Source organism: Malania oleifera, chromosome 10 (genome assembly GCF_029873635.1).
Source record: "Malania oleifera isolate guangnan ecotype guangnan chromosome 10, ASM2987363v1, whole genome shotgun sequence".
NCBI classification, from domain to species: Eukaryota; Viridiplantae; Streptophyta; class Magnoliopsida; order Santalales; family Ximeniaceae; genus Malania; species Malania oleifera.
In genome coordinates, this window is record NC_080426.1 from 86,142,611 (window position 1) to 86,286,789 (window position 144,179).

Genomic DNA, 144,179 nt, shown 5'->3' on the forward strand with positions numbered 1-144,179 from the left:
GTCATTTTCAAAAGATACTTTATATCTTATGTCACACAACTGACTTATGCTAAGTAGATTATGCTTCAGCCCATCAACCAACAAAACATTATCAATAGTAAGAGATGAATCCTTACCAACTTTACCTACCCCAATGATGTGATGTTTTGCATTGTCGCCAAATGTTACATTGCCTCCATCCTTGGGAACAATGGAAGTGAATTTTCCCTTGTCTTCGGTCATGTGCTGTGAGCATCCACTATCTAAGTACCACCGGTCCTTGGAGGAGGACGATCTTAGGCATACCTCATCCTCGTGTGCCATCAAGCACAAATTAGCGACCTCTGAGTCGCTGTGGTCTCATTATGAGTCACTACTGCTAAGTTTGTCCCATGATGTTCCAGCCTTCATGGCTTTCTTCTTTTTCTTAGTCTCCTTTTTTAGCAGTGGGCAGTGTGGTTTGATGTGCCCAACCTTGTTGCAGTTATAGCATGTAGGAGCATTTGATTTTTATTTTCTTTTACTGGACTCTCCCTTTTAAGTTGTAGACTCCCTATATTTTTTTATATTGCTTCTTGTTCTTCCTAAAAAATTTGCTAAATTTTTTGGTTAGCATAGCCATATCCTCATCAGTGTCAGAATCACTGCATTCACTAGATGTGTTCATGGAGATTTTTAATGTAGTCACTTTCTTTGCCCTATTATGCTTACTAGGTCTCTTATTAATGGCTAATTCATAAGTGATCAAGGAACCTATTAATTCATCTAGAGTCATGGCCTTAAGGTCTCTACCCTCAGCAATGGCCGTAGCCTTGGCTTCCCAAATAGGAGGTAAGCCTCTAAGGATCTTCCTAATCATCTCATATGTGGGATAGGTCTTTCATAATGCATGCAGTGAGTTTATGATGTGTGCGAATCTAGTGTGCATGCTCTAAATGGACTCACCTACATTCATCCTAAATGTCTTATACTCACTGGTTAACATATCTATTCTACTGTCCTTCACATCTCTAGTACCCTCATATGTGACCTCTAACTTATCCCATATTTATTTTGCAGTAGAACATGCCATAATTCTGTTAAATTCATTTACATCAAGACTACAGTATAAAATATTCATGGCAGTGGCATTAAGACTAACAACTTTCATATCATTATCATCATATTCATCCTCAGTCTTAGGAACCCTAGCTGCACCCTCAGTTTTCATAGGGACATAGTTTCCTTTAGAGATAATCCTCCACACCTTCCAATCAGTATTATGAAGGTAGATGCGCATCCTCTGTTTCCAGAAGGTGTAATTAACACCATTGAAAACAAGAGGTTATGTGGAAGACGGTCCCTCAGGGAAAGGGGTCACGGAGCTATGAGCCATACGTGATCTTTTGCAAAATAACAACTAGTCTATGCTATGTGGCTCCGATACCAATTGTTAACTTTACCATGATCCCAAGAGGGGGGGGGTGAATTGGTATTTTTAAAATTTAAGTCGTAGGTCAATCTCCTAACATCAGTATATTCACAACCCTATGGTCAATCTAGTACAAGTAATGTAAATGTTTACCAGAAAGTAAATAAAGCAATTTAATCAAACACACATGCACCAGAAAGCAGTAAAGTAAGGGTGACACACAAAAAAGTTATCGAGGTTCGGCCAATTGCTTACGTCCCTGCCTTGGCTAACAAGCATAAGGATTACCACTATAACTTGTTCACTTAAACGGGTGGAGCGGCACCTAAACAAACCAGGTCAATTAGCATAGGGCTGACCTCAACCTTTACAACAATCCTTACCAGGCTGGATTACCGCCCCCTCAGGCCATGCCTAGAAACACTTAGATTTTACAATCAAATACTATCTGTATAGTTATTGTGCTTTTGTGTAAAGAAAATATGTACCCAAATGCGATCAGTCATATACACCACAAATGATTTAATATGTAAGCTCAGTGTGGTCAAATATTTCAACCCTCAAATATATTTTCTATCAATGTAATGAGTGCGTGAGAGATCAACAAGCAATCTTTGTATCTCAAGATATTCAATCAATAGATTCACACAAGGATGTCAAGCAAGTTTCAAATGTATTAATCAGTAGAATATTTCAAGCACGTGAATATAAGATGACATATATGCTTGGTTTGCAAAAGATATATAATCTTTGTATTCATAAAATGATATGTAAATAAATATTGCAACAAAGATCAATATCACAAACACAAACACAAACATCTTCTCAAAAGTATATCGAAATAAATCACCCAAGATATTTGAGAATGTTTTTGAAAATGTTTTTGCAACCCAAAACAAATACAAACTTCCTAAGTTATTGCAACGAAAATGCAACACTCAGAAGTTCAATACAAGTCTTCTTAGGAGAGACTTGTTAGAAATTCCCCCTAAGAATACTAAGGTTTAGCTCTCGTTAAAAATCAACCCAATCACCCTATTCAAGTGCCTAACACATATAAGTACAATGGTGAGTGTCTTAGGTCTTTTCTAGGTCCAATTTTAGTTATGATTCAATTTGAGTCTGAGCTTACCTATTAGACCATGCATGTGATGTGTGTGATGATTATTACAAGTAAAGTCCTAATTACTATTATAGACCAATTACACAACTGAAATATATATTACAATTATAAGGTGATTTGGTTTTCAATCTTCACTTTGTCTATGTGCATCTTGATCTTGACAATTTAGGTTCCTACGCATAATCTCAAAAACTCATTAGATATAATGAGTATTTGTCATAATCAAAACCAGGCATGACATATAAGGTCAACAGTATGGGCCGTGACTGATAAAATACGAAATGCCGGCGTAAGGGCCGATGATTTTCATGTTATATATGAAATGTGATATGATGATATTGAATTGACAATTAATATTATGGAATAGCAATGTATCACAATTTGAAATATATTATATGTTATCATAACCTAGTTGGCTTGGTTTAGGCTTACACGAGCATGGTATCATAGCTTTGTGATCACGATCATTGTGATATTGTGTTATCGTTGTCATACGGGGCAGCGTGAGGATGGATAGTTGATGTGGTTTACTGAAGTGTTGGCGCCCCTAGTGTACAGACTAGGTTTGACAAACCCATCGTACTTACAGACATTTACTTTGACTTGGCAGTGGTAGGCCAGCCATTGTTAGGTCCCGCCTTCGGGCCACACAACCCAGTCATATGGGGGTAAGACATGACACCAGACTGCTAACCTTCCAGGGTTGTTTTTGGTATTATTATTTTATGAGATGAATTATGCTTATGGAAATCCAGTATGTTCTGTCATGCTATGATTATACATGTTTTTCCCAAATATGATACAGACAATTTTACTAAATATGTTTACGTATGATTTTATGTATAACATGGAAATACTCATGTTGCCATACACTGGTATTAGTTTATTTCCCTTACTGAGAGGTGTCTCATCCCAAATTATATGAACATTTCAAGAGCCCTTGATAGGAGAGCGGATAAAACTCCACAGCGCTAGAGTTCGTTAGTCCTACCCTATCTGAAGGGTAAGTCTTTTGCTAAGATTAGATGGATTTTTGGGTGATGACCCAAGGACTGGTTTTGATTGTTTTGGGATGTATATGATGGTCATAGTAAACTTTGGTATTGTGTTGAATGGTAATATGAAATGTATATGATTTTATGTTTCTTACTGCTTAGGTTTCCATGTATATCTAATGTATCCCTGGTACCCACGGGTTCAGGTTGATTATAATCTGTTAGGTTTATTATATCGGTCTTTATTATCATAAAAGGAAAAAAAATGGTAAAATAAGCAGGTCGTTACATGGATTATGATTTACTAGGTTGATTATGATTTGTTAGGGTTATTATATAAAATATTATTATGGAAAAGAAAAAAAATTGTAAAATAAACAGGTCGTTAAATCGGGTGTTTTTCAGGAAATAGATAAGGGGATTTGTTTACATCGGTATTTTTGAAATCTAAACTGGTAGAACTATAGTTTATGATATTATGTACGATATGACTACTTATTTGGAAAATTTCACCGGGTGGAGTTACCGACTTTTCGGTGTTATGATTTTTGGAAAATCTACAGTTTTGGGAAAATCTAGGGTTTTGGGGTATGATCTTCGTTTTTTCTTAAAACTCATTTATATGTACTAAACTTAAGGTAGGAGATGCTTGAAACCCTTAGTTTCAATTTAAATGATATTTTCTGAACCATTTACTATACTAATGCATATTAACCAAATAAGTGTGGCATGAGATGTTAAATGAAAATATACTGAACATTAGAAATATGGGTATGAGATATGGGAACTAGAATTCCAAATTATTATCAAGAAATGTAGGAAAGAGATGCCGGTTAAATACCGAGAGATGTATGTACCAAGGTTAAACCGAGAGCTATGTGTGCGAGTTTATAACAACGAATGAATAAATGAATGAATTGTGAAAAGTACTGGAATTGCTTAAATGCTTTATGAATGAAAACAGGTTACTGTGCTTTTGATATAAATTGTATATATGATATGTGAACCACTTGAGAAAGCTTGTTACCAAGAGAGCACGGTATCATTGCTAGAAAGAGAGATACAGTGCAACCACACGTTATTCTTGAGTGTGGGTATCTAGATAGTTGATTTGGCACAAAGGGCCACTGGTTGATTACGAACCAGGGTGGTGTAGCCAAGTCGGATTGGAGAGAGTAGCGTGACTAGCCTGGTGACCCTAGGACTAGATCAGAGCATTATAATCGCACAACCCGTACCATAGGGGAAGTAAATGGTGTTGATATGATGTTTCAAAGCTGAGATGAGTTCATGGTGCATATACATGATTTAAAAATAAAATGGGCAAAGTCATGACATTGAGTACCGACAGAGGGATCGTATAGTGTATGAGCCTCTACCTTACCCTAACCTCGACAACTCTCACTTGTAATGAGCCGAACTATCTTTTGCAAGAAATACACACACACACACACACACACACACACACACACACACACACACACATATATATATATATATATATATTATAGGGTTGAGAATGAATTAAATGTGTAACTGCTTTCTATTGGAATAAACTCATATGGTCACACACTAATGTAATATGATCTACCTTACTGAGAAGTGTCTCACCCCAATATACGAATTTTATTTCAGGTCCTACAGGAAACCGATTCTAGCGTCCTAGACAGATTCTGGACCGTAGTGGTTTTTCTTTGTTTATGTACGTTCTTGTATATGTACTGGGCTTTAGCTAGGTTATGTTTTAGTTATATATGCCTGTGTGTGAGGAATAGTTAGAAACTCTGGTAAGTTTTTATTAGACAATGTATGTATTTTCGTTATGTATGTTATACAGAACAGTATGGAACACTCGTGTTTCCCTTATTTGGGCGGGTAGTATATGTATGGTATCAGAGATATGCATGTTATATTGGTATAGTGGCACTCCGGGCCACCCAGAGGGTCGGGGCATTACAGTTGGTATCAGAGACATGTCCAACTGTAAGTATGAAGAGATTCACATCGCCTGGTTATGGAAATGTTCTGAGCTTAGGTAGTTAGGTTCTGTAGACTAGGTTGGATGACTTTACTAGAGTATAGGATGGGGATAGGACTTTCGAGTTTTGCTTCCTAGACCTGGAGATAGAAATTTCATTGACGAACTTCTATGTTTTTCTGGATCATTCAATGGGTTCAAAAAATCACAGCAATCCTTTGACGATTTTGTTTCCAAGTGGAGGGGTGGAACTTGAGCTAGAATAAGCGTAACAAGTTAGCAGAGTATGTCGTTATTAGGAATGTTAATTCATTGAAATGAGTCTTATAGTATTGTGGTTGTAGCAGATATGTGTGTAAACAAGATTTTAAATAAATTTTCTTAATTGTTTCTTCAAGATGGAGTCCAGGGATAATACAGCTAATGTCGGGGGCAGTAGCAGCAAAGGGGCTGGTCATGAGGCTGGCAGTGACTCCACAGTAGTATTGTGGGACTTCGCTCGGCAGCTTATGGCTAAAGTTGTGCGAATTTCTAGGGGGCAGGATCGTCCCACAACTGAGCTAGGATGTTCTATTGACCAGTTCACCCGATTGAAGCCTTCTAGCTTCGCAGAGAGTGCAGACCCGATTCGAGTAGAGAATTGGTTTCAAAAGATAGAGAAGATCTTTGTTGTTTTGAGTTGTATGGAAGAGCAGAAGGTGGCTTATGCAACATTCAAATTTACTGGAGAAGTCGAGAGATGGTGGGAATCGGAAAGGATGCTAGAGGAGCATCGACCGGTACCAGTGGTGATGACATGGGGCCATTTAGGAGAGGTGTTCTTTGAGCGGTACTTTTCAGCCATCATCATGAACGCAAAGATGGAAGATTTTATGATCCCGACTCAAGAGTAGCTGACAGTTCAGCAGTATGCCACCCGATTCATGGAGTTATCACGCTTTGCACCGTTTTATGGTACTTGATGAGGCGAGGAAAGCTTGGAAGTTTGAGAAGGGTCTAAAGAAGAAGATCCAGAAGCAGACGGAGATCCTTCAGATTCAGGACTTTGCTACTCTAGTGGATAAAGCCACTATGGTAGAGGAGAGCCTTCAAGAGGACACAGAGGTTCAGATCCTGAGGAAGAGGCCAGTGCCTCCCAGTTATTATTCAGTTGTGAGGTAGGGCACTTGGAAGAAATATAGTGGTAGCAAGGGCCAACGGCGAGAGACTAGTGGAGGTACGCCTTAGGGTACATCATTTTCCTCATCTTGTTCCACTTGTGGCAAGCGGCATGCAGGAAAGTGCCTGATGGGTTCAGGTGTTTGCTACCGGTGTGGTAAGCCAAGGCATATGGAGTGTGATTCTGGCACGCTAGGGAGTAACGCACCCCCACAATAGCCATATAGAAGAGGAACTTTGGCACCACGTGGTGGATACCAGAGGGGTACAGCCCAAGCAAGGGTGTATTCCCTAACTCCGGGTGATGTAGAGAATGTTGGAGATGTGGTGATAGGTAATATTTATATGCTTTTGAATAAAGTTGTAGTGCTTTTTGATTAAGAAGCAACAAATTCCTTTACGTCCTGGAGATTCATCAAACTATGTGGGTTAGAGGTACAATCGTTAGATGATGAGTTAGTAGTGGCTACATCGGCAGGGTCAGTAGTTGTATGCACTAAGGTGATTCAGGATTTTTGGTAGAGATTCAGGGGAGAGTATTACCAATCAGCTTAATTATGTTTGATATGCATGGCTTCGATATCATTCTGGGGATGGACTGGCTTTCAGCCATTTATGCCAGTATCGATTGCCACAAGAGAAAGGTTGTATTCAAGCCTCCCGAGGAGTAGGAATTCAAGTTCGTAGGGTCGGGTGTCCATTCTGCACCACGGATCCTTTCAGCTATTCAGGCTAGGAAGTCACTTCTGGAGGGATGCCAGGGGTACCTAGCATTTGTGAAAGAAAGGCTGAGAGAAGAACTTAAGCTGGAGAAGATTCCCGTAGTAAGTGAGTTCCCAGATGTGTTTCTAGAGGAATTTTCGAGATTGCTTCCTGATAGTGAGGTGGAGTTCGCTATAGAGTTGACTCCATAGACGACACTAATTTCGAAAGCTCCATATTGAATGGCTCCAGCAGGACTAAGGGAATTGAAGGAGCAGCTACAAGAGCTACTAGATAAGGGTTACAATCGACCGAGTGTTTCATCCTGGGGAGCACTGATACTGTTTGTGAAGAAGAAGGATGAATTGATGAGGATGTGCATCGACTAAAGAGAGATCAATAAGGTGACAGTAAAGAATAAATACCCATTACCTAGAATTGACGATCTGTTTAACCAGCTACAGGGCACACAGATCTTCTCTAAGATCTTTGATCCGGCTATCATCAGCTAAAGGTGAAATCCGAGGACGTACCGAAGACAGCTTTCCAAACCTGGTATAGCCATTATAAATTTTTGGTTATGCCGTTCGGCTTGACGAATGCTCATGTTGCATTCATAGACCTAATGAGCAGGGTGTTTCACGAGTACTTAGATAGGCTCATGGTGGTGTTCATCAATGACATTCTGGTCTATTCAAGGAGCCCAGCAGAGCATGAGACTCATATGAGATTGGTTCTTTAGGTACTCAGAGAGAAGAAGCTATTCGCTAAATTGAAGAAATGTGAATTCTGGCTAGAACAGGTTGCATTTCTAGGGTATGTAGTGTCCAAGGAAGGAATATTAGTAGATCCGAGTAAGGTAGAGGCAGTAGTTGACTGGGCAAGACCGAGGAACGTGCATAAGGTTCGAAGTTTCTTGGGTTTGGTTAGGTATTATCATCGATTCATTGAGGGCTTTTATAAATTGTTAGATCCTTAGCTTACAAGGAAGAATAGTAGGTTTGAGTGGACTTGGGGAGTGTGAACAAAGTTTTCAGGAGCTGAAGCAACATTTAGTCACTGCTCCAGTGTTGACCATTTCATCAGGGGATGATGGTTATGTGATTTATAGTGATGCATCCCAGAAGGGACTTAGGTGTGTCTTGATACAACGGGAAAAGGTTATCGCTTATGCTTCTTGCCATCTCAAGGAGTACAAGAAGAACTACTCTACGCATGACTTGGAGCTAGCAGCTATTGTTTTTGCATTAAAAATATGGTGGCACTACCTATATGGTGAAAGGTGCGAGTTCGTTACGGATCATTAGAGCCCGAAATACTTCTTCACCCAGAAGGAGTTGAATATGAGACAACACAGATGGGTTGAGCTGATTAAAGACTATGGCTGCACTATTAGTTACCACCTAAGAAAAGCTAATGTGGTAGTTGATGCATTGAGTCGGAAGTCAGTGGATGTGTTGTTTCAAAAATTGTTGTACAACATCTGATCATGATGGATCTGGAGAGGTTGGGAGTGGAGTTGGTGGACAAGGATCCACAGTTATTCATTGTCGATTTAGTTATTTAGGTAACTTTGCAGGAGAGAATCAAAGCTGCTCAAAAGGAAGAGGCAGAACTGGTAAAGGTTATGGAAGGGGTTCAGGATGGCTTAAAGCCGGATTTCAATATCTCAAACGATGGGATATTGAGATTCCATACCAAGATTTGCGTACCAAATGATGCTGAGATTAAAAGGGTCATTCTAAAGAAGGCACATCGTTTGCTCTACACGGTACATCCAGGGAGTACAAAGATGTACATGGATTTGCGGGAATCTTTTTTGTGATCTAACATCAAAAGGGAGATCGCCCGTTTCATAGAGTAGTGCTTGACATGTCAGTAGGTTAAGGTAGAGCACTAGAGGCTAGCAAAATCACTTCAACCACTTGACATTCCCAAGTGAAAGTGGGAGCATATCTCGATGGATTTTGTATCGGGGTTACTTGTAGCGGTGCATGGGCAGAATGTCATCTGGGTTGTAGTGGATCGGTTGATGAAGAATGCGCACTTTATTCCCATCAGAGTCATCTATTCCATGATTAGGCTGGTAGAGTTATATATATAGGAGATTGTATGACTCCACGACATCCCTGTTTCTATCGTTTCAGATCGAGACCCACGGTTTACCTCTCGTTTCTGGAAGAGTTTGCAGGATGCCTTGGGATCTCAGCTCACATTTAGTACATCGTTTCACCCATAAACGGATGGACAATCCATGAGAACTATTCATACTTTAGAGGATATGCTACGGGTGTGTGTGCTATATTTTGGGGACAGTTGGATTCGTTATCTATTGCTCATGGAATTTGCATATATTTAAAGTTACTACGATAGTATAGAGATGACACCATATAAGGCTTTGTATGGTTGCAGGTGTCGATCGTCGTTGTACTGGGATGAGGTAGGTGAGTGGCAGATTTTGGGACCGAAACTGATTTAGCAGACTTCTGCAAAGGTCGAGCTTATTAGGGAGAGGATCAGAACAGCACAGAGTCGGCAGAAGAGTTATGTGGATACTCTTCGATGGGAGTTAGAGTTCGAGGTTGGGGATATGACATTCTTGAAAATCGCCCCAATGAAAGGGGTGATGAGGTTTGGGAAAAAAGGGAAGTTAAGCCCTCAGTACATTGGACTATTTGAGATCCTGGAAAGGATAGGTCCAGTTGCTTATCGAGTGGCATTACCCCCAACACTATTCTGAGTTCATGACATGTTTCATGTATCAGTGCTGAGGAAGTACGTGCCAGACCCTTCACACTTGCTAAGTTATGAACCTCTGGAGACCAAGGATGCGTTAGCATATGAGGAGGTACTAGTTCAGATTCTGGATTGAAAGGTATAGAAATTGCGTACTAAGGAAATACCATTAGTGAAAGTGCTGGGGTAACACCTTGCAGTGGAGGAAGCTTGATGGGAGTTAGAGTTAGAGATATGTCAGATGTAGCGACCTCAATTTCTAAATAATAAATATAACATGATAAATGGAAAAGTCAACCTGAACCCATGGGTAACGGGGACACCTATCAATCACAGCAGAAACCTAAGCAACAGTAAAATAAAATCTTAATCATTCAACCATGAAACATAATACCAGAGTTATTTACATTCCCAAAATACTGTATCTATTTACAATTTTCCAAAAAGTCAAAATTACACTAGGATCGTACAACAAAATCTCCTGATCCTAGTTCAACGCTTACCCATATAGTAGGAAAGCTAAACCCACTTAACGGCGGCCCTGACCCGCCGGTCCCTCTGGCCTAAAAATCATTTAATATTCGGGAGTGAGACACTTCTCAGTAAGGGAAAATAAACTAAATACAGCTGTGTGGCAACATGAATATTAAGGCACTTATACGTATACAGTACATTTCATAACTCTGTAAACATTCATCATATCATACTAGATAATCATATAATTTTATATTTGTTAATAAATCATAACATACATAAAACCTCTGCTAAAACTGTAATACTGAAAATATACCCAGGATGAATAGCTAGTTGGTGTCATGTATTACCCCCCATGACGGGTTGTGCAGCCCGAAGGCGGGACCCGACAATGGCTGGCCGACCACTGCCGAGTCAAATATGTCTGTAAGTACGATGGGCCCGCCACACCTTGGTCCGGACTGCCAGGTGGACGTCCACAATCTACTGAAAGCCACATCGACTATCCATCTCCCATCCCCTTGTGGGATGGTTAGCACTAATCTGAACGTAGATATCTAATCTACATATAGCTACGGTACCAAGCTCCTGAAACTGAACTAAACTAACATTCGGGTTCTGATAACATATAATACATGATATAATAGCGGCCTCATGCCGATCATTTTCATAAATACGGCCTCGCACCGAAATCATAATTATGGCCTCGCGCCAAAACATAAATACGGCCTTGTGCCGAAAACATAAATACGGTCTCGTGTCGATAACATAACTACATGGCCTCGCGCCAAAATCATTTAGGTATATACATTCTGAAAATAAATCATTTATCATATATTCGTCAAAATCATCACAACATAACTCATCTTTTCATAATACCTGAAAAACATGCTTTGCTCGTAAAATCTTCCATATCATAATACATTTCACGTAAAATAATATTCATGCCACACATGTGCTGTTTAAAGTCATACTTTATATTATAAAATCGTGATTTTCTGGCGTCTCGTACATACATATATATTTTATCATCATAGCAGTATTTCCCAATCGTACATTTCATTCGTAATAAACAAATATAATATATGCTTTTCTGAAAATAAATTTACTCATAATTAATAATAAATTGCATGGAAAATAACTGCTTTAATTTATTCCTTTACCTTACTACTAAGAAAGCCCCTAAAATATCCTAGCCTGACCCCCGTAGGATTTTCTGATCAATATCCTGAAACTGAAAATTCCCAGTATTAAACCTCAGTATTTATATGTATACATCATTTCCTATAACTATCGCAAAACCAAATTTGGCTCAAAAAACCTTACCTCAACTCAGGGATGATTTCCAACTAGCTTCCACCAACAATATGCTCCAACAGATTTGGAGAGAACTTCCCTAGGAGCATCGTGGTGACTTTGGATTGTCGATCCAGCGTAAAAATAGCCCAAAATTGATGTGAGAGAGAGAGAGAGAGAGAGAGAGAGAGAGAGAGAGAGAGAGAGAGCTGAAGAGGAAAGAGAGAGAGCGAAGATGGCTTAAGAATGAAGTTAAAAATCGGATTTTTCATATATATATATATAGAACCAGATTCGTCGACGAGCCACGTCATTCGTCGACGAATTCATCATAATTTCGTCGACGAAATTCAGTCCTCGTCGATGAAATTCAGGCGGCTCAAAAACTTCTCTCTGTATTTCTTTGTCGATGAAATTCAGTCTTCGTCAACGAATTTTCTTCTACCCTCGTCGACGAATTCATCATAATTTCTTCGTCGAAATTCAGTCCTCTGGTAAATCTCTTAAAATTATTTTTATCCCCCAAATGCAATGTCATCAACAAACGCTACGCATTCTTCGACGAAGCTTACGGCCTCCTTCTGTTTCTATTTCTATTTCTCTCCCTTTTAATTATTCAAATTCCATTTTATTCGGGTTGTCACATTCTCCCCTTCTTATAAAATTTCATCCTCGAAATTTACTGTTCACGTAATTCATCATCCCTTATTAGGCACAATGGTCTACTTATTTTATTACTTACCCTCACTTGTGGCGGAGGAATACCGTGGTTACAATTCAAGTTTTGGGAGATTACATATATCAAAAGAAAATTTCTCCCAAAACTAAAATATCTCTTGCTATTTAAAACATTGCATGTACCTGAACAAAAACATTACATATTTTACTTACATTTCTAATTACATTTAAGCTTCTTGGAATAGTTGTGGATATTTCTGTCTGATCTGTTCTTCGAGCTCCCAAGAAGCCTCTCCTATTGCATGATTCCTCCATAAAACTTTTACCAGAGGAATCTTCTTACTACGTAGTTCCTGTTCTCTCATATCCAAAATCTGCACTTGTATCTCCTCATAGACTAGCGAGTCACTGAGCTCCAACTCACCATAACTGATAATATGAGAAGGATCTAGGATGTATTTTCTCAACATCGATACGTGGAATATGTCGTGAATTCTAGATAATGAAGGTGGCAAAGCTAACCTGTAGGCCACCGGTCCCATTTTCTCTAAAATCTCAAACGGACCGTTAAACCTAGGGCTAAGTTTACCTTTCCTGCCAAATCTCATAACTCCTTTCAATGGAGCTATCTTCAAAAATACGTGATTACCCACGTGAAACTATAAATTCCTACAGTGATGGTCGGCATAACTCTTTTGTCGGCTCTAAGCTGCACTGATTCTTTCCTTGATAAGCTGAACCTTATCATATGTCTGTTGTACCAACTCTAGTTCCACAACTCTCCGCTCACCCATCTCATCCCAATACAAAGGAGATCGACATCTCCTACCGTACAAGGCTTCAAACGGTGCCATGCCAATACTGGACTGGTAGCTATTATTATACACGAACTCTACCAGTGACATAAAATGAGTCCAGCTACCCCCAAAATCTAAAACACATGCTCGGAGCATATCTTCTAATATTTGTATCATCCTCTCAGTCTGTTTGTCTGACTGAGGATGGAATGCCGTACTAAACGATAACTGAGTCCCTAAAGCCTCCTGTAAGCTGCTCCAAAATCGTGACGTGAATCGTGGGTCTCGATCTGACACAATAGATACAAGAACCCAATGAGAACGAACTATCTCCTGAACGTAAATCTATGCCAATCGCCTGAGGGAATAGCTAATCTTGATAGGAAGAAAATGGGCAGACTTAGTCAACCGGTCTACTATCACCCAAATCGCATTCTGACCATGCGATGTTGATGGCAGTCCTAAAACAAAGTCTATGGATATATGATCCCACTTCCACTCTGGGATAAATAGCGGTTGCAACTGACCCGCTGGCCTTTGGTGCTCAACCTTTACCTGCTGGCACGTCAAGCACTGAGCTACATATTCAGCAATCTCCCTCTTCATTCCACTCCACCAGTAAAACTCCCGTAGATCCCTGTACATTTTCGTACTACCAGGTTGAATCGTATACAAGGATCTGTGAGCCTCATCTAGAATAGTCTTCCTAATGTCGGCATCAGCAGGAACACAAAGTCGGAATGGAAACGCAAAGCTCCGTCATCTGAAATGCCAAATTCCTCCCCCTGACCACTCTGCACTCTGTCCATCACCTCTACTAACTCTGGATCTTCCTTTTGGGCTGCTTTAATTCTTTCCTGCAGAGTAGACTGTATCACTAGGCTGGCGACACATACTGGAGTATTACTCTCTATCAATTCAATGTTGAGTCTTTCTAGATCTATCATGATCGGAGCTGGATCTCCATAGCTACCAACGCTGATACCCCAGATTTTCTACTCAGTGCATCAGTTACCACGTTTGCTTTCCCTGGGTGGTAACTGATTTTGCAATCAAAATCTTTAATCAACTCTAACCACCTTCTCTATCTCATATTCAATTCCTTCTAGGTGAAGAAATATTTTAAACTCTTGTGGTCGGAGAAAATCTCACACTGCTCGCCATACAAGTAATGCCTTCAAATTTTCAACGCGTGTACCGCTACAACCAACTCAAGATCGTGGCCAGGGTAGTTCTTTTCATATTCTTTTAACTGTCTAGATGCATATGCCACTATCCTACCATGCTATATTAATACACAACCAAGTCCCTTTAAGGACGCATCACTGTAGATGGTGTACCCCTCACCCCCAGATGGGATGATCAGTACTGGCGCTGTGACTAGCTTCTGCTTCAGTTCTTGAAAACTCTGCTCACAGCTGTTGTTCCACTCAAATCTAGTGCTCTTCTTCGTCAGTCATGTCAGAGGCCCTGATAAAGCTGAGAACTCCTCAACGAAACGACGGTAATAACTGGCTAATCCCAAGAAACTCCTGATCTCCTGGATGTTCCTCGGTCTAGCCTAATTTACTACCGCCTCAATCTTACTGGGATCTACAGAAATTCCATCTCCTTAGATAACATGTCCCAAAAACACAACTTTCTCAAGCCAGAACTCACATTTATTGAATTTTGCATACAACTTCTTCTCCCTGAGCATCTATAAAACCCACCTCAAATGTATCTCATGCTCCTCATAGCTCCTCGAATAGACCAGTACATCATCAATAAAAACAACCACGAATTGGTCTAGGTATTGGTGGAAGACTCTATTCATCAAGTCCATAAATACCACAGAAGCATTCATCAGACCAAATGGCATAACAAGAAACTCATAATGCCCATACCTGGTCCTGAAAGCCGTCTTCGATACATCTTCTGCTCTAACCTTTACCTAATGGTAGCCTGACCTGAGATCGATCTTAGAGTATACCCGTGTAGCCTGGAGCTGATCAAATAAATCGTCGATACGGGGTAGAGGATATTTATTCTTGATGGTCACTTTATTAATCTCTCTAGAATATATGCACTTCCTCATAGACCCATCCTTCTTTTTCACAAAAAGCACTGGGGCTGCCCACGACGATATACTGGATTGTATGAAGCCCTTATCAAGCAAATCCTGCAACTGGTCTTTCAATTCTGCCAACTCTGTTGGCGCCATTCGGTACGGTGCTTTAGAGATAGGCGCTATACCTGGAAGTAGATGAATGGAAAAATCTACTTCACGATCAGGCGGCAAACCTGGTAATTCATTTGGAAACACGTCTGTAAATTCTTTCACTACAGGCGTATTGATAAGCTTCAATTCATTTTCTGACATTTCCTTCACAAAAGCCACGAAACCCAGACAGCCATTCTGAAGCAGTCTCCTCTCCTGAACAGCTGAGACCATCTGAGGTAAAATTGCACTCGTGACCCTGTAAATCTAAATTCTGGTTTCCCTGGAGGTCTGAATATCACTTCTCCAACACGGCAGTCTATAATAGCAGAATTAACTGCTAGCCAATCCATGCCGAAAATAATGTCAAACTCGTGCATATCTAATACCACCACATCAGCAGATAAAATCTTCCCCTGAACATCAACTGGACAACCATAGAGTACCCTACTACATCTCACCGCTGACTCGGTCGGTGTAGCCATTAATAACCCGACATCTAATGATTGCGTTTCTACCCCACATAATTTTACACACCCCAAGGGCACAAACGAATGTGTGGCACCAGAATCAAAAAGTGCAATAACTTTAAATGAAAACATACTAATAGTACCTGTCACCACATCGCCGGCCGCCTTAGCGTCGCTCGGCGTCAAAGCAAAAACTCTGGCTGGGGCCGTATTCCTCTACTGGCCTCCTCGTGGTGCCTGGTAACCTCCTCATGTAGGTCTAGGAGCAGGAGCAGTACCAGTCTATGTCGGACACTCCCTTATCATATGCCTTGGTTCCTTGTACCTGTAGCAGACACCTTGCCCGACACGACACTACCCCAGGTGTCTTTTCCCACAAGATGGGCAAGCTGGAGGTGTCTGCACACCCTGGAAACCGCGATGCCTAGTCTTCTATCTCCGGTCTCTATAATAGCCACCTCTCTTCCACGTAGCATGACCGAATCCTTGTTGGGAACCATAAGGTGTAGACCTCTTCTTCTGCCTCTGCTCCTCAGGCTCCAACCGCTCTCCAATCTCTGCTATAGTGGCTCTATCCACTAGCTCAGCAAAATCTTATAACTTCAAAATCGATACCTACTTATAAATTTCTCTCCTCGGGCCTCTTTCAAATTGTCGTACCTTCTTCGCCTCATCTAGAATGATGTACGAGATGAAGCGAGATAGCTCGATGAACCTCGCCGCGTACTACTGTACTGACAACTATCCCTGCTTCAGATTCACGAACTCTGCAATCTTAGCCTCCCTGGACGAGGCTGGAAAATACCTATCGAAGAATATTTCTTTAAATTGTTCCCACGTCATCTCCACAGGTACAACCCTCTGCTGCTCTAACAATCTCACTGCTGACGACCACCTCTCAGCCTCCCCAGTCAGTCTATAGGTGGCAAACAGCACTCTCTGCTCCTCTGAACACTGTAGTATTGCAAATATTTTCTCTAGCTCCTGCACCCAATTCTCAGCGACTGCAGGATTCGTCCCTCCTGAGAAAGCTGGAGGACTCATCTTAATAAACTTCTCAATCGAACTACTGTGGCCTGCTGGTAGACCACCCTGTTCCTTCAAACTTCTGGCAATCTTCGCCATAACTTGCTGTGCCACGCTGCGTAAAACGGTATCTGAATCACTACCCGCAGCGCCAGAGGGTCTAGCACCCTCACTCTCACTGGCATGAGCACTATTGCCACCAAGGTCCATCCTGAAAAACACGATAACTTAACTCAAAACCCCTTCACTATACATGTCACTTAACTTATATAGTATATTCTCCTGATTAACTTATCTCTCTTAATCTCAATTCAAGGTTCAATCTTGAAACCTAGATACCCAACCCGATGATAGTTTACAATGAATTTCCTGAAATCGTCACCCCAGGAAAATCACACAAACCACCATGGAAGTCCTGCATCTAGACTACAAAACCAGACCTCAAATTCCCTTATCCTATACTTTGGGACTATTACTGCTGCACTTTGGAGTCTACAGAACATAGAATCCTAGGCTCTAATACCAAATGTAGCGACCTCAGTTTCTAAATAAGAAATATAACATGATAAATGAAAAAGTCAACTCGAACCCGTGGGTAACGGGGACACCTGTCAATCACAGCGGAAACCTAAGCAGCAGTAAAATAAAATCTCAATCATTCAACCATGAAACATAATACCAGAGTTATTTACATTCCCAAAATACTGTATCTATTTACAATTTTCCAAAAAGTCAAAATTAAACTAGGATCGTACAACAAAATCTCCTAATCCTAGTTCAACGCTTACCCTTCTAGTAGGAAAGCTAAACCCACTTAACGGTGGCCCTGACCAGCCGGTCCTTCTTGGTTTCCTGAAAATCATTTAATATTCGGGGGTGAGACACTTCTCAGTAAGGGAAAATAAACTAAATACGGCTGTGTGGCAACATGAATATTAAGGCACTTATACGTATACAGTACAATTCATAACTCTGTAAACATTCATCATGTCATATTAGATAATCATATAATTTCATATTTTTTAATACATCATAACATACATAAAACATCTGCTAAAACTATAATACTGAAAATATACCCAGGATGAATAGCTAGTTGGTGTCATGTATTACCCCCCATGACGGGTTATGCAGCCCAAAGGCGGGACCCGACAATAGCTGGCCGACCACTGCCGAGTCAAATATGTCTGTAAGTACGATGGGCCCACCACACCCTGGTCTGGATTGCCAGGTGGACGTCCACACTCTACTGACTGCCACATCGACTATCCATCTCTCATCCCCTCGTGGGATGGTTAGCACTAATCTGAACATAGATATCTGATCTTCATATAGCTACAGTACCGAGCTCCTGAAACTAAACTAAACTAACATCCGGGTTTTGATAACATATAATACATGATATAACAGCGCCTCGTGCTGATCATTTTCATAAATACGGCCTCGCGGCGAAATCATAATTATGGCCTCGCGCCAAAACATAAATACGTCCTCGTGTCGAAAACATAAATACGGCCTCATGCCGATAACATAAATACATAGCCTTGCGCCAGAATCATTTTATGTATATACATTCTGAAAATAAATCATTTATCATATATTCGTCAAAATCATCACAACATAACTCATCTTTTCATAATACCTGAAAAACATGCTTTGCTCGTAAAATCTTCCATATCATAATATATTTCACGTAAAATAATATTCATACCACACATGTGCTGTTTAAAGTCATACTTTATATTCTAAAATCATGATTTTCTGGCGTCTCGTACATACATATATATTTTATCATCATAGCAGTATTTCCCAATCGTACATTTCATTCGTAATAAACAAATATAACATATGCTTTTCTGAAAATAAATTTACTCATAATTAATAATAAATTGCATGGAAAATAACTATTTTAGTTTATTGCCTTACCTGGCTACTAAGAAAGCCCCTAAAATATCCTAGCCTGACCCCCGTAGGATTTCCTGATCAATACCCTGAAATTGAAAATTCCCAGTATTAAATCTCAGTATTTTCATGCATACATCATTTCCTATAACTATTGCAAGAGCAAATTTGGCTTAAAAAGTCTTACCTCAACTCAGGGATGATTTCCAACTAGCTTCCACCATCGATCTGCTCCAACAAATTTGGAGAGAACTTCCCCAGGAGCGTCGTGGTGACTTCGGATTGTCGATCCGGTGTAAAAAAAGCCCAAAATTGATGTGAGAGAGAGAGAGAGAGAGAGAGAGAGAGAGAGAGAGAGAGAGAGAGAGCTGAAGAGGAAAGAGAGAGAGCGAAGATGGCTTAAGAATGAAGTTAAAAATCGGATTTTTCATATATATATATATATAACCAGATTCGTCGACGAGCCACGTCATTCGTTGACAAATTCATCATAATTTCGTCAACGAAATTCAGTCATTGTCAACGAAATTCAGGCGGCTAAAAAACCTCTCTCGGTATTTCTTCGTCGACAAGATTCAGTCTTCGTCGACGAATTTTCTTGTACCCTTGTCGACGATTCCCCTGTGTTCGTCGACAAGTCCTCTGGTAAATCTCTTAAAATTTTTTTATCCCCCAAATGTAATGTCGTCAACGAACGCTACGCGTTCGTCGACGAAGCTTACGGCCTTCTTCTGTTTCTATTTCTATTTCTCTCCCTCTTAATTATTGAAATTCCATTTTATTTGGGTTGTCACATCAGAAGTATCCTCAGTTATTCAAAGATATTCAGAGTTAGATAGGTAAGTAGAATGGTAAGTAAGTGGTTTGTATATATGTTTAATAGAGTAGGTTTATTCATATTTAGAGTATGTATGGTTTACGGGAGAGTTTTGTATAGATATTGTAGACTCCCGAGACATTATGTGTAACCATGGTATTCCTCCGCCTTAAGAGAGGGCAGGAAATAAATTTGGGATGGGGCTGTCATATGGGTGGCCGCCGACTTTTCCTAGAGTCAGAGCAGTGATGGTTTAAATGATGTGATAGAAAACAGTTAGTAAATTTCAAGGACAAAATTTTTATAAGGAGGGGAGATTGTAGAGACATGAAACAAGAAAATAAGGAAATTAAATAAGAAAGGAAAAATGGGATTTTTAGCAAGCTTCGTCGACGAACTTCACGTTCTTGTCAATGAAGGCCCTTTTAAGATTTGTCGCTGAAATTAAGAACTTCATCGATGAAGAGATCTAGAATGTTCGGAAAATATCAAGCTTAGGGTTCATCTACGAGGTCCTTCCTTCGTCGACGAACGAACTTGTCTGGCTTGTCAACGAAGGCGCCATTTCATCGACGAATTTGATTGAGTCAAGGGCTTTTATAAAGAGAAATTTTGTTTGCTTTTTCATTAAGAAACATAATTTCTCTCTCTCTCTCTAACCAACACCCACACTCTCTCTCTTTTCGATCCTTCTCCATTCGTTACCCGTTTCAACGATCAAAGGTTACCACGAGGATCAGGGAGTGGATATCTACAAATCTAGTGAAGTGGATTCTTGATTTTGGGAAAAAGCTAGGGTTCGGTTTTCGAGCGTCTTGGGTGTTTTTTAGGAAATAGGTAAGGGGATTTGTTTACATCAATATTTTTGAAATTTAAACCGGTAGAACTGTAGTTTATGATATTATGTATGATATGACTGCTTATTTGGAAAATTTCACTGGGTGGAATTGCCGATTTTTTGATTTTACGATTTTGAGAAAATTTAGGGTTTTGGGGTATGGTCACCGTTTTTCTTAAAACTCATTTATTTGTACTAAACTTAAGCTAGGAGATGCTTGAAACCTTTGCTTTCAATTTAAATGATATTTTCTGAACTATTTACTATACTAATGCATATTAACTAAATAAGTATGGCATGAGATGTTAAATGAAAATATACTAAACATTAGAAATATGTGTATGAGATATGGGAACTGGAGTTCCAAATTGTTATCAGGAAATGTAGGTAAGAGATGCCAATTAAATAACGAGAGATGTATGTACCAAGGTTAAACCGAGAGCCGTGTGTGCCGGTTTATATCAACGAATGAATGAATGAATGAATTGTGAAAAGTACTGGAATTGCTTAAATGATTTATGACTGAAAACAGGTTACTGTGCTTTTGATATAAATTGTATATATGATATATGAACCACTTGAGAAAGCTTGTTACCAAGAGAGCACGCTACTGTTACAAGAAAGAGCGATACAGTGCAACCACATGTTATTCTTGAGTGTGGCTATCTAGATAGTCGATTTGGCACAAAGGGCCACTGGTTGATTACGAACCAGGGTGGTGTAGGCCAAGTTGGATTGGAGAGAGTAGCGTGACTAGCTTGGTGACCCCAGGACTAGATCAGAGCATTATAATCGCACAACTCGTACCATGAGGGAAGTAAATGGTGTTGATATGATGTTTCAAAGCTGAGATGAATTCATGATGCATATATATGATTTAAAAATAAAATGGGCAAAGTCACGGTGTTGAGTACCTAGTAGAGGGATCGTACAGTGTATGGGCCTGTACCTTGCCCTAACCTCAGGAACTCTCGTTTAAAATGAGCCGAACTATCTTTGACAAGAAATACACACACACACACACACACACACACACACACACACACACACACACACATATATATATATATATATATATATATATATCTCCCCTATATTACAAGGTTGAGAATGAATTAAATGTGTAATTGCTTTCTATTGGAATAAACTCATATGGTCATACACTGATGTAATATGATATACCTTACTGAGAAGTGTCTCACCCCAATATACAAATTTTATTTCAGGTCCTACAGGAAACCGGTTCTAGCGTTCTAGAGGGATTCTGGAGCGTAGTGGTTTTGCTTAGTTTATGTACGTTTTTGTATATGTACTAGGCTTTGGCTAGGTTATGTTTTTGTTATGTATGGCTGTGTGTAAGGAACAGTTAGAAACTCTGGTAAGTTTTTATTAGACAATGTATGTATTTCCGTTATGTATGTTATATAGAACAGTATGGAACACCCGTGTTTCCCTTATTTGGGTGGGTAGTATATGTATGGTATCAGAGATATGCATGTTATGTAGGTATAGTGGCACTTCGGGCCCACCCAGAGGGTCAAGGTGTTACAAGAGATATAGAGAAGAGAGATATCTTGTATAAGGCCGGAGTTATTTTGTACAAGGATCGGTTCCAAATCATCTTGTAATTCCTCTTGAAAAAGTTAAATTTTTTATCTCATCCGCCCGTGGAGTAGGCATAGCCGAACCATGTAAAATTTTTTGTCTCATCTTTATTTATTTTCGTGCATTTTTTATAACACGTTATCATCATGATATTTTAACCAACTGATTTATTTCTTTAATTCTTATTTAATTTATTTATTTCTTATAAGTTTTACTCCACAAGAATAAATAAGGAGAAAGAGACTGAAAAAGACGCCTTACCTAGAGGTGGCACCAACACTAGCAAAGTTTACTGGAGGTATAGTTGCAGCAGTGGCCATGGCAGAGTAGAGAAAGGGAGGGCAAAGACCCTAAGGGTTCTCTTCCATAGAGCATTCAAAGGAGAAAGAGAGGAGAGTTGAAAAGAAACAAAATAAAACAAAAAAGAATTAAAAATAAAAAACAATTTAAAAGTTTATAAAAGGGGGGGGGGGGAGGAAAAAAAATCCCTAGTAGGCCACGTGTCATCTATTGGGTGGTGACATGTGAGAGAATGTAGGTTGCGGGTTGTGGGTGTGATCACCTGGTGACGTGGTGCTTTCCTACCCGTCTGATATGTTCTTTCTAAGGACAGTGGATCACTGCCACATCAACGATCTATAGGACACAAATTGTACTAGTGGCATCATCCCACGTGGTAGGAGACGAGACAAGCGTGTGTCAAAACCAAGGCTTTTATATTAAAAAAATAATAATTCAACCATTTATGTCACGCCCCGAACCCGGAAATGGGTCCCAGGTGTGAATAAAGTAACCTAACCTGTCTCTGTATCAATTTAAACCATACATGATACAATACCAAAGGGAGTCCGACCCCGTGGGGTGAACGGATGCCCACATACATACATACATACATCCATACTCATCCAACATACGTAGCGGAAAACGGTCTTTATACATAAATGATACCATACCAGAGTCTATGCTATACAAGCTAGGATACACAATCCCATAATACAAAACATACTCAGGTGTCTACAAACCTATCCCGACAACCTGGATACCAAAACTCGTACCTAAAAGGTACTAGCAGAAGCTACGACACCCTTGCTCCCAAACGCTAGGATGCTACTTACCGCTACCAGAAGGACCTGAAAAATATTGTACGTACATTCAGGGTGAGACACCTCTCAGTAAGGAAGAAAACAGTTTATATCAGTGTGTGGCATACCAGTGTCATTTTTACATACTTCATAACACTATACATACGATACAGTTTGAAACAATTCGTACAGTTTCATACAGATACATACAGTTTTAGTATTTTCCACAAAAAGCATTCCAGTTCATACGATACCCAACATACATACATACATACATACATACATACATACATACATACGGTCAGTGTCGTCACACTAGTTCGCAACTACATAAGGTCACCTCGTCTCACAATGATTACATTGCTACATACGCAACTACGCTGTGACGATCAAGGCCCAATAGTGATTACATTGCTCCATTCGCAACTACACAAAGGTCACCTAGTCTCACAGCGATTACGTTACTACACATGCAACTACGAAGATCTACGACTCAGGCCCAATAGTGATTACATTGCTACATACGCAACTACACAAGGTCACCTAGTCTCACCCCGATTACATTGCCACATATACAACTACGCTGCGAGGACCTAGGCCCAATAGTGAATCCATTGCTTCATACGATGTAGCATATAGCTCACACCACTTCGGTGACCAACCAGAATGAGACTGGTGATATTTCACACTCTCGGATATAGAGTTGGTCACTCTCGGCATACGATAATTAGCCGCCCCTAGCCGATTTCACAAAACCTGGAATCATTTTGGAACTCACATCCCTATACATTTCAGCGTACGGTAATTAGCCACCACATAGCTGCTTTACAAATACTTGGAACAAATACATACATACAAACATACATACCACACTTATATGTTTTACGGCAAATCATATCATTTATAATTTCAAGTATACAGTTTATGCAAATATGGATTACGGTCACCTCAATAATACAGTTTTCACACAACCAACAGTTTTCCAAACAAAATAGAGATGATACCCGAAATCCCCAATTTTTTTCAAAAAACTGTAACCTGAAAATCTTGAATTTTTACCCTATAGATTTCCCCAAATAAGTAGTCAAAACATACATACGATCGTAACCTACAAGTTTACCGATCCCGATTTCAAAAATGGACTGATATAAACAGAATCCCCTTACCTTAACCCGAAAACCAACTACGAACTCTACGGTCCTCAAAACTACGAATCGAGACTCCGAAACCTACAAACCATAGTACAAAACATACTTACAATCCGTACTACTACACATATACCGAATCAGAAATGAAAACTGAGCCTTACCTCGATTTTAGCCCGAAACCCGAAATCCTCCGAAACTAGATTCCGATCCACTAGAAACGTAAAGAATCCTTCACTGATCCTCGCAGTAACTTTGGATTTAAGATCCAGGCAACGATCGGAAAACAAAACTAGAGACAGAGAGTGTAGGGAGAGTTCTTAGAGAGAGAGAGAGTATTGGGGAAACTTAGCCCCAAAGCAAACCCCAAAACACCTTTTATAAGCCTTTGACCCGAGGGGATTTCGTCGACGAAATGGTGCCTTCATCGATGAAATGTCAAGGATTTCATCGCTGAATCGGAGAATTCGTCGACTAATCCTGATATTTCCAATTTCCGCCTCTCGGCTTTTCTTCATCGACGAACCACTGAATTTCGTCGACGAAAAGCCTTCAATCTTCGTCGACAAATTATGGCTTCATAGACGAAGTTTGCAAAATTTTCATTCTTACCCCTCTTTTACATAATAAACCCATATATCACAGTTTGGGTTCTTACAATTTAGCCACTTGTCACCCACTCGTGGTGACACGTGACAGAACCTCAACTATGGATCTTGTGTTTCTTTAGGCGGTCCAGATCTTATCATCTAGCTAGGTGTGCGTGAAGTGGGGGCAGCCAATAGGAAGGCGTTGTGTGGCGCCTGACGGAAGCTATGGGTGATGTCATGATGACATCATCACTACCATGTGTCTGCATGTTCTTCTCTCTTGGCCCTTTCTCATTTCACCGAGTTAACTCGGTTTGACTCGAGTCAACCTGATTCCCACCTTTGTTGACTAGATAAACCGATTAATCAATTTGACCTAGTTCAACCGATCTTGATCCCTTTCCTTTTTATTTTAAATGAAAATATTTTTAAATTCATTTTTAATTCACAAAAATTCAAAAAAAATAAAAAATTGCAAAAAAAAAAAATCACAAAAAATAAAAAAATTTAGGAAAAATTTTTAGAATTATTTAGACTAAGAAAACCAATTAAAAATTTAAAAAATCACAAAATATAAATAAAATTTGGATATTTTCCTTAAAATCTTTAAGAATTGCCAAAAAAATAGAGAAAATTTTGGAAAAATTCTAGGACCTTTTTTCCTTGATTTTGGTCATTTTATAGTATATATTCTTGTGTCGTGGCTTGTTCATTGTGTGATCTTGCTCATTGTGTGATCTTGCATGATGCTTGAATGTGTGTCTTTTTCCTTTATGTGTGGATGTGCCTGTGTGCATGTGCATCCATCTATAAGGAGTACTCAATAAATTGGGTTATGTAGTCCTCAAATTATCTCCTGAGAGGAGAAGATTCTAAAAGGATCACTTTGAGTCTCCTCATTAGTGGTTTTGTTAGACTCTTTGATTTCAATGCACACCTTATGTATGTCTTGCATCAATGTTTGCTTATATGATTGTTTGTATGCCTATCTATACTTATGTTTGCTTGAGTACATGTCTCTCTTATCTTCATATGTGTTAGTGTATTGTTGTAAAATGAATAAATTACTTCCATAATAAACCTTCTTCTAGTTTTGGGAATTATGTCATTGCATGCCTTTGAGAACTGGAAATTGCACCATAAAAATGAGGAAAACACGCTAAGTAATTAATCCTTGTGAGAAATTGTTGGGGGTTGTCTCATTCGTACACCTTTGGGGATCTTGAGGTGAGGACAGTCTATGTCTTTCGCAAGACTATTCAATATTTAATGATCAAGTAATTAAATAAAATAAAACGATTAGAGTATTGATCGGTTGACTTTAAAGGTAATTTAGGGTTAATCAAGTACCGTCCATTGGACGGGTGTGAAGGGGTGCTAGTATCTTCCCTTTGCATAACTGTACTCTCGAACCAACTTGATAATGCAGACCATTGACTGCTAGTTTCCATGGACTTAGGTGTAATTTAAAGGCCAATGAACTAGTAGTATATTATATAAGTGTTCTAATCTCACTATAGATAAAAAATAAAATAAACTAAAATAAAATAAGTTAGGGGCAACTTCATTGACTTACATTTGGCCCACTTCTCATTCAATATATCACACTAGGTACATATGATTTTGAGTTCACCACTCAGTCGAGACAATTCAAATATGCGACCCCCTTTCATGAGAATCGACCTCTATCGAGGATGTTGGGACAATAATAATAATAATAATAATAATAATAATAATAATAATAATAATAACTCATCAATAGTATGAAATTGTTGTATACTTTTTTTTTTCAAAGTACCACGAAGTTTGTCAAAATTCAATTTGCGAATAATTTAATAAAATAACATATGTGTGTGTAGAATTTAACTATGTGCATTTTATTCTGTTCTACAAATGACCAAGAATCGTCGGCGTAAAGCACAAAAATGTCAATGGTTAAATTTTCATCAATTATTTTAAATTACAAAGATGGTTAGGTCATATTTAAGCCATTATTATGCTATAGAGTCCCGTCCACATTTAAACCCATGATTAAAAAAATTAAAATCTTCAGTTATTTTCACTATTTTTGTGCAATTAAATATGTTTACTTAAAATTATTGTTGGATATAATGGGATGGGAGATATAATTATATAATATTTATTGGCCGTGCATTGCAGGAATTTAAGAGAAGCAAGTACTTCTCATGCAAACCCTGGGCTGTGCATGCATAATGATGACTTGGCTAGTTGACCAAATCCCAAATAGCGACTGAGTAATAATGAAGCACTTTAAATTTTAATGCCAAACCTAAATCAATCCATAAAGCTTGAAGCTTAATTAATCGGGCCAACCGCACCTTCCTTGGCTCCTCTGCATTGACCTTACTCTTTAGTCAAGTTTACATCGGATGCTAATTCAAATTTTATAAATCGATTTGACTTCTTGTTGATGCTTGAGTTGTAATGTTTGATTTATTTATTTTTTATGTATCAATTATGATGGAAGAAAAAAAATATATTAATTTGCAACTACTTTAAAATTTTAAATCAAATCTAATGGTACGATTTAGTTAAATGTTGGATGTTTGATTAAAAATTGGTTAATTTAGATTAATTGTTTGAAAAAATTCATTCTCGATTCGCATTTTCTGGTGAATTGAAACTTATATTCAATTAGTTGAATCAACCCTAGTTCTAGTACTATTTCAATAAGATTATCAAAACACTTATAAAACTATAATAAAAATTAATAATAATACTATATATATATATATATATATATATATATATATAGACGGTCCATTTTGTCCAAGACTTTATATAACAAAACTTTAATTAGTTTTAAAATTGAATGATCAATAAAAATTGATTAGTTCTCCCCCTAGACTTCAAAGAAATGACGGGAGAGGAAAATGGATGTGGAGAAGAGAGATAAAAGTGAGATAGAAAAATTAGAAGAAGGGCTTTACCAAGAAGAAGAGATCGAGAAGCAGCAATGAAATTAGAGAGGAGAAAGGCATAATAAGTAGTTGAAAAAAAAAAAAAGGACTTGAGCTGAAGCAATAAATTAGGAGCAAAAAGGAACATACTAGAGGTAAGTACTTGTTCCAAATTCTCTAAATTTGGATTAACATTTGATTAGATTAATTAGAGTTCATTTTAAAATTCCCCTCGTTCCCAAACAGTATCCCAAAATTCAAAAAATCCCCTAAATTGATCCAAAATCAGCATTAAAAAAAAAAGAAAGAAGTTAGACACGGTGACATGTGGCATCATCAAGACTGCACGTTGTCTAAATTGTGTTTTTTTTGAAAAGTTGGATCACTTGTCACGTTAGCAATCTGTTTACAACTCCCTGTACCCATCGCCCTCTGCCATGTGGTGGGTGATGTCATGTTGACATCACTCTGCCATGTGTTATCTCCTAATTAAAAAAAAAAAAACAAAATGAATTGCACGATTGCTGCCATGTGCTGCCTTGTATGGTTGGCATGTGCCAGCCCCATCCCAAGACCGCCCCTTTTTTTTTGAAATTTTATTAATTTATTTTCAAATCATTTTTTTAATTCAAAAATTTGGAAAAAATAGTAAAAAATAAAAAAGAAAAACCTAGGAAAAATAAAATAAAAAATATTTGAGTCATTTTTTACTTGAGGAACCATAAAAAGTGAAAAAAATAAAATACCAAAAATAAATAAAATGGAGAAAATTGTTTTAAAATCCTAGAAAATTGTAGAAAAATTTTTAAAAAATTGTAAAAAAATTCTTGAAAATTTTTGAATATTTTGAAGATCCTTTTTTCTTGAATTTGATGCACTAGCATGATCAATTTAGAAGTTTAATGTTTGTATATATTATGTTGTGTGTGTGTGCGTGCGTGTATGTGTGATGATAAAATAAAGAGTAAAGAGGTGTTTCATACTTCACCTATATTAGTTCTAAGAGGGAGTTTATCTAATAAAATCCCCTCTTTTTGAGGTCTTATTAGACATTCCTAAATCGTATTTGATTTTGCATTTTCTTTTGAAAATTTCAATATTCAAGGATTGTTTAGAAGTTATTTAAGGACCACCTGATTCAATTTGAGCTAATTTATAATTAATTAGGTATCATTCATAGAACGGGTGTGTATACCTTCCCCTCACATTGTTGTACTCTTGATCCCAACTTTGATAAAAGAATGCTGAGACTATTGGTTCCTTAACTTTTGGATTAGTTTGGAGACCAATTAACAAGTAGTAATTAGGTGAACTAACAACACCTAGAAAATTAACAGATTAGTGGCGACTCCATCGAACTGAAAGTACGGTGTAATCCTAAGAGGGGGGTAAATTGGGTATTTAAAATGTTATTACACAGAAGCTTGATTTATTTTAAACCTTTTTAACAATTTCAATCACAATCTCAATCACCACACAACTACTAATTACCGAACGAGTATACCAATAAGCAATACTAAATATATATGAAATTTAAAAACATAATCTGAACTTTCCCTTTAGCAAATTCAAATACCAACTCTGAATTTAATTAATGAGCAAGTATTCATTTAAAACAAGATTCAACAATATAATTCAATCAAGTACCCTAATTATACTTGAACAATCAACCAACTAAGATAACTTTACCTCAGCAGTTGAGCTTAACTCAAAGTTTTAGCAATCGTTTGATTCTCAAACGGAAATTTAAACTATACAAAACATTAACAAATTGATTTAATTATTCAAAGTAATCCAAATCCAAATTTAGCATTCAACCAATTTTCCCAATAAATTTAAAACATATACAGCAGTTAATTAGTGCAAAAATTAAAGAGAGTTAGAGAAAGAAGATTGAACACATGGATTTTTTTTCAAAGTTCGACTTCCCGCCTACGTTCTTGCCCCAAGTAACTTGCTGTGAGAATTTTCCTTTCCCACTCCGTTCAATAGGTGGAGTAGCCTTTCTCTGTTGGAAGGTGGGGACCCCTCTCTAGCAAGAACACCCTCTCCCTAAGCAACAACTCTATCCCCGAGTCGTCATATTGCAAAACAGCAAATCAATTGTTTGTGCAAGTAGATTACTCTCATAGCAGAGCAGATTTTGTACAAAGATAAACACATTATGCACTCTTAATAGCAATTTGCAATGAATATCACAAAGAAATTGAAGGTTTTCTTATTTGTAGTATGAGAATTTGAGTAGTATGAATCATAAATCAAATTTAGGGCTCAAAGAATAAGCACATCAGTTTTTTGAGTATGAATCAATGAGTACTGAATGTATTTCAAAAGTATTTGTTGCCCTAATGCGCAAATAATAAACCTTATATAGCTTAGGAAATAATCTTACCGTTTTCCCCAAGTTTGGAAACCATATCTTATAATTAGATATGAACTCTTTTTTAAAAGGTCCTTTTAAAAATTTAAGAGGGGACAAACTAAGCCTAAAAGTTAATGTTTTAAAAGTTGAAAAAGCTATTTACTAACGTAATTTTTACTTTTAAAAATAAAAAATTAGAAAAAAAAAAAAAAAGAGTTAAACTCGCCCTAGATTTTTGGAGTAGTTGAACCTCATCTAGAGGTCCCAAGGATGGTACCTTGAGGGAAAAAAAATGAGGGGTTTAAGAGGTGCCTAAAGAGAAGAAATTAATCTTAATCTTATATTTCAATTCTAAATGATACGTGGCTTTATACACGTGAGGACCAACCATATAAAAGGAAATAATTGCTGGAGATATAGACACAGTAATTGCAGCATACTAGGGAAATGAGTGCTGGAGATATACACATAGTAATTGCAGCATAAATGAGGATTGTTTCCATATATTTGAAGCCAATATTCAAGGAGAGAATTATGGCTTGACTGCAGGAGCGATGGAAGGTGTTGACTTAGCATGCCCTAGCAAGATTGGCTAGCCGTTGAGGACACCAATCTTGGTTTGATGAGTAAGAAAGGAAAACCGAGGCAGCAACTTGGTAAGAGAGTCAGCTAATTGATCAGAAGTATGAACATGAGAAACACGTAGGCGACCTGTAGCAACTTGATCACGAACAAAGTGGAAGTCAGTGGCAATGTGTTTCATACAAGAATGGAAGACTGGATTGACACGGACATAAATAGCACTCACGTTGTCACAGTAGATGACTGGAGTAGGGGATACAAGCACACGTTGTAAAGACTCAGAAATTTAAAAAGGATTAAAATAATTTAAAAAAAATAATAATAAATGAATAAAATAACAGATAAATAAATAAAAGGAATGGCGTGGGAAAAGAAAAAAAGATTAAAATAAAGAAATTACATTAAATTAAGATAAATTAAATAATTAAATAATTAGTTATTAAATTAAATATTTTCACATTAGATTTAAAAAAAATTATTAAAATTAATTAAAATGATATATATAAGTAAGTTATTATAATATATATATATATATATATAAAGTAAAGTAAAAGAATGAGATAAGAAGAGAAGAAGAAAGAAGAAAGAAGAAAGAAGAAGAAAGAAGAAGCTGGAGAAGAAGCAGACACGCCCCACCCCTAAATATTTTTTCTGCGTGCCAGCCACTCCGTATTCGTCTCTCTCCTTCTCTCAATTACTCGGCGAGTTTGTGACGGATCGGGAAACAGAAGATGCCTTTGGATTCCTGGTTCCGCTGCTGACATTTCTACTAGAGTAGATCTTTCATGGGAACGGCTTAGGTACTGCTCCTAGGGAAAGGTAATTTTTCCCCATTTTCTCAATTTTGCCGTTAATATGTGGTTAAATCGATGAACGGACACCACCACGGGGTCCTAGTCATCGTTATCATCATTTTGAGTAGGTAATTTTTCAATTGGGGTTTTTTAGTCCCTACTCCAAAGCGAGAGTGTGATTGGAGAATTTGGCTAAATTTAAGGAGATAATTATTTATTGGGTATTTAAAGGCCTAGGAAGTATTAAATTAATATTTTATTCAGGAATAATTTATTAGAACTATAAATTTAATTTCAGGGTCCGGGTGAGTGTCGCAGGTATTTTTCGGAATCCCTGTTTACGTAGTTCAAGAAACCAAGTAAGGGGGAAAATATGTATTAAATCAGAATTTTTATGAATTTAATGAAAAAATAAACTGTGTTATATGTATGTGTATATGTTTCAGTATGGGTAAATGCCAACTGTTTAAATTATATTTTTTTTCGAGTTTAGAGCTATTTATTAGATATGTATGTGTGAAAATGAACTGATAAAAGTGGAAAAATATTTTCAGAATATTTATGTAAGACATGAAAAGTATTTTTAATATATAAACATTAAATATTGGTTGGCTTATTTTACAAGTAGTGTATGAATTTTACTGTTAAATTGTGTGGCATGAGAGTCTGTGCAAATATATGTTAAATGTATGAGATGCAAGCTAAGTAAGTAAAACCATGAAAATAAAATATGATATGGACAATGTTGCCTGTGTGTGTTAATGCAATCATGTAAACAGCTAAAAAATGCTGGGTAAACAGTTGAAAGGTGCTGGGTAAAACAACTAAAAGTGGCTGGGTAAATGTGTCACAGGTGAAAGTGGCTGGGTAAATGTGTTGCAGCTGAAAGTGATTGGGTAAATGTGTCACAGCTGAAAGTGGTTGGGTAAATGTGAAACAGCTAAAAGTGGCTGGGTAAATGTATAATAGCTGAAAGATGCTGGGTAAAACAGCTGAAAGATGCTGGGTATGAAATGAAATGAAATGAAAAGGGAAATGAATGAAATGGAAATGAAATGTGAAATGTGAACAATGTAAAATGGGAAAGAGTCACTTAAAGTGAAATATAATACAATGTTAAGCCATGAATATGAACAGATGTGTATAATTAAATAATGATAGAAAGAATGATGTATTATGATATTAGAAGTATGTATGTACATAGAACATGTTACGATTGGGCAAGACGTACCTTTCTCCTGAGGGCATGCTGAGTAAGGCGAGTGCACTAGTAGCTACAGATGTGGCAGTAGCCGCATAACGTACTAGGGTAAAGGGAACCTACTTGTATGGGTGGGTAGATTTTCCTATCCTTAGGGTCTTTGCTAGTAAGCTATTGTTGAATGGCGTGAGTACGAGATTAATTTATCACTTGAGGGCTTACTGAGTAAGGTGAGTGCCCTGGTATGCTTTAACTGCGACTTTTGGGTTGCCTAAGTATCAGAGCATAGGGATGCTACTTGTATGGGCGGGTAATCACCTCATCCTCGGGAAATCTCGTGGGTTAAATATTTGCATGTGTTTGATTAGGATTAGGGAATGATTTCGAAAATTATGTTAAGAATTTTCAAATGTTAAATATTATGTTGATTATAGACTCATGTTAGCCACACACTACTTTAATATATGGTTTCTTCCCTTACTGAGATGTGTCTCACCCGAATATAAATTTATCTTTTTTTCAGGATTTCATTGAGATCAAGCTTAGAGAGCTCGAAGTTCGATAACATTATTGGGAAATAGTAAAAGAAAATGGTATATTTCTATGTTAATTATGGGATGCAAATATTTATGTTTTACGTCCTTATATTTTAAGTCTGTGGAGAAAAGAAAGTTGTGAACATACTGAAATGTTTTGGAGATATATGTAACTATGGAAATGTAGGTGTTGGATGATTTATTATAGATTATAGTTAGAATTAGTAAACTCTGGTATTATGTTATATGGAGATTATGATCATGTTTTCCGCTGCGTATGTTATGGAATATGATTTATGAGGATATAATCAGGTATAACGCACCGGACCTGGGTTTAAGGGTTCGGGGCGTTACACACGTAGCTACTGAAGGAGATTCATTACCCAATTTACTTCAACTGCAATAGAGGTGATGACTTGGTATTCAGCCTCGGTGGAGGAGCGAGTGACAATATTTTAATTTTTAGAACTCCAAAAGATGGGATTGGCGCCAAGAAAAAGAACATAGGCAGAGGTTGAAGTTCGATCATTAGGATCACCAGCCCAATTTGCATCCGCAAATGCATGAAGTGTCCAAGGTGAGTTTGTGTGAAGCATGATGTCGTAGTCAAGAGTTCTAACCAGATAGCGGAGCAAGCATTTAACTGCAGACCAATAAAGGGTGGAAGGAGAATGCATGAACTAAGACAACTTGTTAATGGCAAAAGACACGTCAGTACGTGTCAAGGAGAGGTATTGTAATGACCCAAGAGTTTGGCGATACAAGGTAGCATTAGTTGGTGGAGAGCTATCAAATAATATGAGAGCTTCAGTAGTTGCAATAAGGGTATAGACAAGCTTGGCATCGACCATGTTAACTTGATGCAAGAGGTCTTTTATATATTTCCTTTAAGACAAAAACAACCCATTAGAGGTAAAGTGAGCTTCAACCCCAAGAAAATATAAAAGAATACCAAGATCTTTAAGAGAGAATCGTTTGGCAAGAACAGTGATGAAGGCAGTCACATGAGCAGCGGAGGATCCAGTGATGATGATGTCATCAACATAAACAAATAGATAAAGAACTAATTTGGAATAGTGGAGCATAAACAATGAGGTATCCGACTAAGATTTGGTGAAGTCTTCCGAGATAAGAAAGGTGCGAAGTTCATGGTACCATGCACGAGGTGCTTCTTGAAGGTTGTATATGGCCTTGCATAAGCAACAAACATGATCATAAAGATCAGAGTGGGTGAAGCTAAGGGGTTGGTCCATAAAAACTGCCTCAGATAAAGAGCCCGCAAGAACGCATTATTCACATCTAGTTGGCGAAGAGACCAACTGTTAGTCACAGCAAGAGTAAGTAATAAGCGAACAGTTTCAGGTTTGACAACTGGGCTGTAGGTTTTAGAAAAATCTATCCCAAGTCATTGATGAAAACCTTTGGCCACTAAGCGAGCTTTATAACGAGCTATGGACCAATCAAGATTCCTCTTAACCCTATAGACCCACCTACACCCAATAATATTTTGTGTAGGATTGCATGGAACGATAGACCATATGTGATTAAAGAGTAAAGCATTATATTCCTTGCTCATGGCTCGCCATGAGAGATGTTGCTGGCTCTGTTTGAAGGTGGAAGGTTTGGCAGTGTGAGCAATGGTGGTGGTGTGAAGGTCAAGAATGTGTTTTGGCTTTGTAATGTTATTACATAGCCTAGTATTATAAGGGTGAGGTTCAGCTAGAATTGTAGATGAGAGAGATGATATCAGAGATGAGGTACTTACTTGAGAAGGATTGGATGCATCCAACGATGGAGGCATGGAGGAGGGGCCCAAGAATGAGATGGTCTAGTGTAGAGATTCAGTCCTATAAGAAGAAGACTCACCATGTGAAGTAGAAAGAAGAGGATAAGATATAGGTTCAACTCAAAGGGTAGAGGTGATGTGCAAATGGCAGTGATTAGGAGAAGATATAGGGATGGACACTTGAGTTGATCTGGATAACCAAGTAATGGAGGAAGGCAAGATTAAGGGCGACGCGGTATGAGATGTGTTATTCTTGGAAGGGAAATGTGTGTTCCAAAAACATGACATGTCTAGAGATGTAGAATTTATTGGTGGAGGGATCAAGGAACATAGAGGCATAATCCGAAGTTGAGTAGCCAACGAATACACAAGGATGGGATCATGGTTGGAGTCTGTGAGAGGTGTAGGGTCGAAACCATGGATAACATAGACAACCAAATGTTTTTAAGTATAAATAATTAGGTGACTGCTTAAAGAGATGAGAGAAGGGAGATTGGTGACATGTTACCAGAGAGGGCATTTAGTTGATGACGTAAACGGTGGCTTGAAATGCTAAGGACCACTATTTGAGAGGAACAAACACATGATGTAGTAAGGCTAGTGTAGTTTCAACATTATGGTAATGTTCATTCTTAGTTGTTCCAAAATGTTCTAAGAAATGAGGAGGAGATTTGAGATGTTGAATTCCAACCCGAGAGAGAAAATGTCTAAGACTAGTGCATTCGCCACTTCCATCTGTATAAATAGTTTTAATCGTTGTAGAGAAACAATTTTCAACAAGAAATTTAAATCGTTCAAATACAGAAGTAACATCTAATTTATTCTTGATTAGATAAAGCTAAGTATATTTGGTAAAGTAACCCACAAAGATAACATAATAGTGAAAGTTATCAAAGGAGGGGAAATGAGTAGATTTCCAAACATCCATAAATAGAGTTTCGAGAGGTCTAGAATAAGTTAAGGACGAAACACCAAAAGGGAGTTTGTGGCTTTTATTACATAAACATGCATTACAAGAATGAGACAAGGAATTGGACTTAGATAAAGGTAGCTTATAAGATGCAATGCTTTGATGAAGAATTTTGGAGGACTGATGACTAAGACGATTGTGCTAGAGATTGATGGTTGGGAGGGAAGGTCTAGACTAGGTTGTTGTAAGAGCCAAGTGTTGTGGTGAAGAGGATGGTTTGCTAATTGAATTCGGCCACTCATAGATGTTTTCTCTATTCCAGCCTCGCACCAAGGATGCCCCCGTGGTTAGATCCTTCACAAGAAAAAAATCAATAAAAAATTCAATAGATGTATTAAGAGATGGAAAGAAGATTTTTCTTGATGTTGGGTGCACACAAAACATTGTTGAGTTTGAAAGTGGAATCATAGGAATTAAGAGTGGTAAATCTAATATAAGTAATAGGAACGTTATTATCATTTCCAACCATGATATCATCATTGCCACCATACTCAGAGTGAATAGAAAGGTTTTGCAAATCTGAGGTGATGTGATGAGATGCCTCGGAGTCAACTATCCAACCCGATTGATTACTCGGAGTCTCATGAGCTGTGAAGTTGGCTTGCGGCCAAGTGATAGGTAAGGGATGTGATTTGCATACTTTGGCAACATGACCAGACTTGTCACACAATTGACAGACACCTCGAGGTTGATTCCCATTGAAGTTAGGCCGCCAATTCTGATTTGAGTAGTTGGAAAAGTTTTGATTGCCACGGTTTCCATAGGAATTTTGTTGGAGTTTATTGTTGTTGTTCCCTAGGTAGCCATTATTGTTTCCTACGAATCGTGATTGTTTTTGAAAGGTATTGAATTTGTTGTTTTTGCCTTTCTTGCTATGTTGCATTTGTGACTATTGGGCAATGATGACAAGGTCTTCTTTTGTTGAGTTTAATTGCTTGGGACTCGTTTCATAGTCCATAAGTTTTTCGACTAATTCTTCAAAGGAGATAAGTGATTCTCTTGCACGTAAGGCAGCTTTGAGTTCTTTGTAATCATTGGTGAGACCATTGAGCGTATGAACCACTATTTCTCCATCACTCAAATCATGCCCAATTATAGCAAGATAATCAATAATGGTTTTAACAATTTGCATAAATTCAGAAATGCTCTTACCTTCTTGACTGACCTTAGTGAGGGAGTCAATGAGACCAACCATCAGAGTATTAGATCTATTGGCATAAGTAGTTTTGAGTTTGTTCCAAGCTTCCTCAACATTTTTACATTGAGATACAATTGGTCCTATTAGTCCAGTGACAACTATTTGGACAGCAAGAAGTAGTAGTCGATCTTGACGAATCCAAGTTTTGTACTTTAGATCCTTGGCTGGTGGGAATGGATGAGTTCCATCTAAAAATCCCATGAGATCATACCCAAGATGAAGATTTGTCATCTGTGAGTTCCACGTTGAATAGTTTCCTCCTTTGGAAAGTTTATGAGGAATAAGTGTGGTTATGTTGATCGAGACAACATGAGTATTTCCACCAGTGGACATAACCGTGACTTCACTTGATTTAGTTATGATCGAAAAACTAGTACGAGATGAGAACGATGGGTACCAACCACAACTAGCAAGTGGCATATTAGCTATGGAGGTGAGGGATTTGGGTGTTATTTCAGAGAATGGTGGACATGCAGTGCATGGAGATAAGGGATTTGGGTGTTATTTTAGTGAATGGTGGACAAACAGTGCATGGAGGTAGAGCACCTTGGAACAGAGTACTGCTGCTTGGATGAAGAAAATCAAGGGAGTTTGAAGAGAAGGGATTCAACTATTTTGTTGTGGAAGATTTAGAGTGCTGAGACGACAAGAACCAACAAGATCAACATTGGTGTCGTCTTCTCTGTTCTTACCTAAGATATGGACCAAGAGGCTCTGATACCATAAAGAGAAGAAATTAATCTTAATCTTAATCTTATATTCCAATTCTAAATGATACACAACTTTATACACGTGATGACCAACGGTATAAAAGGAAATGATTGCTGGAGATATATATCTATATATATAGACACACACACAATAATTGCAACGTACTGGGAAAATAAATGCTGGAGATATACACACAATAATTGGAGCGTAAATGAGGATTGTTTCCATATATTTGAGGTTAAGATTCAAGGAGAGAATTATGACTTGACTGGAGAGCGATGGAAGATGTTGACTTATCACGGGATTGATGGATATAATAGACTAATGGCATGGCACTCAAGGGAAGGGGTGCGAAGGATATAATAGGAAATCGAGAAAAATTACATCTTCCTCCTCCCTGTTCGAGTTGCTAACAATAAGGAAGCCTAGATAACAGTCATTGTCTTTGCCCACCACATGACAACTACTCTGCGATTTTCATTTTCAAAAGCCTACTAATATTCTGAATCTCAAATTTAATTAATTTATTTTTTAATTGCAGGATAAATCGCTTGCTTCTCCATCAATTTGAAACACACACGGGGCTTCTGCCAAAATGATCCCGTTTGGATGATGTAGGTCCCACTTGAAAAGAAAAGCCGCGCGCCCAAATGACTACTGTCTGCAATTTTCATTTTCAAAACACCCGCTAATATTTTGAATCTCAAATTTAACTAATATATTTTTCAATTGTAGGATAAATCGCCTGCTTCTCCCACAAGTTGAAACGCACACTGAACCATCGATGACTTCCGCCGCGACTGCAGTATTGCCAACGCTCCTTTAATCTCTGCGGGCCTGAAGGAAGAACTCCGTTGGAGGTTGCCAGAAGACCGGGCCTTGTGTAGTTGTACGCTCCCATGGTGAAGAGTATCATGGAGATTAAACATCCATAATACCAGAGTGGATGGAGACCACAACCTTGCTTGAAATGCAAATTCATATGGCCATGTGGGTTTCATTGTTCGCTTCTTGGTGGATAGTAACCCCACCTGCTCCGTCTCTGGGAAAATTCTCAAGTGGGGGGAGTTGTTTATTCAAATAATATTTGAAGGTTTTACCAGCAATTCTGCAGGGATCGGTGCTCGTGGGATTATTGGAGAACTTGTGAATTTTGTCAAAATTGGCATTTTTTTCTTATTATTTACCACAAAATATTACAAGTATAGATAAAGATATTTGACTCTCTATTTTCATAATTTACAAAACTTAAAGTTGGGATTATGGCTGAGATTCTTTGACCCTTAATTGAAAGGGATTTGTATATATAATCTCTCTCATTTGTTTTTCTAATTTACAGCTCACGCCAACACTCCCCCTCAAGTAAACACATTTTCAACGTGCAACTTGTCTAGTAAGTTGTAGAACTCTTTTTTTGATGCTGCTTTTGTCAGAATGTCAATCAATTGGTCTTCGGACTTCACAAATAGAAATTGAATTATTTTAGCCTCTAAGTTTTCCTTAATAAAGTGTCTGTCAATCTCCACGTGTTTGGTCCGATCATGTTGTATGAGATTATGTACAATAGCAATGGCAGATTTGTTATCACACAAAAGATTCATCTTGGAGGTAGGAGCGAAACCTTTTTCAAACATAAGTCTTTTTAGCCACAAAAGTTCGCATAGCCCTTTTGACATCCCACGAGATTCCGCTTCGGCACTTGATAGTGCCACCACTTTTTGCTTTTTCTCCAAGTGACCAAATTTCTTCCAACAAATGTAAAGTATCTTGAGGTAAATTGTCTATCTGTAGCATTTCCTGCCTAGTCGGCATCTGTATAGCCACTGATCTTGAGATGATTAGTTTTTAGAACAACAATCCCTTTCCTAGAGATGATTTTAAGTATCATAAGATTCGGATTACTGCTTCCATATGGTCTTTACTAGGTGTTATTTGTGGCTCTTATACTTGGATATCACAGCATAGCAGCACAGGCTTGTCGACGAAGCCTTGTGTTCGTTAACGAGGAGACGACAGAGGCTCGTCGACGAAGGCTCTGAAGTTCGTCGACGAGTAATTACCGAGAGCATGTGTTTTCAAATTTCTGGGTTCGTCAACGAAGCCTTGTATTCGTTGACGAGAGATGCCTGGGCTGCAAGTAATTTTTTAGAATTTTTGAATTTTGAATGTTGGGTGGTTGGGCAAATAGGGGAGAAACCTCTGAGAAACTTTTATATATGTTATTCTGGGCATATATGAGGGTAGAGGTTGATCATTTTGAGAAGTGTATTGTGCATATCTTGATTTCTTAGTGAAAATATATGTGCCATCTCTTTCGTGGATGTAGGCTTTACCGAACCATGTTAAATGTTTGTGTTGTTGATTTTAGTTGTGTATTTTTATTCACTTGTTGTTTTATTTTTGCTGTGCATCTTCATTATCTGATCCTACCATTTTCACAACAAATTGGTATCAGAGCGAGGTTGTTATGGCATCACGATCGTCTTTTGCAAGGTTTGACATCGTTAAATTTGATGGAATCGGAAACTTTGGTTTATGGCAGAGGAGAGTGAAGGACATTCTTGTGCAACAAGGGATGACTAAGGCTCTGCTTGATACTCAACTAGAAGGAATGGATGAGACAACATGGGTAGATTTGAAAGTAAAGGTAGCGTCTACAATACGCTTATGTTTGACTGACGAAGTTCTCTATCGGGTGATGGAGGAGAATTTTCCAGTGGTTATCTAGCGAAAGTTAGAAAGTCAGTACATGTCAAAATCCCTTCAATAACAAAATTTTTTCTTAAGCAGCGTTTATATTGGCTTAAGATGGTAGAAGGATCTAGTCTAGATCAATACATCAATGCGTTTAATCAAATCATAAGTGATCTTACGAGAGTTGATGTGAAGTTTAATGAGAATGATAAGACCTTGATGCTGTTAAATTCCTTACCCTCAACTCATACTTATGAAAATCTTTTGACCATTCTTACGTGGGGAAAAGAAACTCTTGATTTAGAAGAGGTAAAAGTGTCTTGTTGAATTTTCATTAAAGATTAAAGATTTGTGATGAAGGAGAAGGACTTGTGATAAAAGGTAGTAATGAGCGAGGCAAAGGAAAGTTTAAGAATGGGTCTAATCAGAAATCTCGAAATCAATCGAAGAAGAAAAAGGAAATTCGGTGTTATAAATGCGGTAAAAAGGGGCATGTGAAACCGGAGTGTCCAGATTGGAAAAAGGGAAATGCTAATAAGCATGAAAGGATTTCAAAATCTGTAAATGTTGTTCAATGAGAAGATTCAGTAGATGGTGATGTTCTATCAGTTTCATCAAAGTCTGATAATCTAATGAACTCTTAGATACTTGACTCAGCATGTTCTTATCATATGACTCCAAACAAGGAGTGGTTTAGCACTTATAGGTTAGTAAATTCTGGATCAGTTCTTATGGGTAATGATGCTTCTCGTAAGATCGTTGGCATAGGAAGTATAAAAATAAAAATATTTGATGGTGCTGTAAGAACATTGTGTAATGTAAGACATATGCCTGAGTTGAGAAAGAGTCTGATATCTCTTAGTACTTTAGATTGTAATGGGACAAAATTGTATATTGATGATGCGTTGTATTCTAGTAGATCCCAAAAAAATCTATTAAGTTTTAAAGATATATGTCTCGATGGATATCATGTTGAAACCAAAAATGAATGAGATATGGAATATCTTTTTATTACATCTATAGTTTCAAACTAGGTGCCTCCGCCTTGGTACGGGTGGTCTCGGGTTCGAGACTTGGGAGTGGCGTCTCCAAAAATGGGGATAAGGCTTGCTGACATCCACCTCTCCCAGACCCCACTCAAAGTGGGAGCCTTGTGCACTGGGTACGACCTCTACAGTTTCAAACTAGAAGATCATATTATAAAAATTTTTAAGTTTTTCATCTGACCTATATTTCACAAAAATAAGGATGGTTGAATCAAATTTTATGCACCAAAAGTGCTCTGAGCCTAGAAGTTTTATACTTTGGCATGATTGTTTTGGCCATCCTGATTCAACTATGATGCGACAAATCATTGAAAATACACATGGACATCCATTAAAGGATCAGAATGTTCTTTTACCTGGTGATTATTTTTGTACTTCTTGTGCTCAAGGAAAACTACTTGTTAGACTTTCTCCATCTAAATTATCTTTAGAGTCTCCATCTTTTCTGCAAAGAATACAAGGAGATATTTGTGGCCCAATCCATCCAACTTACGGACCATTTCGATATTTCATGGTTTTAATTGATGCTTTCACTTGATGGTCACATATTTGTCTACTTTCAACTCGGAATGTTGCTTTTACTAAATTTCTTACTCAAATAATAAAGTTAAAATCAAGTTTTCCTAATCATCACATTCAGACTATCGGTTTAGATAATGCAGGTGAATTTTCTTCAAAAACACTTTCTGACTATTGCATATTAATAGGAATGAGTGTTGAATATTCTATTGCACATGTTCATACACAAAATGGTTTAGTGGAATCCTTCATTAAATGTTTACAATTTATTGCTTGACCTATGCTTATGTGATAAAAGCTTCTTGCATCTGCTTGAGGTCATACTATAGTGCATGCTGCATCTTTGATTAGAATTAGACCAACTGCACATCACAAGTTTTCACCTTCACAATTTGTCTTTAACTACCAACCTAATATATCTCATCTTATAATTTTTTATTGCACTGTATACTATTGCACCTACACAACAAAGTAAGATGGGACCACAATGTCATCATGGTATTTATGTTGGTTTTGATTCTCCTTCTATTATTAGATATCTTGAACCATTAACAGGTGATCATTTTAGAGCAAAATTTTTAGATTGTCAATTGATGAATCAGTTTTTCCGTCATTAGGAGAAGGAAAAGGTAAAGGATTATTAACACAATAAATTTTTTGTGACACACCAACTTTGTCTACTCTTGATACACGCATAAATCAATGTGAACTTGAAATTCAAAGAATAATTCATTTACAAAATGCTGCAAATAAATTGTTAGATGTTTTTACAGACACCAAAAGGCTCACTCAATCACATGTTCTGGCTGCAAATATTCCTACTAGATTGATTATTCCTGAAGAACACCCAATGGGAATAGCAGTTAATGAATCTAAAGTGCGCAAAAAACGTGGTAGACCAATTGGTGCAAATGATATTGTTCCTCGAAAGAAAAAATAAATGAATAAAAGTGACACTCCAAAAGAGTTCATTAACACTCAAGAAGAGGTTTAAAGAAATATGGATCAACAATCATATATTTGCACAGAAGCAACACCAGAAGTGGTTTCAGTACTAGAAAATTATGAGATCTCATTAAAATTTGGAAATATGCGGAGAAGAAATGAAAATGTTGTTGACTATGTGTTTGCATATGTGATTACTTTAGAATTTATTAATGACGAGTCTGAGCCTCAAACTATAGAAGAATGTCGATATCGAAATAATTGGTCAAAATGGAAAGAAACAATACAGACTGAGTTAGACTCATTAGCCAAATGTAAGATATTTGGACCAATAGTCCAAACACCTGAGAATGTCAAACTAGTTGAGTATAAATAGGTTTTTGTACGTAAAAGAAATGAAATGAATGAAATTGTTAGATACAAGGCGTGTCTTGTAGCACAAGATTTCTCCCAAAGGTCTAGTATAAATTTTAATGAGACCTATTTCCCTATTATGGATGTAATTACTTTTAGATTTTTTATTAGTTTAACGGTCTTTGAAGGATTCGACATATGTCTCATGGATATAGTAACAACTTACTTGTATGACTCATTAAATAATGACATATATATGAAAATCTCTGAAGGATTTAAAATACCTGAAGCATATAATCCAAAACAACGGCAAATGTATTCTATTAAATTAGAAAAATCCTTGTATGGATTGAAGCAATCTGGACAAATGTGATACAATCGTCTAAGTGAATATTTGTTGAAAATTGGATATGAAAATAATTTATTTGTCCTTGTGTTTTCATTAAGAAGATAAATTATGGATTTGCTATAATCGCAGCTTACGTTGATGATATAAACATAGTAGGAACTCCAAAAGAGATCTCAACAACTATTGACTACTTAATGAAAGAATTTGAGGTGAAGGATCTTGAGAAGATAACATTTTGCCTTGGTTTTCAAGTTGAACATTTAACAAGTGGAATTCTTATTCATCAACCATCTTACATAGAAAAAAATCTTGAAACAATTTTATATGAATAAATCTTATCCATTAAGCTCCCTGATGGTTGTTCGTTCACTTATTTGAAAAACGATCTTTTTCATCCTCGAGAAGATGATGAAGAAATCCTTGACCCTGAAGTACCCTATCTTATTGCAATAGGAGCACTCTTATATCTTGCAAATTGCATTAAACCAGATATAGTTTTTGCGGTAAATTTGCTGGTAAGGTTTAGTTCTACACCAACTCGGAGACATTGGAATGGAGTAAAACATGTTCTTCGTTATCTCTGTGGCACATATGATGTGGGTTTGTTTTACCCAAAGGGAATAAAGTCAGAGTTGACAGGATATCCTGATGCTAGATATCTTTCTGATCCTCATAAAATTCAATCACAAACAAGCTACATATCTTTACATGTGGTGATACTACAATCTCATGGCGATCTGTAAAGTAAACGATCACCACTACCTCTTCAAACCATTCAGAAATATTGGCAGTTCATGAAACAAGTGGTGAATGTGTATGATTAAGAACTATAATCCAACACATTAAAAGGACAAGTGGATTATCACTGGAGAATGACACACCAACAATATTGTACGAGGATAATGCAGTATGTATTGTACGAATCAAAGGTGAGTACATAAAAAGTGATAGAACTAAACATATTTCACCAAAGTTCTTTTACACTCATGAACTTCTGAAGAAAGGAGATGTTGACATTTGCAAAATTCGTTCAAGTGACAACTTGACAGATCTATTCACAAAAGTATTGCCAACTTCAATTTTCAAGAAACATGTACATAACATTGGAATGCAACAACTTAAGGACATTTCTTAAATGATTGTATTTTTTAGGAAAAGTATGAATATTGTACTCTTTTTCTTTCGTTAAGGTTTTGTCCCACAGAATTTTCCTTAGAGAAAGTTTTAACAAGGCATATTCATAATATATAGTCATCCAAGGGGAAGTGTCGTAAAACATATATATTTATGTGAATGACTATCTAGATAATAGGTTACAACCTTTGGTATGCCCACATAATTGTTCATTATGTGGTTAACCTTTGGGATGCAAATGTATTTGCTTATATAAGGATATACTTTATAACAAAATAATATAACAAGATGATTAGTAACATCTAGTTCTTGAAAAGTTAGACTAGTGAATTTCTATAGCTCCAAGCTGTTTTTTTGTATTCCTCTTTTTATTTCATTTACAACATTTCTATTAATATTCACAACATGCATTAATTAACAACTGGATATGAACACTAATTTGTTAAAAAAATTATTTTGACAATATTAGTAATTTGCTATTCCTTTTTTTATGTTTCAAACCTTCTTTCCTTTCAAGTTTTTGTTCTGTTCAAGTTACTAATATATACTTAATGACTAATTTATTATTACCTATTATTTTTTAAAGCTTAGGTTTAGCTATACAATATAATTTTTTTTGTCTAAATTTTTTATATTTTTATTACTTTAACAAATAAATACTAGAACTTATTTAATTTATTGTATTATTTGTATATCTTATGTGCCAAATAGATTAATTAAGTATATATATATATTTTTTTTTATTAATTAGTTTATCACACATTATCAAAGCAAAAGTGAAATATATACATAGTTGTTTAAAACAACAATAAAATTTATTACCCTTACAAAAAACCAATCGTAAGTTGAAATAAAGAATCCAATATGCACTAACAGTTTTTAGGAAAGGTTAATATTTTAAAAATGCAAGTAAACAATATACATGAGATTGTGTGTGCTTGTAAAAATTCACAACTGTTACACCCATTTCCCATAACATCCGCTGCTCCACTTCCTGCTGCACTTGTTACTGTTGCGCCAAGCTACCCACTACACTATTTGAAACCATGCTTAACATTCTTACATCATGTTTGTTCAAGGAGTGCAATGAGACAAAAAAGGAAAAGAATTAAAAATTGGACAGAGGGTATGATGAAATCAAGTAATAAATTCAATTTCATTCCCCTTAATTTCATTCCGTTCCTACATACCAAATGTGTAATTGATGTTTATCCAACCATTTTAACTGAAAATTAGTGTGTAATAAGGAACTTAGATTTTGTAACATGAAAAAAAAATTGAAAAAAAGGAAGACATTGGCATCTGGTAGAAGATGACAGTTTGTGTACCCAAGACACCCTAAGAACAACACTAACCTCAAACCCTGATCTCTGTGCCTTATATTCAGTATCAGAGATTTTCTGAATCACCAGTTCAGACTAACCAGCAAATCGAGATTACTATGGCAGAGAGGTTTCCATCTCCATGAACAGAAATATCCTTAATTCATGCACCTTTAAAATAAAAAATAAAAAATATAAATTCCAATTATAGGAAATAAATGGAATTGAAAAAAGAAAAGCAACAGAGAAAATAGATGCATTTTAAATTTCCTAATTGAGTTACCCTCTTCTAATTGAGTTGCTGAATTCCAGTTTCAGAGTTGGCAGGGAGAAGAAATAAGTTCCACAGATTATCTGAACATTGCAACCATCAAACCTGCACATTGCATGGAGATAGCCTGAATTAGAGGGCACATAAAACCATACGCTAGCTGTCTAAGGAATAATATGGCCCCAGCAAACCAGGACTCGAATGCAACCAGCAATGTTCATTCACATCCTGCAATTCTAATTGATATAGTGTGTTAAAGAGCACCCACGTGCATTTATTCCAAATTTCTCAAATTAATTGATAGGATACAACTTACAAGCCTAAATATCTCACCACCTTGGAAATAACTCCCCAAGCCGGATCATAATTTGTCCATCCCCTGTCCCACCATCTGAGCTTCAGAAAATGGGAAATCTATTCCTTGGTTTAAAATATATATATATATATATATATATATATTTCTTTTATTAAATATATCATAATAGACAACAAGGCCATTGACTAAGAATTGACATTATTAAGAATGATCCATACCCAAAGAAGTAGAGAAAGTTCCTGTTCAGAGAATGCTCACAATTGCTGTAAATGAAGAACCAAGTTTGACGCCCAGCTCCAAGAATTTTCCAAATAGCTCCGGCAGCAGAAGATATCAGAACTCTTTTAGTAGATTTTGAAATTCCATTCTTGGGTCACAACAACAAGAAGCATGGTTTACATTTTACACAGCAACAAGAAGAAGACGAAGAAGAAGATAATCTCCAAATAACAATCATATCCTGCAACATCATGCATGAGGGTTGTCCAAGTCATTCACATGATTTAGAAAAACACCCCTATTGATGGAAATTACTACAAGAAGCTTCAGTTCCTTGCTGTAATGAGACATTATTTTATTTCTCTCAACGATTTTGTGAATTAACCACAGAAACTCAACATGATTGTTTATCTAGAAGCAAATACCGAGTGATAGTCATACTACATTTGGCCACATGGATTTCCTACCTTGAACTTGGACAAAACTCAATACCACTTTGCTTCAAATATTTTCCAAATCTACACAACTGCAAATCCAAAATTCCAAATACATGCTGCTAGACACCAAGTTAAAGAATTTAAAATGCCTTAATGGGTAAAGCTTACAGAAATCTGATAGAGTAAATTATCTTGCAAAAACTTTTCAGGGGAACACCAAAATTCTTGTAAAACATGATACGATAAAATTAAAAAATCAATCTACTCACAAATTCTATTTCTGCCCCTTGAAGCATTCTGGCTACATGTCAGAACCAAGATACCCTGGGAACCCAACACACTGCCAATGTCATCCTCATTTTGCATTTGGTCTTCATTATGCAGACCAGTGTTTCTTATGTCCACAGGAACTTCACTGCTGACAGGAACTCACTATCATCTGACTTCTCTTCATGACAATTACTCTTTGTTCCCACATCACAATGATCAACTGTCACTGGAGACGTTAAAACTGGAGCATCAATTGTAGCTGACTATCTTGTTCCGTTCCACAGAAGCCAAAGTATGGAACAGGGACTGCTTTGAAGGGGGGAAAGAGAGAGAGAGAGAGAGAGAGAGAGAGAGAGAGAAAAGCTCACCATATAACTTTCTTCGAAGATTTTTGAAGGCATGGTAAGCCAGAAAATATGACTAGATTGTACAGATGACGAAACAATGTTGAACTGCCTTCCTCTACCAAGTTCAACTGATCAGACCCTCCATTTGAAATGCAAATTTCAATTGTACTTAACAAAGCAGATATATCAGCATACACAAGACAAGAAACACTTGAATTTATAGGGCCAAACAACAAATAAGGATTATTGATCAGTTGGTAACATATTTTCTGCTCAATTAAAAGGAATTGTACAGAACATTGAAAGAAAGATTATATTTAGAGAAGAAAAAATATACAATATGAAGGAAAAGAACACCCGCAAAAATAAAAAATAAAAAATAGCAAACAAAATACAAGCAACTCAAAAACACAGAGAGATTGTTCCTTAATCAACAGGGAAAGAAGTCTGTATGCAAAAGAGAATGGTATGCCATGACAAACACACACTAAACTGCACATTTAATATTCTTTAATTCACTATTGCAACTTCAAAATCATGAGAACTATTTATCCATCAAGTTAAGAAAGCGCTTTCCAAAGAAAAGGTCTGTAATGATTGCTCATGAGAAATCCAAAATAAAATTTCAGGGATGAATCACTCACATTGTTTTAGTTTGAGGCCCATCAAAGTATCAAAGGACAAAACTGGGGAACCCATAGAATGAGCAACTCTTTCCAAGCCATGGAGCTTCAAACGAAACAGTAGTGTCATTCCTTTTTCGAGAATAAATTCTAACACATCACAAGAAACAGTTTCTTACGGTAAAAACCACATTTGGAATTTTGGATGGCCATTTCAATCATTTCAATGAATCCATGACAGAGTGCAAAATTGTTCTCCTGTTTGTAAACAAATTATTATAAACACAAAATACTGTGCTTCACTGTGATAAAGGCTAAGCATATTTTAATCTCAATACCATGCTACCAGCTACATTAAATCAATCAATCAATCCTTTATTACTTGACTGCCAAAGTCAAATGTTAGCTTAATGTTCAAAGATACTCTCCAGATTCTGGTGAAATTTATGTGGTGTTTTTCATTTGTGTTAATAAGCACTCAGCGACAATTTATGATGTATGTAAAACTGGGTCTATGATAATAACTAACTGATACATGCGTGTGCTTGTTTCTCCACTGATAATACACTAAGTAGGCATTTGATTTGGGGAATATCATGCATAGGAATCCTACAACTGGACATAGAATGTCATTACCAATCCCACAAACCAAAAGGAAATGCCCAAAAGAAACACCCAAAAGCCACAGGAGGGGAAGCACTTCCAAATAGAACCATTCAGAAGGAAAGGCAAAAAGCAAAGGAACAGAATCGCCTGTACCCTTCCCCCAACAAAGAATATATCTCATCCTCCAAGTTCCAACCAAACCATGCTCTAGACAGTATAAAGCTTTCTCCACAAGTATGTCAAGAGAATGGATGAACAACTCCATCTGTCAAGATCTGATTAAAAGCTCTGAGCAGGAAAAAATGACGAATAATCTATTAACATTTATGATGAATTTGGCAATGAATACTGGTGGATATCTACTCTCAATGCTATCCAGAGCATACTGCCCATCTTAATGTTTTCTTACCCACTTCCACCATTTTTTTCTTAGAAAACAGTAAGAGAGAATACATTAGCTCAAAAAGGAGCAAGGAGTACAAGTGCAGGTAAAAATACGGGGAGCACCACCATGGTCTTAAATTTCCACGAATTTGTTAAAATTTCAATCGAAATGTTTGCTTTCCATCATCCTTGAAATCGAAATGGCAATTGATTTCTATCTCACATAATTTCCGTTGAAATTTCAACAAATCATCCGAAATTTATCAAAATCCTGATATTTCAATGAAACTAGTCGAAATTTTAACTATAGGATGAAATTTCCTTGGAATTCAAATGTGAGATCTAGACACAAAGTGAAATTCTCTCTTAATTGATTTTATTTTTTTATTGAAACAAAAGAATATTACAGGGGCATTTGAAATTATATGATAAATTAAACTTACAACAACATTTCATTTAATCATTCATATCTAATAATCATTTTATTAATCTTTATTTGTATTTCATTTATATTAAACGAATATGTTTAAATGTTACAAATGTCTTCAATAGTTATCACTTATATTATATTACAACTATTGCACCTCACACACAATATATATGCATTTAATTTATAATATATTAGTTCTAAAACTTACATTATTATGTCTATTATCCATTTCTAAAAATTTTCATAAAATAATTTCATACTTTACTACTAATTTCCATTGTTTTTTCAGATTGAACTCAAAACTTACATCGAAATTGATTTCCATCCTTTTGGAGCTGAAGAAAATTGAAATTTAAGACCTTGGCACCAACAAAACAAGAATAATAGAAACTAGACAGACCAGAGAGAAAATTAACAGAATTTATTAAACTAAACTGCTTAAACCCAGAAAATAATCACTAAAGCCAAACAGAATGCAATTCAAGACTGAATCAGGGTCAAAGTGAGAATTCTGAAAAAAAAGTAAACAACTGAATCCCTGGCTTTCCAAATGTGCAAGCAGCCCTGGTGAGCTTACTTATAACAGCAGAGGAGCGATTCCCACGCAAAAGTGGTCATGAAGTTCATCTCAGCAAGAAAATTTAGGGACCAAACAATGAAAGCATGTCTCAGTATATTTTCTTTAAACCAGGTAACCAAATCCCAAGAAGCAACAGGGTTTATCTCCCCAATCAAGTGATAAGCTGAACAGATAGTAAACGAGCCCATGGTGGAAGGATTCCAAACGATGCAGGCCTTATCAGGATTATCATAAGGGCTGAACTGATTTCTGCAACTCTTCTTGATTGAATTCTTGGCCAAAACCAGTTTCCCTCCTTGATAATGCTAGACAGCTTTGCTGTCAAAGGTAGGGCAAGATCAGACGCAACAGAAGGCTCATATTTCTCCAAGCGGGGACTGGAAGGGTGTCATAAAAAAACAAAAACAAAAAACAAAAAAAAACAAGATGGATTTCACATTTCCAATAAAATTTCTAAAGCTGTCAAATACTGAACGTCTGATTTTGGGAAGCTTTTTCCAGGTCTACATGCAGTTTGGAGTAGGCTTGATAGCCAAATACTATTGTCTTTTAGCTTACAAAGCATCAACTCATTTAACCCGCAAAAGAGATTTAGAAGCACATAAATGCCAGAGGAGTTTGAATGCAGAGATTTCATTCCACTCAGATAAGCTTTTCAACTCTAAGCCTCCTTCAGAATGAGGTTTACAGACTGTTGACAATCTGACCTTGCAACCTCAGGCATCTTCAGAAATGCGAGTAACTTCTGCTCAAGTGTCATAATGACAGACATGGGAAGAAGAAAAACCAAGATCTAAGAGCACTGAATGCAGGGGCTCATCCATGTTTAGCCCCCACTCAATTTACAAAAAACTTGTTATGTTATATGTGTAAGAGGCTTAGAGCAACAGGTATTTTTGGTGCAACCACTCATCTTGCTGCTGCATGGGGTCTAAGTCCAAATTAGCTATTTTAAAATTAATTGAGAGAGAGAGAGAGGCAGAAGTTCAATACTTGAACATTTGAGCGATTTGAGTGAAGGACGGCCCCTCTCCCACACTGCTCCACTGGACACCAGCTCTGTAGCTCACACTGTGTCTCTCACCAGTCGCCCTCTCCCCAATCTCAAGCATCAGTTGCAGCTACCGGACTCTTCCATCTTGAATCCAGCAAGTTCCCAGATTTCTTTCAATATTTTATGAAAATTCCATAAAATATTGATAGCCTTTAGTAATTTTATTATGAGCCCTAATTTGAGGGGAACCCTCAATTACTCTTTTTTTCCATAATAAGTTCATATTTCATGGCAAAACTCTTTACATTATATTTTTTTTCATTATTTTCTGAAATTTTGATTAAATTTTTTAAATCTTTGACTCATTTTGTTACAAGCTCTAATATGAGGTGAATCCTATATTTCGCTATTTTCACCATATTAATATGATATTTTTATGACTAAACTCCTTATATGAAACTAGATCCCTAAATCGTTATCTTTTTCCCAAAATTAATGTATTGAAAAGTTGACTTTTTTATTTTGATTAGTATTCCATCTAAATTGATATTATAATACTTTTTTTTTTTTATAATAAAAGAATTTCATTGATAGAATAGGAATGTACAAGCAGAAGAATAAGGCATCTCCTTTCAAAACTCTGGGTTACCCTAAAAAAATTTAAAATGAAAAAACAAAAAGAACACTAGAAACAACCCAAAATAATCAGCAGGCCCTATCAATTAAAAAAGGAAAGCCAATCACACTGAATATCCAAACAAATACATCCCCCTGAAGTTCCCATTACCCACACACCAGCAAGAAGTAAATGGTGAATCCTATCCCATACCAGCAAAAGAGATGACTTCTTCCCATAAAAAATGCCTGTGTTTTGTTCCATCCACAATTCCATAACTCCTTACCCTCCTTTTTCTTGCCAAAACTAACAAAACGTATTGCCAAGAACTCCTCCATTACCTTCGTACAAACCCAGCATTGCCAAAAATAATTAAATAGCTCATTCCAAATCCTCCAGGAAAAATCACAATGTAGGAAAAGATGTGGAGCAGTTTCAGAGCAATTAAAACAAAGCACATACGTCTGGAGAGAGAGCCTTTAGCGGTAATCTAACTGGTAACAAGTTATTGGTGTTGATCCTATTAAGCACAACCAAGCAGACAAAAGCTTTGATTTTAGGCCTTCCAGATAGTTTTATAAAGAAAAGAAAAGCCAGAGCTAGGCAAGAACTCACAAAAGATTTGCAGGAATAAATCCCTCAGGAATCCAAAGACCACAGCTATCAACTTCCAACGAGACTCGACAATTATTCAACAAAACTAACGAGGATAGTTGCTCCATTTCCCTATCATTCAAGGATCTCCTAAAGTGAAAATCCCAAGAAGGTGGAGGACCACCCGGCTCCATAATGAAAGAAGAAATTGATCCCTCCTGTCCTGAGCTCAAGTGAAGTAGGAGAGGAAAAGAGGTGGACAAAACAACATTCCCCAACAATAGATCTTTCCAAAAGCAAATATTGCAACCCCTACCCAAAATAAATTTAGTATGGGGAATAAAGAGGGAATAAATCTGAGAGATGGCTTTCCACAGACTTCCCAAAGAACATCTAAGACCCGAATTGGCATCCCACCCATTCCCAGCAAGTCCAAATTTACTTTTTATAACTTTATGCCACAAGGAAGAGACCTCTAAAGGAAACCACCAAAACCATTTGGCCAAGAGAGCCATGTTTTTAGACACCAAATTACCAAGACCCAAGCCGCCCTCCAGTTTAGGCTTATAAACCATGTCCCAACTCACCAAATGATCCGTAACACCCCCCACCCCTGACCAGAAATTTCTCATGATTCTCGCAATCCTACTAACCACCCCCACAGGAAGTTTAAAAATAGACCAAAAATACAGAGGGATACTAGAAAGACAAGCTTGAATGAAAAAGACGCATGTAAGCATACATTTGTGAATTTTGACTGGAGTCATGTTTGCTAATTTTCTTTCTGACCAAGGGAAGGTGGTATCTCATAGGAAGAACCTTCTGTCACCCCAAGGGTATGAATAATTTCCTGCTTCCCATCTTTATTAATGCTAGAAGTAAAAAGTAGACTTGGAGGGATTAGGTTGCAGCCCCAAAAGAAGATTGAATAGGTCAAGAGCATTTTGAATACTCCTAGCAAAGCTCACATTTCCATGAGAGAAAATTAGGGCTCCGGAAAGTCTAAGTTTGTGATGCCTACCTTAATTAATTTGCTGTGGTATTTAAGCTCTCATGGAGTAGCAGCTCTCCTAGAATCCTTGTGAAGATTTCCATTACCAAGACAAACAGCCAGCAGAGATTGGATACCCCTGTGTCTCGGGCTTAACACTTCACACTTCGTGAAGGGTCGTGCTGCACTAGCTAAAGCATTCTTGCTTAACTAATTAGGCAAAGTATATGGTGGTTTACCACAAGAAAACATTCACAGCAGTTGAATGAAAAGTGAGCAGAAGCAGTAAGCAATTCATGAAAGCAAATGACAAGCACACAGTAAACATTGAAGCAGCATAATTCATTAACACCACCTCCATAAGCAACGTGGATTTAGTGAGGGACATAAGTACACTAAACACATTCGCAAAATGCTAGTGGGTTTTACAAGATTGATGAACACTCACTCTCCCCTAAAGAGATGTATATGCTAATTTAGCTCTGGCACTAGGAAACATTAAAATGTCGTCAAACTCCCATTCTACACTAAGGAATTGACACTCAATTAACAAAACCTATACAACTATTTATATGATGGTAACCCATCCTATGCACACAAGACAAGTGGTCACAGGCAAGCATAATGCCCTGTACAAGCTTGGCTCGTGAGACCCTCTAACTCCGTTAGCACCTTTGGAAAAACCCTCCACAGAACCACTAATTGAAAGAGAAAAGGAAGGGGTTAAAGTACACTCCTTTACCCACAAAAAGAAAAGGGGAGGCGAACAAATAGCTTCACGAATCTTGGTAATAAACATCCAAGTGTAATAAGTCCAAAGATCTCTTCAAGTCCACCCTAAGGGCGAATCTTGGAGATCCAAGGTTAAAGTTATAGTTTTTTTTTAATAAGAAAAGATGAGATTTCATTGACAAAAGGAGAATTTACAAAAATGAAAAAGACTTCTGCTGTCAAAATTCTGGCAAAAATAAATAAATAAATAACAAATATTTGAAAAAACTAACTTCCACCATGAAGAGGCCAGCTAATGAATCTTCTGCCAAACCAGCTGCCATTTCAATTTTCTCCCTCAAAAAATACGTGCATTACACTCCAAACATAATCCGCACAATACTGCAAAAATATCACATTTCCATAGTGTCATCCTCTCCATCTACCAATTCCCTCAAAAGAAATAGGCAAAACTTCCTCCACCGACACTAGACAGACCCAAAATTCTCCCATCATGCCAAATAAATTATTACACATTCTCCAAGCAAGTCACAATGTAAAAAATAAATGAGTGTTGTCTCAGAATTCAAATAGAATAACATGCATACATCCAAAGATAAGGCCTTCAAGTTCAAAGGTTTCCTAACTTGCTACAATTGAAAAATCGTAAAAGTATTTAGTAATTAGTTTTATTATTATTTTTTGAAATTCATATATATTTCTTTTAATTATATATAAGTTCATATGATTATTTAATTTCGATTTTAATTTAAATGTGTATAAAATGAACAATTTAATCCAAAAAAACTATTTCTGGATATTAAAGTTTCTAACAATAGGTTGCCAAAACAATTGAAAACCATAAAATCTAGTTTTCAGTTTTTTAAACAGTTGAAAACCAGCAACAGAAACAGAAAACTAACAACAAGAACAAACACGTTTTTATAATATGTTTTTTCACTATGGAGAAACAGAAATAGAAAACAGCAACGTTACCAAACAAACCCTTAATTTTTGGGGGGAGCTTTTGCCTTCCAAATAGATGAATATAAGGGAAAACAAGAATTAGAACGAGTCAAAATATCAAAAAAAGATTTACAAGAACATACTCCCAAATGATCCAAAACCCAAGACCAAGTATCCGTAGCTGAAGAACGTAATTCTTGTCCAAGTAGCAAATTGTCTCAAATATACCAACCCTTTGCAAAAGTTGTCTAGTTGAGTGTTGAAACTAATTAAGCAAAGCCAAACATAATTGGAGACTATTTGCAAGCATTTTTGCAATTTTGTGTACATGGTCTTAAACTTCCACGAAATTGTCAAAAGTTTTGGAAATATCCGCTTTCCACCACCCTCGAAATAAAAATGGCAGTCAATTTCCATCATGCAAAATTTCTATCAAAATTTCCCAGAATCATCCAAAATTTATCGAAATCTCAAAATTTCCGAAATTTGGCGAAATCTTAACTATAAAATAAAATTTCCTCGAACTTAAAATCTGAGACTTGAAACCCAAATAGAAATTTATCTCTTAATTAATTTTATTTTTTGATTGAAGCTAAAGATTCTTGCAAGAAGGATGTGAATGACAGCTTTTATACTTTCAAAATTGTACAAAAATTAAAGTTATATACAAGCGACAGCATTTTATTAGGTCAATTACATTTAAGTTATTGGTATTCGTATAATAAATAATATTTAACTAATTTATGGATTCCATTTACTTTAACTGAATATTATTAATGGTTATTTGGTCATTTAGCATTATTAGTATGTGTCAAGAGTTATGTTAGTGTAAGGGTATTATGGTCATTGGGATTGTATTTGACATATAAATAGATGGAGAGACCTATCATTAAGGTTAGGTCTTCCATTTTACTGAATTATTCAACATGGTATTAGAGCAAGACTGGTCATTGAAATTGTATTTGACATATAAAATAGAGGGAGAGACCTATCATTGAGGTTAGGTCTTCCATTTTACTGAATTATTCAACATGGTATTAGAGCAAGATCCAACCTAAACCCTAATTGCATGACTGCCACTAAATCAAGCCCTATACATCATAATACCACATAACCTGTTGCTGTAGAAGGATCATTAGCATCACTATAGTCTGGAAGAAGGTTAGGAGTTGCCGAAAAAACTGCAGGTCTCCAGAAAATTCCTGGATGTTGCTGTCCTCTTCAAAACCTCAAGAAATACCTCACATTTTGCAAAACTAACCACATAGCAAGCCACAGAATCTGCAGATCTGCCAGCCCACTAGATTCACAGCTAGAGGAGCGTCCACACGCTGCCAAGCACCATCTGAAAACCAAACGTGCCAACCTCACGCCAGCGCATGAGATACTTTTGAGCAGCCATTTTGTTCCGACTTCCTCCCAAATGTCATGAATCCTTCCTCACACCATAAGACAAAGTTGTTTGTCATCTTTTTTGTCCAAATATATCACCTTCTTTTGTTGCTCCTCTACGGCATTCCAGGAATGATTGTTAGCTAATGCCCAAATCTGTTGGTCAATGTTTATTGAGTTCATTGAGGCCTCTAAAAAAGAGGTATTGCTGTGTTCTTGACTCTTGTGTGCTTGTGGTTTGCTCCAGTTTTCAAACATTGTGTGTTGGGATGGTGTCCATTAATTCCAAGAGGATGTTGTTCGCCGTGTATTTCTGATTTGCTACTGTACAGACGCTGTTTGGCACTGTTAGAGCTGCGTGTTGGTTTCTTGAGGCTGTGTCTAAGTCTCTTGGAGCAGTGGCAGCATTTATACATTTATTTTATAGGGCTGTGGCAATGTTATGTCTAGTTGGTGACTCGTTCGTGGTTGAATCAGCGGTTGACTCATTTGTGTTTGCTTCTTTGGTTTCACTTGTAGTTGTTTCAGTTGGTCTAGAAGTTCAGTTTTGGAATCTCAAGATCATTTTGTTCGCTGTGTATTTGAGTTTCTGCAGTATCGAGATTGTGTGTGTGTTGGGATGGCGTTCTCAAATCCCAAAGTGTCTTTCCACTGTCAAGCATTTGTTAGGTGAACAACATACTATTAACTGTCTCGAAGGAAGAGTATTCAAGGTTCCTACAGTATTAAGCATCCCAACAAGCATCTCATAACATTGCATCTTTTGCTCAGAAGGGTAATTTGGATTATCGACAATGTTGCTACTGTCATATGACAGGTTTTTAACCAACTTCTTTTCTGCCCTCCAGTATCCTAAAAATCTACCTCAAGTTACCCTTGCAGATGGGTCCAAAACTACAAAAAGGGATAGGAACAGTAAATCCTACTCCCTCCATCTCTCTTTCTTCTGCTTTGTACAGTCCTAAGTCCCCTTTCAATCTCATGGCAGTTAGCAAGCTTTCAAAGGCACTAAACTGTTATGAAACCTTCTTTCTTGATTCTGTGGTTATTCAGGATCTAAAGACGAGGAAGACAATTGGCACAAGACGTGAGGCTTATGGACTTTATTGTTTTGAGTTGCTCTCTTCTCCCATTGCCTGCACAGTTGCTGCTACACTGCTTCAAATTCATTGTTGCCATGGTCATCCGTCATTGGACAAATTGAAACAGCTAGTTCCTACCTTGAGTTCTATGTCTAGTCTTGAGTTTGAGTCTTGTTAGTTGGGAAAACATCATTGTATTCCCTTTACTAGCTTGGTCAAAAAAAGGGCAAATAATCCTTTCATGCTCATCCATTATGATGTTTGGGGTCCTAGTTGTGTCGCGTCAAAATTGGGCTTTCGGTGTTTTGTTACATTTGTCAACGACTACTATAGGATGACTAGGTTATACTTAATGAAAGATCAATCTGAGTTGTCGAATATATTTTGTGCCTTTTGTTCTCAAATAAAGACTCAGTTTAATATGTCGACCAAGATGCTTTGTAGTGATAATGCTAAGGAGTACACAATTCGAAACCTATATGACTAATTTTGATATGATCCATCAGTCATCTTGTGCCCACACTCCAAACAAAATGGAGTAGGAAAACAGAAAACAGAGATATTCACGAAGTCACTCGTACCCTATTGTATCAAATGAATGCCCCAATTGGAGTGATATCATGCTCACTACTTGATCTCTCATTAATAAAATATGTCATCCTCTGTCCTTGGTGGTAAAATCTCATATTCAATTATCTTTCCTAAGGCTCCTTTCTCCCTTCCTGCTCATATATTTGGTTGTCTCTTTTGTCCATCAATTAACTTCAAGGATAGATAAATTGGATCCTCACGCTATCAAGTGTATTTTTATAGGTATTCTATACACAAAAGGGATATTGTGAGTTTACACCATACTACTCCGGTTCCTTGAGTTCTGTTGACCTTAATGAGTCCCTTCCTTTGCTTTGCCTTCTAGATCCTAACCTAATATATGTACCCAATCCCCCTACATCTTCATCTAGTTTGAGACCTTTCATCCCAATTTACAGGCATACACACGACAACTTAAAGAAGGAGAGCCTCTTCTAGAGTCCATTTCTACCCCTTTAATTCCCTCGTCAGATGATCCTATTTCCTAGGATGTTGATCCTCCTATTGCTATTCGAAAGGCAAACATAGTTGTACCCAACATCCAATCTCCAATTTTGTCTGTTATGATTTTATGTCACCCTTATATTACTATTTTGTTAGTACTTTGTCTTCGGTTGCTCTCCTAAAAGCTATTTCTAAAGCATTGTCCTATTTTGGGTGGTGGAGTGCAATGATTGAAGAGATGCATGCACTATAGGATAGTGATACTACGAATTTAGTACCTCTACCTCCTAATAAGTCTATGGTTAGTTGTCGTTGGGTGTATGCTATGAAGGTCAATTCAGATGGTTTTGTGGCTTGATTGAAGGCACCTTGTTGCTAAGGGATGCACTCAAGTGTATGGTTTGGATTTGTTGATGGTTATTTTAGTAATTTAGCATTGTTAGTGTGTGTGTTAAGTTAACAAGAGAGAGTTGGTAACAGCATTATGATCATTGGTATTTACATTAACATTTATTATAAAAAGGAGAGATCTATCATTGTGATTAGGTATTCCATTTTACCCAATTATTCAACATGGTATTAGAGCATGATTCTGAGACCTAAACCCTAATTGTCACAGACACCATCAGAATAGGAGCCTAAAACCCAAAATCCGCTGCATGTATACCATCATAGAAGAATTTCCAGCAATAGTATAGCCCTAAAAAAACAGCTAACAGCTGCCAGAAGCTAGAGCAGCATGGTTTTATTTAACGGCCGCAACTGTTACATAACATTGTTACGTAACGGTTTTTCATTACCCACTGCAAAATCGTGGGAAGAAAATCATGGTCATAGTGGCCATTACGGACTGTGACCATTACGTAAAGGCCGCTATAGCCATTATGTAACCGCTACAGGACTATTTCGGCAAACAAATTATTTTATTTTTGACTTTTTCTTCTCATTTTGTTTCCCCCTTTCATAAATCATTCCCAATATGCTATGTGGCGAGAGGGGGAAAATAATATAATAAGGATGATAATGATACAAAATTTACTATTTTTTTCAATACTCACAAGAGATGCGTTAATTAACAATTTGAAAAAACTAATTTTCTAGGAAAATATTTTACTTTGATAATATAGAAATTTTATATTTATGTTCTATATTTTTTCAATTTCAACTTTCTGTTCTTTTCTAGTTAATGTATATTTGTATTATTTGTGTGTTTCATGTGTCTAATAGATTAATGGAGTGCATAAAGAATTTTGTTTTATAAATAAGTTTATTCACAATAACAATTTATCACAAATAAGAATAATGAGAAAGTATAAACACATATACACACACACACACACATAATTTTTATATCAATGATGGTAAAACAAACGTAAATTTCTTACCTTTACCAAACAACTTAGTTGAACTAAAGGATCCAAAACACACTAAAACTCTTTCTAAGAAGCTGCCCTATTTATTGACTTCGATGAAGAGTCTCGTCTTGAACACTAAACCTGCTCTGAGTAGTCTTTGCGAGGCATCCCTTTGATCTTTCTTAAAGAGGTAGAACAATTTCATTTCCTTGCCTTCCCCATGGGCAAGATGTCTCAATTACACATTTCCCTTACCCGTTCAATTACGTGCTTCGGGGCAATCAATCTCTTCTCTAAGACCCCTCATTTACTATTAAGAAATCCCTTCAAAAGCTTAAAACATGCAAATACACTAATATGCAAAAGTTCGTGCATGCTTGGAAAATATTCACGACCGTTACACCCACTTCCCATTATGTAACATCCGCTACTCTTGCTTCATGTTACACCCATTACCATGTTACACTACCTACTACCACAGTTTAAAACCATGTAAAGCAGTTGCCATAAAATTCCTGGGCGACACTGTCAATTCAAGAACACAAAATCCATTATAGATTTTGCAAAAACAACGCTATAGTCTCCCACAGACCCTGCCAATATGCCCCCCACTGAAATCCCATCTCTAGGAAGCATCCCCACGCACCCTCATGCATCAGTCAAAGCCTAATAGGGTCATCCCCATGCAGGAGCACATGAAGCCAATTTCAAGCATTTTCCTGGCCTGAATTCTTCCAACAGTGCTTGATTTCCTTTATAAACATATTATTGAAGTTCTTCATGATGGTTTTTGTCCAAAGATCTCACCTTTTTTAGTTGTTCATTTACAACATCTGAGGAATGGTTGTTTGATGCTTCTTGAAGTTGTTTGTCAATGTTTATTGGGCCTGAATCAGTGGTATTTGCTGTGTTTTTGATTTGTACGTTGTGGGCTTATGGTTACTTTTCTGAGCAAAAGATGCAATGTGATGAGATGCTTGTTGGGATGCCCGATACTGCAGGAACATTGAATACTCCTCTGAGACAACTATAGTTTGCTGTTCATCAATTAAGTAACTAACGAGGGAGACACACTTTTTGGATTTGGGAAGTCCATCCCAACACACATACAACCTTGATAGTGCAACAGATAAAAAATACACAACGGGCAACATGTTTTTCGAATTCACCAACTCAATCCCAACATACACAAACTTTGATAACTGATGCAAACCACAAGCCCACAACATACAAATAAAAAACACAGCAAATACCACTGATTCAAGCCCAATAAATTCAATAAACATTGACAAACAACTTCAAGAAGCATCAAACAACCATTCCTCAGATGTTGCAAATGAACAACTAAAAAAGGTGAGATCTTTGGACAAAAACCATCATGAAAAACTTCAATAATATGTTTATAAAGGAAATCGAGCACTGCTGGAAGAATTTAAGCCATGAAAATGCTTGAAATTGGCTTCACGTGCTCCTGCATGGGGATGACCCTATTAGGCTTTGACTGATGCATGAGGGTGCGTCGGGAAGCTTCCTAGAGATGGGATTTCAGTGGGGGGCAGATCGGCATACCTACTACTGCAGTTTAAAACCATGTAAAGCAGTTGCCAGAAAATTCTTGGGCGACACTACCAATTCAAGAACACAAAATCCATTATAGATTTTGCAAAAACAACGCTATAGTCTCCCACAGACCCTGGCGATCTGCCCCCCACTGAAATCCCATCTCTAGGAAGCTTCCCCACGCACCCTCATGCATTAGTCAAAGCCTAATAGGGTCATTCCCATGCAGGAGCACGTGAAACCAATTTCAAGCATTTTCCTGGCTTGAATTCTTCCAACAGTGCTCGAATCCCTCTATAAACATATTATTGAAGTTTTTCATGATGGTTTTTGTCCAAAGACCTCACCTTTTTTAGTTGTTCATTTACAACATCTGAGGAATGGTTGTTTGATGCTTCTTGAAGTTGTTTGTCAATGTTTATTGAGTTTATTGGGCTTGAATCAGTGGTGTTTGCTGTGATTTTGATTTGTACGTTGTGGGCTTGTGGTTTGCATCGGTTATCAAAGGTTGTGTATGTTGGGATTGAGTTGGTGAATTCGAAAAACATGTCGTCCGTTGTGTATTTTTTATCTGTTGCACTATTGAGGTTGTATGTGTGTTGGGATGGACTTCCCAAATCCCAAAAGTGTGTCTCCCTCGTTAGTTACTTGATTGATGAACAGCAAACTATAGTTGCCTCAGAGGAGTATTCAATGTTCCTGCATTATCGGGCATCCCAACAAGCATCTCATCACATTGCATCTTTTGCTCAGAAAAGTAACCATATCGTCTGTATGCCATCCAGTATCTCTCCCAATAGTCCCTAGGTTATCGACTTTGCTGCTACTAACCATATGACAGGTGTCACTAGCTTCTTTCCTACTCTCTAGTATTCTAAAAATCTACCTCAAATTACTCTTGTTGATGGGTCCACTACTACTTAGGAATAGTAAATATTGCTCCCTCCATCTCTCTTTCTTCTATTCTTCACATTCCTAAATCCCCCTTTAATCTCATGTCTATTAGTAAAATTATAAAGTCACTGCTCTGTAACCTTCTTTCCTGATTCTATTCTTATTCAAGATCTAAAGACGAGGAAGACAATTGGCACAAGATGTGAGTTTGGTGGACTTCACTACTTTAAGTCGCTCTCTTCTCTTATTTCCTATAGTGTCACTGCCAAACCACATCAAATCCATTGTTGTGTTGGTCATCCTTCTTTGGACAAGCTAAAACAGCTAGTTCCTACTTTGAGTTCCGTTTCTAACCTTGACTGTGAGTCTTGTCAATTAGGAAAGCATCATTGTGTTCCCTTTGCCTCTCAAGTCAATAGAAGAGTCGTCAGCCCTTTTATGTTATTCCATTCCAATGTTTGGGGTCCTACACCTATCATGCCAAAGTTGGGGTTGCGATACTTCGTTACTTTTTGTCGATGACTACTTCAAAATGGCTCGGTTATATTAACTAAAGATCATTCTGAGTTGTTTAACATCTTTTTGCCTTTTGTTCTCAAATAAGGACTCAATTTGAAATGTCAGCTAGGATACTTTGTAGTGATAATGCTAAAGAGTACTTCAATACTCAATTAACTACCTATATGACAAACTTTGGCATGATCCATGGATCAGTCATTTTGTGCCCACACTCCACAACAAAATGGAGTCGTGGAGCAAAAAAACAAACATATTCTTGAGGTCACTAACACTTTTGTATCAAATGAATGTCCCCAAAGTTTTTTAGAGTGATGTTGTGCTTACCGCTAGCTCTTTTATCAATAAAATGCCATATTCTGTCCTTGGTGGTAAAATCCGATATTCAATTATCCTCCCTAAGACTCCTTTGTTCTCCCATCCTCCTCGTGTATTTGGTTGTGTGTCCTTCGTTCATCAGTTAAATCTAGGAAGGAACAAATTGGATCCTCATGCTACCAAATATATTTTTCTAAGTTATTCCTATACTCAAAAAGGATATTGATGTTATAATCCCACTTTACATCGATTATGTCTCTGCTGATGTCACCTTTTTGTACTATTCTAATTCCTTGAGTTTGTTAACCTTGATGAGTCCCTTTCTCTACCTAGCCTTCCCAATCCTAACTTATTTCCTTCGTACAGTCTTCCAACATCTTCATTCAGTTTGAATTGTCCTTCTCATCACTTGGATCATCTTAATCTACAAGCGTACACAAGGCAATCCAAGGGAGGAGAGCCTCCTCCTGCTTCTGCTTCTATGACTCTAGTTCCCTTGTCACATGATCCACTTCCCCAAGTGATTGATCCTCATATTGCATTTCGAAAAGGTAAATGCACTTGTAACACAACACCCAATCTCTAACTTTGTTTCTTATGATTTGTTGTCACCCTCATACTACTGTTTTGTTAGTACCCTATCTTCTGTTGCTCTTCCCAAGTCTATTTCTGAAGCTCTATCCCATTTTAGGTGGAGGAATGCAATGATAGAAAAAATGCATGTTGTACTGGATAATGATACTTGGGAATTGGTACGTATTCCAATTAATAAGTTTGTGGTTGGTTGTCGTTGGGAGTATACTATGAAGGTCAATCCAAATGGGTCCACGGCTCAATTGAAGGCCTCCCTTGTTGCAAAGGGATATACTTAGGCATATGGCTTGGACTATCCAGACACATTCCCTCCTGTACCCAAACTTGCCTCAGTATGTTTGTTCATCTCCTTAGCCACCACCTATCACTGGCCTCTACACTAGTTAGATGTCAAAAATGCTTTCCTACATGGTGATCATCTGGAGGAGGTCTATATGGAGCAACCACCTGGGTTTGTTGCTCAAGAGGGGTCATGCTTAGTGTGTCGGCTCAAGTAGTCACCATATGGATTAAAACAATCTTTGAGGGCATGGTTTGGTCGCTTCAATGCTATGGTACTTGAGTTTGGCCTTCAATGCTATGCAGTAGATTATTCTGTATTTTATCATTATACTCCATCTGGAAGGATTTTTCTTATTGCATATGTGGATGATATTGTGATCATTGGTGATGATGATCAAGGTATTCAGAGCCTAAAGCATTTCCTATAGACTAAGTTTTAGATAGTGGATTTGGTACCATTGAAGTACTTCTATATAAAGTATCGAGTTCTCCTGCCACAACCATCCTGTCACAAAGGAAGTATGTTCTTGATCTTTTAGATAAGATTAGACTGTTGGGATCCAAACCTTCTGATACACCTATGGATCCTAATGGTAAGTTAGTGCCAGATATAGGTGATTTGTTGCCCAACCCAAGACAATATTGAAGACTTGTTGGAAAGCTTAATTATCTCACGGTCACTCAGCTAGATATTTCTTTTGCAACAAGAGTTGTCAGTTAATTTCTTGATGCTCTGAGAAAAAAAAAAGTTATCAAGATGCAGTAATTTGCATCTTGGGATATCTCAAGGTGCAACAGGGAGATGTCTCTTATATCAAGATCAAGGTCACACTTATATTCAGGGATGTACCGATGTAGATTGTGTCGGATCACCTTCCGACAAAGGATCCAAAACCAGGTACTTCATCTTTGTTTGTGGAAATTTGGCTTCTTGGAGTAAGAAACAAACTATGGTGGCCAAGCCAAGTGATGAGTGTGAGTATAAGGCCATGGCTCACACTACATGTGAACTTGTTTGGCTGAAGAACATGTTGGAAGAATTAGGTTTTCTACATTCTCAGTCTATGGAGTTAACGTGTGATAATCAAGTTGCCATTCATATTGCCTTTAACCCAATCTTCCATGAGCAAATAAAACATATTGAAATTGATTGCCACTTTGTTCCGAAGAAACTTGTGCACGAGCTCATTACCACAAGTCATGTGAAATCTTGTTCGCAACCAGCTGATTTATTTACTAAAGCTTTGAGGGTGCTCATGTTAAATTCATTTGTAACAAGGTAGGAGCATATGATATATATATGCTCATATGCTCCTACCTTGAAGGGAAGTGTTGATGGTTATCTTACTCATTTAGCATTGTTAGTGTGTAAGTGTTATGTTAACAAGTGAGAGTTAGTAAGGGTGTTATGGTCATTGAATGCACGTTGACATATATTCTAAATAGAGGGAGAGACCTATCATTATGATTAGGTCCTCCATTTTACCCAATTATTGAACAAAATTATTCATACACATTCTCTTTGGTTGCTAAACTTGCTTCAATACTTTTATTCATCTCCTTAGCCACTAGTTGTCAGTAGTCTCTACATCAATTAGATGCAAAGAATGCTTTCCTACATGGTGATCTTCAAGAGATCTATATGGAGGAACCACCAGGGTTTGTTGCTTAGGGGGAGTCAAGGTCAGTGTGTCAGGTCAAGAAATCATTATACAGTTTAAAACAATCTTTGAGGGCATGGTTTGGTCGATTCAATGTTGTTGTACTTAAGTTTGGCCTCCAATGGCATGTAGTGGATCACTCTATATTTTATCGTCATACTCCATCTAGTAGGATTTTACTTATTGTGTACATGGATGATATTGTGATTATTGGAGTTGATGATCAAGGCATCCAAGATCTAAAGCTTTTCCTATAGACTAAATTTCAAACCAAAAATTTGGGACCTTTAAATACTTCTTGGGTATATAAGTATCAAGAACTCGTATGGGAACAATCTTGTCACGAAGAAAGTATGTTCTTGATCTTTTAGATTAGACTAGGTTGTTAGGATCCAAACCTGTTGATACACCCATTAATCCCAATAGTAAGTTAGTTCATGACATCAGCGATTTGTTGCCTAACCCAAGAAGACACCAGAGACTTGTTGGAAAGTTGAATCATCTCACTATCACTGGACAGATATATCTTTTGCAACAAGTGTTATGAGTCAGTTTCTCGATTCTCTAATAACAAGTCACTGGGATGCAGTAATTCACATTTTGAGATATCTCAAAAGTGCACCAAAGAGGGGTCTCTTATATTAGAAATTGAGGACACACTCATATTTAGGGATATACCAATGTAGATTGGGTCGGATTACCTTATGACTGAAGATCCACAATCGAGTATTGTATCTTTGTTGGTGATAATTTGGTTTCTTGAAAAAGTAAGAAGCAAATTGTGGTGGCTAGGTCGAGTGCTTAGTCAGAGTATATGGCTACGGCTCACACTACATGTGAACTTGTTTGATTGAAGAACATGTTGGAAAAACTCAGTTTTCCACATTCTTAGCCTACGGAGTTGATGTGATAATTGAGATGCTATCCATATTGCCTCCAATCTACTTTCCATGAGCGGATAAAGAACAATGAAGTTGATTGCCACTTTGTGCGGGAGAAACTTGTATAGAAGCTCATTACAACAACTCATTTGAAGTTTGATTTTCAGCTTACTGATTTGTTCAATAAAGCCTTGGGAGGTGCTCATGTGAAATTCATTTGTAACAAGCTAGGAGCATATGATATATATGCTCCAGCTTAAGGGGGAGTGCTAATGGTTATTTGGTCATTTAGCATTATTAGTGTGTTTGTTATGTTAGCAAGGGTGAGTTAGTAAGGGTATTATGATCATTGGTATATTTATTGAAATTTCTGGACTTTGATAAAAGAATTCCATGCTTTACTAGTAATTTCCATCATTTTTCTAAAATTTCAATTGAAACCGACATGGATATCAAAATTTCCATCAAAATTTTTATATTTTTGTAGCCTCAAAAGTTTAATTGAAATTGAAATTGAAATTTAAGACCTTGGCTGTGTGTCTGCAAACAAACCAAGTCACTTGTGAGTTGCCTAAGAGTTTGGCTCAACAAGAGCTCATTCGGGCTTGTCTATTATATAAATGAGTGATGCCCAAGCCCAGTTTTCAAGCTCATTTAACAAACAATGATGAGCCTAAACACATACAGGATCAGCTCATTTTGGCTCATGAGCAACTTGGTTAAAGGCTCAGATTAGGCTTGTGCATGGACTCATTTAATAGGCTTAAATTATGTGCAAGGGTGATGGCTTGTTTAGATTAGTTATTAAATTATTTAAAGCTTTATAAACCAAGAGCAACCTTGAAAAATTGATTCAGATAGGGATGGAAGTTTTTTATAAACGTGCTATTCCCTTCTGCCCAAACAATGTACGACAAAGGAGAAGATTTGGAATCTAGTTTCTTTACAAGGCATGCACTCCCCTGAGTCCCCTCTGTGGCCCTATTTGTCCCACATCGAGTACAATAGAAATTTGAGATCACATTCCTCCTTATAAAATGCCGCTTTGCACTATTGAATGATCATATTCACGGAATTTCTCTTGGAATCCACTTCATACTGTCATGATATTCATGGCTTGGACTGCATCTACTCTAGTAAAATGGGCTTGCTGTTGGAGTCCACTTTGTACTTTGATCCGTGGCCCAATTATATTTTAGATATTATAGATGAACATTTTTTGCAACTGTTTAAAAAACCAAACCGAACCATAAAAATCAAGCTCATGGGAAGGTGAAATAAGTCGGGCCCGAGCGTGTAGTTTTATTTACGAGCTCAGCTCGACCCATGTTTTTTAGCTCACTCCGATCCAAGCCTGAGCCCAAGCGGAGCCTTTAGTCTATTGAGTGGAGCTTGAACACAGCTCAACTCGGGTTGTTTGCAGCTCCACTTGTATAGTATGTTATAGCAAGCCAGACATCTATAATCTAGTGCAGGAGAGGGATCTTTTCATCTTGGGAACAAGAACTAACAGAGTAGAGTTAACTTGTTTCAAAAGCCTCTTGTCTTGAGGAGTGAGAGAGAAACAGAGAGAGAGAGAGTGCAGCCACAAGGTAAGTTTTTATAATGCTCCAATAGGAATTGTAAACCTTAGCATTAGAGCCATCTGAACCTTGAGATTTGTAATCTGGAAAGGAGAAGAGAATTTTCTTTATATCATCTTTATCAAAAAGGCTGAGCAAGAATCCTTTTCTCGTTAGACAATCAACATCACATGGAATTAATATCAACACTCTTAGAACCCAAGACCTGAGTATAAAAGTCAAAAAGTTCATCCTTAATAATCACAAATGAGTCCATCTTAATCCCACCTAGTTTCATGAGGCTTTGATTTGAATTTTTGTTCTTTTGGCATTTACTGGTAAATAAAAAAAATTATGATCCATTTAGTTGTGGAAAATATTTTCCATTTTCTAGTTTTCCAAAAGAATTATAATTTTTTTTCTTTTTTTTTTAGTTTTCCAAGGTTTGCATTAAAAGGATAGAAAATAAAGAGTTTGTTTAGTTGCGCAAAACAGTTTTTCATTTCTTATTTCTGGATTTTAAAGTATTACAAAACAGACAACTTGTTTTTCAATTTTTAAAAAATTATATAAGGTAGAATTTGGGATCAGGGATTTTGGAGCTTGGATTTGGATTTGTGAGGATTTAGAAGAAAGTCAATACATAATCCACACAGATCAAAGTCCAAGATGTGCATTCCATTCTCCCATATGCAAAGTAGGAAGTCAGAAATATAGAGAATAATAAAAATATGTTTTCCAGCTTTTCTATATAAATTTAGAAAATTTTGGAAAACAATGTGGCATTTTCGTAATTATTTGAAAAATTAGAAATCAAAAATAAAACTACTTCCACAAATAAATAGTGACAAAACTTTTTATTTTTGTTTATTTATTTTATCCAAATGTTGTAAAACTAAAAAATTAGCTACTTTTTTGTAATTCTTTGTAAAACTAAAATGGAAAATGAAAATTGCATTCCATAGCTAAACGAGCCCTTATTATTCTTATCTCCAAGCTTATTCCAAGCAACTCAAGCTCTCTACCTCGGAAGATTCTCTTCCTGCTTTGCCTTTGCTTCTTTTAAGTTCAATAAGTCCAATCTTTTCTTTGGCTTTTTCAAGGTCTTCTTTAGCATCTTTTACCCTAGGCCTAATGTTGGAGAAATTATCCTCATGAAAGTTCCCAAGAACCTTCTTGGGAGCTTTGAGCTTCTGGAAAAAAATGAACATAGGAACACCAATGAAGGCAAAGGAAAGCTAAGAGTTCCTTACAATATTCGGAAAAATAAAAAAAATAAAAAAAATTTCTGGGTGCTGAGTCTAGTGATTTAACAATTTGGAAGGAAAGTTGGACCTCCCCCCCCTCCCCCTTCACCCCCACCCCTTTTAGATCAATAGAAGTATAAAAGGGCTGGACAGTGGTCAGAGACTGAAGGAGAAGGAAATCAACCAAAAGTCTGAGAAAAGCATGAGACCAATTATAGAAAGCAAGGATTCTATATAACTTTGGTTAGATAAAGCTTTCTTCCCTTCTATTGGACTCAGAAAATAGAGGACCAGTAAAGGGGAGGCATCTAGCCTGGAAATGAATAACAGTATCTGACCTCTTCTGTACTAGCCAAATTAGGAGAAATTATCCTTGAGCTTTCTGATATGCTTTTAATTGTGTCAAAATCATCCAAAACAAACTAAAGACCTTTATCAATTCTAGAGGTCAAATAGATTTCTACAGAGAATTCTCTACTGCTGATGAGTAGCTTCACGTCCATAATTATGAATAAAAGCCCACTCTTTATGTATGGTTGAGGAAATTTTTGAAAAATTTAAAAGTTTCACTTTGGTCTTATATAGCTCAAACATGTGCAAACCTTTGGATTTGATAAGCCCTTAAGCTTCTTTCTGCTTGTAAGGATCATTAATGCCTCCAATATGCCAAAAGCAATGTCTAATCTCTTGGGATTGAGTATGATCTTTAATCTCTGAGTTTAGCTTGGACAACAGGAGGTCCTTATTCTTTCCCTTTATAACAGAAGAAGCCACTGCTTTACCTACACAAGGGAGGTGGAGTCTGTATCATGTGACTGGGCTTGGCTTATCCTTGATTGCAACACATTTTTCATGTGATCAAATGACTGTCGCGGAGTTGAGACTTGGCCTTTCCTTATCCATGGCCTTAAGTTTGGTTCAGGAGTCTTTTCCCTAGTTCCTTATCCATGGCCTTAGAGTTTGGTTCAGGAGTCTTTTCCCTAGTTGGACTCGAAACATCAGAACAAGCTTGGTTAGCTAAAACAGCTGGTGCAGCATTAGGTTTTATAAAAAATTCGTCCATTAAGATGAGGTGGCAGCATCAACAGCAACATTAACCACCTCAACATCTTCAACATTCTCATTGATATTTTCATCTACAATCTGAGAAGCATGTCTATCACTTATTTCACAATCATCACCAACATTCTCATTCGTAGCATCTTTCGCAAGCTGGGAAGCACTCTGTCCATTTAATTCTAATCTTCATCAATTTCATTTAAAATCAAGAATGCATTTGAGATAAGAGTCTCAACAGGTTAAAATGCACCTTTTCTTCATCCGTTGCTTCTTTGACATGCAATTCTCTACATGCCCAAACATGTTGCTGGCATCCAAGCAAAATTCCAAATCAATAACCATAAATTCTCCCGCTGTCACAACCTCAATTTGAACTAGCAGATCCATGTCAAAATCAATTTCCACAAATTCTGGCACATGACAAATTCTTCACTTGCTTTGTAGGGAGTCCAAATATAGAAGTTTATCAACCAAACTTGATAGAGACTAAGTCCTACAGTTGTCTAGTAAACTGAGGGTATGCTGTAGAATTTCACCCAAACTGGAACCTGTCCAGCTGCAGTTTTTCCTTTTCAGCCAAGGAGGACTAATGAGATAGAAAATAGGTGAGTTGCCCATGAACGAAAGTCCGTTATCCATAATATGATCTCTATCATCAATGCTTCTGAATTGAAAGATAAATATCCACTTGAGAGAGAAAATATCAACTATACCTGCTCATTTATAATTTTTTTCAATTGTTGTTTTGACATACAAATATGGAGGAGGTTTGCCAAGAAATTGGTCCATCACAGCATCCTTCCATTTCTCAGCACCTATTTATAAAATCTTCTAGGAGGTCAAATAGGTTCAAAATACTGCAGATCTGAGTTTGCAGCGGTCGGATTACCAAACAGACAATTCCATGAAAGTGTTACCCTCAGAAGACTCTCCTTTGTGATCAGCATTTATTTTTGTAACTGACCCAATCCCAAAGGTTTTTCTTTATCACAACTGAAGAGCAGATCACCAACATTACAACGTGTTGATTTCAATATCTTGAATAGAATTACAAGAAAATAGAACCATTGTGATATAAAATCACAATCCATAGCCACCAATTCAGAGAACAATTGAAGATCAAACAAGAATTTCCAATGGAAATCAGCAGATCCCAGAACAGAAATCAAGAAAGGCAGCACATTTGGCAACTTGAAAGAGAACAAGCCCCACTGCCACCAGTCATGCCCCCACAATTTTTACCCAATACATCACTGGCAGAGGGATTTATTCCTGGGTCTAGTGTCTTGCATATTTTTCACTACAGATGGCTTCTGAACAGTAACAAGAAGATTGGATTATGGCTTGGCAACAATTAGGGGAATATGAGCTTTCAGCTGAGGGCAGAAGAAACAATCCATGACATCCAATTATAGGGAGAGATAGGTTGACCTCTCCCATGCCATCAGTTTCTTTTAGTGTTTCTCACATTTACAGGCTCACATAATGAAGTTCAAGGGTGCTATCATCTGCCAATGTTGAGAGAGATAAACAACACCACTCCCTTGGTGGTAAGGTTTGTGATAGTGTTCTGTTTGTGGTGTTTCCTTCCAAAAGAAGGGGAATTGGGTATCCTTTGCTCACTGCATAAGGATGCACTGTACTCCAGATGACAAATTCCATTTCCTGCATGTAGAAATTACCCAGAGAATGTTGTTTTCAGCCAACACTGTTCATAGATCAAACCCTTAGGACTCGATATATGTTCTAACAGATGACATTACTTTTGTGCAAGTCTTGAAATTTTTAGGAGCTTCAAACTATGATGCAGAAATATTCATAATGATTCCAAATTTCTTGGTCTAAAACCTGATTGGAATTCAATGAATGGGTAAATTCTTAAGGAAACCTACACCCTGGATCTCCTGACCCTAGCGGACAACTGTCAGGATGTGTGTGATAAGAAGAACATTGAAAATAAAAGAGGGGTGAGTGAGAGAATGCCCTTATCAAGTCAACAGCATTTGCAGAAAGACAACATCATTTAATACACTATTTGAATTTTGAATAAACAAAACAAAGAGAAATCTTTTTAAACAAACTCATTTCATTGCAGTCCCTAGAGTAAATCATCCACTACAAAAAGTTCTATTTCACTATAAAAAAAAATAAAAGAAATACAAGTACAAAGACCTTATAATTTCACACGCAATGGCAACGAAATGGCACTGATGCACCCAGTGGTTTTCTCCTCTCTCGAACAATAGCTTCATTAATCATGGGCAATTTTTGGTGAACCTTTTTCCATATGTGATTCACAGCCCCATCTGGAGCAATGGGCCCAATGCCACCTAGATGACCATAATCATACTCAAAAATGGCCTGAACTTCTGCCATATTTCGGCGGAATCCATCCCTCTGCTCTTTAGAAAAGCTTCTAAGAAGAGTTACAAGTTTGTTTGGCTGTAATGCTTCACTAACTGCTATAAAAACTGAAAATCCGGAATAATCCACCATTCCTTCAAATGGAAGCTCAATGTTGTCGCTAACAATAACAGGTATACAGAGACTTTGAATGGCATCAAAAAGACGGCATGAAGTGGGGGTATCACCAGCTGGGTGCAAGCAGAACTCAGATGTTCTCATCCCTTTTATTGATTGCTCTCGTCCAGTAGCATTAGGGAAGCCTTCCTCCATGGTAACTCCTGGTTCATTGACCAACAAGTTCCATAACTTTTCACGAACTAGGCCTCCCTGTTAGCAGGAAAAGTTAATGAGGTTACAAGTTGAGCAACAATCAGCGCATTTTAATAAACTATGTGTTGAAGGGTACCGCATGGAATACTTCCCCAACAACCAAAAATAGCAGCTGATTTAGACACCCTTCTATTAGGCTGTAAGTCATTATCACCTTTACTACAAAGTAAAAACCAGTGGAAATAAAAAGGACATTCCCAATTTCCAAATGCATTATTAGTGGAGAGCCCACCCTGCCCCTCTTTCCACTTCTTCCACTTTGGGAGAGCATTAGGCAATGAATGCTAACTCAAACACTGCTATCCAGAACTGTCTAACAGTATGGGTCCATCTTGACAGTAATACAACAATACACTGAAAGAGATGAAGAGATTTACACAGCAAATTGAACAATTAATAAATATTATCAAAGTAATCAAAATGCAAAAGAATACAAATCAAAAGATACTATTAAAAAAAACAGAGATTATAATGAAAATTTAAAAAAATAATCATTACAGATTACTGATTATTTAGTGTCAGTTCTTCAGTATTACAGCTAAGAGTTAGTGAGCATGAATTATTAAGGGTGTGATGGTCATCGTGATTTGTGTATGGGATTTGAATTCTTCGGGAGTTCTTTTTTTCTAGATCTTTGTTTGAGCTTTTGACTAGAATTTTAAGCCCTTTCCTCTACATTGCTCTATCTAGAAAGCTAAAGTTCCCACTAAAATAAAAGCAATTATTCATTCATTGTTCTTAATAGCATTAACACCAACAATCTGTTGCAAAGTCGGAGGCCTTGGAAGGTGTTATCTCTCGATATTTGTTTCTTGTGTGTGGATAGCTCAAATTTGCCTCAGATCCTTTTCTGCATTGCTCTTTCTCTCAGGGGATTTGGAATAAGTTGTTTGGAGTTTTTGGGGGGATTGGGTTTGTCCAAGATTGGAGGATGTATTGCATATATCATTTAAAGGTTTTGGGAAGAGTGGAGATGATTCAGTTTAGTGGACCTGTAGGTCTCTGTAGTTTTACAGGATTTGGATGGAAAGGAAAGCTCATATTTTTGTAGGGAAGAAGAATGCCTATACGTAGATATGGGAAATAATTTAGTACATTTTGCTCCTTCACACAAGGCTGTTTTAAAGGAGAGCCCTTTTCATGGGAAGGCAATTCTATTTTGATTGTAGTTTCTTCTTTCATGGCTTCTTTTGTCCATAGGAGGTTGTCTTATTCTCCTCTTTGTACATTCTTTCCTCTTCAATGACATCTCACTCTTTCTATCCAAAAAAACAAACGGTCATTGTGATGTGCATGACATAAAATAAATAGAGAGGGAGACTTATCACTGCGATCAGATTTTCCAATTCAGTAACAGTCTTATAACAACAAGAAGAAGAAGCCTTAAGTCCCACGAGGTGGGGTTGGCTATATGAATCCTTTCCGCCAATTCACTCGATCCAAGGTACTTTCCTCCGCCAGCTTAAGGGCTAAAAGATCCTTTCTCACTACCTCGTTCCAGGCTATTTTAGGTCTACCTCTGCCCCTTCTACAACTACTAACAATAACTAACTCACTTCTCCCCATTGGAGCACTACTTGGCCTATGCTTCAAAAGCCCAAACCATTTAAATCGCCCTTCTCTTATCTAATCTTCTACTAGAGCTATGCCTACCTTATTGCAAATATGTTCAATCCGTAATTTATCCTTTAAAGTTACACCATTCATCCACCTTAGCATCTACATTTCTGCAACTTTTACTTTTTGAATATGTTGCTTCTTAGTCATCCAACATAAAATCCAGATAGCTTGGCTGGTCTTATAGCCTTCCTATAGAACTTTCCATTTAATTTTAAGTGTATTCTATGATCACATAGCACGCCTGAAGTACTCCTCCATTTTAGCCAACTAGCATTAACCCTATGTATTACATCCTCTTCAATCTCTCCCTCCGCTTGCATGATAGATCCAAGATGCTGAAATCTACTAATGTTATTAATTTCTTGATTATCAATTTTTATCCTATCTCCAATATTCCCCATTGGACGAAAAAGTTACATGTCATAAAATTATGCCTAATTTATACTTATTCTAAAGCTTCTAGACTCTAAAGTTTTTCCCCAAATTTCTAACTTATATTCTACTCCAGTTCTACTTTCATCAATTGGAACAATATCATCTGCAAAAAATCACCAAGGGATCTCATTTTGGATATTCCAAGTGAGTTCATGAATCACTAAAGCAAAAAAAATACAGACTCAAAGTAGAACCTTGATGTACCCCTATTATGATTGGAAATTCTTTAAACTCTCCTCCTTCAATCCTAACACTATTCATTACTCTATCGTACATATCCTTGATGACATTAGTATATCTACTGCATACTCCCTTCTTTTCCAAAGCCCACCAAAGGATTTCCCTAAGTACTCTATCATATGCTTTCTCTAGGTCAATAAAAAACATATGTAAATCCCTTTTCTTTTCCCTAAACTTTTCCATCAACCTTCTTAGAAGATGGATAGCTTCTATTGTTGACCTCCCAAACATAAAACCAAATTGATTCTCCAAGACCCTCATTTCTAACCTTATTCTTTGTTCAATTATCCTTTCTCACAATTTCACCATATGACTCATAAGTTTAATTCTGCAGTAGTTATTGCAATTTTGGATATCACCTTTGTTTTTGTATAAAGGTGTTATTGTGCTTTTCCTCCACTCCTCTAGCATTCTATTAGTTATTAATACAATGTTGAAAAGATTGGTTAACCATACACTTCCAATATCCCCTAGACACTTCCAAACTTCAATTGGGATGTTATCTAGTCCTATAGATTTCCCACTTTTTTCATATTTTTTAACGCTATCTTTACTTCACTAACTATGATTTATGGATAAATTTCATGTTTTTAGTTTTTTTCTCATAGTTCAATTCTAAGTTCAAGCTTTCAATTTGGTTTTCATTAAATGACTTATCGAAGTATCTTCGTCACGACCTTCATGTCATCTTCTTTAATTGATAAAATAATCAAATCTTTTACTTAATTATTACATTTTTTAACTCATTTTTTTTAGTACTCCAAACAATCCAATGCATATGAAGGTTGAAAATTGTGAAAATATTTTTTGGATCGTTTTATAATTTTTTCAGAATTTTAGAAATGTTAAGGATATTTTATTTTAATTAGTTTTAAATTCACATGGCAATTTTATTTTAAATTTTTCATTAAATTTGCGTACACAATGATTTCACTCATAAAAATGAATGCTAGATATTAAAGTGAACAATGGATATTAAAAACCTAATAAGGGTTTGTTTGGTACCTTTTTTGTTTTTTGTTTTCATTTTTGACAAATTATGAAAATGCATTTGTTTATGTGGCTAGTTTTCAATTTCTATTGTCGATTTTTAAATGTTTGTGAAAAACTAAAAACCAAATTTTATGGTTTTCAGTTATTTTGGCAACCTATTGCCAAAATATTTCAACATCCAAAATTAACTTTTTTTTAATTAAATCATTCATTTGATACATACTTATTAATTAAAATTAAAACAAAATGACCATATGAAATATAATTAAAATATAATTGCCCATATAATTTCAAAAAAAAAATCAAAATTCATTTATAAAATATTTTTACTACTTTTCGATTGTCATGTACAATAAAATTGTTCTTGTAATGTTAATTTTGAATATAATACAACAACAATAACAATAACAAACCAAGCCTAAGTCCCACTAGGTGGGGTTGGCTACATAAATATTTTTTGCCAATTGACACAATCTTGGGCAATTTTCACCAACAAATTATGGGTTATTAAGTCCTTACTATCTTATTCAAAATTATTTTAGGTCTACTCCTACCCTTTCTACTGCCCCTCACAAGAACTAGCTCACTCCTCCTAATTAGTGCACCATTTAGCCTACGTCACAGATGCCCAAACCATTTGAGTCGCCCCCTCCCTTATCATATTCTATAGGAGCTATGCCTAACTTACTGGGAATATGTTCATTTCTTAATTTATCTTTCAATACCACCCATCCACCTTAGCAATCTCATTTCAGCAACTTTCTTTTGCTTGGCAATGGGACAATTTATTAATAAGGGAAAAGAAATCATGAGGGCATGCCATCCAAGTACAACAGAGAAAATGAAAACATTACAAAAATTAATGTAAGGTGTCAAGAAAATCAAGAACTATACATGTCCCTCCCAATAGTCCTACTATGCCAATTAGAAATCATAGCTCACCAACAATCTTTGACAACGTGCAAAGAAGAAATTGTTCCCTCAAAAGATCTTTTGTTCTTTTCCCTCTAGACAATCAAGAAAACAGCAAAGGGAACGAGGGAAAGGGATTTCTTCTAACCTTATTTGCTCAGCTCCCAACCAAAGCCCATAACTCACCCTCTACCAAAATTGCAGTGACCCTCCTCAACTTGAACATGGCAATGGCCAAGCCCCAAAGGTTTTTGGTCCAAGAACCATGCAGAAGGATGTGCTCAACCAATTCAGCTTGCTCAAAGCATAGAAAACACTTATTCATGAGCAATTAACCCCTTTTATTAAGGTTGTCAATGGTAAGGATCTTACCAAGAGTTACCTCCCATGTGAAAAAGCAACCTTTGAGGGTGGGTTGGTGTTTTCCAAATAAGAACCCAAGTGAGTTTGAAAGCTACAAACTGCCTAGGGAGATGAGGTGATTGAAGTAAAAAGTGATTGTGATGTGAAAATGCCATCTTTGTTCAAGGACCACTCGGGCTTATTGGAGATTTCCTGACACTAAAATTTATAAAAACAACAGAAGAATTCTATTAGAATATTCATCTACCCATCAAAAGCATTCCTAATCAAAGGAATATTCTATATCATCCTTTGACTAGAGGCCTCTAGGTGTTGGCCAATGAGACGGCATCTTTGTTGCAAACTAGCTTGAAGATAGAGGGGTATTTAGTACTAAGCTAGGATTTTCCAGACCAAATGTCATGCCAAAAATACACATCCTCCTTATTTCCCACCTAAAATTAAAAAAAGGGAAGAAGTTACTCTATCCTCTCCTAATGTATCAAACCCCTGTGTCTTAGGGTTCACTTTTGAAATCCAGCCATTGTGATGAAAGTCGTAATTATTGGCAATGACTTCTCTCCAAAAATGCTCCTTCTCAATCATGAATCTCCAAAGCCACTTCCACCAAAGAGCCTTATCAAAGGTAAGAAAGTATCAGAGGCCTAAATAGGTTTTTCTACAACCCCACATCTAACGAGATGATATTTAGAGTCCTCACCTGCATTCCCCAAAGAATCTTCTTTAAATGCTTTCCAATATTTTGGTTACAGCACTGAGAATGAGAAAAAAGGGACATGAAGTAGATCGGAAGATTGGAAAGAGTGCTTTTAATGAGTGAGAGTCTGCCCCCTTTGACAAGTTTCCAACTAACTAGCTTCCTTTCAAATCTTCCAATTATAAGGTCTCAAACTCTCATCTTTGAATTCAGCTCCTAGTAGGATACCAATGTAAGTAATAGGAAAGTCTCCAAGCTTGCGGCCTAAAAGACCAACAAGAAAAAGGCCTATGATGACAAACCCTAATTGGAATGATTTAACTTTTTCCTATGCTCATTTTTTTTCTTGAGCCCACCTTCTCTCACTTTAACAAAAACTTTTCAGCAGCCAATCATGCTCGAATTGATAGGTCTTCATCAGATCCCTAACAGGACTCGTGACCCCCATTGAATCTCATTCCCAGCTCCCAACCCTTTCGCCTTCTTAACCAGACATCTCAAGTTTGCTCGACGACAATCTTGGCTAGGCTCGAAGCATCTTATATCTCAAAGTATCCTACTCTCTGTCGAAGGGTCAAACCAAATCTCTTCTTTGAGTTCTCTCTTGAAGACTAAGTATTTGGGTCTTTGCTCAATGTGAAGTGTCGTGCGTCATGATAGCACGACCTCTATTTTCATTGAGCGGAAATACATTGACATTGCACTCAATGGCGAGAAGGTGGATCTTATTAGAATCACTAAAAATCGAAGGGAAGGAGAACCTCCACCTTCCTTGACACAGAGGAAATCGAGCAGCTCCCAGCAACAAACAACGATTTCTAGCGAAATCTCAAGCACAAGCGTATTTCCCCCTTCTGAATGAGCCATAGGAGGTCAAAGGAGAAGATTCTAGCACTTCAATTTCATGAGAACAAATTCGACAGATTCTTTGACCTAACGAAGACAAACACTGGTGGTGGGGGACCATTTCACAAAGGACTTCGACTCAAAGGGTAGCTCTAAAATCTTCAACCCCACATTTGAGCCGGGAGGGAAAGTGTTCAAGCAGCTTTACTCTTTGAAGATGAAGCCTTTGATCAAGCCCCATCAATAGGAAATCCAGCCCATGGTCGCTTTGCAGGCTCCAAATCCTAAGGGGAACTGTGTATGTCCCATTGCCCAGGCGGCATCCCATCATCATTGAGAAGCTCCAATTGAAGGATCTAGCAAGTGTTGACAGGCACTCCTTTGCAGGGGTAGTCCAAGAAGCTGGCATGTCTCGCAGCTTTTCCACTGATTGTTTTTTCAAATTTTCAGGGCCAGGCCCCCTGCAAGCCAATTCTTTTGCCAGCTTCAGAGAGTTTGGACCTTTTATGTCCACACACTCCTCAAAATCCAACCCTTGCTCCTTCACTTTTGCACTCACAAACACTTGGACTTCCTCTATTCTTTCAAACATTAACCCAGTGGCAATTACCCCACTCTCTCCCAACTCAGGCCCTTTACATTTTGTGGACTCTCATGTTAGGTTCGGTATTCAGGATTCTGCTCCTGTTACTGCTCCTGATTCACAGCAAGCAAATGGTGAACAAGCTGCCTTTAACATGAACAAAGAGCATCCAAATGGGGATTCCTTGAAGCCCATGAGCTCGGAGGAAAACTTGCCAGTAATCCCTGCTAAAAATTCAGACTTGTCAATCACAAAGATCTGCCTCCCTATTCGTCCCTGAAGAAGGTTAATAGGCTGAACTTTAACAGTGAAAGCATTAAAATGCAGGTGTCAGATTGGGTCCCCTGCAAAATGAACCTGGTTAGAATAACTATTGGGGTGTCTTTTGAAGTCTTTGAAGAAAAAGCAATGTGTCTTTTCGAGGAAATTGAGAAGAGAAGAAGGAAAAACCCCAGAGAAAAAACCCCATGGCAACAGCCAGAGAAAAGGCACGAGCAGGGAGCTAAAGAGATTGGAATGCTCAGTTAACTATGATAAGTCAGGAGGGTGTACAGATATGGGAGAGGCTGGAAGTGGTGGGATTGGAGAATTTCATCTATGTTACAGAAACTAATCTGGTGGAATATGAGGAGACTGAAGATAAAACCAAAGGGTCAATTATAAGGTTGTTTCTCAATAAGTGGAAAGGAGATATTATCTGTCATCAGGAAATCATGGTTGAGTCTTTAAACAACTGATTGGGTTGACAGTTTATGGGGGATTAAAAGCTGCAAATGAATTGCTTTGGATGCTGCAGGCTCTGCAGCAGAGTATTCTCATTATGTGGAATGAACTGGAAGTGGACATGCTAGATGACTCCATAAATGCCTTCTCAGTGTCCAGCTTGTTCAAAGGGTTTGGAGGACAATCTTACATGGTTTCTCTCTGGGGTTTACAACTTTACGGGCCAGGAGAATGCCCTTCCCGACACCTCTTGTGGAATGAACTCATGGAGGTCTGAGAGAAATGGGATGCCCCTTAAGTCACTGGGTGTAGTTTTAATCGTCTTATATCCTTATGAAAGGAGCAGGAGTTCCTCCGAGTCTTCTACCAGGCAGGAGTTTCATGATTTTGTGAACAATTATGCTCTCATCAAGCTTCCTCTCATATCAAAGGAGACTCTCTCGCACTCAAGAAATAACAGATTCCTCATTTCCTCTAGTTGGGAGGAACACAGCCCAAAAACTACCCAGTCTTTACACCCTCAACCCATTTTGCATCATTTTCCCATCTTGCTTGACACAAAAGGAATCAAGTGCGGGCCAACTAACTCCCGTTTTGAGGATATGCGGCTCAAACATGAAGCGGGCATTTGTTTCATCACATCTTTCAAGATTCACGGGAATCGTGATGCCCATGGCATCTCATTCCCATGCTTGTTTGAGCATGTCAATTTGATGTAGCAAGTATGTTCACATTCCTAGGAATGCAAGGATTCCAATGAAACATGGGCATCCTATTCCCTTCTCCCCCCATGGGTAAGTTTCATGGGAATCCTATTCCCATGGAAATCCTACTTTTTGGACCAAATTGCCCCACCGCTATTTTGGCTTTGGACAAGAATTCCCTTATAATATAATATAATCACACTATATTATTATATTTAAAATAATAAATTATTAATAAACTAAAAAAAATTAATTAGCATAAATATTAACTGTTTTAATTAGAAAATATATAATTTTAATTAAAATATTAATAATTAGGAAGTAATTAAAAATTTAATTAGAAAATATTAAAATGGTAATCAAAAATATTAATCAACATAATATCTATTAATATTTTAGTTAAAATTTGGTTAATTTTTAACTAACTTTTTAATTAGAAAATATTTCTATTAAAATTTTAATATTTATGTAATTAACATTTTAATTGACATTTGTAATTTATTAAATAAAAGTAATAATATTGCTATTGTTTTATAAAATTTAATATAATAGTTAATATTTAGATACTATATTACTCTCAAGTACTCCAACTAATTGATTGTGTTAAATGTTTCAAATTTATAATTGTTGTAAATTATAGATTAGATTAAGTACATATTCTTAGTAGGTTGTGTGTTGAAAAATACCATTGTTCTTCATATATTCGTTACACATGTCGAGGGTATAATGATCATCTTCTTAAAATACCTACTAGGATTCCCATCTTCAACTAAACATTGGCATTGGAATCCTGTGTACATTCTCGAGAATCCTACAATGCAAACCAAACAAAAATATTCCCATGAGGCAGGCATCCTATTCCCAAGAATTCATTCCATGGGAATACTTTTGATACCACAAACCAAATGACCCTGAAGGGTTTGATGATTTGGACAAAAATTGGTAGCTTGGGCAATAGGCGGAAAGGAAGGCAAGCTTCGTGGTTGCCTCAAAACTAAAAAAGTTGAATTGAAATGGTGGAACGAGAATATTTTTGGCAACATCACCATAAGGAAGAAAGCAATTCTTAGAGATATTAAGGAGTTAGATGATTAGGAGCTTAGGGAGGGCCTTAGTGCCGAGCATAGATCCAGAAAGGATTGTTCTCAAAGAAGACCTTGCTGAAGTCATCACTTCAGAGGAAATTGCTTGGAGACAAAAATCTAGATCCTTGTGGTTGAAGCAGGGAGACAGGGACACTAGCCTTTCTATTGAGCTGCTAATGCTTATCATGGATCTAATGTGCTAACAAGAATCGAAGTGGAAGGAGAGATTTTAGTGGCGGAAAGGGGTATCAAAAGGGGACTCAATACCTTCCACGAGAACCTGTATTCTAAGTGAGGGTCCTGGAGACCAAAGGTTGATGGCATTACTTACAGAAATCTTATATTTTCCACACCTCAGTGGCTCAAGCAACATTTGAGGAAGAGGAGATTCTTCAAACCCTTAGGAGTTGTATTGGGGACAAAGATCCTAGCCTTGATAATTTCAACATGGCTTTCCTCCAGAAGTATGGGGACATCCTCAAACATGACATCATTCGTGGTTTCAAGGACTTCCACAGGTCTGGTAGACTCATGACTAGAATCAATTCAACCTTCGTCTCCTTGATCCCTAAAAAGCAGCAGCTGCAAGATTATTCTTATATTAAAATTTGACAAAGATGAAATTGGAACCATGGACCTTTATTTATTTCAAATTTCTTTTCTTTGGACTCTGCATGAATCCATTTCTTTGGATCACTGAATTTGAAAACCCCCTCCCCTTTTTCAAAAGAATAAAAAGCTGAAATTGGTGCATTGTGAACAGAGGTGAGTCTAAACAAACATGGCACCAACAGCTCCAACAAAGACTACTGAACCCAAATGTCCTCCCATAATTGAAATTTAGCCCCAAAATGAGTAAGAGGAAAGAAGAGACTAGCAACCTGGGACAAAAATTTCCAGAGACTCACATGACCACTCGCTTTGGAATCCCATCTATATTTATGTATTCTGTATTTACTCTTTATAATGTTGTGCCAAAGGGAATTAGATTCTAAGGGAAACTTCCATAACCATTTCCCTATTAAGGATATGTTCTTAGAAACCACATTATGAAGCCCCAAAGCCCCCTCCGAATTAGGCCACTTAACAGCATCCCAACTAACTAAATGGTCCCTTTTATTCTCACTAACACCCAACTATAGAAAATCTCTCATAATCTTCCCAACTTTCCAATAGATGGAATTTTGAGAAGGGATAGAAAATAAATAGGAATATTAGCTAAAGAGGCACTAATAAGAGTTTTATCCCCTAGTGACAGACAAGCCTTCTTCCACCCCTCTAATATTTTTCCCACTCTCTCAATCACTGGGTCCCAGAAAACATCTAATAAAGGGTTACCCCCTAATGGAAGACCAAGATAAGACAAAGGCCAAGCCAAGACTCACACCCTGCTAAGGATCTAAAAATCTCAAGCTCTCTACTTCTCAAATTAATGCCAGTTATACCACTCTTAGAAAAATTTATCTTCAGCCCTAATATTTTCTGAAAAATTCAAAGCGAAGTGTCCGAACCTTCTAGAATTTCACAGCATTATTCTGGAGGAAAAAGATAGTATCGTCAACAAACTGAAGATGAGACACCTCCACCCTCTCCCCTCCTATAGACGATCCATTAATAACACTCAGGTCTTAGGCACGAGAAATCATCCTACCAAGAACATCTATAACCAAAGTAAACAAGAACGGGGGATCAAGATAAAGGGTCTCCTTGCCTTAAACATCTTGAAACACCAAACCAATTCCTGGGCTGCCCATTGACAATCATTGACATATTAACAGAGCTGAGACACCCTCTTATCACCCTCTTATCCACTTTCACAAAAAATATCCAGAACTTTTTTTCTGCACAACTTTCTCCAAAAAAGAAAACCCCAAATTGACCATGTCATAATTTATTATTTTAATCATATTTTTTTAATTGTTATTTGATTCAAGGACAAAAATGAGCATTTGTTTAATCAGTTTTTTAGTTTGTTTTAGTTTTAGAAATATTAACCAAATAGGATTCTTGTTTCCAGTTTTCACTTTCTGTTTCTGGTTTTTAGTTTTCGTTTCTAGTTTTCATTTCCATAATTTTTTACAGTGATACCAAACGGCCCTTGTAACAAAATGATAATCGACATTAAAAACTGAAAACTAGCTTTGAAAACAAATGTGTCATCACCGCTTGTTTCTTTCCTATACTATAACAAAAACAAAAAAAGAAATACAGGACAACCTCTTAGTTTTTCAGAACAAGAGTTTTTTAATATACTTTATTCTGTAGGCAAAGGATGTAAGAAAAGAAAAAGTTGTATTTGATATGAATTACACCCAAAAATATATTTGAAACAAGAAACAAATATAGAATGGATGACTGGCAATGAATCACATGCTCCCTTGCAGAAAGTTCAAATAAGTGTGCAAGTTGTATGAAAAAGATATTACAGAAGATTATCGAGCTACAATTAACACAGCCCACACATGAAAACTAGCTACCCACAAAAATTATCTGAAAAAAAATATATATCTGAGTATGTTAGATGTTAGAATGAAAAAAAATACTGATGCTCAGCTGCTAGTCCATTGAAAAGGTTTAGAAATTTAATACAGACCCGGTGCCTGTGTTTAGCCCCTTTGAAGTAAAGAAGATTCTGCCGTTTTTTGTTTTCTGATAACTGCAACTGAGGGAGAAGATGGGTATACGGCACAATTACATCTTTAAGTAATGAAACTTGGGTGTGCTGTATCACATCTGATGTGCTACTCTTTGAAGCTTTTGTGTCGAGCCGATACCACCCACCGAAATCAACTACCAGGAGAATGGCTGAGGATATCTCAGCCCTGAAATGCCACATTGCAACTGGGTCTGCCAAAGAATGCGTCAAGTTTTAACATGCCCGAGAGACTAAATCATAAGCTTCTAAAACATGTCATTTTAACTTTATTTTTAAAATTTGAACCTCAGTGAAGGTTAAACCTCCAAAAAAAAAAACCTTTATTTAAAAGAATTGGTGTGTATGTGAAATTCAAGAAATTTGAGCAACGTAATACAACTGGAAGTAAAATTCATCAAGGTTCGCAAAAGAATAACTTAGAAAAAATTGAAGGCACTTCATCCAAAAGAAATTGATACTTCTTATCAAACACTGCATAAATGAAAAGGGATGAAATAACAGAGCAAATAAAATAGCATCTTGAAATACCCAGGAATTTTCAGACACATGGCTCAATTAATCTCTTCCCCCTCTTCCTCTTTCTCTTTCCAAAAAAAATATAGAAAAAATAAATTTATTAAATATAGAAGAACAATATACAAAGAGGAAGATAAGAAATCCTCAAAGAAAACAATCAAAACAATAAAGCCTTCAGTCCCGCCCAACATCCTTAAAAATATACCCATAACACAGCCTGACTAAAATCCCAAAGAGATGCCAAGTACCAAATCCTTTCACAAAGCAAATTTGGAGACAGCTTCCTTCTATTAAAAAACCACATTTTGTTCTGATAAGATCCCTCACATTACTTGCCAAATTGATGTAGCATCAAAGTAAGGAAATTCAAACAGAATAAAGACAATAAACTAGACCAAGCTGGATTAGTTAAGCACCCAAAAACTTGCAGCCATATTCTTGTTTTTGAAAATGAAAACAGAAAGTTATAATATGCATATTTTGCATTCAGAGAACAGTTTGGAATTGAATTCAAATTTAGTTCTGAAATTAAAAACAGCCAATGTGTTTGCATAATCTAAAAATAACCTTTTCTTCTTATTCTTCTTTTATGGGCGGCCACTGTTCCACATTTGGTAGTGGTGGTGGTGGCAGTCAACGACTTAGTGATGGTGGTCGGTGGTAGTTGGCAGTAGCAGGTGGTGGTGAGCAGTGTGTGGTGGTGATCAATGGCAGTGGTTACTAGCAGTTGGCAGCGGTGGGTGGCGATGATAAGCGCTGATGGCAGTCAGTGGTGGGTGGGGGAACATGAGAGTGATGGGTAAGAATGGGCTGGGAGTTTTAGTTGTATTCAAATTCACAGAAAACACCATTTTATAGAATCCAAAAAATTGGGATTGTGTTCAGATACAATCCTTAATAGTTTTGCAAATATCCCTAATCAAATGCAACTAAGAAATGACCAAATGGGCACTAAAATATCATGCTCTGAAAAAAAAAAACTTCTTGTCACATAGGATGAGTTTGGCCCCCTTTCTAAGATGAGCTTCTCCATTTAAAAAGTTAAAGCTAGGTATAACACATATAGTAAACAAGTCTTCTGGCTTTTTAGCCAACTTTTAGTGCCCATTTCATTGCAGAAAACAATTTTCATTTTCCATTTTTAGTTTCCCAAAGAATTACAAAAAGCTTAGGTAATTTTCCAGTTTTAAATTATTTGTATAAAAATATTGAAAATCAATAAAAAAATTTCACACAATTTCCATGTAGAAATAGTCTAATTTTCCATTTCAAAATTTTCCAATAATTACAAAAATGACATCATGTTTCCCAATTTTCTACATTTATATAGAAAACTTTGAAAACATCTTTTGATTATTTTCTATATTTCGGATTTCTTACCTTGTGTTTGGGAGCATGAAATTCAAATCTTTGATTTGAATTTTTGTAGAAATATGTTATTAAATTATATTGAAATTTTCTTCCAATTCCACGCTAAACCAAATCTAAGCCCCAAAATTAATGCACCCAAACACTACCTTATATAATTTTTAGAAATTTGAAAAACTAGTTGTCTTTTTTGTAATTATTTTGAGATCTAGAAATAAAAAATGAAAATTACTTTGCACAACTAAAAAATTATTTTTAAACTTTTTAATTCAAATTTTGGAAAACTAAAAAATAAGCTGAATTTTTCGTAATTCTTTGGAAAAACTAAAAATAGAATATGGAAACTGCTTTACGCAGTTAAATGGGCCCTTGCTTTTCTAGAGAATTTTTAAAAGGTACAAATTTGGAATGTTTTAAAGCCAAAAGCTAGCTTTTTGTCAAAGAAATTATTCTATTCCATGGGCATACTTAGTTTTTTGAAAACATAACAAAATTATCTACACATTAGTTATGCCTTTTAATATGACATCCATTTATTTATTTTAAACATTTTAGGCACCTTACAACTTTTTTAATGTTAAAGCTTGATATTCATTGTTGGCCCATAACCTAATAGCTTAAGTTTTTAGGTAAAGTGGTAACCTAACATGGTATCAGTGCTGATAACCAATAGGTCCTGGATTCTAGTCTTGTTTCCAACGTTTACTATGTGGTGTTTAAAAAATTATTATATTCCAATAATTATCTCTCCACACGTTGTGATGTGTGAGGGAGTGTTAAACCTTGATATACATTACTGGCCAACAACCTAACAGCTTAAGCTTTTAGGTAAAGTGATATCTAACATTTACCAAGGATCAACTTTTTTCTTTCTAAGAGCTCCTATTTCACAAGACCAAACAATTTTCGCAACCACCTAAATCAACTATTCTTCATCATTTCCTCTTTAAGAGTTCATTTTATCAACCACAATGGGCCAAAATAAGCCTTAAGATTCTAATGATTAAGAATACCAAACCATTGGGAACTCAAAATAACAAAGAAGCTTTAATGACGAATTAAGTGATTTCACATGCACAAGATTAGAGAATACCAAAATTCCTAGACTATAGGAAATTACAGAGGATACAGCACTGCTTTTCCCAAGAGCAAAGCACAAAAAACAGTAGAAAACTTCCAGGCGGGGGGGGAGTGGAGTGGAGGATGGGCGGGGGTACTAGATAATCTTTTTCATGAATTTTAAAAGCTATAAATGCTCATCAATGATTTTAAAATTCCATCCTTTACAGCTCCCTAGAATCCACCACCAACTCACACAACCCCCAACTAGAGATAGAAGAGGAGCACACATTCTTGAAACTAGAGAGATAAATACTCTCTTTCTAGAAAATTAAAAATTTCAAGAGGGAGAAATATAGGTTCATTGACATAGGATAATGATAGCCTTAGACAGAACACAATTAAGCAATAGGAAAATCACTCCCCTAGTTTCTATTTATACAAAATGCATTAACTTTTATACTTCCAACATAAAGTGCTCTACTATCACAATCTTGGGCCCAACTCCAATGATGTATTGTTTGTTTGGTCCACTGAGCTCAGGGTTTTGTCCTATAAAAGGCACCTCTCATAGTTGGAGCACAAACCATCCTTATAAGGCCTAGTACACATCCAATGTGGGACTTGCGTAATGTCTGCCGAAACGCCCATGTATTTTATCATCAACTTGATGAATTAACATTTTCTCCCATCTGATTTTTGACGTCCTCGTCAAAGTACCTCTGTGCAGGGTCCCATATGATGGTACTCTCAAGGTGGTTCTGATACCAGATGTCAAGGTCTTGGGCCCAAGTCCGGTGAGGTATTGTCTGCTTTGGCCCACTAACCTCACGATTTTGGCCTATAAAAGGCGCCTTGCATAGTTAGATCCCAAATCATCCTTATAAGTCCTATTAGACATTTGATGTGGGACCATGACATATATTAAAATAATGTCAAGATCTATCATTCAGAGTGAAAATAAAAAGCTCCAAATGATTTTGATAAGTGAAGATTCAACATTAGCAACTCCACAAATCAATTACTTTGCCAACAATGAACTTGAAGACTCCAATATTGGATCAAATATTCGAGATACAACAGTGCATTTGTCACTAAAGAATTCCAAGACAATAAGCAACATGTTAATTTTTAATCTTGAATATAGAAGACAATGTGTCCTCCCAATTCCTATCCTTGTTACGAGTCATGAAAATGCCACTCTTCCTTGACAGCAAATTAAATTCAAGGAAACATAATCCAAGAGGCTTCCAAGGGTTGTAATTCATCCAAAATCTTTACTCACATGTCTCTACTAGGATTCCCAAATCAATTAGGATTTCTATGTTACGCTGACTTTTCCTTATTTTCCTCGTTATTTTATTCATTGGAGTTCATTAAAGATTTGGATTGGGATTTATATTTAATTTTTTATAGTCCTACAAGGAGTAGGATTCACTAACCTATATATGTAACCTTATGGGGCCTTTTTCATTCAAGCAATAATAAAATGCAGAGCCTTTGGATAATTTGGAAGCAAATCCCCTATAAGTGATCAATCCTATTTTCTCTTTTTATTTTCCATCATTCCAATTTCCCCAATTCCCCTATGATTAAACCCAAGGGCCTTATCATTTGGTACCAAAGCCAATGTTCTTGTGGATCTAGTTAACTCGCCTGCAAAAGCAAGATCATGGAATTTTTTGTGTACACTCATATGCAACAGCCTCAGAAAATTCAAAAGTCTCAAATAAAAGCTAGGCTAAAGGCTGAACTAAATATATGTTCAACCCTCAATTTGAAGAGACCCAAGCATCCCTCTCTAAATTACTCACTGCATCTTCCCAGAAAGAGAGAGAAGATGACATCTCTACATCAGCTAATTGTAGGGAGCAGCCAAATATGTGTGAAGGAGGTTACCAAGGAGAGCGTGATCATGATCTTTCTCATATGAAGGTGGAATTTCCTCAGTGGGGCAGTGACGACCTCGCTAGTTGGGTTTCTAGGGCTGAAAAAAAATTTCGCTTTCACCATGCTGCAGAAACATCTAAAGTTGATGTTATATCTTCGCTTGAAGCTCATTATAAATAATGAGGACAATTAGTTTCTGGATTACTTGTCTGACTTGAGCCCATTGGATATAAAAATATTGATGGAGAGCTCGCCAAAATATGCCAAACTAGCATTAGTCTTGGAGTACCACGCACAATTTGAGCGGCTATCTAATAGAACTAAAGATTGGACTAAAAGCCAACTCGTCAGCACTTTTATTGAAGGTGTCCTACCTGACATTTGGTGTGAGGTCAAAGTGCATTGACTATGGGCTTTGACCGCTGCAATTTCCTTTAACGACATCACTCCAAAAGACCATTTGCAAGCAGATTGTCAGCAGCAACCAAACGTTTAACTCAAGAAGAACTTAAGGAGTGAATGACAAAGGGTTTGCGCTGGCATTGTAATGAGAACTGGCATAAGGGACACAGTTGCAATCTGGGGCAACTCTTGATGATCGAACAAGTGGAGGAGCCAGAAGGGTTGAGGATGACTGTGCTCATTCATATCAAGAAGGTATGAAATCTAATGATAATGATGAATCAATCACTTCTTCAGTTCAGGCTTTAGTTGGGTATGCTAATCAAAAAAGCATGAAAATTAATAGCTCCCTAAAATCCAGCCTGCCACTTTCTTAATTGATATAGGTAACACCAAAAATTTCATAAATACTAAAATTGCTAAACAGCTAGCCTATCTTCTGGAGCAATGTGAAAAGTTTGATGGTGTTGACCTTATAAATAATATCCCGTTTTGATTATGACAAATACTCTGATATTGAGTTTGTGTGCAGGATCAATTAGAAGTTTCTTATGGTGCACACACATGAACTTAAAAGAAATTGAGACCCAAAGTGTTTATCTTGTAATTTATATTTCATACTATTTGGGGTCTATAATAATTAAAGTTCAATGATCTGTAATAATTAATGCACTGCATACATGATAGGATAGATAAGCTCAAAAGCCCTTAGATCGACCATAGGACCCATAATTCTGCATGAAAAAGTTCCCCATTGTCTTAAAGTTAATCATCATATGAATAGGGATAATCTTATAAGAAGAAAAGGACCAAAATGCCAAAATTGGCATGTTCGATCGACCGAACCCTAATACTCAGGGCCCTTCGGTCGACTGAACCTCAACCGGATCAATAGTTTGACCTTTCGGTCGACCGAACCTAAAATGAGCTGCAACGCTCTGGTTGACCAAACTGACACATGGGAGATCCCAACCTCCCGATCGACCGAACTCTCAGAAGAAATTTTGCCTGGTTGACGGAACACCCAAGTTTTGTCAACCGAACCAAAAACGGTCAACCGAACCTCGAAAGTTCAGAAATCGCCTTATGAATGGTCGACCGAGCTCAAAGTTCAAATTCTTCCTGGTCGACCGACCCTCTCAGGTTGCTCGGATTTTACCGAGGTTAAAACGCTGTTATTTTTTATTAACCTCATTTAAACTTTTCCAAAAATGACAAATAGGTCCCAAACGGTTAAAAATTCAAGGGTGTCTATATATACCCCCTCATTTGCAAAGATTAGGCAAAGATTAGCAAAAATGATTAGTGATTTTTTTCTCTGAATTCCAAAAGTTTCATTTCTTATATTCAAGCTCCCTACATTCATTCTTACTTATTCTTATGGTTGAAATCATCTAGTAAGAGTGTTCTTGTAAATCTCTCACTAAGCTTACACTCATTTATTCTTGTTGATTGAGATATTTTTATTTGAAAGTAAGCTTTAAGTTTTTCTAGGAGACTTCGTAAATAAGCCTTCCGTAGGAAAACTTCTTTGAGCTTGTGGGCTTTGCAAAATCATTGCAATACTCAAGAGTTCGTATTGCAATTTGTTTGTGAAATAATATTTTAACAAACCAATTTTCAAATATCTCTTGTGGTTTATTTTAAAAAAAATATTTGTTGAAGATATTTGAAGTGTGATTGAGATCTTTGTTGCTACATTGTGATTGATACTATTATCTTGATACAAAGATCCTCACATACATTCACATTCTGATTGCTACTTGCATTATTTTTTAGAGTTGACATCAAAACTACATTGAGTTTATCATATCTTATCATTCGATAGTGTGTTGATTATTACTGGTACAAATCTGCTTGATTAAGAAGCATTTCACTTGTAAGCATCTTGAATTGAATATTGGTTGTATTCCAGGCATGGCCTGAGGGGGCGGTAATCCAACCCGGAAGGATTGGTTGTAAAAGGTTGAAGTCAGCCCTGTGTTAATTTGACCTGGTTGTAAAGGTTGAGGTCAGCCCTGTGCTCATTGACCTGGTTGTATTTAGGTGCCGCTCCACCCGTTAAGTGAGTCCATAGTGTAATCCTCGTGCTGGTGAGCCAAGGCGGGGACATAGGCAGTTTGCCAAACCTCAATAACATTTCTGGAGTCGTCTCTATTTACTGTTTTATCGTGCATGCTTAATTAAATTTCTTGTACAGTTTAATTTCTACTCAATATATATACTAACTTATTTTATATGCACTAGATTGACCTTAAGCTTGTGTAATACTGCTGCTAGTGGATTGACCTAAGAGATTAATTTTTAAAATACCAATTCACGCCCCCTCTTGGGATTGCACCAAAGCTAACAATTGGTATCAGAGCCCTGTTACTTAGACTTAACAGTTAATTAGTAAAAAGATCATGATAGCTCGTGTTGGTGCATCCCCTTCATGTAAGGGAAAGTTAGTTACAAACAATCCAGTGTTTTGTGGTGAAAACTTTGTTGTATGAAAATTTAGAATGACTATATTTGTTAAATCCTTGAAATGGAGGTTCTGGAACGTCATTGCTCGGGGAGATAATATACCTATGAAAGTCATTGATTGTGTTGATGTTCCTAAATCTCAATTTGAGCTGAATGATAATGATAGGAACTTAACGCAAGTAAATTTTGATGCCATGAACACCTTGCAGCATGCTTTAGATTCTAATGTTCTCTGTGAGGTTATGACATGTAACAGTGCTAAAGAGATATGGGACGAACTTGAAAGGAAATATGGAGTAACTACGTAGGAAAAGGTGATCACTCCTTGTAACTCAAGCTCTACAAATCTTGAAGGAGGTAAATAGTGCTACATAGCTCTAACCAACGATGAGGTAAACTCGTCTCCTCCTACGTTATTAGATAACCTTGGTAATGATTCATGTGATGATTTGAATGATGCATCTGATACTAAATAATGTGATAGTTCTGATAGTGAGAGCATGCCTACTTATGAAGAATTGCAAATTGAATATGTTAGAATTCATAAGTCACTTGTTAAAGTTAACAAAAGATATACTACTTTGAAAAACAAGTATGAGGCATCTTTGAAAGAATGTGAATCAAAAGTTCTTGTTGAGAGGGAAAATGATTTAAAAATCAAACAGTTAGTAAACAAGAATGAAAAATTAGAAAAAGAATTGAATGCAGTAAGATCTCAAACTTCAAATGATAATAATAAAGATCTTCTTATTGCAGAACTTGAGTGTAAAGCAAACACAATGTCCAATGAATTCATAAAATTACAAGGTGTTTGTGCAAAAACTTGAAAGATTCAAAAATGCAAGATCTAGAAAAGAAAATAGAAGATCAAGCAAAGATCATCTATATATTCACTAGAGGCGAGAACAACTTTAATAAGTTGTTAGGTTCACAAAAGATGACCTTAGATAAGGAAGGTATAGGATATAATGGAGTTAGAAATAGAAAAAGGAAGAATTTGTACATGGGGTACTTCTTGAGAGAATCCAAATATTATGGTGGTACCTCCTCCAGTCCTTATACCCACACTTACTGCGCATTATGTAAAAAAAAGGGGCACATAAAATTTGATTGCCCATTTAAAAGAAAAGGTGTGAAACCCAAACAAGTATGGAAAGTCAAAGAATCACCGACTCCTAACCCTTCGAGAATCAAAAACAGAAAAATGGTATGGGTTGTTAAGAAAGCAAATCCCTTGAAATTCAAGGAAGAATTTACTCAAATAGGAATTACTTGACCACACAATTCTTCCTTAGCATTTAGGATTAGCTATAAGGGATAGTGGTGACTACAGGCTTGGGAAGTGGTTTGGGCTTCAAATGTCAAATCTTAGTATATGCACTCACTACTATTATTATACTAAGAACCACAGAGAAGCAAGCCAATATGAAAAATTTAAGTGCTTTATCCAATCTAAATTTAATTCATATATATCATAATGATGAAGTAAAATATAAAAATATATTGGCTATTGCTAGCTAAAGTAAACTCCACTTCCAAATGGACAAAGCATATCTGCCAAGTAACCAATTCTAATTGCTTAACTCATGCTTAAAGATAAAACATCTTAAGTCAAGCAACTGTTGTCCATTACACAGAGATGAGCTTTAGTCCTATTCTATATATCTTTAACCGTAATTTCATTAATCAAAATCCGGTCATCACTCTAGGTATAAGTACCAATGATAATAAATTTCATATCTACTACTGCTAATTAACAAGACATACCTCATAATCAAAATTAGAGGCAACCACTAAAGGGATTCTTGTTTCACAGATTAATCAAAATGTTCCCTTTGATCTTAAATATAAAAGTCCTCTAATCTTGGTTCACCATCTCCTCCATAGGAACTCCTTGCCAAACCACAATCACATCTGATAATGTTCCTTCCATCCATCGGCTTGTATCCTGACAGAAATCATGATCATATCCAAAGGGTACTTGCCATTCTCCTAAGAGCATTGTTCAAAAATATTCATATTCTCCTTGATGCTCTTTGCTTAGCTTGGACATGATCCCTAGCAAGAAATTATTTTGAAAAATGTCCTGCTTTATTAGAATACTCCTTTTAACAAAATAGAAATTTAATCTTTAAAAGTATTTATACTATACTTCTTTCACAAGCTCTCAAACCTCAAGACAAATTCTTTAGAGCTTTTTCATATCTTAAATGAAGTTCAATGGCTAAATTAATTGCACTATGTTTCAAATTTAAAGAAAATTCATATTTCAAAAGAAACCTGCGCACGAGCAGTTAAATCTAAAAGCCATTTGAACCCATGCCTCTCACGTATTAGAGTTCATCAAAAAAGAGACAAAAGCTGGCTTATAACCCCAAGAAATATTGTTTATGACTTTTTGGTCCTCTTAGCCCAAGCTTCCAAAGCCAAGTTCAAGTCATTGAAAATCTTAACAACACTTCGCTAAGAATTTGAAAATTTCGAAAAGACATAAAATGATTAAGTGCATAACTCAGGGGGAGCATATACTTTTCATGGTCATATAAATTAAAATGCTCTCATTATTTTATAACATTTATGTCTATATGCCTTCATAAGAACTGCATTGGACTCAAATCCATCCACTGTTCTTTAGTGTTTACATTCCTTGATGGATAGATTATTATTTATGATTTGATGATTGCTACCTGATTGCATGCGTAGTCTAGAATGCCTCCTACATGGTGGATGCAATTGATGTGAATTGCATGCTGGTAGTGGATATAGGTTCTTGCATGCTTAAAATTGGAAGTTGTTGCTTGAATCTATCAGGTGTTGGTACATGAAAATTTGGGAAATGTTCAATTTACAGTCGGCATGCTGCCAAAATTTCATTAGGATTTTCCCAAATTAAAACCATGTGCCAATATGATAAGGATAAAATGCATGCTAAAATGTTCTTAAAAGGACGTGTGAATCCTTATATGAAAGTGCAAGCATAATTACACACTTAGGGGAGCTGAGCACCATCCTTAGAAAAGGAACGTAAAAGACTCATATGCATCAGTGTTTTGCTTTTCGTATATTGAGGCTCTTTTGAAAAACTTGGAACATCATATCCAGCTCTTAAAGCTCTATGAATTGATATGAATTGTTCTAGGTTATGAACATCTTACTATTCGGGGTCTATAATAATTAAAGTTCAATGGTCTGTAAAAATTAATGCACTGCATGCATGATAGGATAGATAAGCTCAAAAGGCCTTAGATCGACCATAGGACCCATAATTCTGCATGAAAAAGTTCCTCATTGTCTTAAAGTTAATCATCATATAAATAGGGATAATCTTATAAGAAGAAAAGGACCGAAATGCCAAAATTGGCATGTTCGATCGACCGAACCCTAATACTCAGGGCCTTTCGGTCGACCGAACCTCAACCGGATCAACAGTTTGACCCTTCGGTCAACTGAACCTAAAATGAGCTGCAACGCTCTGGTCGACCAAACTGACACATGGGAGATCCCAACCTCCCGGTCGACCGAACTCTCAGAAGAAATTTTGCCTGGTCAACCGAACACCCAAGTTCCGTCAACCGAACCCAAAACGGTCAATCGAACCTCGGATGTTCAGAAATCGCCTTATACCGAACTCATAGTTCAAATTCTTCCTGGTCGACTGAACTGAGCACCCTGGTCGACCGAACCATGAAACTGGTCAACCGACCCTCTCAGGTTGCTCAGATTTTACTGAGGTTAAAACGCTGTTATTTTTTATTAACCTCATTTAAACTTTTCCAAAAATGACAAATAGGTCCCAAACGGTTAAAAATTCAGGGGTGTCTATATATACCCCCTCATTTTGCAAAGATTAGGCAGAGATTAGCAAAAATGATTAGTGATTTTTTTCTCTGAATTCCAAAAGCTTCATTTCTCATATTCAAGCTCCCTACATTCATTCTTACTTATTCTTATTGCTGAAATCATCTAGTAAGAGTGTTCTTGTAAATCTCCCACTAAGCTTACACTCTCATTTATTCTTGTTGATTGAGATATTTTTATTTAAGAGTAAGCTTTAAGTTTTTCTAGGAGACTTCGTAAATAAGCCTTCCGTAGCAAAACTTCTTTGAGCTTGTGGGTTTTGCATAATCATTGCAATACTCAAGAGTTCGTATTGCATTTTGTTTGTGAAATGATATTTTTACAAACCGATCTTCAAATATCTCTTGGGGTTTATTTTAAGAAAAAAATTTGTTGAAGATATTTGAAGTGTGCTTCAGATCTTTGTTGCTACATTGTGATTGATACTATTATCCTGATACAAAGATCCTCACATACACACTCTCACATTCTGATTGCTACTTGCATTATTTTTTAGAGTTGACATCAAAACTACATTGAGCTTATCATATCTTATCATTCGATAGTGCGTTGATTATTACTGGTACAAATCTGCTTGATTGAGAAGCATTTCACTTGTAAGCATCTTGAATTGAATATTGGTTGTATTCCAGGCATGGCCTGATGGGGCGGTAATCCAACCCGAAAGGATTGGTTGTAAAAGGTTGAGGTCAACCCTGTGTTAATTTGACCTGGTTGTAAAGGTTGAGGTCAGCCCTGTGCTCACTGACCTGATTGTTTTTAGGTGTCGCTTCATCCGTTAAGTGAGCCCATAGTGTAATCCTTGTGTTGGTGAGCCAAGGCGGGGACGTACGCAGTTTGCCGAACCTTAATAACATTTGTCGTCTCTATTTATTGCTTTATCGTGCATGCTTAATTAAATTTCTTGTACAGTTTAATTTCTACTGAATATATATACTAACTTATTTTATACGCACTAGATTGACCTTAGGCTTGTGTAATACTGCTGCTAATGGATTGACCTAAGGGATTAATTTTTAAAATACCAATTCACCCCCCTCTCTTGGGATTGCACCAAAGCTAACAGATGGAATGGTTGCAGATGGAAGGACCTTGACATGTTAGGTGTCCAAAGGTTAAAAAAAACTTGCTCTGCAGAATCATGAGTTGTATGATGATTTCTTTTGCTGCCACTATAAAACTATGAAGTACTTTTGGGCATTGAATGGTTACAAACTTTGAGTGATATAGCTTGGAATTTTTCTAAACAGGTTATGAAGTTCATTATGAACGGCCAAAGAGTGACACTTAAATGTTGTGGTAATGTCATTATAGTTTCAATCCATCATATGGAGAAGCTTCTTAAATAGGAGCGACATGGTTACCTAGTACAGCTTCAAGGACCAAAGCAGTTACAGAATCAATCTAGCCAGGATAAAGGGCTAAAATCTCTTATTTCAGAATTTCCTAAAATGTTTGTGGAGCCCCAGAAACTACCACCTCAATGAACACATGATCACCACATTCCTTTATTGCCATGTAGTGTCCCCATTAATGTTCATCCTTATCACTATCCTTATTTTCAGCATAGTTAGAATCTTATGATTCACAATTCAATTCATACGACTCGTACCAACACCACACCAAATCAATTCACATCCTATTAACAAGTCTAAAAATTATTTAATTGTTGTCAAGTCTATCGATTCACCTCGTGAATCTAATGAATCTATCGATTCACACGATTTTGGACTTATCATATCCTAACAAATCTGACTAGTTTAAAACCCTAAAAATAACATTTCTTTCTCTTTTTATTGCTTTTATTTTTACACGATTACCTTCCATTCCTTGTCTATGTTAGTTTTCTGCTAAAAAAGAGAAAAAAATAAAACTTTACGTCTTATGTTGCCGTTACAAAACCATTCTTCACTCTAGAAGTATATTGTTCTGCAATTAAGGAGAAGGGATAGAACAGTCACCACCTAAGGGGGTACTCATTTTTCATTTTTTTGTTAAGATTAAAAAGTTGGCTTTGTAGTAATTTTGTTTAATTATTATCATTTTTTTAGGTTAATAATATTTTTCTATTTAGAACAAAAAAGAATATGCATGAAATTTTTTTTTTTAACTGTTGATAAACACCAAAAGTTCAATTTTTGTTACTTTTTCTTGATTCCTTCCCTTAAACAAAATAAAGTTCATTTTTTTATTAATATTTCCTAATTCGTTCTCTTAGTTTTCATTTGCTTAGGGAAAGCATACAAATGAAATATGGTTTTTTTATTGGTAAAATTTAAATGTATTTTACCATTTTTCTTGTTGTTTGTATATCAATATTTTTTTATAGTATAATAAATTTCATTAATAAGGAAATAATTTACAAGGAGGGAGAATAAGACATCTACCTAAAAAAATTTGGTACAAACCAAGAAAAAAAACTAATACTAAAACAACAAAAATCAAGCCAACTAGTTCCTCCAGTCCCTATTTAAATCCTGAAACTAGCTTCCCTAAAAATTCCAAACCCAACATCCCATAAAGAAGTCAAAAACTGAATCTTTCCCCAAACCAAAGACGAATTCAACTCCTTCCCAGAAAAAAATCTGTGTGTTGCATTCCAACATAAACCCCATAAAATTGCATACTTGCTGCACTCCACAAAGCTGCCCTATCCTTCCTTCTTCCAAAGCCAGTGAACGAGATGACTAGCAGGTCTTCCACCGAATAGGGGAAAACCCAACTCTCTTCCATAATACCAAACAATTAATTCCAAATCAAGTCACAATGCATAAAAAGATGGGAAGCTAATTCGAAATTCCTATAATAGAGCATGCAAACATCTAGAGAGAGCCTACAAACATTTTTTGTTTGTATGCCAATATATGCATGTCGTTTATAATTGATTTTGGAAAATTGTACGAAATGTTACAACTTGATTCTCAAAATTGGAATTTCAATTCCCGATTAAAATCTCAATTTGACAACTATAATTTTCATAAAGTAGAAATGGAAAAGATAGTGAAAGAGATGTTAGATGTTGGCAAAATTAGTTCAAGTGTCAGTCCATATTCTTCTCCTATCTTCTTGGTAAAGAAGGAAGATGGTTCTTGGCGGGTGTTTGTTAATTATCAAGCACTGAACAAAAGCAATGTGAAGGATAAATATCCAATCCTTGTTGTGGATGAATTGTTTGATGAGTTGAGAGGTACCCAACAGTTCACCAAACTCAACTTGAGATCAGGCTATCACCAAATTTGGGCACATAAGGATGACATTCTCAAGACTACTAATGAGTCCCTAAAATGCATGATTTTAGGCCCTCAATTACCTTTGTTTATCCTCTTTTATCTTGTATGTAACCCTTTGTTAACATAGTTCGGAGTTATGCAAGGTATGTTCGTGTTGTAGAAAATATAGGTTAAAACCAAGGAGTTAGGCATTACGAGAAGCCAGGGGAGTATTTGGGAAACTCAAAGCCAAAATCAAATGTTCAACCAACTTCCAAAAGCCTCGGATCATCAAAGGAAAAGAAGACTAGGCTCGACCATGTGGAGCGACCAACCAACACATGGGGCGACTAAGTCATCAATTGCAGACTCGAAAGTTCAGACTGAAGATGATTTGCTGCAAGATTCGACCAAGAGTCCGACCAAGTGACCCTCCCGGGCGACCGAGTCGAGTGACCTGAAGAATACTGAGCTCGAGATACTGAGAGTCTCGACCAAATGCTCAACCTGGGAGATTCTAAAGGGCGACCATGTCGAGTTCCTGAGATTTCTTGAAGTTTGAGATCCTGCAAGTCTCGACCATCAACTCAACCAGCAAGACCCTTTGGCGCGACATAGTCAACGACACTGAAGATTTGAATTCCTGATTTCCCGCGAGTCTCGATCAAGGCGCGATCAAGGGAAGCATAGGAGGGACTTGGTCAATAATGACGATCTTCCGCGCGAGATTTGCTGCAAAGTTTCCTAATTCAAATTTCAAACTTTGTAAACCCTAACGGATATAAATAATAACTACAAACATGTTCTCTGGGTTCCTCTTTGGCCAATTTTGGGTTAGTGACAGACCTAAAATGCCATTGAGAGCCAACCTTAGAGTAGATTTAATTGTTTTCCTTTACATTCCTGTCTTGGTTTTCCTATGTACTTTTGATCGTTAGTGACAGACGATTCGTTTGCAATAAGAAGCCATTTTTACATGCTTTCCTCGTAGATTAGAAGATCATTCGATTGTATTCTTTCGTGTTAGTGACAAACACTCAGTTGCAAAAGGATTGATCATTTTACATGCTTTCCATTTATAGCTTTCCTTTATTTCTTTCTTTACATACTTTAATTTACTACTTTGATTTATTGCTTTGATTGTGTTGATGCTCTGAGAGATAAGATAACACTTCTATAGTTTTAGTCAAGTATACGTAATAGGCTGCAGATCTAAAAAGGTTCTCGTGGTCGTTGTGATATGGTATACTCTAGTTCCCGACCATGCTCTGGATGGTTGGTGTACCCTTGCTACCCTATGCCATCGAATGACTCCTTTCACCGTGTAACCCTGTTACAGATAATTGACCGAACATATATTACGCATACGACATCTTAGGTCAGATTCATGATTGAGCATTGCTTTGTAGGGGTATAGTTAATTTAAATTTACATGCTTTCAAGTAGTTGTTAGAAAACATCTTCAAAAATCCCATATTTTCACTTCTTTGTATACAAAGCCTTAATAAACTAATCTGGAAGTGGTTGATAACTGCACTCTAATCCCCTTGGATCGATACCCGACTTCCCCACTTTCTACTGAACTTGGGAATAGTTAGGTTTTATAAATATTATTTTTGGTAGTTAAGGACCCAAGCCTTGGCGAGCGTACCAACTACATTAAAACTCATGATGGCCATTATGAGTTCCTGGTTATGCCTTTTGGGTTAACCAATGCACCTTCCACCTCTCAGAGTCTCATGAATGACATTTTCCAACCTTACCTATGTAGTTTGTTCTAATATTTTTTGATGATATCCTAATATATAGCTAATATTTCAAAGATCATTTATGTCATTCGTGAACTGTACTCACCATTACAATCATCATCTATTTGCCAAGAAACCTAAATGCAGCATTGCACAACCGCAAGTGGAAAAGCTTTGACACCTTGTTTCCCAAGGTGTTTCAATTGATCCTTCTAAGATACAATCGATGACAAACTGGCCTATTCCACAAACAATCAAGATGTTGCAAGGATTTTTGGGGTTGGCTGGTTATGACCACAAGTTTGTCAAGGATTATGGGAAGATTAGAACTCCACTAACCATTCTACTGAGAAAGGATGCATTCAAATGGAGTGAGGAAGCTAAACAAGCCTCTATCAAGCTTAAGCATGCAATGTTTTTTTACAAATAGCAAGAGAAATGCAATATCCACTATGCCATTTCTTGCCTTGCCATATTTCAACAACATGATCATTGGGTCATTGATGAAATTTTAATTACCAACGAGGCTTTTTCTCCATCTGACATCAGCATGTCTTTTTATGATGCTAGCCATTGTGCATGCAATTACAAAGTGAAGACCATATTTAATTGGCCAACATTTCCAAATCTGAACTAATCAAAAGAGCCTAAAGAATATTTTGGAGCAACAAGTTTCGTCCATGGAACAACAAAAGTGGGTCACTAAGTTATTGGTCTATGACTATGAGTATTTACCAAAAAAAAGAAAGGGCCAGTGCATACGCACTCTCATGACTTCTTGAGCAAGTTGAGCTTCTAGCTATTTATGTACCTATATGTACTACTCTTGACCAAATCAGGAAGGAATGATGGCAAAGGCTACAAGAAGGACCAACTGCAATCCTTACTTAATTTGGGAGTCGCTAAACTTACTATATAAGGGAAGGATTTTATTAATGCCTAATTCAGGCCACAAGAAAACCATACTACAAGAATTACACGCATCACCAATTGCAAGTCACTCCGGATTTCTTAAAACCTACAAGCGCATTTCTCAGGAGTTTTACTGGAAGGGAATGACAGGTGAAATCAAAAAGTTTGTGGCAAATTGTAACATTTGTCAACAACAGAAGGATGAAGCAATGGCTAGTCAAGGCCTTCTGTAACTTCTTCCTATTCTAGAAGAAGATTGGGTTGATATCTCCATGGATTTCATTAAGTCATCTTCTCATGGTAAATTTACTATAATTCACTCTTATACTACTACAAGGGTTGCTCTACAAGGGATGCTCATACTTTTGTTAAGACCCTGCCAAGTTGCATGGAATTCCTCAATCTATTGTCAGTGACAGTGACAAAATCATTACCAGAAAATTTTGGAAGGGTCTTTTCTATTTGCGAGGACCAAAATTGAAAATGAGTATTATATCATCCACAATCAGATGGGTAGACTTTAGTTGTTAACAGGTGCTTGGAGACTTATCTTCATTGCTTCGCTAGTGACAAGTCAAATGATTGGATGTGATGGCTTCCATGGGCAAAATGGTGGCCTCCATCAAGTTGACTCCATTCGAGGTTGTCTATGATTGAGCTCCTCCTATCCTTGCTAGATCTTTAGATGGATCCTCCAGAATTGATCAAGTTGACATGGAGTTAACATGAATGAGAAAAAGTGCTTCAGCTCCTTAAGGACAACCTTGTTTCAACTCAAGCTCATATAACACAGCAAGCTAATAAGCATCAGCTCCTTAAGGACAACCTTGTCTCAACTCAAGCTCATATAACACAGCAAGCTAATAAGCATCATAATGAAAAGGAATTCTCAGCAGAAGATTGAGCTTAGGCTACCACCCCATGGGCAGATATCTGTGATTGTTCATTCTTCAAAGAAGTTGTCTCCCCAATTCTATGGACCTCATAAGATCCTAGAACTTAAAGGCCCTATTGTATATTGCCTTGACTTACCATCAGGTTCTAAGGTACATCCAGTTTTTCATGGCTCTTGCCTTTAGAAATTAGGGGAGTGAGCAATCGTGCAGCACCACTCTCTTGATACTGCATCTACTAGTGAGGTTCAAGTGCAGCCACAAGCAATTCTGGATTACTGAGTATTCAAGTATAGAAGTGGAGAAATCACAGAAGTTTTAGTTTACAAGTCTCACTTACTAGCTGAAGAAGCAACTTAAAAACTTATCAATCCTTGGAGGAGAGATTCTTGCAGTTTATTGCCACTCAGTCTTGAGAACAAGGCTGATTTTGAAGGAGGCGAAAATGTTAAGATCCCAAATCAATTAGCATTTCTATTTAATGTGTTAGGATTCCCAAATCAATTAGGATCTCTATTTAATGTTATGTCAACTTTAGGATTCCCAAATCAATTAAGAATTCTATGTTATATTGACTTTTCCTTATTTCGCTCGTTATTTTAGTAGTTATAGGAGTCCATTAAGGACTTGGATTAGGACTTATATTTAATCTTTTTATAGTCTTGCTAGGAGTAGGACTCCCAGCATACCTTATGGGACTTTTGAATCCAAAAAACAATATAATTCAAAGCCTTTAAGTAATTTGGAGGCAAATTTCTTCAAAGTGATCAACCCTGTTTTCTCTTTTTACTTTCTGTCCTTCCAATTTCCACAATTTCCCCATGATAAAACCCTAAGGTCTTATTAATCTCAACAATAAATCTGTTACTACAACTCAAAGTTGTCTTCAATCTCAAGATACTATTCCCACTGGTGCAACTTTGTGATGAATTATCCTCTCTAGTCCCTATACCCTACCCACTGTTCAGGGATGACATACTTAGAGAGTACATGGATCATTCAAGACTGCTCTTCATCAAAGCTCCAAAGCCATTTCTTTCTCTTTCTTTTGGTAAAAATCCTCTAAAGCCATTTCAACCATGAAAGCCTCACTGCAAGGCAAAGGCAGAGAAGCTGACCATGCTTTAATGCTCCACCAGTGCAATATAATTCCTTTGCAGTAAAAAATAATTTAATTTCTATCCTAAAGAGCCTCAAAATTTTCACAAGCAATTCCTTCATATCACCCCAAATAACAACAAAACAGCCTTGAAATCTGCAAAAGATACTGATATAAATCTGCAAACTTAAAAGGAGATTATAGCTTTGCTGGAACAGCGAGTCTACTTGCAGTTTCAGCATCTCTCATTTTGAACCCCCACCCCCAGCCAAAAAAAATGAAATAAAAAGTATAAATAAAAAAGAAATGAAAAACTGTCTTCCAGTTTACCAGTTTACTATCCCACCCCTCCATCACATAAACCCAAACCAATGCAACTTCACTTGGTCTGATTACTACTCAGATTTACGATTAGAAGGACAACCTTAAGTATCATCCGATGTATCTACCCTCCCATTTAATCAAACACAAAATAAAATCCACTAGAGCAAGCATAAAATCAAATATTTGAGCATTATATTTCTACAACAAAATGAACTTATTTTGGACATGGTTTGTCAAAAATTACACAATTTCATAAAAATACTGATGATCCTTAAAGAAATAAGCCCCATATAATAATAAACGTCAACAAACCTGTGACAACAAAGACATGATTCCGCCCACCTGACCGCTTCCAAGCCTCAGTCCCCTTCACAAAATCCACGACCTCCCTCTGCCTCTCATAGTCCTCATTGCCCACTTTCTTCCTGAACACCCCTTTAGCCACACCCAACTGCATTTCAGCACTAAGTGTAGCAAAGAACGGCACAAAAACAGCATCAGCTTCATTGACATCAAAAACTCGCCTGGCAAACGATCCAGTTCGTAATTTCTCAGGAGTCATAAGGTCACCCATGATCCAGTATTCGGCACTGTATTGCTTGATCAAAGGATTCTCAGGATATGGTGGGAATTGGAGCTTTTTAGACAAAAGGGTCGATCGAATTTCCTGGTCTTCATCGCTTCCCAGCCTCAAATCTCCATTTAAAGACCAATACTTGTCGAGCAAGCCATAGTTAAGCGATCTGGGGAGGTCTGCTACGTAGACTTTGATGTGATGGCTGAGAAATTGAGGACTGTTCTTGGAAACTGAAGAAGCGGATGACGAGGGTTGTTGGGTTGCGTTAAAGATGAGGAGGAGAGAGAGTGAAAGAATGCAGATGAGAGTGAATAGAAGAAAGAGAGAAGAAATGGAGCATTGCGATGTGGTAGTGGAGGTATTCTTCAGAGCCATTTGTTCCTTCAACAACCTTACCTCTGCTTAGTATGTGCGCCTGGGTAGAACAGAACATAGGCCACTTAATGAGTTAAGATGATATATGGCAAAGGAGATCTTCCTGAAAAGAACCAAATTAAACATCGATCATTTGGTGAATGAGCAGTAATCATGAGTTTCTCCCGCAATGACGAGCTCAGATTCTCTACCCGCCGGCAAACTCAGCGTACCAGCAATTATAGAAGCCGACGGGTGAACGGCTAAAATGGATGGATCAGACTGCTAAAGAACGTTCCATTCTCATTTTAGGAAGAAAGTAGTTGAGATTATTAGGGGCTGATATGACATTGCTGATGAGATGAATGTGAGAAACTATGCAAATTTCTCGGAGAGTTCGGGAAGACGATGAACCTGAAGAGGGGGAGGAGGAGGAAAAGATATGGCCACCGATCCTTCTTCCTGGAAAAGACACCGCCTGCGAAAACCTTAATAGTTTTAGTTGCTTGGCTTTGTATGTTAGGAAAGAGGAGCCGATACTAACTATCCAAAAGTTTAATTATATTAAGTTTTGGGCCAAATATATTTATTTATTTAAATTTTTTAATGTTAGACAAACTTACAAATAGAATTCTCAATAAATTTTCTCTCACTTATGAGTCTCAATTCCTCCCCCTTGAACGAAACCTCTCATTTATGGGTGTAAGCCCAATTCTCCAATAGTTGTTCAAACGGACCTTACCACTGGCGTCGCACGTGCATTAGATTACATTCACGTGCCTCTAAACCAATCTTACCTCCCACGTCTTGTCCCTATTCGAAACTTGAATGATCCTTATTGGTCTCGATTACACACTTGGTCCTCCAACTATTAGCACGTCAGGAGAATTAGTTTCACGTATCGATTTATACGATGTCGCTCACCCAGAGTTACAAACCGTCAGCTCTAATACCACTTGTTAGGAAAGTAAAAAAATAACTAGCACAGCGGATAAATCTTTCCCAACAATAAATCTGTGATGAGCAAAAATAACCAACCAACAATAATAATAAATCACACACCACAATAAGAGCACCACGATTTTTAACATGGAAAACCCCTCCAATGTGAAGGGTAAAAACCATAAGGCATATGAGACCCAATAAATTTACACTATAATAGAGGCAAAAATTATAACAGTACAAATCACCAAAAATGCTCACAAACGTAGAGCAAAAAAGATTCCCAAAAGAATCACGATAAAATGAGAATGAGCGGAAAGAAGTCACCCAAACACAGTTATCGTTAGTACTACAAAATCAGGTCCTCCAAAACTCTGAAACAGATCTCTACCATTCAGATCGAAGGTTGACAAATCTCAAATGTGCTCTCCAAATTTCAGCAAAATTAGATCACAAAAGACTTTTCGATCATCAAGTTGATAAAGTTGAGAGGTGTCGAGGAGACGACTGCTGTAGCAGCCTTCTTTTTTTCTTTTTTTTCTTCTACTATGCGGCGCAGCTTCCTGTTGCCTCCTTTGATTTTCCCTAATAGGCTTCTTCACATAGGCTCCCCCTCCCCCCCCACCCCTACCTTTTTTTTTTCTTATGTGGGTTGGACCCAACAAATCTCCCCCTCCAGCCCATAAGAGGAAGGAGACATTCATTAAAATTATCAAAAAATTTTATACCAGCTGCCTCAGCACACAACTTAAGCTTCGCACGAGGCACCACTTTTGTCATCATATCAGCAGCATTCTTATTAGTGTGAATCTTTTGAAGTTCAAGCAACTTAGAATCCAAAACATCTCGAATCCAATGATATCTCACATCAATATGCTTTGATTTACCATGAGAGGTTAATTCCTACTGAGATGAATAGCACTTTGGTTCACAAAATAACACATAACTTTTTTGAGTGAATCTAAGTTCATGAACCAATTTCTTCGTCCATAATAACTCTTTACATGCCTCAGTAGCTACAATGAACTCAACTTCTGTAGTGGACAAGCAACACAAATCTCTAACCTAGATTGCCAAGACATAGCTCCCCCTACAAAGGTAATCAAATAACTTGAAGTAGATTTCCTCGAGTTCGAATCTCCAGCTATGTCTTAATCTGTATAGCTAACCCGAATAGGTTTTTCAGAACAAAAAAGAGTCTTAAATCAGTTGTACCACTGAGATACCTCATAATCCATTTCATAGCATTCCAATGCTCTCTACTTGGATTAGAGAGAAATCTACTAACTACACCAACTACATGAGCTAAATCTGGCCTTACGCAAACCATGGCATACATTAAGCTACCAACTGCAAATGCATATGAAACTCTTTCCATGTCTCTCTTTTCTTAATCATTAGAAGGAAACTGATTGCTACTTAACTTGAAATGTGTAGCAAGAGGAGTACTTACCACTTTGGCTTTCTCCATGTGAAACGGTAGAAGTACCTTCTCAATATACTTTTTCTGAGATAACCATAACTTCATAGCACTTTTGTCACATGAGATTCTCATGCCAAGAATCTATTTCGTTGGTCCCAAGTCTTTCATGGCAAAGATTTACTCAACATGTGCTTTAACTTGTTAATTCTAGAAGCATTATGACTAATTATGAGCATGTCATCAACATAAAGTAACAAAAATAATGAAATCATCATTTGAGAATTTTTAAACAAATACACAACGGTCTGAAGTCGTCTTCTTGTAGCTTTGTTGAACCATGACAAACTCGAACTTCTTATACCACTATCTAGGAGCTTGTTTCAGGCCATACAAGCTCTGCTTTAATCTGCAAACATAATTATTCTTACCTTTCACCAAAAAACCCTTAAGATGGCTTATATAAATTTCTTCCTTGAAATCGCCATGGAGGAAAGCAGTTTTCACATCCATCTACTCCACCTCCAAATCAAGACTAGCTGTCAAGCCCAAAACAACATGAATTGACAACATTTTCACTACCAGTGAGAAAATTTCCCCAAAATCAATCCCCTTTTTATGACTGAAGCCTTTGACAACTAATCTAGTTTTGTATCGTGGAAGTGAAGAATTCTCTTCCTATTTTAATTTATAGACCCACCGATTTTTCAAAGCTCCCTTACCTTTAGGTAATTTTACCAACTCAAAAGTGTGGTTGTCATGTAGAGATTTCATTTCATCTTCCATTGCACTAAACCATTGTTACTTTTGCTCACTTTCAATGGCTTCTTCATAGCACTCTAGTTCTCCCTCATCAACTAGAAGAACATACTCATCTATAGGATATCTCGTGAAGGGTTGTTGGTCTCTGGTAGACCTCCCGAGTGAAGTTGTAGGTGGTTCAATATTCGAAGTACCTTCCTCATCAACATTTTCGTGATCTTCCACCACATGATCATTCTGAACATCTACCTCTGTATCATACTAATTGCCAATCTCAATTGTATCAAGAAAATTTTTAGAAGGAATCGGATCCAAGTTAACTAAGCCATCACTATCCTGAAACTAAGAATTTTCTATCTTGCCAATGTCTTCAATGGTTTGATCCTCCATGAATACTACATCACGGCTTCTCACAAGTTTCTTTTCCACTAGATCATAAAACCTATAGTCAAACTCATCCTGACCATACCCAATAAAAATGCACCACCTTGCTTTGACATCTAATTTGGACCTTTCATCTTTAAGCACATGAATAAAGGCTTTATAGCTAAACACACGTAGATGGTCATAGGAAACATCCTTCCTATACCAGATTCTGTTAGGGACATTAGTCTGCAGCGCAATAGTAGGAGACAAGTTAATTACATAAACAACGGTATATAATGCCTCACCCCAAAATGATCCAGGTAGTTTTACTTCTGAAAGCGAACCCTTGACTCTCTCTACTAGTGTTCTATTCATCCTTTCTGCCAAACCATTCAAATGAGGAGTCTTAGGATGATGTTGGATGCCTTGTTGTCTACAGTACACATCAAATGGACCACAATACTCGCCTCCATTATCAGCGCGAATACATTTTATCTTCTTTCCTATTTCTTGCTCAACTAAAGCCTGAAAATCTTTAAACATATCAAGTACCTAATATTTGGAATTCAAAGCTTAAACCTAAAGCTTTCTTGAATAATCATCAATAAAAGTAACAAAATAAAGTGCACCACAAAGTATCCTTACCTTCATTGAACCACAAACATCTGAATGAATCAACTCAAGTAACTCTGTTTTTTTTTTTGGAAGGAGCATGACTCTTAAATGAAACCATTTTCTGCTTCCCAACCAAACAATGAACACCTCTTTTTAGTTTTGCACCATTTAAGCCTAATAGCAAATTCTTCTTGACCAAGCAATCGAGTCCTTTCTCACTTATGTGACTGAGTCGCTTGTGTCATAACTCTGATGTGATATCGTTATCAACTGCATTCATAGAATTCAAGCAAATAGAAGCATTCATAAAATATAAATTAGAAAATTTGTTACCTTGGGCCACAATTGAATTTCCTCTGGTAAGTCCCAATTGTCCATTACCAAAGAAGTTGCAATATCCATCATCATCAAGTCTTCCAACTAAGATCAAATGCAGACGAACACCAAGAGCATGCCTGACATTATTGAGTACCAATTATGTTTCATTTTTGGTTTTTAAGCAAACAGTTCTAGTGCCAACTATTGGTATCACAACACCGTTTCTAAAAAGTAAGGTGTACTCTCAAGAGGGGGTGAATTGGGATTTAAAAATTTCTTTAGAAACTTTAATCTAGTATGTTAGTTTTGGTGTATTCCCAATAGGGGTGAATTGGGTATTTAAAAAAATTTGTCCCTAGGTTAACCAATCTAATAGCAGCATTACATAAACCTAGGGTCTGTCTACGCAAAAATAAACCCATTCATTCACAATAAAACATACACGTGCAGTAAATAAATTGCGAAAATGTAAAGAACACGCACGATATGTTATCAGGGTTTGGTCAACTGTGCCTACGTCCCCGCCTCTAACTCGCAAGTCCGAGGATTCCACTAATGCTCACTTAACAAGTGGAGCGGCACCCAATACAACCAAATTAATTAGCATAGGGTTGACCTCAACCTTTATAAATTCTCCTTATGGTGCGGAGAAGGCCTTTACAAACCTTATGGACTGGATTACCTCCCCCTCAGGCCATGCTTGGAATACAACAATATTTTTCACAAAATAACTAGTACAATGATTATACTTCTCAAGTAAAGCAGATATGTGCCCAATGTAATCTATCACATGCACATCAACAATATAGGTAATGTAAGCTCAGTGATGTGAATATATGTGCAAATAACACTCAACAAGATATGATCACAATAATGTTCAAGAGTGTTCTAAACAAGTTGTATCTTTGAAACAGGTTTATATCAAATCTCAATGTTCAATCAGAGTTTTAAAGATGCTAGTTAAATATTCAAACTAGATCAAAAGATTTCCTTCAATGAAATAAGCACACGAGAAGTTTGAAAAATATTTTAGCTTGCAAAAAATATTTTGCACTACAAAATCAAAGCTATGAGACACTTGCAGTAACAATGAAAATATCCTAAGCTTGCTAGTTTATCCCAACACAAGATTTATAATATTGAAATTTATGGGATAAACTTAACTAAACTCCAAAAAATGAATCAAACAATCAACCAAACAAATGGGAGTATTAGCATTATCTAATAAACACAAGAACAATCAATAAACTCTCACAATATCAACATGTATCAAGGGAATAAATATTTGAGAGTATTTTGGGCAAAATGAGATTTTGAAATAGAGAATATTTTTGCTAATTATTTTGGATAATCTCTCTTTAATCTTCACAAATGAACCCATATTTATAGACAGTTAGTTTTACCGTGATCCCAAGAGGGGGGTGAATTAGTATTTTTAAAATTTAATCCCTAGGTAAGTATCCTAACAACAGTATATTCACAACCCTATGGTCAATCTAATGCAAGTAATACAAATATATACAAGAAATTAAATAAAGCAGTTTAATTAAGAACACATGCACCAGAAAGCCATAAAGTAAAGGTGACACGCAAAAATGTTATCGAGGTTCGACCAATTGCCTACGTCCTCGCCTTGGCTAACAAACACAAAGATTACCACTATAATTTGCTTACTTAAGCAGGTGGAGTGGCACCTAACAAATTAGGTCAATTAGCACAGGACTGGCCTTAACCTTTACAACCAATCCTTACCGGACTGGTTTACCACCCCCTTAGGCCACGCTTGGAAACACTCAGATTTTACAATCAAAGAATATTGGTAGAGTGATTGTGCTTTCGTGTAAAGCAGATATGTACCCAGATACGCTCAATCACATACACCACAAAATGATTTAATATGTAAGCTCAGTGTGGTTTAATATATCAACTCTTAAGTATATATTTGCTATCAATGTAATCAGTGCATAAGAGTGGAAACTAGTATAATCTTTGTATCACAAGATATTCAATCAACGTGCTCAACCAAAGATGTCAATCAAGCAGAATATCTCAATCGTGTAAATATCAGACAATGTATATGCTTGGTTTGCAAAAGATATTTAATCTTTGTATTCAGCAAATGATATGTAAGTCAATGAATATTGCAACAAAGATTAATATCACATAAACAAATATCCTTTCAAAAGTGTGTCAAGATAAATCACCCAAGATATTTGAAAATATTTTGAGAAAGTTTTTGCAATCCAAAAACAAATACAAACTTCTCAAGATATTGTAATGAATATGCAATACTCAGAAATTTAATACAAGTCTTCTTAGGAGAGACTTATTAACAAAGTCCCCTAAGAACACTTAGGTTTGGCTCTCAAGAAAATCGTATCACACAAGCAAATCAAGGAGAGCAAACCTTTTTAATAATCACTCAAAACTTACAAAGAGTTTAGGCAATGCGAGAAGGTAAGTATAAGTGAATGGAGTGAAAAAATGAGTAGTAGGAATTTTGAGCTTGAGAGAGAATTTTTTATCAAGCTGGCTAATTAAGTTGCTAATCATTCCAAATGAAGGGGTATATATAAACTTCCCCGGAATTATAACCGTTAGGGACATGGTTGGAATAATTAGAAAAGTTTTAACATTATTTAATTATTTTAAACCTGTTTTACCGAGTTAACCACGGTAAAAAAATAAGTCCAACCTGAGAGCACCGGTCGACCAGGACAAGTTCGGTTGATCCAAGTTCTTGGGGTTCGGTCGACTGGGCCAAAAATGAACTGCCCATTCGGTCGACTGGACATGTATGTCCAAGTTAATTTTTCAATATTTTTGAGGTTCGGTCGACCAAGGTCAATTTAAACTAAACTGGTCGATTGACCAGACTGTTGGGTTCCCACACGTGGGAACTCGATCGACTAGGTTGGTGGTATACATTTTCTCTCGGTTGACTAGAAGGTCAAAATGTTGACTTCCTAAGAGGTTCGGTCAACTACGGTCAAATGAACTACATAGGTCGGTCGACTAGGCTGTGGTCAACTTGTTAACCCGGACCAAGTTCGGTTGACCGGGGCTAGAATGAACTACATAGGTTGATCGACTGAGCTGTGGTCAACTTGTTGACCCATACCAGGTTCGGTCGACCGGGGGCAAAATATACATGAGGTTTCGATCGATCGAAGGTGCACATTTTGTGCATTTCGGTCCCGTTTCATCCAACAATCACCCTATTCAAGTGACTAACACATACAAGTGAGTGAGTGAGTGTCCTAAGGTCATTTCTAGGCCTTCTTTAGGACATCGAAAAAATTCGGTTTCGGTTCCCTAAGGTCCAACTACAGTCTTGAGCTTATCCTTTTTAGTTTGAGTTTGGTTTGAGCTTACTTATTAGATCTTGCATGTGATGTGTGTGTGATTATTACAAACCAATCCCTATTTACTATTACAGACCATTTGCATAAAAATGAAATACAATACAACAGAAATTGGGTCTTCAACTTCAATCTCTCTTCCATGTGCATTAAGATCTTTCAATTTAAGTTCCTGCACATAACCTCAAACACCCATTAGAAATAACGAGTATTTATCATAATCAAAATCGGGCTTAACTTATAAAGTCAACATGGACAAGGTCAAAAATATAATCGTTTGAGACCTATTGGGTATTCGTAGAAAAGTCTAAAATGTTTAGGAAGTATTATCCCTCATTAACTCGTGTTTACCTCAGTTAAAATAATTTTAACTCAGCAGGGTTCGGGTGACTGAATCGAGGTTCAATCGCCTGAACAGACACATTTTTAAAAAACCCTTAAAAATAGTTCGACAACCTGAGTGAAGGTTTGGTATCCCGAATAAATGTCAGAAACATTTGTACGGAATTTTGGGAGCCTAGTCCTAGGTTCAGTAGCCCGAACACACGTGTTTGGTCACCCGAGGCCTATTTTGAACTAAATTTCTCGGCAGTTCGAGTTGGTGAAAACGTCACATCTAGGGGTTCGGTCACTCGGGGAAGATATGGTCAAAATGTGTTTAGTCGCCCAAAGCATGGTCAATGTAAGAACCCAAACTATGATATATGGAATAAATTAATAAGGAGAAGGGTAAAATGGTAATTAAGCAAGCTTCATCAATGAAGCCAGTGTTCGTCGACGAAGGCTTTTTATTACTCAGCGACAAATTTTAGAGGCTCGTTGACGAGGAGAAGCTGAGAGGTTTCGAGAAACCGGGAATCTCAAGCTTATTGACAAGGCCACCATCTCGTCGACGAACTGTCTTCAGTGACTCGTCGACGAAGATGCCATCTCGTTGACGAGGTTGGACAAGTCAAAGGGCTATAAATATCCATTTGGGTTGCTTAATCACTAAGAAATCAAATATCCTCTCTCTCTCTCTCTCTCTAAGAACTCGAAAGACTTTCTCTCTCTCTCTCTCTCTCTCTCTCTCTCTCTAAATTTCTTCGTTGTACATTGCTGGAATTGTAGATACGAAGTTACCATGAGGATCAGTGAAGGATTCTCTATAAGATTTGCAGATCAGATTTTCGTTCCGGGCATTTTCGGGTTTTGCCGCGAAATCGAGGTAAGGCTCGGTTTTTAATTTTGATCCGGTAGTTATGTAGAGAGTAGAATCGTGAGTATATTCTGTACTATGTATTATAAGTTTTGGGAACTCAGTTCGCTATTTAGGGGCCATAGAGTTCGAGATTGGATTTTTGAGGAAACGTAAGGGGATTTTATTCATGTCGATTACTTTCAAAATCAGACTCGGTAGAACTGTGATTCACGATTTTGTGTGTGTTTTGGTTACTCATTTGGGAAAATCTAACAGGTAAAATTATGGGTTTTCATGTTACAATTTTAGGAAAAAGGGGGCATTGGGTGACATCCCTGGCTTTGTTGGAAAATCGTAAATATATTGTGATGTATATTGTGCTATAGGGATGATCGTGCCTTGACTTGTTTAAATTGTATATGCTTGGAAAATCATGATTTTAGATTACCAAATGGGTGTGGTTTGTTTGATTATATGAGCATGCATGGTTGTGTTTTGTTGAAAATTGTTCCAAGTACTAAAAGAGTGTCCGACTCTATATCCGAGGACGTGAAATATCACATGCCATGTGTGACAAGAGTGTTCGGCTCAATATCCGAGGACGTGAGCCTTACCAGCTGATCACCGAAGGGTGTGGATCCACCAGTTGTACCGGTACGATGCCATGGGAGCCTGGGGCTACACCATGTGCCGGGGACACTGTGTAATGCGGGCTGGCTTCGGGCCAAAGGGTGTGATGACATCGGGTTACTTGATCATGGGTGTGTGCGTGAATGCACTGTATTGGAACTATTTTGTGAAAATATTGGAATTGCATTGAATTGTGTATGTTTTGTGTCATGATAAAACTCAAATGCCACAACCTGATATAACCTGGATCTGCCTTACTGACAGGTGCCTCACCCCTGCTATACGTACATATTTTTCAGGTCCTTCGAGTAACTGGAACCAGCGTCTTTGTGTTGGGAGCGTAGTGGTCGGTGTACTGCGAGAGGTATTTGGGTAAGTACTAGGACTGTTTCGAGTTGTCTTTTGTGGTTTTGGCTAACACCTGGGTTTATGTTTTGTATTATGGAACCTAGATTCGTTTTTGTATAGACTCTGGTATGGTACAGAATATGTATAGAAAGACCTTTTTCCGTTGTGTATTTGTAATGTATATGAATGTGTATAGGGTGTACGGGAACCCCACGGGGTTGGACCCTTATGTAGTGTGCTGTGTCATTGATGATTGTATGATACAGGGACAGGTTAGGTTACTAATTCACCACTGGGTCCCATTTTTGGGTTCGGGGCGTGACAACTTGGTATCAGAGCTAACCAGGTTGTTAGATCTTGTAAACTTGGTTAAGCATAGCTATGTGTACATACCAGAGTGTAAGATGTTGGAAATGGGTAGAGTAAGTCGAGGGTTATTTTGTTGCTAGACAGGGACTCATCGGCGGTGTTTTGTGTTTTTCCTAGAATGACGATTTTAGTAAAATCAGGGCAAACCATTGATGATTTTCATGTCTGTGTGATAGGAAAAACCTAGACCCGTTAGGTGGTAGTTAACATGATTAGTTATAGATAATTGTGTTAACTATACGTGTTGTAGGAATACTAATAGGTTCTTGTCGTTTTTCAGAATGGAGCCCAAGGATAACAACCTGGGAAGTGGCTCTAAGGAGACTGTGAGTGATGAGTCTCCTTCCGTGCCTCAAGGCTTGATGAGGCAGGTTATGCGGGAGATTGGGCAGAGTGTTAGGAGACGCGAACACTCTCCTACTGCTGTGGGGTGCACTATTGAGAGGTTCACACATATGCACCATCCGACGTTCGCAGGAGCACCTAACCCAATGATAGCTAAGGACTAGGTTGAGAAGACCAAGAGGATTATGGAGGTTTTTCACTGCACAGATAAGTAGAGGGTCCTCTATGCTACCTTCCAACTGTCTGGGGAGGCAGGGCGATGGTGGACTGCGGTGAGTCTGCTGAAGAAGTAGAGAGCCGGTCCTATAGAGATGACATGGAGCCGTTTCAAGGAGGTGTTCTTTGAAAGATACTTCCACGCCTCCACACGCGACGCTAAGGCGGATGAATTTTCTGCTCTGACTCAGGGAAATATGATGGTGCAGGAGTACAATGCTCGGTATATAGAGCTATCTCGTTTTGCACCGTGTTTGATCTCGAATGAGTAAGAGAAGACTCAAAGGTTCGAGAAGGGCCTAAGGAAGGACATCCGCAGATTAATGGGAATGCTGCAAATCTGTGAGTTTTCAATCTTGATGGATAAGGCCATTGTGATCGAGACGGCATCCGGGAGGATAAGGTGGATTAGGAACCGAAGAAGAGGCCAACAACTTTTGGTTATTAGTCTATATCTCACCAGAGATCATGGAATAAGAGGAGCAGGGACTCGAGTTATTGCCAAAATACCAAGCATCAGGGTTCTCTAATGAGCCAGTAAGGTGATTGTTGTACCAGGTGCCATAGATGGCATAGCGGTGAATGCCAGTCATTTGGGGGTAATTGCTACGACTGTGGCCAGTCAGGACACATGGCACGAGATTGTCACACACCAAAGAGGGGTACGCCTTCTTCGAGTCAAAATTAGGGGAGTAATCAGGTATCTCGTGGGACTTATCAGGTGAACACAGCTCCGGTAAGGGTATACTTGCTTACTCCAGCAGATGCTGAACATGCAGGGAATGTGGTGACAGGTACTATGATGTTACTTTTTAAATAGAGCTATGGTTTTATTTGATTCGGGTGCAACCCACTCCTTTATATCTGTTAATTTTGTGAAACAGTGTGGGGTGGAGACCCAAGTTATGAAAGAAGGGTTGTCTGTAGCTACAACATCTGGAAGTGTAACGTTCTGTAGGAGGATGTTAGAAGACTGCCTAGTAGTTGTTCAGGGAAGACTGCTACAGGCGAATCAGGTGGTATATGACATATCTGGGTTCGACGTCATACTAGGGATGGATGGTTATTCTCTAGTTATGTTGTGATCGACTATCGTGGAAAGATAGTGGTTTTCAAACCTCCTGGGGAACAGGAGTATGAGTTTGTAGGATCGTGTGTGCATTCGACACCACAGGTTTTATCGGCACTACATGCGAAGAGGTTACTCTTGGACGGATGTCAGGGGTACTTAGCTTATGTGAGGGAACCGCCACTGGATGAGTTGAGGCTCGAGGATACTCAAGTAGTCAGCGAGTTCTCGGATGTGTTTTTAGAAGACTTACCCGGTTTACCTCCGGATCGTGAGGTGGAGTTCGCGATAGAGTTGTTGCCTGGCAAGGCACCAATCTCTAAAGCTCCGTACCGAATGACTCCAGCAAAACTTCAAGAGTTGAAGGAGCAGTTGTAGGAATTACTAGATAGGGGCTTCATTCAACCCAGTGTTTCACCCTGGGGAGCTCCAATTTTGTTTATAAAGAAGAAGGATGGGTCGATTCATATGTGCATTATTTACCGTGAGATCAATAAGGTGACTGTGAAGAATCATTATCCTTTGTCTCGTATTGATTGTCTCTTTGACCATCTGTAAGGGACGCAGGTCTTTTTGAAGATCGATCTACGGTTAGGGTATCATCAGTTAAGGGTTCGATGTAAAGATGTTGTGAAAACTGCTTTTCAAACCAGATATGGCTACTATGAGTTTTTAGTCATGCCTTTTGGGTTGACGAATGCTCCAGCAGTGTTAATGGATCTTATGAACAGGGTTTTCCATGAGTACCTGGAGTGTTTGTAGTGGTGTTTATTGATGATAATCTGGTATGCTCGAGGAATTCATAAGAACATGAAAGCCATCTGAGGTTGGTGCTACAGGTTCTGCGGGAGAAGAAGTTGTATGCCAAGTTGAAGCAGTGTGAGTCTTGGTTGAATTAGGTTGCATTTTTAGGCCATGTGGTGTCTAAAGGCGGCATCTCAGTTGATATTAGCAAGATCGAAGATGTGGTCGACTGGGTGAGGCCAAAGAACATGTAGGAGGTTCAAAGTTATCTAGGAATGGCGGGTTACTATCATCGGTTCGTGGAGGGGTTCTCTAAGTTGTCTAGGCCTTTGACTCGATTGACCAAGAAGGGGGTGAAGTTTGAATGGACCAGTGATTGCAAGCAGTACTTTCAGGAGTTGAAGCACCAGCTAGTTACTGCTCCGGTTTTGACCATTACTTATGGGGATGACAGTTTTGTGATTTATAGCGACGCACCTTTGAGGGGTCTACGATGTGTGCTTATGCAGCAGGGTAAGGTAATAGCGTATGCTTCTCGGCAACTGAAAGAATTCGAGAAGAATTGCCATACGCATGATCTGGATTTAATTGCTGTTATTTATGCACTGAAGATCTAACGACACTATTTATATGGTGTACAGTGTGAGATTTTCATTGACCACAAAAGCCTCAGGTACTTTTTCACACAGAAGGAAATGAATATGAGGTAGAGACGATGTCTTGAGTTGATCAAGGACTATGATTGCACCATCAGTTTTCACCTAGGGAAAGCTAATGTGGTAGCTGATGCCTTGAGTCAGAAGTTAGAGCATGCAGCAGTATTGTCAGTTATAGCTCAGCATCATATCTGACGGGATCTAGAAAGCCTTGGTATAGAGTTGGTGTTTGATGATCATCAGGCTTTCATTACTAGTTTGGTGATCCAGCCGACTTTATTTGAGCATATTAAAGTTGCACAGACTAGTGATGTGGAGTTAGTTGAGATAGTGGAGAAAGTACAACAGGGGTTGGCTATGGAATTTAACCTCTCCAAGGGAGGTGTGTTGAAGTTTGGGACTAGGCTATGTGTTCCGAACGACAACAATATTAGAAGAACAATTCTAGAAGAAGCGCATCGTTCGTTATGTACAGTATATCCTGGTAGCATGAAGATGTATCGGGATTCGCGCGAGACCTCCTAGTGGAGTGGTATGAAAAGGCAGATTGCTCAGTTCGTGGAGCAGTGTCTGACGTGTCAGCAGGTGAAAGCTAAACATTAGAGGCCGGTAGGGCCGTTATAGCCCTTAGCTATTCCGGAGTGGAAATGGGAGCATATTTCCATGGATTTTGTGACCGAATTGTTGCCAGCACTTCATGGGCATAATGCTATCTAGGTGATCATGGACAGATTGATGAAATCTGCTCACTTTTTATCAATGATGGTTAGCTATCCTTTGAGTAGGCTAGCATATATGTATGTGCATAAGATAGTTAGAATGCACGGGGCACCAGTGTCCATTGTGTCAGATCGAGAGCTGAGGTTTAGCTCTCATTTTTGGAAGAGCTTGTAGGAAGAACTAGGGACGAAGCTTACTTTTAGTATAGCGTTCCACCCCCAGACTGATGGACAGTCAGAGAGAACAATATAGATCTTGGAGGATATGTTACGGGCTTATGTGTTAGACTTCAGTGGTAGTTGGTGGACAGTTTATGCCACTGGTAAAGTTCACCTATAACAATAGCTTCTAGGCGAGTATCAAAATGACACCATTTGAGGCTCTGTATGGTCGAAGGTGTCGATCTCCTTTATATTGGGATGAGGTTGGTGAACGTCAGGTGTTAGGACCTGAACTTGTGCAGCAGATGTCTGAGAAGGTGGGTTTGATACGGGATAAGATTAAATCAGCTCAGAGTCGGTAGAAGAGTTACGCAGATGTTCGACATTCTGAGTTGGAATTCGAAATGGGGGGTAAGGTATTTCTGAGAATCACTCTAATGAAAGGGGTGATGAAATTTAGGAAGAAGGGCAAGTTGAGTCTAAGGTATATCGAATCATTCGAGGTTCTTCAGCGAGTGGGTCTAGTAGCCTACTGGATTGCACTACCCCCAGCACTTTCGAGGATCCATGATGTGTTTCACGTATCCATGTTGAGGAGGTATGTGTTAGATCTTTCACATGTTATTAGTTACGAGGACTTGGAGATTGGGGATACTTTAGCGTACGAAGAAATACCTGTTCAGATTCGGACTGTAAAGTTCAGAAGCTACATACCAATGATATACTATTAGTGAAGGTATTGTGGCAGAATCATGAGGTTGAAGAAGCTTCTTGGGAATTGGAAGCAGAGATATGCTGGAAGTATCCACAGTTGTTTTGAGTGTGTGTGTGCATTACCCTACTTTGTATTGGAAAAGATGGTTAGTTCTGGGGAGTGTGTGTATTGTGAACTCTTAAGACAGTTTATGTATATAACCACGGTGTTCTTCCGTCATAAGTGAAGGTATGTATATATTGTGATGGGGTTGCGTTGTAGTGGTCGCCGGTTCTTTCTAGAGTCAAGTGTGTGTTTGATTGTGGGAATGAGTTTGTGAATAAGAGATTACAAATTTCAAGGATAAAATTTTTGTAAGGAGAGGAGGTTGTAAGAACCCGAACCGTGATATATGGAATAAATTAATAAAGAGAAGGGTAAAATGGTAATTAAGCAAGCTTCATCGACGAAGCCAGTGTTCATTGATGAAGGCTTTCTGTTACTAAGCGATGAATTTTAGAGGCTCATCAATGAGGAGAAGTTAAGAGGTTTCGAGAAACTAGAAATCTCAGGCTCGTTGATGAGGCCACCATCTTGTCAATGAACTATCTTCAGTGACTCATCGATGAAGACACCATCTCGTCGATGAGGTTGGTCGAGTCAAATGGCTATAAATATCCATTTGGGTTGCTTAATCACTAAGAAATCAAATATTCTCTCTCTCTCTCTCTCTCTCTCTCTCTCTCTCTCTCTCTCTCTCTCTCTCTCTCTTTCTCTCTCTCTCTCTCTCTCTCTAAGAACTCGAAAGAGTCTCTCTCTCTCTAAGAACTCAAAAGACTCTCTCTCTCTCTCTCTCTCTCTCTCTCTAGATTTCTTTGCCATACGTTATTGGAATCGTAGACCCAACGTTACTACGAGGATCAGTGAAGGATTCTCTGCAAGATTTGTAGATCGAATTTTTGTTTTGGGCATTTTTGGGTTTTGGCTCGGAATCGAGGTAAGGCTCGGTTTTTAATTCTAATTCGGTAGTTATGTGGAGAGTAGAATTGTGAATATATTCTGTATTGTGTTTATAGGGGCCATAGAGTTCGAGATTGGATTTTCATGGAAAGGTAATGGAATTCCATTTATGTCGGTTATTTTTGAAATCAGACTCATTCGAATTGTGGTTTAAGGTCCTGTGTGTGTTTTGGTTACTCATTTAGGGAAATCTAATGGGTAAAACTATAGGTTTTTCATGTTACAGTTTTGGAAAAAAAGGGGCATTGGGTGACATCCCTGGTTTTGTTAGAAAATAGTAAATATATTATGATATATATTGTGTTATAGGGACCGCCGTGCCTTGACTTGTTTAAACTGTATATGTTTGGAAAATCATGATTTTAGATTACCAAATGGGTGTGGTTTGTTTGGTTATATGAGCATGCATGGTTGTGTTTTGTTGAAATGCAATAGGAACTGTGTTCCGAATTGTTCTAGATCTTGAAAGAGTGTCCGACTCTATATCCAAGGGCATGAAATATCACTTGCCATGTGTGGCAAGAGTGTCCGACTCTATATCCGAGGGCGTGAGCCTTACCGGCTGATCACCGAAGGATGTGGATCCACCAGTTGTACCGGTATGATGCCATAGGAGATTGGGGTTATGCCATGTGTCGGGGACGCCATGTAATGCGAGCCGGCTTTGGGCCGAAGGTGTGATGACATCGGGTTACTTGATCATGTGTGTGTGCGTGAATGCACTGTAGTGGAACTATTTTGTGAAAATACTAGAATTGCATTGAACTGTGTATGTTTTGTGTCATGATAACACTCAAATGCCACAGACCGATATAACCTGGATCTATCTTACTGAGAGGTGTCTCACCCCTGCTGTACGTACATATGTTTTAGGTCTTTCGAGTAACCGGAACTAGCGTCCTTGTGTTGGGAGTGTAGTGGTCGGTTATTGCGAGAGGTACTTGGGTAAGTACTAGGACTGTATTGGGCTGTCTTTTGTGGTTTTGGCTGACACCTAGGTTTATGTTTTGTATTATGGAACATGTATTCCTTTTTGTATAAACTCTGGTATGGTACATAATATGTATAGACAGACCTTTTTCCGCTGTGTATCTGTAATGTATATGAATGTGTATAGGGTGTATGGGAACCCCACGGGGTCGGACCCTTATTTAGTGTGCTGTGTCATTGATGATTGTATGACACAAGGATAGGTTAGGTTACTAATTCACCCTTGGGTCCCATTTTCGGGTTCGGGGTGTGACAGTCAAATTGTTGACTTCTCAACAGTTCAGGCGCCCAAGGTGAAATGAACCCCTCGGGTTCAGTCTCCCAAGCTCTCTCAATTTTCCCTATATTATTCAATTTTATTCGTTTTTAACACTCCTCAATTTGTATGATATATGTGCATGCGTGTTGGGACCTAGAGTCATACTAGGGTCTTACTGAGGCCGTTTTGAGATAGTCCCAAAAATTCTGCGTCGGTCGACCGAAGGGTGCCCTAAAGTCATTCGGTCCCTATGGTCAATCTACGATCATTTTGAGCTTACAAAACCTACATGCATGACATGCAGAGATTATTACGGACCGATATAAATTATTACAGACCCAAATGTAAAATAAAATATAAAGATACAACTAGAAATAGACATTGATCTTCATACACTGCTCCTTTGCAAATCTATGAAATACATTGAAAAATGTGCGCGTTTAAGTGTGTCTCAGCTTTTATCTTTCATATGTCATCTGTGCTTAGATAAGTAATCCTATTTATACACTCAAAGCACATAGATAAGATACAGTGATTTGTCATAATCAAAACAGGGAATTGACCAAAAAGTCAACATAGTATAACCCTTTTAAGTTAATTACGATCACAACTCAATTTAACTTGATATTGATATAATTATTATCAACCACCTTATTTATATTACCCAACAATTAATATGATGTTATCAAGTCAATATATTTGAAAGTCACTCAAGATCTCAACAAACTAGCTTTAATAGAGTAACTTACTTTACAAGATTAAACTCCACAACTCCACAAGTACAACCAACTATCCTTTATATGATTAGGTAATGTCTCAATCAAATTTAATCTTGTATGGATGAACAGTATCAGTTTGTCCAAATTCCTTTCAGCTGTGATATTCAAAATCAGAGAATTACTTCTTGAATATGTCGATCCAATTAACAAGATAAGCTTGATTTTACAATATGAAACAAATCAGAAATTTTAGCAAGCTTTTAAATCTGGTTTCCGCAAAGATCAATCAATGTACTCCCTTTTTGGTTTCTACAAAGATTAATCAATGTACTCCCGTTACAATTCCCAATCACAAGTTAATTTTATCAAATTAAACATTCATCCACACAATTTATATATGCACAGGAAATTAAAGAGATTTAGGGAAAGAGAGAGACATCGGGATTTTTGCAAGGCTCGACTATACCCGCCTACGTCTTTGCCTTAGGCAACACGCCCAAGGATTCCACTATACCACTCCTTTACAAGCGGAGCAAAGCTTTACAAAAATCCTTCAATAGGATAGAGCACTCCTCTCCAAGCAATACCCCACGCTCGGTACACTCCTTCAACTAGGGTGGAGCCCCCTCTCCAAGCGATACCCCACACTCGGTACAACGATTCAATAATCTTGAACTGTCAAGAAAATAAGAAACAAATTTGGTGTACAAAGATACTCTTAAAAGAGCTGATTAGTACAATTGATTAGCACAATATACTTAAATCAAATAACAATATAAAAAGTTGAAGCTCAAGTATATTTCATCAGGGTTCTTTAGATTTGAAGAAATCTTAGTTAGAGCACAAGAACCTCAAACTTTAATTCAGCAAATTAATAGCAATATTTTTTAGCAAATAATGCCTAGAAAAAACTCTTTGAATGTGGAAGAATTTGAATAATATCTTATTTGCATAATTGTTGGTGTATATATATTCTTTGGGTTTAGCATGTATTTATAGAGTTTAAAAATTATTTTTTGTGTTGCCCAAGTTGCTTGGAGTATTCCCCAAGTTTTCACAAAGTTTGGTGGCCAAGAAAATATTTTTGGAAAGTTTCCCATGCTGTTTTAAATTTGAAAAACGAAGTTCAATCGACTGGGGTATTGGGTCAGTTGCTTGGACATGTTTTGTTTGCTATTCAGTCGCCTAACAACTTTGACCACTCTTCAGTATTTTGGTCATAACTCTTTTTATACTACTCCAAATAAGATGATCTGGGTATCAACAGAGAGCTAAGATAAATCCCACAACTTTCATCTTGAACACTTTTTAAGATAAAGAGGTTTTGATAGAGAAAAATGCTCATCAATACAGATGTAGAAAAAAGAACAGAATTTGGAAAATCTTGTTTTGGTGCTTTTCATTCCAAAAATAATTTTAACCTTATAAAAAATATTTTCCAAGTATTTTAGGTATCTAGGTCTATGAAATTAACCTAAGAGTTTCATGTATCCATATTGAAATTGTTTAAAATACTTTGTTAGCTTTACCGTGATCCCAATAGGGGGGTGAATTGGTATTTTTAAAATTTAACCCCTAGGTATTCCTCCTAACAGCAGTATATTCACAACCCTATGGTCAATCTAGTGCGAGTAATATAAATATATCAGAAATTAAATGAAGCAATTTAATTAACAACACATGCACTAGAAAAAACAATAAAGTAAGAGTGACACACAAAAATGTTATTGAGGTTCAGTCAATTGCCTACGTCCCCGCCTTGGCTAACAAGCACAAGGATTACCACTATCACTTGCTCACTTAACCGGGTGGAGCAGCACCTATACAAACCAGGTCAATTAGCACAGGGCTGATCTCAACCTTTACAACAATCCTTACCGGGCTAGATTTCCGCCCCCTCAGGCCACGCCTGGAATCACTCAGATTTACAATCAAATGGTACAATATAAAAGTACTTTCACGTAAAGCAGATTTGTACCCAAATGCATTCAATCACATACACCACAAATGATTTATTATGTAAGCTCAGTGTGGTCCAATAGTTCAACTCTCAAATGTATTTTCTATCAGTGTAGTGAATATGTGAGAGTGTCAACAACAATCTGTGTATCTCAAAATATTCAATCAAATGTGTTCACACAAAATATCAAGTGAGTTTTAAGTATGTCAATCAGTAGGATGTCTCAATCACGAATATAGTGTATATGTTTGGTTAGCAAAAGCTATGCAATCTTTGTATTCAGAAAATGATATATACTTGAATAAATATTGCCACAAAGATTAATATAACAAACACAAATATCTTTTCACAAATATATCAATATAGATTCCACAAGATATTTGAGTAAGTTTGAAAATATTTTTGCAAGCCAAAAACAAATACAAGCTTCCTAAGATATTGCAATACGAATGCAACACTCAGAAGCTTAGGTAAGTCTTCTTAGGATAGGCTTACGAGCAAAGCCCCCTAAGAACACTTAGGTTTAGCTCTCAATGAAAAATCAAATCAATCACAAGCAATGAGAGAACAAACTTAATTACAAAAACACTCAAGAAACTTACAAAGGATTTACGAGCTAGAGAAGGTAAGTTTGAGTGATTTTTAGAAAGAGTATGAGTAGTAGAATATATATTGTTTGAGAGAGAATTTTAGATTTTTGTTTGCTAATCAAGTTGCTAATTTTCCCAAATGAAGGGGTATATATAGACACCCCATGAATTATGACCATTGGGGACATAGCCGGTATTATTAGAAAAGATTAATGACATTTTAATTAATTTAACCCTGTTTAAAACATTTTAATCACGGTAAAAAATCAGGGCAACCCGAGAGGTCCAGTTAACTAGAAACCATTTCGATCAACCAAAGTTCATATGGTTCGGTCGACTAGGACAATTTGGAACTTGGGACTCAGTCGACCGAAAGTGAATGTTTGAAGGGCGATTTTCCATTTTCCCAAGGTTCGATCGACTAGACCATTTTTGAACTGAATGGTTTGGTTGACTAGACAGTTGGGACTTCTCCCGAGGACCCTCGGTCGACTAGACAGTTGCAATACAAATTTGGCTCAGTCGACTAGGTGGTCAAAATGTTGACCCTAAGAGGTTCAGTTGACCGGGTGTTTTGAACTAACCTAATTCGGTCGACCAGGCTATGGTCAACTGGTTGACCTAGACTTGTTCAGTTGACCGGAGCAGAATTACCTGCCTTGGCCGGTCGACCGAAAGTGCACAAAGTGTGCATTTCGGTCCTATTTTGAATCATACAAACCTTATTCAAGTGCCTAACATTCTTAGGTGCAATGGTGAGTATCCTAGGGTCATTTATGTCCAATTAAAGATACCGAAAAAATCTGATGTCGGTCAACCTTCGGTCGACCGAAGGGTAAACCCTAAGGTCTATCTAAGGTCACTTTAGATTGTATTTGGTTTGAACTTACGTATTATATCATGCATGTGATTTGTGTGTGCTTATTACAAACCAAAGACCCTAATTAGCTATTACAGACCAATTTTGCGAATGAAATATATATTACAGCACTGAATATAAATTGGTCTTCAATCTTCATTTGCTCCATGTGCATGTGCATTATGATCTTGACAATTTAGGTTCCTGCACAAAATCTCAAGTACCCATTAGATATTATGAGTATTTGTCATAATTAAAATCGGGCGTGACCTATAAGGTCAACATACTTACATAAAGACTTAAGACTTTGACATTCTAAGTACTTAAGTCTTCATGCTTGTCTTTCTTTGAGTCCATCTTGTCTTCAAGCTTCATCAGATTTTTCTATCTTTGAATCCAAGCTTTTCTTTCTTCAATTTTCTTTTGTTTCATCATGGGCCAAGCATAATCTTCATGTGAATAGTTAAACTTGATCCTTTAGAGACTTGATCTGTTATAAAAACTTTTGAACTTGATATCTTTTTATGAAAAATTTTGAGCCCGGAAACATGTCTTAGCAAAACATGTTAAGATCTTTTGCTTTGTTATCATCAAAACAAGATTCGTAAGCCTTGTTAGGCCAACGGTTCCATCTTCAAGACTCCAAAGTCACCACAAGTGTATGAACTGAAGAAATCCTTCCTTGATGTCACATGAAAAGAGGCACCGCTGTCAACCACCCAACTAATTTCATTACAGGCAACACTAATTACATTATCATCATAAGCAAGAACCAAATCATCTGCAACAGTAGTGGCAACACGATCATTATTATCCTGATCCTTCTTTTCTTGCTTGTCCCTATTACTTTTATTTCCCCCCTTCCTCTCATAACAGTACTTCTTGATATGACCATTTTTATTTCAATAATGACACTCAAGATTTTTAAATCTTGACCTTGATTTGCTTTTAATTTTACTTCTACCCCTTTCATTTTTGTATCTGCTTCTCCCCTTATCTTCTATAACAAGTACCTGGGTATTATCTGTACCCATTTCTTTCCTTCTAGTCTCTTCATTAAATAAGTTATCTTTAACAAACGACAGGGTCAACACACCGTTTGGGGCTAAGTTGCTAAAAGATACTACAAAAGTCTTCCAACTATCTGGTAAAGAACTTAATAGCAACAAAACTTGTACTTCGTCTTCTAAAATTTTCTTCATGTTGGTTAACTAGTTTACCAAATTCTAGAAATCGCTCAAATGCTCAATAACAGATTTTCCTTCTCTAAGCTTCAAATTTACAAGCTTTCTAATTGCAAAAGCTTTGTTGTGAGCAGTTTTTCTCTTATAAAGACTCCAACTTCTTCCAAAGTATTTGGGCATCTGTCTCTTGAGCCACATGATGAAAAACACTATTATCCACCCACTGTCTAATTTTTCCAACTGGTTTTCTATGCATTTTCTTCCAGTCAGTTTTAGTTTGTTTTTTTGGCTTATCGCTACCTAACTCAATCGGATCAAATAAGTCCTTACAATAAAGAATATCCTCCATCTTTGGTTTCCAAATTAAATAATTTGAAATTGTGAGCTTGCACATAGTACCTACATTGTCTTCCATGTTTTATATGAACCAATCTCTGATACCACTTGTTGGGAAAGTAACAAGATACCTAGTACATCGGATAAATCTTTTCCAAAAATAAATCTATGATGAGCAAAATAACCAACCAACAATAATAATAAATCACACACCACAATAGGAAAACCACAATTTTTAACATGAAAAACCCTTCCAATGTGAAGGGTAAAAACCATGAGGCCTATGAGACCCAATAAAATTTCCATAATAATAGAGACAAAAATTACAGCAATACAATCACCAAAAATGCTCACAAACTTATAGTAAAAAGGATTCCCAAAAGAATCGTAATAAAATAAGAATAAGAGGAAAGAAGTCACCCGAACGCTGTTACTGTCATTACTACAAAATCAGGTCCTCCAAAGCTCTAAAACAAATCTCCACCATCCAGATCAAAGGTTGACAAATCCTGAACGTGCTCTCTAAATTTTAGCAAAATCGGATCACAAAAAACCTTCTGATCGTCAAGTTGATAAAGACGAGGCGTGTGGAGGAGACGATTGTTGTAGCAGCCTTTTTTTTTTTTTTTTCCTTTTCTTTTTCTATGAGGCGCAGCTCCTTGTCGCCCCCTTTAATTTGACCTAATGGGCTTCTTAACATGGGCTCCCCCCCCCCCTTTTTTTCTTATATGGGTTGGACCTAACATTGTAGGGAGAACGACTGGTTAATTTGAGGAGTTTTCAAGTTTCAATATCTAAATCTAAACAGTGAACAGTGCCTTCGGGGTAAATTTCTCACTGACTTAATTACTAAATTCAAAGTGGTCCCTAACGGGCTCAGCTTCAATATCTAAATAAATATATTACTTACAAAAAATAAAAATTAAGGATCACTTTGTTATCGTTGTTGTTTTCTATTTTCTATTTTTATTTCTTTACAATAAAAAAATATATTTAAAAAACAAGTTTATTTCTATTGTTAGTTCTCTATTTCTATGATCAATTTTCAACTAGTTTCCAAAAAATTGAAAACCAAATTTTATGATTTTCAATTATTTTGAAAACTTATTGTCAGAAATTTTAGGATCTACTTGGTATCGTTGTTGTTTTATGTTTTGTATTCTATTTTTCTACAGTGAATAAACATATTATAAAAACGCATTTATTTATATTGCTAGTTAGGGGTAGCAAAACAGGTTGAAACCCGACGGATGACCAGTGACCCACCTGTTTAAACCTACTTTGGGTTTAATACAAGCTTACCTATTTATAAATGGGGTCAACCCGAATTCGATCTGTTTATCAAACGGGTTAGGCAGGTTTGGATTGTGTACTCGTCGGGTGACCCGTTTAACTTATTATATTTACAATGAAATGAAACCCTAGGTCCTTATCTTGAGTGCCCATCTCCCAAATCCCCGATTCTCCCTCAGCCTCACCGCCTCATGCATGACCTCACATACGGCTAAAAAGGAGGGAAGTTAGGTACTCTGTCCCCTTACTACTCTCTATCTCTGTCTCTCTCTCTCGTATTCGATGCATGATTGAATTCGAGTCTCAGACATGGCGAATATCATCTAAACTTACCCATTTTCAAAGTATATTGTAGAAGACACCAAATACCTTGTTCAGGCATGCGAGAATCCAACTTTCACCCACTCAATTGATCCAATTTTTGCCTCTTCAGGTAAAAAATTTCAAATCTACAGCAGCTCCACTGTTCTAGGGTTTCGTTTGTGGTGAATGCGTGGATCAAAGAAGTGGAGGATGTTGAAAGAGATAGTGTGTTATGCGAGCATGGAAAAAAATGGTCCGAGTTGATGTAAAGGGGGCATTAGTTGGAGCGGGAGCTCGGACCTTGCTCTAGCCAACCCTTTTGTGTAATGTGTTTCATAACAAGATTCAAGCTGAGTTCAGATGGTGGAACGAGATTGACCAAGTTTTTATTCATTTTCCTGTGTTAACTTAGCATGTTTTTCGTGAACTCTGTGTATGAACAAGGAATGGCCAAATAGGTGATTTGTTTTCTTGTGCTTTTTTGTTATGGGGAAAAAAACTCATTCCTTTTTTTTAAAATAAATAAATTATATTTTTAAACGATTGATTCGTTTATGATCCATTTATTAAGCAGACGGGTTTGAGTTTACCTATTAGTCACCCGTTAATAAATGAATCAATCTGAATCCGAACTTGTTTAACCTCGACCCATTAATGACCTGCCCGAACCCAGCCCGTTGAACCGTTTTGCTGCAAAAAAATTTTAATATGCAGATAAAGTTTTTTTGGATTAAATTATTCATTTTATACACTTTTAAGTTAAAATAAAAATTAAATGATCATATGAATTTAAATATAATTAAAATAAATATATATATAAATTTCAAAAAATAATAATAAAGCCAATTATGAAATAATTTTTACTATTTTTCAATTGTAATGTCCAATTAAATTTTTATTTTAAAGTAAAATTTGAAAGTAGAACAATTAAATAAAATAATTATATAAATTTATTTTTATTATAGTAATTTTTTAATGTGTATTATTTATAATTTAATTATTTTAATTATATTTTTATAATATTATTTATTTTAAAGATGAAAATGAGCATTTTTTTAATTAAGTTTTTAATTTGTATTAGTTTTATAAATATTAACCAAACTAGTGGTTGGTTTCTAGTTTTTAGCTTTTATTTCTAGTTTTAAATTTTCGTTTCTCTAATTTTTGACAGTGATACCAAATGGTTCCTTAATATCCAGAAATAGTTTTTTGAATTAATTTATTTATTTTATACACTTTAAAATTTAAATTTAAATTAAATGATCATAAGAATTTAAATATAATTAAAATAAAAATATGCATAAATTTTAAAAATAATATTAAAGTTAATTAAAAAAAATACTTTTACTATTTTTCAATTGTCATGTCTAATAAAATTCTTATTATAAATTAAAATTTGAAAGTAGAACAACTAAGTAAAATAATCATAATAAATTTTGTTTTATTGTAGTAATTTTTAAATGTTTATTATTTATAATTTTATTATTTTAATCATATTTTATAATATTTTGATTTATAGATGAAAATGATAATTTTTTAATTTGGCTTTTAATTTGTATTGGTTTTATAAATGTTAACCAAACAAGTTACTGGTTAAGTGTGTTCCATTTTAAATCACAGCCAATATTACACAACCTAGGATCTTTCTATGCAAACACTAATACCACAAAAAATAAACTTATGCAAATATTTGAAATAAATATAACAATCACAACAAATTTAATTTAAGCATACCAGTGCGGAAATTAAATAGCGTAGGGAAAGAATAGCAGATATAATATTTTTATCGAGGTTCGGCTAATATTGTCTACATCCCCGCCTTAAGCCAACAAGTTAGAGGATTCCACTATATGCACACTTAACCAGGCGAAGCAACGCCATTTACATTACTCCTTATGAGGCGGAGTCTCCTCAGCTCACTTATGAGCAAAGTCAAACTAGTTCTCCTTATAAGGTGGAGTCTCCTTAGCTAAATTCACCAGGCTGAGTCAAATCGGTTCTCCTCACGAGGCGGAGTCTCCTTAGCTCACTTAACCGGGCTTGAACCAAATCAGTACTTCTTACAGGATTGTGCACTTCCTCTTCAGGCCATGCCTGAAATACAAAGAAATGAAATTTTGCGTACAAATATGAATGCTTCTACAAATGCAAATGTGTACAAATTGAAACTTTAAAATGCACTCTCACATGATATAAAATAAGTTTAGTAGAGAATGTGTATTTTTTTTTCAAAATGATTTTTGCAATCTTTGAATAAAATATATATAACAAGCTCTTCAAAGATTTAAACCCAAACAAATATTTCTCTAAAAATATTTTTCAATAAAAGTGCAGGAGAACCTAGGGTTTGCTCTTAAAGGGATTTTTCCACAAAAGAATATGTATGATCTTTGGTTTAAAAATAGAGTGGAAAAATATTCACAAGCTTAAATAAGTTTCTCCAAAAATATTTATCAAGAATAAATATATGGAGAAACCTCAAGCTTACTCTCAAATATAATTTTCAAAATAAGAAGATGAGTGAGAGTAAATTAAATGCCCCCCAGGACGAATGTTCAACAATCTTCAAGTGGAATAAATTTGCAAATGAAGAGAGTGAATCAAAACTCTCTTTCAAGAATGATTTTTCAAAGAATCATGGGAAATAGAGTAAAATAAAGCTAAAAAAAATTGAGACAATTTTTAGGCTAATCTTGTTGCTAATTATGTTTATGAAAGGGGTTTATATAGACTTTCCAAGAGAAATGACCGTCAGGGACACAAAGGGTGTTTTAAATTTGTTTAGTTAAATATTAAACATGTTTTAGTGCTGAAAAATAGTCAAACCCGAGAGGTTCAGTCGACCGAGGGCTTTGTTGGTCGGCTAACTTTAGGCAAAAATTCAAATTTATGTTGGGTTTGGTTGGCCGAGGAAGGGGACGGTTGGCTAACCTTGGTGATTTCCCAAACCTTTGAAGGTTTAGTCGGCTGGCCTCAAGAGCCGATCGGTCAGCTAGGCATTTTTAAAACTGAATGGTTGGTCAGCTGGGCTTTGAATTTCAGGCCTAAAAGATATGGCCGGTCAGTTGGCTTAAAAGCCTTTCGGCAGGTTGGTTGGCTGGGCACATACAAGTCTGGCCTATAAGCAAGGTTGGTCGACCGAGGCTTTTATGCTTAAAAATGGCTGGTTGGTTGAGTTTAGTTAAAATACGTTTTTGGCCTTTAGGAATGGTTGGTCGACTGAGGTGAATATAACTATGAAATGGTCGGCTGACTAATGTCATTTAAAAACCTAAGTTATAGCCTTATTTTGACCCAAAAGTATTTTAAAAATCTTATTTGTGAGATTTTAGCCTTTTAGAAAATATTTTTTTGATGAAAGGTTGGGTCTCCTAAGGTCTGTCTATGGTCATTTGAGTTTTCAATCACATCATGCATGACGCGCATTATTATAGACCAAAAATTAAATGCAATTTACAATTAAAAAAAATATATCTTCTTTTCTTTTGCTCTTCAGTCTCCATGAAATACGTCAGACCGTATAGGCTTCAAGTCCTTTAGGCTTCTATTTTCCCTTTGTCTTATGTGCGTGCCAAAATATAAGACATGTTCAAGCACTAAGTACACACATAAGATGCAGGAGCTTTGTCAACATCAAAACAGACATCAAACTCAAAACGTCAACAATTTCCCCCTTTTTGATGATGACAAAAACACACGAGTAAAATGGGTTCTACCTATATGCAGACTTTAAAAATAAGTCAATATAGTTCAAGAATATTAATGAAAGAAGACATTTCAAGTTAATCATGCTTCTAGTTTTAGTATTAAGACACAAACATGTATAGACATGAAGCATTATAGCTTAGATATTTACCCCATTTAAAATTATTTGCCTTATCAAAAATTAAACATGAGGCATTATAGTTCAGATATTTGCCCCATTTAAAATTATTTGCATTATAAAAAATTCTCCCCCTTTTGGCATAAAATCATTTATTATTTTGCTAAAAAAATTCTCCCCCTTTTAGCATCAGCAAAAGGGCTAAGTTAAGTGTAAAAAAAATTTGAGCATTAAAAAATAGCTTAAAAGAGAATTCCCCCTATTTAATACAAATACTAGGCATAGAGTTTTGCACACAAAATAAAAGATTAAAAAGACATGTTAAACATGGTTAGACCAGAGATATCTTCAAACCAATGCAATTTAAACACTACATAAGACCTGTAAAAGATTGGAGTTTAAAACATACGACATATGATAGCAAGTGTAGGTTTGATCATAAGACCGGTCTAACTAGTTAGCTTGTATTTATATATATATATATATATATATATATATATATATATATATATATATATAATCAATGACCCAGTCATGCAATGCCCTTTTTAAAGAAAATTAAATAAATAATAAAATAAATAAAATAAATTTCATGACAAAAATATGAATTTTATAACATTAAAAACATATGTCATGAACGCCATTAATCATACGAGCAAGAGATAAGATATATGCATTAAGAAACATTTCTTGCCCAAAAACATTTCATTTGAAAAAAATTTTCCCCTTTAAAAATACTGGGGGTGATTCTTGCTAAAAAAGAAACTTTAATATAAAGCTCAAGCAAGCAATATTTTTCTAGTTTAACATTTAAGAGCAACTCATGATATGACCAGAAAAAGCAACTACATAAATTCCAAGGATATCATAAAATTTAAAATAGGAATCATATGGTAGATTTTGAAAATATTATGGCTAAGCAAGATATTTCCATTTAAGGTTTTCAATATAATCATCATATTTAAGTACATAAGCCACAATGAATTCAAAAGCAGATCTAAGCTTAATAATGGGTGAGCACAATAAGATAAAGATTTTAATTTTGAAAGCTCCCCCTTTGGATTTGAATATAGCTTTGGTGAAAACAATTGCTTATACTAATCAAAGATTAATTTCATTAAGCACACCAAGCATTATAAGCAAACATTTTAATTTTCTTAAACCAACTATACTGAATATTTATCAACCATATGCTGCTTAGTATAGTCGTCCCTATAGGCCACAAATGCATTAGTGATAGATATTAAGGCAAGATATAATGCTCATAACTTAGAACAATCCATATATGTCCATAGAGTTTTAAGTGCTAGATATGATATTCAGGGTTTTTCAAACAAGTCTCAATATTCAAAAAGCAAATCATGATGCATATGAGTCCTCTAAATTTATACCTTTTCTAGGGATGGAGCTCGCATCCCCTATATATGTTTTCATACATGCATTTTCAGATAAGGATGAAGATCATTTATTCATTTAATATACAGTCATCTTTTAAAATAAAGTCTAGCATTTAACATATTATGATTGTTCGGTACATGGTTACTGAATATTGCATTCTATATAGCACTTGATAGCCAACAAGGCTATACTCAGATAATTATGTAATAATCATGTAGTTTACACACGCATGCACCAAATCGTAATCATTTAAGTGCATGGTCTATGAATTTTCATTATTCTGGGAAAGATCTAACAAAATTTCGGCAGCATGCCGTTTTTAAATAGAACATTTTCCCAAACCTGTATATCAAAAACATATGAACCAGATATCCTAAGAGTTTCTACAACATGCAATTCACAAGTCACTGCATCAGCCATGCAAGTGACATTCAGTTCAATCAGCATGCACCCCTAGATCTACTACTAGCATGCAATACACAATACTGCATCAGCTATGCAGTTGGCGTTCCACACAAGCATGCATTCCAGTAGTTAAATCAATAGTTCATATAAATCTATCAATTAAAGAGATTTAATCATTTAATGCATTATGGATAGTAAGCTATAGTGCTGTTCTTATATAAGCATAGAAGCATAATCAAGAAAATATTATGAGAGCATTTAAATTATATAGCCGTGAAAAAGAAATGCTCCCCCTCAGTTATGCACTCTTATCTTCATATGCCTTTATTATTTTTAATTTCTTAGCCAAGTGCTTTATATTTTCTATGATTTAAAACTTGGCTTTACATGCTTTGGCTTAGAGGACCAAAAAGTCACAATGAATATCTTTTTAAGTGTACTAAGCAAATTTGCCTCTATTCTTATGAATTTTGATAGGTGAGAGGCTTAAGCTTGAACGGTCTTTAATTTTAACTGCTCGTGAATAGGTTTCTTAGACATTTAAACTTTCTTTTAATTGATAGTGCAATCATCTTAGCCATTTAACTTTATTATAGGGATACGAAGCTCTAAAGGATTTGATTAACCTTTGAGTGCCTGTGTGAGAAGTATAGAATAAAAACTCTTAAATAATAAGCCACTAATGAGTTTGGAAGAGTATTTTGAAATGAACATGAGAGGACAATGTTCAAAATATTTTCATGCTAGCTAGTATGTTCAAACGGATCAGGCAAAGTGCAATTAGAACGATATGAATATCTGAACATTGTTCTTTGGTGAATTCTGATTTTATCTTATTGGAAGGTATCCTTTAGATATGATTACAATTTAGAGTAAGGATACGAACCAAGGAATAGGAGAGTCTTTACCAAATGTGATCATGGTAAGGTAAATATTTCCTATGGAGGAGATGAACCAAGATTAGAGATTTGTTACAGTTAAAGTACGAAGGGAATATTTTGAGAAACTCGATTCCCTTAGTGGATGCCCCCTAATTTGATTATAAAGGAAAGCCCTATGATAAGCACTTGGAATATTAGGACTTCATTATCATTAGTGCTTATGACCCGAGTCATGACTAAATTTTGATTTAGGATTTTATATTCAAAAATGAGTTTAGGGTAAAATGATGTATAGTATGAGATGGATCCCTAAAGCTCAACTTTGTGCTGTGGACAAGAGATGCTTAACTTAAGATTTTCATATTTAGGTATGAATTAAGAATTATGAAATATTTATCAGGTAAAGATACCTTTGTCCATTTGGAAATGGATTTTACATGAGCATGCTTATGAGATATTATACAAGATATGATGATTTAGGTTAATCATCTTAGAATTATAAAGTTCCAGATAATATAGTCAGTTAAACTCTTAACCTTTTACTTTGAACACTTTGAAGGAATGGTATGAATTATGTAGAGACTAATGTCCCATTCAAGTTGAGACACATTCCTTTTCAGTTCAAAGGAAGCATGATATAACCAATATTTTCATATTTTAACCAATCATTATGATATATATGCTTTAAGTTTAGATTGGATATTATTTGAATTTTTCGTATTGGCTTGATACTCTAAGATTCCTAGTATAATAGAATAGTGTATAGTGAATGCATGTACTAAGATTTACGTTTTAAGCATGCACCACTTCCCGAGCCTATAGTCATCACAACCCCTTATTCTAACTAACCCTAAATTCTAAGGAAGAATTATATGATCATGTAATTCCAATGGGGATCCACTCTTCCTTTGGTTCACTGGTGTTTACTTTCATGACAACCCAAACATCTTTTTATCCATGCCTCTAGCATTTCTACATAGACAAGTAAACTAGACGTGCCCTTTTCTTTTATAATATAAGCAAACTTTATGTGCAGGTGAATGATTTTGCTTATATATTCTGTTTTTGCTTGGCGAGGCATAAAAATGGTTATGAGATTTATAAGATGTCCCCTTTTTTAATGTATTATTTCTTTAACTCCTAGGGGTTTAACATGATTATTCTTTTCATTTTCGGCTTTGGATGTTAATCTAGAATAATCTTTTAATTTTCTTTCCAAGTAGATAATTTCCAATATCTTTTCAATCTTTTTCCTTTTAAGGATGGCATAATATCCTTTTAGATTTTCTAAATGTGCTTCCAACCTCTTACTTTCATATTTCAAGAACCTTTTCTTCTTAGGAATATTAACTAGAAGCTTATGCATTTCAGATAAAGCATTTTCTAGTTGTTTGCAAAAAGGCATGCTTTTAACATTTAATTTAATACACGATTCATCATAAGATTTATCACAAGAAACATCACATGAATCAGTGCATGAATCATTAACAGTATTATCACAAGATATATCTGATGATTCATTACATGGTATATCACAGGATTCAGCACAAGAATCATCACAATAAGCATCATATGAATGATTTGATAAAGGAGATTGAGATACGTATACCTCCTCCTCGACTAATGTACTTTGCCCATGGTTCACAACTTTTGGATCGTTTGAGCATGATTCTTCAAGAGTGGGGGTCTCCTTTTCTATGGTTCCTCCATATCTCTTTTCTAGCTCATCCCATATTTCCCTCGCACATGTACATGCCAGGATTTCTGTTAGGGATTTATACTGAAGGACATGTTTTATGTAATCGGTTTTAGTATTTATTAATAACTTCAGTTATTCCATTTTAATGAGCATCTTTGTGAGTAATGTTTTCCTGACATTATTTATTTAATGATTATACATGTGTGTCTTTTATTCTATATAGTAAGTGATTTAGCGCATAGTGTACAACTTAAACATAGAAGATTAGATCATCAGTTCTTATAGAATATAAGTTTATTGTTCTCAGCCTTAAATGAAATTGGACACACAATTGGTAGGACTGTAGCACAAGGTTTTAATAGGTTTGTCTTGACTATTGGGAATGGTATAGTTCCAACTCCTTGTACTAGTACACTTTGTGTGTATTGAATATGATCGTCTTGGGGTAATTGTTTTTATACTGATATATAAAATAATTAATATCTTATGGTTATTATGAGTGCTTATGCTCTTAATCATGACATGATTATTGGACACATGCATATAGTGTTTATTACTTTGATTCATAGAAGAGTGAGATTCTTTATGGGTGAAAAAATTCAATGAGTTGGGTGATGACATTATGTGTATGGTGAACATTAATTATTGATGGAATCCACGTCTCGGTATCAGGATTGATGATACCCCATTGAGGAAGCTTATAAGTTTTGATTGTGTCAAACCCTGTAGGTGGATTTTGAATTCGACACATGAAATAAGTTAAGTGGAAGGTCTTAGGGAATTAATATGTCAATTAATTAATGTTGATCTTATTAGTCATATCTTGTTTTGATTATGACAAATACTTTGGTATTTAATGGTTGATGAGTTTGTGTGCAGGACCAATCAGAAGCATCATATGATGCAAGCACATGAGCTTAAAGAAGACGAAGACTCAAAATGTTTATTCATTATAATTTATATTTATCATTTTGGGTCTGTAATAATAACATAGGAAAATGGTCTCTAATAATTAATGTTTACCTGCATGGTAGGATTGATAAACTCATGGCCATAGATAGACCTTAGGGATACATTGGATTTTTTCGGTGTCCTCAAAAAGACCTAGAATGACCCCAATATCCACATGCATGCATAAACATATATGCTTATATGAATAGAGTGAATGTATAAGGGAGTTGGAACTGAAATGCATTAAAAATGCATGTTCGGTCGACCGAACCTTCATAGTGTAAATTTTTCGGTCAACTGAACATGTCAAGTGGTCAACATTTTGACCATAGCTCGGTCGACTGTACTGTACCAAGTTCATATGACTTGATCGACCGAACTCCCACCAAGTCAACCTTTGACTCTTCGGTCGATTGACCAAATTTAAATGGGCAACGCCCTGGTTGACCGAACCCACACATGGGAAAATCCAATGCCCTGGTCGACCGAACTTCATAGTTCAAAATCACCTGGTCAACCGAACCGCGCGTAAATGAAAAATCGCCCTTAGGACATTAAGTATGTTCAATCGAACTTTCAGTTCAAATTTTGCCCGATCGACCGAACTCTATCACTTGGTCAACCGAACCTCGCATCTGATCGACCGGTGCTCTCGGCTTAGACATTATTTTTTACCGTTATTAAAATTTTTAAATGAGGTTATTTGTGCTAAAACGTTTTAAAACAATCCTAATAATACCCTACATGTCCTGAACGGTTATATTTTTGGGGAACTCTATATATACCCCTTCATTTGCAAAAATTATCACGAGATTAGTAAAACAATTAACAAATTTTCTCTGATTTTCAAAAGCTTCATTTCTCACATTCAAGCTTCATTTCTTCATTCTTACTCATCCTCCTTACAAATCTTGCTAAGTAAGAGTGCTATTGTGAGTTTCTAGTTAATCTTACACTCTCGTTAGTTCTAGTTGATTGATATATATATATTTTTTTATCTAAGAGTAAGTTTGAGTTTTTCTAGGAGACTTCATTAATAAGTCTTTCGTAGGAAAACTTCATAGAGCTTGTGAGTTTTGCATCATCATTGCAATACTCAAGAGTTCGTATTACTTTTTGTTTGTGAAATAAATTTTTACAAATCGTTTTCAAATATCTACTATGCTTATTTTTGAGAAAAATACTTTTGGGATATTTTCTTGTGAAGACTTTATTATTGTTCCTTTTGATTGATATTATCATTTTAATACAAAGATCAAATAAATTTTTACAAACCATTTTTGAATATCTCTTGTGATTTATTTTGAGAAAAATATTTGTTGAGATATTTGAAGTGTGCTTGTGATCTTTGTTTATGCATTGTGATTGAAATCATTATTTGACACAAAGATCATATCATTTACACTCTCACGCACTGATTGAAATATTTGCATAAATTTTTGAGAGTAGACACTAGACACTTAGACTACACTGAACTTATCAAATCCTATCTTTTGGTAGTGCATTAATTATACTGTGCGTATTATAGTACATATCTGCTTAGTTGAGAAGCACAGTTGTTGTACACAAATTTTATTGAGAAATCTATTGTATTCCAGGCATGGCCTGAGGGGGCGGTAATCCAGCCTGGAAGGATTATATAGGTTGAGGTCAGCCCTGTGTTAATTGACCTAGTTGTAAAGGTTGAGATTAGCCCTGTGCTAATTGACCTGGTTGTTTAGGTGCCGCTCCACCCGTTAAGTGAGCCTATAGTGGTAATCCTTGTGCTTGTTAGCTAAGGTGGGGACGTAGGCACTTTGGCCGAACCTCGATAACATATTGCGTGTGTCATTTACTTTTTCCGCACTTTACTTTACTGCACATGTTTATTTATTGATTGCATAGACTAACCCTAGGTTGTGCAATATTGTTGTTAAACCAATTGATCTAGGCCATAATTTTTAAATACCCAATTCACCACCCTCTTGGAATTGCACCAAAGCTAACAATTGGTATCAGAGCCTCGTAACTTAGACTTAAACATCATTTAGTAAAAGATCATGATGGCCCCTATTAGTGCATCCCCTTCATCTGAGGGAAGATTGGTCACACTCCCACTAGTATTCTGTGGTGATAACTATGCTATATGGAAATTTAGAATGATTATGTATGTGAAATCCTTAAATTGAAAATTTTGGAAAGTCATTGATCAGGGTGATTGCATGCCTATGAAATCTACTGGGTGTACTAATGTTCCTAAATCTGAGTGTGAACTGAATGATCATGATAGCAACTTAGTGTAGGTAAATTTTGATGCCATGAATACCTTACTGCATGCTTTAGATTCTAATGTTCTTTGTGAGGTTATGACATGTAACAGTGCTAAGGAGATATGGGAGGAACTTGAAAGGAGATACGGAGCAATTACGCAGGAAAATACGATCTTGAACTTTCATTTTGATCCTTTTGAACTTTGTCATGCAAGGTTTCCTAAAATATCATCACTTAAACAAAAACATGTTAAATTAACATTTATCTGTTATCATCAAAATAAGATTCGAAAGTTATGTTAGGCCAACAATCTCCCCCTTTTTTATGATGACAAATAAGGAGCAAAGATGAGAGAACCTTGATAAGGTTTCCCCTTACAATAAGCATGCCTTTTAACAATTATGAAAAATGATGATTTCAAATATAAGTAAGTTCAAAACTTAATAAGTCACAATCAAATATATTATTTTTAAATGCATTATAGCTTATGTCAAAATATATGCTTATGGTCTCATTCTTCTTATGTTCTTATTTTTCTTATTATGCTCATTTTTGCTTTTACTCCCCCATGCTATATCTTATGCCAAGATTAAGTGTTTTACATATTTTCCATGCTATCATGTTCTCATGATTGCTCTCTAAGATACTTTCTTCTCATGTTTTCTCTCTAAAATATCTCTCCCCCTTTGACATTAATCAAAAAGAAATGAGGAGCATAGTTACAAAGAGTCTTAAGATAGCACATAAAAAGCGTAGTCATATAGTCATTAAAAATTACTCAAAGTCATAAGTAAGGGAGTTACAAGCCAAACTAAAAGAACAAAACAAGTAAACAAAACAACAGAAAGACTAAGCCAATACATAGATAAGACTTTCATACAACACAAAATAGATCAAGCATCAGCGTCATCATCAGCTTTAGCTTTCTCTTCATCACCCTCCTTACTGCCTTCCTCAGATTCTTCATCAGATGAAGCATCACTCGGAGGGGTAGAACTGGTATCCATGGGATCAACACTACGAGATGAGCTAGCCCTATAATGCTCTATGCAAGTAAGGCACTGGTCAAGAGAAAAGCAGGTAGTGTGGAGGGAGGATACGTTCTCCTAAAGTGATTGGAGGCAAAATAGGAGCCAAGGTTTGTGGAGTTACGATGATCTTCTTTCCTCTAACCTCAGTGGTAAGGACATTTTCTCCATGGATCATATTTGCATAAATTTTTTTTACTAAGTTGGGATACAATACTTTTGATAAATTACAAAATTCTTCCAACTGATATTCCTAAACAGAGGTAGGATTTCTAGAAATTCTAAATCAAAGAAGGAGGTATCTATGACCTTACCAAAAATTGGATCCGTAGAACAAAGATGAGAGTGGTATCGATGCTTGATTGAGGAGTTACAAGTCATTGTTCTATGTTATTATCATCTCTCTCTGGAAGAAGGTCCTCGGTTTGCTGTAGTTTTGGTGCGAGGCATCTTTGATTTTGGAGGAATCAACCGAAAAACCAATGTGAAACCCTGGAAACCGTGGGAAAAGGTGTAGGAAAGTGATTAGGAGGCTTTGATTTGAGGGATTTGGAGCTAGGAATCAAGGGAGACCAAGAGTTGGAGCTTCGGGTGAGTGATGGAGCAAGGTTCAGTAGCCTGGAGTTTGAAGAGTTAGGGTTTTCACACTTAAAAATATATAGAACCCGTGGTTCAGGCACCAAAATATTTGGCTCAGTCACTTGATGATTTATGAAATTAAATTCTCAGCAGGTAGTAGCACCTCATTCGCCTAAGGCTTGATGGCTCAGGCACCTGAGCCTTCAATTTGCACTGTTCAGTCGCTTGAGCTTCCAAGCTCAGTC

The 144,179-nt window shown here is 36.7% G+C and overlaps 2 protein-coding genes across 5 annotated transcripts; one reads left to right on the forward strand and one right to left on the reverse strand.

Annotated features, from left to right (window-relative positions):
• The first annotated feature begins 6,437 nt into the window (after positions 1–6,437).
• On the forward strand, positions 6,438–9,171 carry LOC131166761 (uncharacterized). Its single transcript, XM_058125333.1, has 2 exons — positions 6,438–6,638; positions 8,926–9,171. The coding sequence occupies exons 1-2, from the start codon at positions 6,438–6,440 to the stop codon at positions 9,169–9,171; spliced, it is 447 nt and encodes a 148-aa protein (XP_057981316.1).
• Positions 9,172–46,240: 37,069 nt separating this feature from the next.
• LOC131165233 (probable arabinosyltransferase ARAD1) lies at positions 46,241–107,021 on the reverse strand. 4 transcript variants are annotated; one of them, XR_009139521.1, is made up of 7 exons: positions 105,872–107,014; positions 85,750–86,003; positions 73,392–73,952; positions 55,109–55,217; positions 47,939–48,425; positions 47,272–47,473; positions 46,241–46,597 (listed from the first exon to the last, which is right to left on the reverse strand). XR_009139521.1 is itself a non-coding variant. In XM_058122821.1 (4 exons), the coding sequence occupies exons 1-4, from the start codon at positions 106,509–106,511 to the stop codon at positions 48,203–48,205; spliced, it is 1,191 nt and encodes a 396-aa protein (XP_057978804.1). In that variant the 5' UTR covers positions 106,512–107,014; the 3' UTR covers positions 47,797–48,202. The 4 variants fall into 4 exon arrangements, 3 of the variants coding, with proteins under 3 accessions (XP_057978804.1, XP_057978802.1, XP_057978803.1); XM_058122821.1 differs by lacking the exons at positions 46,241–46,597; positions 47,272–47,473; positions 55,109–55,217; positions 73,392–73,952 and adding an exon at positions 48,931–49,015 and having other exon boundaries at positions 47,797–48,414; XM_058122819.1 differs by lacking the exons at positions 46,241–46,597; positions 47,272–47,473; positions 47,939–48,425 and having other exon boundaries at positions 54,912–55,217.
• Between the last annotated feature and the right edge of the window lie 37,158 nt (positions 107,022–144,179).

What these genes read in the sequence shown, in the direction of transcription:
- LOC131165233 (XM_058122819.1), bottom strand. Translation starts at nt 106,511, where the DNA reads ATGGCTCTGAAGAATACCTCCACTACCACATCGCAATGCTCCATTTCT. An exon ending in TCATGTCTTTGTTGTCACAG is followed by an intron (nt 86,004 to 105,871) that starts GTTTGTTGACGT and finishes ATTCTTTGGCAG; the next exon opens with ACCCAGTTGCAATGTGGCAT. An exon ending in GGGCTAAACACAGGCACCGG is followed by an intron (nt 73,953 to 85,749) that starts GTCTGTATTAAA and finishes TCCTGCTAACAG; the next exon opens with GGAGGCCTAGTTCGTGAAAA.
- LOC131166761 (XM_058125333.1), top strand. Translation starts at nt 6,438, where the DNA reads ATGGTACTTGATGAGGCGAGGAAAGCTTGGAAGTTTGAGAAGGGTCTA. An exon ending in CTCCCAGTTATTATTCAGTT is followed by an intron (nt 6,639 to 8,925) that starts GTGAGGTAGGGC and finishes GTAACTTTGCAG; the next exon opens with GAGAGAATCAAAGCTGCTCA.